The 127,714-nt window shown below is 48.6% G+C and overlaps 3 protein-coding genes across 5 annotated transcripts; 2 read left to right on the top strand and 1 right to left on the bottom strand.

Moving 5' to 3' along the window:
- Positions 1-12,430: 12,430 nt before the first annotated feature.
- On the top strand, positions 12,431-12,781 carry LOC121453338 (DNA-directed RNA polymerases I, II, and III subunit RPABC4-like). Its single transcript, XM_041660043.1, has one exon. It carries the CDS (start codon positions 12,457-12,459, stop codon positions 12,631-12,633), a length of 177 nt encoding a protein of 58 aa, XP_041515977.1. The 5' UTR covers positions 12,431-12,456; the 3' UTR covers positions 12,634-12,781.
- Positions 12,782-20,794: 8,013 nt separating this feature from the next.
- Positions 20,795-42,504, bottom strand: LOC121449180 (2-acylglycerol O-acyltransferase 2-like). 3 transcript variants are annotated; one of them, XM_041653454.1, is made up of 6 exons: positions 42,362-42,504; positions 34,498-34,676; positions 25,985-26,189; positions 25,498-25,672; positions 24,769-24,968; positions 20,795-22,391 (listed from the first exon to the last, which is right to left on the bottom strand). In XM_041653454.1, exons 1-6 carry the CDS (start codon positions 42,450-42,452, stop codon positions 22,237-22,239), a joined length of 1,005 nt encoding a protein of 334 aa, XP_041509388.1. In that variant the 5' UTR covers positions 42,453-42,504; the 3' UTR covers positions 20,795-22,236. The 3 variants fall into 3 exon arrangements, with proteins under 3 accessions (XP_041509388.1, XP_041509397.1, XP_041509405.1); XM_041653463.1 differs by having other exon boundaries at positions 25,985-26,059; XM_041653471.1 differs by lacking the exon at positions 34,498-34,676 and having other exon boundaries at positions 42,354-42,504.
- A 20,668-nt stretch (positions 42,505-63,172) lies between these two features.
- On the top strand, positions 63,173-125,233 carry LOC121446689 (microtubule-associated protein 6). The gene is made up of 4 exons (XM_041649393.1): positions 63,173-65,238; positions 106,684-106,897; positions 108,690-108,886; positions 124,074-125,233. Exons 1-4 carry the CDS (start codon positions 63,809-63,811, stop codon positions 125,101-125,103), a joined length of 2,871 nt encoding a protein of 956 aa, XP_041505327.1. The 5' UTR covers positions 63,173-63,808; the 3' UTR covers positions 125,104-125,233.
- The last annotated feature ends 2,481 nt before the right edge of the window (positions 125,234-127,714 follow it).

Genomic DNA, 127,714 nt, shown 5'->3' with positions numbered 1-127,714 from the left:
ATCTCGTTTTTGGTTTGTTTGATTATTTTGTATTTTTAAGACAGGGTTTCTCTGTGTAACCCTAGCTGTCCTAGAACTCACTTTGTAGACCAGGCTGGCCTCGAACTCACAGAGATCCGCCTGTCTCTGCTTCCTGAGTGCTGGGATTAAAGGCGTGCACCACCACCGCCTGGCTAGCTATTATCTCCTTGAATATGGTCTCTCACTCCCTCCTGGGGCTCCCACTTCATGTATATTTGGACTGTTTTCTATTGCCCCACAGCTTTAGATACGTTTTCTCCCCTCCCATACATGGTCCTGTTTCTCTTTGTCTTTGGGTGTAACTATTGCTATAGTGAATGTTCAGTTTCTTTCCTTAGCTGTCTCCAGTCTGCTGGTGAATGCTTCTTCCCTCTTTTTATATTTATATATTAACTTATCAGTGCATATGGAAGAGCACTTGTGTGGAGGCCAGGGGAGAAAGCCTGCAAGGGGTTGGCTCCGTCTCATCACCATGTGGGTTCTAGGAGTTGAACCCAGGTCGTCACACCCACTAAGTTCCTTCACCCACTAAGCCATCTGTCAGCCCACTACTTCTCTGATATATTATTTACTTCTAGCATTTTGTTTAACCATTTTTACAAATAGATTTTGTGTCTCTGTAAATTCCCCATAAGCTCATACAGGACAATTACGGTTTATCCTAGAACCATTCACATTTAACCAGAGTTAAGTTTCTATCTTACAGCTCTGACCCCCTCATTTGCTTTGTCTGACTATCTGGTTTTGCTGTGCTTTATTTCTTGACAATGGGAGGATTTATCCCCTCTTCTTCTTCTCCTCCTCCTTCTTTTTGAGACAAATTTCTCTGTAGCTTTGGAGCCTGTCCTGGAACTCACTCTGTAACCCAGGCTGACTTCAAACTCAGAGATCCACCTGCCTCTGCCTCCCAAGTGTTGGGATTAAAGGCGTGCACCACCACCGCCCCCCACCACCTCTTCTTGATGGAATGTCAAACATCACGTACATAACAGGAAGTAAAGCTGAGGTAAGCAGAATTTATGCCTGGAAATGGGTACTGCTGCCCTTTCTGTCAGACAGGACACAGGGACCGGAGTCACCAGTCAGCTCTGGGCTGAGCCTTTTCCAGTGTGGTAACCGTTACCTTATGCTGAGGATGGCCTCAGGGGACGTCTTGGTCTCCCCTACACACACACACACACATACACACACACACACACACACACATACACACACACACACATACACACCCCGTTTTGTGATGATTGCACTGAGGTTTAACTCACACGCCACGCCTTTCACTGTTAAAATCACCCAGTTCCATGAATTTTTATTATGTCACAAATTCGTTCAATCGTCACGGTCTATTTTTAGAACATTTCATCACAGAGGGGAAACCCCAAACCTTACCGTTGCCAGGAACTGAAGGTAAGGACAAATCGCAGAAGAGTTTCTGTTTGTGGATTTTAAAATTCCATGATTAGACCCAGCGTTCCTACTGCAATGACTGTCGCTCACACTACTCCAGAGGCTTACCATGGTCAGTGTGCTGTTCCATCCATTGTACCATAATGGGTTTAAAATCAAGAGAGAGAGAGAGAGAGAGAGAGAGAGAGAGAGAGAGAGCGCAGAATCCATCCATCTTTCTCTCTCACTCATCCCTCCCAACTCCGAACAGGAAGCTCTGTACACCCTACTCTCAGTTTTTTCTAGTTCTGGACATTTTCATGTCAGTCAAATCATGGAATCTTGGGTGCCTCTCTCATGTAACTTCATGATCCGCCCACGTTAAATCACGTATGGAGCCGAGCTTCTTTTCATGATCCCGTTATTTGGTGTTGTGGGTACTGCCTCTTTTTAGCTGTAAATCATCAGCGGATAGACAATTAGTTTCTGTCTGCCTCTGGGCTACCATGAAAAACGCGGCTGTGAACATTTGGGCAAGAGATTTTAAGTGAATGTAGGCTCACTTTTCTTGCTACATGTGTGCTGTGTAGTGATTTCCTTCCAGTTGAAACAATCCGGCCTTGAAGGAGACTCCTTAAGACTCAGGAAGAAGACAACTCACAAGGCTCAGGGAGGCCCTAGAACGTTCCAGACTCACAAGGCCTCTTCCTTCCCTGAGTTTATATTAGTAGGAAACGCTACTGGGGAAGAAGGTCACCAATCTACACACTGCACAGAGAGACCCAGGACTGAACCCAGGGCATCACACACGCTAGACAAGCACTCTGCCCCTGAACTACACCCCCAGCCTCCTTTTTACTTTCTAAATTTGAAACAGCATCTCACAAAGTTGTCCAGCCAATCCTCAAACTCCCCGCCTCTTGCTTCAACCTCCTAAGTTACTGGGATGATGGGCCTGTGTCCCTATACTGGCCGAGAGTTGCAATGTTTTCACATCCTGTTTTTAAAATAAAAATGTGTTGATTTTTATTTTATGTGTATGAGCTTTTTCCTTGCATGTATGTCTGTGTACTACATGTATGCCTGGTGCCCATAGAGACAGAAGAGGATGTCGGATCCCTTGGAACTGGAATTATGGATGGCTGTGAGCTTCCAGGTACTAGGAATACAACTCTGATCAGATGGAGAAGCCATCTTAACCACTGAGCTATCCCTGCAGCCCCATGTCTTCACATCCCTGGCAATACTCTCTGACTTTTTGACTGGAGGCATGGAGTTGGTATGAGCGCTGTCTGATTGCGCTTTTGATTTGCATTTCCCTGGTGAGCCATAGTGTTTTGTTTCTTTTTGCGTGGTTATTGGCCATTTGTTCATCTTCTTTAGAAAAAAAGTCTATTTAAAACTTTTTGTTTTATATTTGTTTATTTGTTTGAGAAAGAATCTCACTATGTAGCTGTGGCTAGCCCGAGAATCACTATTTAGACCCGGCTGACCTTGAACTCATAGTTAGACTGCCTGACTCCTAAATTTCTGGGATTACACCATGCTCAGCCTAGGCCATTTTTAATTAACTTATTAATTCAACTGAGTACATTTTAATTATTGAATTGTAAGAGTTCTTCAGAGTTTTCATCCCAGCCCTTTAGCACCCGAGAGAACTACTTAAAAAGAATGGATTTGTTTTCACTCACGCCCAGCCCAGAATAAGCTTCCTCTACTGCCGTGGGCCTGTGACGAGGCAGACCGTCATGGTGGAAAGAACACACTCTATGGAAACTTGCTTATTTCATGGTGGTTAGGAAGCAGTAAACAGAACAGGAAAGGGCTGAGATGCACCTTCCAAAAGCTAACTCCTTCCTCAAACCAGGTTCTTCCTTCCACTGTTCTGCTACTTATTTTTTTTTTGTTTTTTTTTTTTTGAGACAGGGTTTCTCTGTGGTTTTTGGAGCCTGTCTTAGAACTAGCTCTTGTAGACCAGGTGGTCTCGAACTCACAGAGATCCGCCTGCCTCTGCCTCCTGAGTGCTGGGATTAAAGGTGTGCGCCACCACTGCCCGGCCTGTTCTGCTACTTATTAACAGCCCATTCAAGATCTGGATCTCCCCGGACTGGGGAGGTAGCTCAGTTGGTAGATGCTTGCCTAGCATGGCGCACATCCTGGGTTTGATCCCCAGTGCTACATAAACGGAGCATGTTGGCATAGACCTATAACCGTCAGACTCAGTGGAGGTCGTCCTTGGCTGTCTGAGATGTCGGCTCAAAAAGAATTTAATCTATCAATGAATTAAACCATCACTATGCCAAAGGTCTCCCATCAATTTATCTACGGAAACTTCCTTGCAGGCCTACTCACAGCCCTGCCTGGCTGGTTTCCTAAGCACCTCTCAACCCATTGAAGCTGTCGGTCAAAATAGACCACAGTAACCGCCTTTGGAATTGGCCAGCAATGTCTTTTTTTTTTTAAATATTTATTTATTATGTATACAATATTCTGTCTGTGTGTATGCCTGCAGGCCATGAGAGGGCACCAGACCCCATTACAGATGGCTGTAAGCCACCATGTGGTTGCTGGGAATTGAACTCAGGACCTTTGGAAGAGCAGGCAATGCTCTTAACCTCTGAGCCATCTCTCCAGCCCAGCAATGTCTTTTCAAGCGCAGGACTGTCTAGTTTTGATGCAGTCTTGCTGAGAGCTCACACTCTACACTCGGTTTTCCTTAACTGTGCCGTCACAACAGCACCCCACTTCACTTCTGTTCCTATGCATGCGGTGGTGAACTGCTGTGACCACGTGGATCTGTGATAGAGTCATGATAGACACAGGGAGTTCTCTATTAAGTGGATCGAGCGGATCTTTTTTTTAAATATTTATTTATTTATTATGTATACAATATTCTTTCTGCGTTGTGCCTGAAGGCCAGAAGAGGGCACCAGACCTCATTACAGATGGTTGTGAGCCACCATGTGGTTGCTGGGAATTGAACTCAGGACCTTTGGAAGAGCAGGCAATGCTCTTAACCTCTGAGCCATCTCTCCAGCCCTCGAGCTGGATCTTGAGCAGAACCAGCTTCATCTACTCGGTCTTGAAATAGGGGCTTTCTTAAAGAATTAAATTTTTGGCCAGGCGGTGGTGGTGCACCCCTTTAATCCCAGCAGCACTCGGAAGGCAGAGGCAGGCGGATCTCTGTGAGTTCGAGACCAGCCTGGTCTACAGAGCTAGTTCCAGGACAGGCTCCAAAACCACAGAGAAACCCTGTCTCGAAAAACCAAAAAAAAAAAAAAAAAAAAAAAAAAAAAGAATTAAATTTTTTTCTTTTTTTTTTTTTTTCTTTTCTTTCTTTCTTTTTTTTTGGTTTTTCGAGACAGGATTTCTCTGTAGCTTTGGAGCCTGTCCTGGAACTAGCACTTGTAGACCAGGCTGGCCTCGACCTCACAGAGATCTGCCTGCCTCTGCCTCCCGAGTGCTGAGATTAAAGGGGTGCACCACCACCACCCAGCTAAGAGCACTAAGCATTAATGTCCCTTGAAATTCAAGGCTAGACCATACGACAGAGTGAGTTCAAGCCAGCCTGGAGCGCTTAGTGGGTTCCAGTCCCAAAATAAAGTCAAAAGACTGGGGGTACATCTCAGGGGTAGAACGCCTGTCTAACATGTATGGGGTTCTAGTTCCCATTCCTAGTGTTATAGTGAAGGGGAAAAAAAGCAGAGAAGGGGGAACGGAGGAAACAGGACCATGGAGCAGAGAAAAAGAGAAGGACAGTGCCCCAGTAGGACTCTCCTAATTGTACAGCTGTGAGAACCCCCACTGGCATGACATGGGGGTCCCCCTCAGCCTCCTGCACTGTGGGGTGCAGCCCCATAGTGAGTACTCAGCACGCCGGAAAATCGGATGCCTGGTGTGAATCTACCCTTACCGTATCCTGTAGTGTGGTCTAGCCCAGGCAAGTTATGCTACCTTTTTGTGTCTTGGTGATTTCATCTGTCCTCCTAGAGATGGTGTGAAGATTAAATAGGACTGGGGAAGACTCAAACGTAAAGTCTTGGCAAGTCACCATGGCGGCTCCCTGCTGCTTCAGTAGTCAAGGTAGCAAAGGTATCCAATCTCCCTTGCTGAATGGCCTGCAGCACTAGCTACTAGAGGCCCCATGGCTTTTGCTTTGTTTGTTTTGGTGAGAAGATCTGGTAGGGCCAGGTAATGAAGTGACTCACTTGGGAAGAAGAAGGCAGGTCTGTTTGCTTTGTGACCTCTGGCCCAGTCCCTGGCTGCCTCTGGACCATACTGTCTGTCTGTGTTGTGGAGGTCAACCAGCAAGCAACCTGGGGCTGTTTGAATCTGTGTCAAGGAGCAGGCGAAGGGGCATCAAGGACATCTTTGGAGCAGTCAGGCACAGAGATGGTGGTAGCCTGATTAAACAACTCCCACAAATTACCATCCACAGATTGTAGCAGCCAGAGCCCCATCTCCATCGGGTACCTCGACTGTCAGAGCTGAACCATACTCATAATCCAGTTTCTCTGAGACAAGGGTGTGTGAGTAGCATGTTACTAATTCCTACTTGACAGGAAGGAGGGGAAGAAATCAATCCAACATCACAAAACTCCCGTGGAGTTGGGTTGGACCCATAATCTCAGCTCCCAGGGCACTGTTCTTCCCCAACATCCAGAGAACATGGTGGCCGTTGCCCAGATCTCCCTAGCAGCTGTGCCTTACTTGGCTAGGTGCTAGCTCAGCAGAGAGGTATAAGGATAGGGGCTCCATTATTCTGACTCCAGTCAGAAAAGCTTTGGGGAGAAGAGGCGATAGGATCTTATATTGCTATTTCCTGGTTCTGTGAGCCTGAATGGGGGTGAAGGAGCAGAGGAGGTTTGTTGAATGACCAAATTTATCATATGTATTTATCTATATATGTATAGATATACACATGCATATATGTATATCTATGTGTATCTATATGTATATATGTATAGGTATGTATATGTATATATATGCATTGGTTTTTCAAGACAGGGTTTTTCTGTGTAACAGCCCTAGCTGTCCTGGAACTAGCTCTATATATGGCTGGCCTTGAGCTCACAGAGATCTGCCTGCCTCTGCCTCCCAAGCGCTGGGATTAAAGGCGTGCCCCGCCACTGCCTGGCTATCTTTTATATTTTTTAAAGCTCATTGACTCTTAAATCTTGAGAGCTGGTGATAACTTGTGAGTCTCTCCTGAGTTCTAGGTATCAGGCATACAGGAGATGATCAACAAATATCTTTCTTTTTTTTTTTTTGATTTTTGTGTGTTTGGTTGGTTGGTTTTAGATTTTTTGTTTTGTTTTGTTTTGTTTTTCCTAGACAAGACCTTACTACGTACCCTTGGCTGTCCTGAAACTCACTGTGTAGATCAGACTGGCCTTGAACTCAGAGATCTGCTGGGATTAACTTCACCTGGTTTCAATAAATATTTATAAAAATATAACACACACACACACAAAAGTAAAAACAAAAAAAAACAAACAAAAAACCAAACAGGCTTAGTGGTACATGCATTTAATCCTAGCACTCAGGAGGCAGAGGCAGCAGATGGATCTCTAAGTTCAAGACCAGCCTGGTCTACAGGGTGAGTTACTGGGCAGCTGGAGCTACGTAGTGAGATCCTGTTTCAAAAAACATAAATAAAAAAAAAAACCAACCAAACCCTATTCTCTCATGAATGAGGAAAGCAGAAACTAGGGGAAGGAGGTCTCGGTGGTTAAGAACACCTGCCGCTCTTCCAGAGGATCTGGGTTTGAGTCTCACCCACATGGCAGCTCACAGCTGTCTTCAATTCCAGTTCCAGGGGATTCCATACCCTCTTCAGACCTCCTTGGACACCAGATCAAACACGTGGTACACACATGCAAAACACTCAAACATGTAAAATAAAATATTGGAAAAGAAGAAACAAGGGTGATGGAGAGAACGGAAAACTGCCGCCCGGTGTGAGAGAAACCTGGCACTTGGGCTTTGCAGAGGGCAAGCGTTCTGCAGGTGGATGGTGGATCCAAGTACCTGGACAACGATAAGGTTTATGTTGCCCATCCGTTGCCATAATTAAAGACGAAAAAGTGAGATAGCTCGATGGGTAAGGGAGCTTACCCCCGAGGTAAACCTCAGAACTCACTGGTGGAGGGGCACAGCTGGTGTGTTCTGATCTTCACAAGCACCCCAGACACACCCACCCACCACACACTGTAAATAATTATAATAAGAGATCGAGAAGAGGAATCTTATTAAAATCAATACATTTCTACCTTGAAGAAGCAAAATGAAACATGACCCTGTCTGAATGAGGGCTGTCAGGGAAATAGGGGAAAGGTGAACCCTGCCTGACTTCTGTTCACCTCAGCAACTAGAAGTAAACAGGGTTGGGCTGTGCCAGTCAGAGATGCTGCAGACACGCCCACCCCAACCCGGCGAGCTCACTCGTTAGAGGCCAGGCAGGTGGACCAGGGAGGGAAAACTCTTTAAGACGAGTTTCCACTCGTGGTGTGTCCTTTATGCAGTGTCCTTGGACTGTCACAAAGCCTGGGAGCGATGTCAAGTCAGTGAGGCCACAGGACAGAGTCAGTTATACAACCTCGGTTCATACCAAGAGCAAAAATAGCCACCAGATCTCAAAGCTCACAGTGTGCCAGGGACCTGCCAAGTGTTCTCTGGGCTGTATCCCATTTAATCCTCACCAGAGCCCGTGAGGTCACTGCTGTGGGGGTCTTCATTGACAGATGAGGAAACTAAGTCACAGGCTGGGTAAGTGATTGGTTCAGCTATTCAAAGAGCCATGGGCAGGGGCTGTGGAAGTGATGCTCGAGTCTCTTGTTTTGAGACAGAAGCACGTGTAGCCCCTGGCGACCTTGATCTTCTGACCCTCCTGCTGTCCTCCAAGCTCTGGGAGTCAATGCGTGAACCACCATGCTAGGTGCTGGATGAAACCTAAGGCTCCGGGCATGGCAAACACACACTCAGCCACACTCCCAGCCTGAGACTCGAGTCTTGTGCTCTGAAATCTGTGCCTCGCCACGTTTCCTTCCTGCCATTCTGCTCACAAGAGGCTGGCATGTTTCAGGGAGTCGGCTGCTGCTCCTAAAGCCACTGGTGGGAGAGCGAAAGCTGAAATTCAAGCCTCTGCTTTCTAGAGTAGTGGCCTTCCATCGAGCAAGGCCCTCCTGGGAGTGAGGAGTTCAAAACTTCATTACCCAGAGTCCTTCAGCCTTAGTGGTAGCCATCTTGACAGTGTGGTGAAGATGCCTGCACAGAAATTCTCAGCTTGTTTACCCAAGTCCTCTTCTCGTATGTCCAAGATAGGGCTTCTTTCTTTCTTTTTTTCTTTCTTTCTTTCTTTCTTTCTTCCTTCCTTCCTTCCTTCCTTTCTTTCGTTGTTTGTTCGTCCCTCCCTCCCTTTCTCCCTCCTTCCTTCCTTCCTTCCTTCCTCTCTCTCTCTCTCTCTCTCTCTCTCTTTCTTTTTTCCTTCCTCCCTTTCTTTCTCTTTTGGTGTTTCAAGACAGGGTTTCTCTGTTTAGCCCTGGCCAACCTCAAACTCAGAGATCCACCTGCCTCTGCCTCACAAGTGCTGGGATTATAGGCATGCGCCAACATGCCCAGCTTGTTTTTTTGCGACAGGGTGTCTCTGTGTAGACCTGAATGTCCTGGAATTGCTTGGTAAGTTTCAGGGTGGTTTTGAACTCAGAAATCTGCCTGCCTCTGCCTTCTGAGTGTTGGGATAAAAGGCATGAGCCACCATGCCTGGCTAAGGGACCACCCTAGTTCTGGGGGACCCCAGCTGGATCGGGAACCTTCCAAGCCCAGGGTTTTGGGGATTGTGACCAGGATGGCCTCAGCCCTGCAGAGGAGGTGAAAGCGGGCATGCAGTGCCCAGCTGGCAAGCGAGGGTCTCTAAAACTTCGCTCCCATTTTGTTCTTCATACCCTCTTTGTGCAGCCCGTTGCTGGAGTTCTAGGCCCCTTGCTCCTGGCTTATCCAAGCAGACTGCTAAGGCGAGGAGTCCCTTGTGAGACCAGCTAACTGAGGGAATGTCCTGGCTAGGCATAGGCATGGTGGTATATGCCTATAATCCCAGCATTGCAGGGCTAAGGCAGGAAGGTCACCGGTGTCAGCCAACATGGGCTACATGGAAAGACCCTGTGGCAAACAGGGCAAACAAAACAATGGAAAAGGAAATCCCCGAGAAGAACCCAGAACGGTGCTGGGGAAGCAGAGCAGGGCAGGACAGGGCAGGGCAGGAGAGGACGCTAAGCAGAACAGTTACTGAGCAAGGCCCAGAGCCTCAGTCTAACCCCAAAGGGGACCCTGGAATGTGGCTTGTGCCCTAGAGTTCATTCCAGCTTAAGTGAGACAGCAGCTTTTTTCCTTCTTGGCTGAAGGTCACCAGGCCTTTGCCATATCCTGAGTATCAAAAGTGGCTTCAGTGGTCCCAGTAAGCCAAAGTGATCAGCAGGATTGGACACATAGAACTGAATATTTAGCAATCGAAAAAGAAGTCTGAAGGTTGGGGATATAAATTTTAGTGGCAGAACATTTGCCTGGCATGCTTAGGACCCTGGGCTTAACCTCCAGCACCGTGGAATTCCAAAAAGGGCTTGAGGGAGTCTGCTGGAACATGCCACCATCCCCTGCACCACCCTGAGACTCACCCTTGACACTTCAGGGTTCTGGTCCCTACTAACAGCACTGGGCTGGTTGAGAAACGGGTGAAGAGTCCCTAGAAAATGGGCTCCTCGAGCATGGTGTTGAGTTGGAACACCGGGGAGGGGTACAGGGCCGTTGGAGCCCCCCAAAGAACCAGTTTAACAGTTTGGAGGAACTAAGGGGACCCCACTGTTACTCACACATAGTCATGCACACTCCTATTCCTAAGGTACAGGAGCACACTCAAGTGTGCACACTAGTGTGCAGAGACGTGCATCCAAGACGCCTGCCCACTCACACGCATGCTTGTGCACAGCAGCTCTTGCTGAAGTGTCCACAGACCCGAGTACACATTTGAACCCATGTACCCATGTACCCATGTACCCATGAACCTTAGGCTCACCTCTCACGTCAGAAGCCCGGCCAGCCAAGGCCCTTTCCATTCCTGATTCCTGAAGTTGCGGATGGTGGTTGGATGATATGGGACAGGTGGTAGCAGGCAGTATCCAGACCAGAGTCAGTTGCACAAGGTCACAGAGGAATGACCTTTGACTCCGATGACCCTGATCACGCCAGCCGCAGGGCCCGGGCTCGTGTTAGTCTGGGGTTGCCTGTGAGAGCTGACAAAGTTGTCTGGAAGCTCAGCTGATGACACTATGGCCACACAAGGCTCCGCTTCCACCTTTGACCCAGGCTTGAGAGCCAGCAAAGGACATTCTATCCCTACTGATACCCAGGCCCAGCCCTTGCCCGCCCCTTACTCAAGTAGCAAGGGAGAGCGGGAGCCTTGTCATTGATGAGCAAAGCCATCGGTGCAGAATTGGATCAGCTGGCATTGAGGACCTCCCAGTCTAGCAGAGGCCACAGGCATTCAAAGAGTGATCACTGGGAATGGCAGGAAGCAGGTCAGCAGAGGCACCTAAGGAGGGAAGTGGAGCTGGGGGAGCATTCCAGAGGCAGGGCATGTTTTCAAATGACCTGGAAGACCAAGAAGACTTGGCATCGGGTGGAAAATGTGTCTTAGGAAGAGGGGGAAATTTGTGCAAGGTGCTGGGGAAGATCCCCCGAAGAAGACATCCATCCTGACCAAAGGGGAGGGTGTGGCTGGCAGAGACAACAGTAAACAGAGAGGAGTATGGACAGCCAAGGCCCTGGGCATCCAGAGGGGTTTGCTGCAGGGGACTGGTGACACCGAATAGCACTAGAAAGCAAAGCAGCTTCTGGTTGTGCCATGGGAGGAAGACACGGGATGGCTTGGGTCAAGCTGGTCAAAGGGGGAGCTAGGGACTACTGGGCAAACTGACTGCCACATGGTCGTGGAGGCTTCGCAGGGCAACAAGGGAGAATGGGGGTGTTCTAGCAGGCAGAACAAAGGAATGCATGCGACTGGCTAAACTCTAAGCAAATAATCAAGTATAATTTTGTTTATTAGAGATCTACAAATAGAATGGGATTCTCTAGTTTTGTTATGTTATATGCATGTGTGTGTGAGAGAGTCGATGTGTGCACACACATGCACACACAGGCATATGAGTGGACACCGAAGGACAGCTCTCAGAAGTTCTCTCTTTCCACTGTAGGTTCAGAGGATCAAACTCGGGCCATCAGGTTTGGACTGCAATCTCGTCTATCTGCTAAGCCACCCCACTGTTAAAGAATGACATTCCCCTTAACTTGGGCTCAAAGTCCTAGTTTCTGCCACCAGACTGACTGCAAGCCCTTGTTGTTAACCCCTTTTCACTCACAGTCATTCCAAAGCAGGTTGTCATTTGTTAAACCTGGCCTAGACTCGTGGCAGCTTGGGGACTCCGTGTGAAACAAGGGGACTCTCCCCTCCGCTCATCATCCTGAAGCCATCTTGCCCGTATCATTGTCATTTCGACCATTACTAAGCATTACTCAGTTCCTCGGCCGTACTGGGATCGGCAAGTAAAAGACACTAGACGTATAAACATCCTGTAATGGTGACCTCTCTGGGCACGATTAACTCCGATGCGCTTCTTGAGTTGCTTTATATGCCATTGTGTGGACAACGATGTCCTTGAGATTACCCTGCGAGCTGTGGGCAGCGCTGAGATTTGAACTGGGGACTCAGAATTCCGTTCCCAGTTCTTTGAGCAGCCATTACATCCTAACATGGATGCCACGATTGTGTGGGGATGGAATATGTTGAGGGGAGTGCCAGGTCTCTATCCCCAAGAGAGGGGAATCTCAAGCTCCCATCTTCCCCTTTAACTAGTCCAGTGACTGATCAACTTGTCTAATTTGTGTAACTTCCTTAATGAGTCTAAGGCTCACACAGACAGAATGAATAACTTGCCTGGCATTATAGTAAGCTAAAATATGATACCAGCAGAGTTTGTTTGAGCTGCCAAGGCACTAACAATGGATACCCAGAAAGACGTCCAACCCCCAAAGCAGCAGCCGATGATATATATTTGTAGAGAGTGTCACACCGAAAATGAAATAAAGTCCAGAGATCCAATCAGATGCAGAGAATGTGGACACAGAATAATGTACAGGAAAAAGACTAAAAAATTGGTGGTTTTCGATGCTCGGTGAAAACGTGAAATTCAGGAGTGTCTTCGTTCAAACATTTGCTCCACTGATGCTTCTCTGTGTAGCTTTACGACTACAACCGTGTACCTATGGTTTCACTTTAGAAATGTGATTGTATTTTAATACTTGTATAAAGGAAGTTTTGGTTTAGCAAAAAAAAATTTAAAAAAAAAATAAAATAAAATATGATACCAAATGCCAATCCTAGACCCTGGAACTTGTGAATGCTTATTCTGTGTGGCAAGAAAGAAAAGTTTACAGATATACGATTTATTAAGGATTTGGGGTGAGATTACACTGACCTATCAGGATGGGTTCCCAGTTCTGTCACTTGTGTCCCTTACAGATGAGATTTTTCTACCTGGGTTGTGGCTCACACACCTTTAATCCCAGCACACGGGAGGCAGAAGCAGGGGGATCTCTGAGCTCAATGCCAAATTGGTGTACAGAATGAATTCCAAGACAGCCAAGACCACACAGAGAAAGTGCCTCAAAAAACAAAGACCAAAGAACAAATGAGAGGAATTTTTATAGAAACAGAAGGCCAGAGGTGACCTTCTAGCAGAGGCAGAGAGAGTTGAAATTAGGATTATTGCTATGGAAGATGCAGAAAGGCCAGAAGCCAAGGAACACAGCTTCAGAAGATGATGAAGGACGGCAAAGAGTCAACCCTCTAAGGCCTCTGAGGGAAGTGGCCCTCCTGGAAACTTGTACAAGTGACATTACAGCCACCAGCTTCCGACTTCCACTCCACAGACCTGTTTTGTTCTCTCATGGTACGGTGCTGGAATTGAACCCAGACTCAGCAAATGTTAGACAAGCTCTACCACGGAACTACCCCATAGCTAGCTAACACGTGGTGGGTTTTATTTATTTTATTTGCTCATTTTGTGTATGTATATATGCACACGCCACAGCTCACCTGAGGAGCTCAGAGGACAATTCTGGAGTTAGTTCCCCCCTTTTGTCTTACAAGTCCTGGGGATCAAACTCAGGCAAACTCTTTTACTCACTGAGCCATCTCCCTAGCCCTAGTGTCTGGGCTCCGCCACGCCCCACCGACACCACACTGAGACTCAGCTCCTCTGTGTAGCCCTGGTTGTCCTGGAATTCACTCTGTAGACCAGGCTGGCCTCAAACTCACAGAGATCCACCTGCCTCTGCCTCTCAAGTGCTGGGATTAAAGGTGTGTGCCACTACTGCCCAATTAGTGTCTGGTATTTCAAGCGACCAAGCTTGTGGTTATTTGCTGAAACAGCCCAGAAAAATAACACAGCATCCCATAGCAATGTAAGTGAACTAATAATTTTAAAATAATTTTAGGTTTACAGAAAAGTAGTTAATACTAAACAGAAGGTTCCTACATACCTTCACCCTAAAATGTTACCCTATGTAACATTTTACATTATTGTATTTTAGTCACATGCACAGAGCCAAGATTGGTCTGTTATTATTATTGATTAAACGCCATACATTAGTGATTGATTTTTCTGATAATTTCTATCTGCCCAAGACCTCCTGCAGTGTTGGGAGCAGTGAGACCCCAGATCCTGAATTTCTTGTAAACAACTTGTTTTCCCCTGATCTAAGTGCCTACAGCTGCTCTGAGCACGAGACCTTCAGGCGTTCCTGATGGCAGGAGAGTGGTTTCTGGTGGGTTTGGCTGGGGCATGGCTATCTCTATATAAGCTGCCCCTGAACACAATAAGAGGGCGTTCTTGAGGAACTCAAGGATGACCCGTGTCACTGTCTCTCTGACTGTGTGTGTTTGTGTATTTTAACCTCCAGCCCCCTTGCCCGAAGCTCGCGAACTGGGTGCCAGAACACAGAGCACAGACACGGGGGCGCGGTGCACGATACTACAGGATGCTTCGTCTTCTCAGTCTCCTTTCACACAGGAAAACCGCATTTGTCTAACTTTTTTTCCCTCGAGATTACACAGGGGTTACAAGGCTTAGGAGGAAGACCAGAGATGTAAAGTACCACGGTCATCCCGACATATCAAAGGAACATGCTATCAGCGTGGCTTATCACGGATCACATTAGCCTCAGTCACCTGCTCAAGCTAGTGCCTGCCAGGATTTTCCATATGAAGTCACTTCCCAGGCCTCCCCCACACCCAGCTCTTTGAACGTCCTACCTTCCGGAAGCAGGTGTTACATCACTTCAGTTCAACTGGGAGAGCTGAGCTCCATTTCCTTAAGGGAAGCACAGCCACACAGTGTTGGAGGAGGGTCTTTCTGAAAAGGGGACCCGCCTCTTCCTCCTTGACTCTTTATGATGGTTTGTTTATCAGTATGTGTTCAAGGATATCTTGGTTATACTTCAGGTTGGCATCTCAATGCTATGATATTTTCTTCGGCCAATTGTCCCTGCCATGGCCACTAAATCTTCCCATTTGGCTCCTGTGTAAGATGGCTATCATTGTGTGGGGGAGTGGGGGATGGGGGGTTATTGCTGTTTGTTTGTATGTTTGTTTTTTCTTGTTTGGTGGGTTCTGGGCTGGTCTTGATTTCCAGCACTCCAAGATGCCCCAGACTTAGGATCTGACATTTCTTCAAGTATCTCAAGAATCTCCTTTCTTTTTTTTTTTTATCACTTTCTTATTTTTTTTCTTTTTTTTTATTGAGAAAAGGAGAAAAAGAAAAAAAAAACAAGTTTCCACCTCCTCCCAGCCTCCCATTTCCCTCCCCCTCCTCCCGCCCTTCTCCCCCTCCTCCCACCCTTCTCCCCCTCCCCCCACTCCTTTCCCCCTCCCTCTTCAGTCCAAAGAGCAGTCAGGGTTTTCTGCCCTGTGGTAAGTCCTAGGTCCTCCCCCCTCTGTCCATATCTAGGAAGGTGAACATCCAAACTGGCTAGGCTCCCACCAAGCCAGCACATTAAGCAGGATCAAAACCCCGTGCCATTGTCCTTTGCTTCTCATCAGCCCTCATTGTTCGCCATGTTCAGAGAGTTCAGTTTTATCCCATGGCTTTTTCAGTCACAGTCCAGCTGGCCTTGGTGAGCTCCCAATAGATCAGCTCCACTGTCTCAGTGGGTGGGTGCACCCCTCGTGGTCCCAACTTCTTTGCTCATGTTCTCCCTCCTGCTCCTCATTGGGACCTTGGGAGGTCAGTCCAGTGCTCCAGTGTGGGTCTCTGTCTCTACCTCCATCCATCACCAGATGAAGGTTCCGTCCTGATGGGATTCCTCAGCAACTCGAATTTCCTTTCTTTTTATTGATTAATTTATTAATGCATTGATGTGTATGTGTGCGTGTGAACCTATATGTGACAATATACATATGGACGGCAGAGGTAAGCTTGTGTGAGTAGGTTTTCTCCCTCCACATGTGGACACCAAGTGACCTTATCCACTGTGCCATCACAATGGCCCTAGGACAGCCCTTCTCTAGAGAATGGTATTAGGAACTAAAACCTAGGCTCAGGGCATGCTAGCTGCTAGTGGGTGCTATTGCTTCTAGGCTCTCTCAGAAGCCAGAGCTGGGCAGCTCACCTGTGTGTGCTAGCCCATATATACAACAGCATTTTATTTTCTGTATCTGTCTGTCTGAAGCGGTGAGAAAATACGATGAGTTCACATTGACTTGTCTCCTGACTACATGAATCATTCCTTCTCCAGCACTGAGAAAACTGGTTCCCGGTGACCACTTCGATGTTTGTTCCCATCTAGACGCCCAGCAGTTTCAGATACCGAGAACTTGCACCCCTGGAGGAACTTAGCATCCCCAGACACAGTGGAGGCTTGTGTCCATTCCATTCGGATGTTAGCATCCATGCAGCCTCTCCTCCATGTCCTAAGTTCTAGGGTTGCTTAAGTTTGCTCTGTCCCTAGTTTCCCTACTCTGGTGACATTTTAACATGAAATGCTAAATATGTGAAATAATTTCTGAAACAACTCTATCATCACCGTCCACAGTCCTTCTGGGAACCCCCAAATTTAAAGCACATTTCAGTTTGTTTGCTTTTGAGACGGTGCCTTTTGTCCCAGGCTGGCCTTGAACTCACAACTTCTGATCCTACTGCTTCTACTTCCCAACTGTTGGGCTTGTGGACGTGAGCCATCAACCTGACTCCATAGTTGTTCTAGTTGGTTTTCTATTGCTGCGATCAATACCATGACCAAAAGAAACTCGGGGAGGAAAGGGTTTATTTGGCTCATAAGCCCCGCTCACCAGCAATCACTGAGGGACGTCAAGGTAGGGAGGCGAGCAGGAGCAGAGTCGGGAACCATGGAGGAAGGCCGATTCTTGACTTACTTTCCATGGCTTACTCAGACTGATTTCTTCTACAACTCAGGACCGCTTGCTCGGCGATGGCACTGCCCATGGTGGGTTTGTCCCTCCACATCAACCATTAGTCAAGAAAACGCCCCGCAGATTTGCCCACAGGACAACCTGACGGGGGCAGTTCTTCAGTTGTGTTTCCATCTTCCTGGATGACTGTTTTGCGGCAGGCTGGCAAAAACTCGCACAATAAATGTTGACACTTTTGTTTATCTGTTTATGTGTATGTGCATTCTTGTTTGTGCGTGTGTTTGCATGTGCCCGTGCACTTGGCGGTCATGTGATGTCTGGTCTCTTTATCTGTCGCTCTCTGCCTTAGCTTTTGAGACTGGGCATCTCACTGAACCTGGAGTTCAACACGTCTGACCAGCGAGCCCCAAGGGTTTGCTCATCTCTACCTGCCCCCACGGTGCTGGGGTTCCAGGTGGCCCATTACCCCAGCTTTATATACGTGTTAGGGATCCAAACTATAGTCCTCGTGCTTTCTGGCTGATGCAAATCCTATTCCTTTTTTCAATTCAAAACCTTAAGCCAGGACCAGGTGGTGGGGGTGCATACCTATAACCCCAGCACTCAGGAGGCAGAGGCAGGCTGATCCCTAGCCAGCCACGGAGGCACAGGCATGTAATTCCAGCACTAAAAGGCTAAGGTAGAAGTGAAAGTTTGAGGCCAGTCAGGGCTACATAAGCTGGGGCTGCCTGCAGCCGAAGTCTTCCATCTTGTGGGTTCATGTCTGTTCACGCTCCGCTGAAGATGAGCCTGGATGTATCCGGTACCAGCTTAGCCTGAAAGAAAAAGTTCTGGTGGGCTTTGTGTAGTGGGGAAAGGAAGCCACAGAAGCTAAGAAACACCCAGACACGGTCTGTGAGAAGTCATGCTTGGAGTTCTGCAAGAAGGGTGAGTATTCCCCAGATTATCTATCTGTGGACAGCCGTGCCAGGTAAAGACAGCAGGACTTGGGGGACACGGGGTGTCGGATAAGCGTGAGCAGGGTGGGGTCTTTATTAAACATCTGTGTGATGGTACACACCTTTAACTCCGGCAAGCCAGCCAGGGCTACATAGTGAGACCCCATCTCAAAACAACAACAGAAACAAACAAACAAAATTATCGATGCTCAGCTCAACCCATTCTATCTGCCCAGGTAGCCTGGCCCAGGCCCCACACCAGCTCCAGCGTCTTCGTGGCCACCTTCAACTTTGTGAAGGAGTTCCTACCTCCCTAACACTGGGGTTCTATAGGACAGCCAGCAAGGAAGAGCTAGGGACTGGTTCTCCCGGGGTTAATACTTTCAACTGCAGTCCTGGGCCCATTGTGAGGGCTTGAAAGAAGTTTGCTGAAGCTGAACACAGAGCTACCCCTCAAACCCCCTTCTTCAAGGTCTCACCCTTGCATTCTGACCATATCCTTGGCCAGTATCCCCACAGTGTCCCTCCTGTTTGTCTTTGCTCAGTTAGCAAAGCGACATCCCTCCTGCCTCCTTCTGGGTCTTAAGAAAGCCGAGCCCCCGGGGTGCGGGGGATGAGCCTTGACTCATACCGCATGGCTCTACCATGCGAACTGACCCCTGCCCTATTTGCCACCCCTGCTCAGTCATCATAAAGCCGTATCAGACAGGCTGGGCCTCGACAAGCCCTTTGCTCATCTGGGTGACGATGTCTGAGAACTTCTCCCAGGTCAAAGGGCATCCTGATTCCGGAAGAGACTCCAGGCTGTCCCCATCATTTCAGGACTTCTGACCTTCTGGTATCACGCTGATAAATCTTGTGTGAGTTTGCATGTGTGTTGAGGTGGAGGAGAGACTGCCTTCCCCCACAGAGTGGGGCACCCCAAGGGAGTCCCTGAAAGGGCCAGGAGGTGTGGGAACATGAAAAGTAGTACTTGAGCCCATTGTATGCATAGGGTTAGGGAATTCAACTGCTGAAAGCAATATTCTCCATCTCAGAGGCTCAGTCCATGCAAGGCAGCCTTTAAGCTGGACACACAAAGCCCTCCTCTGAGCTCAGGGCTCCACGCTTCTCCTGGCGTGTGCTGCCGGTGTCTGTAACATGGGGATTCTCAGGACATGTGAAAGAGGGAGAGTCCTCTTCCTCCAGTCTCCATCCTCCTCCTGTTTCCATCCTGGCAGTTTCAAGTCTAAAGGCCACCCTGCCCTCCACGCCAGCCAGGCCGGGGGTCACGGTTATCACTCCCATTCCCAACCTTTGCTCAGATCCACTCCACCCATCTTCAGGCTTTCCTCCTTGGCGAGCTGTCTGTCCTGGACTTCTGTGTTTTCTAGGCAGGCTGCCTCGTGCCACAGCACAGGGGGCAGAAGAGCCTGGTTAAATATCTGAGGACTCATTTGAGGACTCACTCCCGTACAGTGGCAGCTGTGGCTCCTTCTTGTCCTCCCACCCTAGAGGGAGTGTGAACAGAATGACTCACACCTCACCAACAGAAGGAGGCAGCGTAGACTCGTGTGACTCAGGTCATAAAGGCAGGTGGCCCCTCTTCCCCCACTCGCTGGCTCTAGGAGAGGCCCAGGCCCACTTGGTAAGGAACAGAGAGCCTCTTATCAGTCATGTGAGTGAGGGTGCAAGGCTTTTTTTTTTTTTCCGAGTCAGTGTCTTGCAGCCCAGGCTGACCTTTTAATTACTTTAAATTGATTTATTTTTATTTTACGCACATTGGTATTTTGCCATGATTGTTAGGTTCCCTGGAACCAGAATTAAAGACAGTTGTGAGCTGCCATGTGAGTACTGGGAATTGAACTCAGGTTCTCTGGAAGAACAACCAGTGCTCTTAACCACTGAGCCATCTCTCCAGCCCAAGACACTGTATCTTTAGCACAACTTCTCCAGATTGTTCTCTGGTTCCCTCTGAGGCCAAGACCAGCATGAATCGCCTGGCACAATGGAAGGTCATGGAAGGATTTTGAGTCGGGAGCGTAGCATCAGAGGGAGGGAGGGAGGGATGGAGACAGGTCAGAGACACCAGGTCGACCGGGCAGAAAAGGGGGGCGTTCCGCCATAGGTTTTTACTTTTAAATCTTTGTAGAGAGTGTGCAAAGATGGACACCAGAACTCTCCAGCACCATTGGTGATAGGACAGCCCTCCTCTTCACACTCAGGTGGAACCTATTTCTGAGTCCCGACCTTGTGATCATTTAGATGCAAGGCGTGCGGTAGAATTGGCACTGCATTCTGGGTAGTCTGGAACTCTCTTTCCTTTGGAATCCAATCAACAGTAAGGCAGTCAGGATAAAGCTGGGCCCTGTACCCTGCCATCATACCCCAGCCTCTCGTGACCCAGAACTGGGAGAAATAAAAGGTCCTTGGTGGCTCTAACTCACTGGCAGGTAGCTGCTGGTGGACCCCTAATCCCCATCTCCTTTGCCATCTTGCCCTTTCTTTGAGGCCCTACCCACGGCCACTTCCTCAAATCTTCCTTGGTCCTGGAGACACTATTCCCTTCGCTGAATCCTCTGCCTTCAGTTTCAGATGGAGCCGTAAAACAATCCCACACCAGTTCAGAATTATTGATTATAAAAAAAGAGTTATTTATTTAAGGGGAAAAACTTACAGATCACCGTCCTAAACAACAGTTCTCTGAGCACAAACAGGAAACAGTCTAGCAGCCGGAACGGGAGCCAGAAGCAAGAGAGCAGACAGACAGACAGACAGACAGACAGACATACACGCGCGCACACACACACACACACACACACACACACACACACACACACGGTTCCTGCTGCTTTTTAAACTATAAGAGACCGCCCCCAAGTGGGCTGGTATCTTAAAGGCTATTGACTGAAGGAGCAGAATGTGTTCCCACAGCATTCGGATGTGATTATTTTATTTTGAGATAGGATCTCTCTACATAGCCCTGGTTATCATGGAACTCACTCTGTAGACCAGGCTGGCCTCAAACTCACTCACGGAGATCCACCTGCCTCTGCCTCCCAAGTGCTGGAGTTAAAGGCGTGCACAGCCACACCCTGCTGGAGTCTAGTCCCATGCCATCCCTTCTCAATCCCAGGAGCCTGCAGAAGGTGTCGAGTGCCCATGTAACCAAACTCTTCATTTCTATGTACTGTGCAGCCTGCCACGGAGGGCGAGATGTGACTCCATGGCTTGGGAGCCACTCACAACTTTGTGTCAGATGCTAACATTGAGCTTTAGAGGCAGATGATTTACCTGTGGTCACTGGAGATAGGTGGGGCTGGGCTGGGATCCCAGTGGAAACTTTTCCAGTGATTGTAGAAACTGCACCTACATGGAAGGGTTCTGCTTCCCGTTACAGAGGAGGGGCAGTCAGGCATTCTTCCAATCCAGCCATGCCCTGGGCTCTCCTGCAGGAGCTGGATCTCCAACCCAGGAAGCCAGGGTTTTCCTGGCCACAGTATGGCCCTACTGGGAGACACACATCCACCCATGCCATCACCTCAGACTTCCAACGTTCTGGTCTTCCCACAGGCATGTCCTTTCCTACTTGTTTCCAGGGTGAAAAACTCAGGGTGACCATTCAGGAGAAAGGATTCTACAACCTGTTGACCCAGCTTCTGAGGTGAGATCGGGGACACGGGACAAGGCTGGGGGCTCAAGCTGAGACTCCAGTCCATCCCATTGGTTGGGAGAAAGAGAAGGGAGATAAAACAGAATTGTTTCATTTATTGAAGTAACGTGTATGAAGCTGCCCTTTTGTGCCAAGACAGGGGCTGGAATTAGTTTTAACGCATGAGGAAGAGGCTCCCAGGTCATCAAGGCTGGGGAAACGGAGACTCAGAAGGATAGCAAGGAGCCCTACCCTTGATCATAGTCAAGTGGCTAAGGAAGACTGGGCTCCTTTGATATCGATGTCACAGCTTGGAGGATGCAGAGTCTGGAAAAAACATAGGGTGGATGCCAGGGCATAATTGGCTACATCTCCTCCAGCTCAGAGGGGAAGAAGGGACATCCAGCGAGCAGGATGAGGGACAAATACAGGGGAGGCCTAGGGTGCTGGCTTCTCTTGCACCGTCTCTTGAGGGTGGGGAAAGAAGAATTTTGTTCTCTTTTGCCCCTGGTTGCCCTTTGGTCATGTTTGAGCGACATTACAACCATGGGTAGAGACCTCAGCAATCATTCTCTGCTTGCTTCCTTCCCACTATCCTACCGATGGGCCAAAAGGCCAAGCAAGGACAGGGAGACTTCAGAACTTCAGCTGCAGGCACAAATCCTCTTCCATCCTGCCAGCTGTGGCTGGGTTCATAGGAATCTGGGCTGACTGTGAAAGTCCCCTCCCATCACAGCTCTCCTGCAGATTCTCGGATGCAGCTGTCCTCCAGCTTGAGGTTCTTAGCAGAACTCCAGATGTTGGTCAGTGGGAACATTGAACTTGAGCTTGTGTTCCTCAAAGAGCTTGCATAGTTCATTGATGTAGCGCTGGTGAAGCTGGTTCACCTCCCTCTCTGAGGGCTGTAGTGTCTTCGGCACCTGGATGGGCTTCCCCACTGCAAGGGACAGAGGAGGACAGGGGCCAAGAGTGAGCACCGCTGCAGTCTCAGGAGCCCCGGGAGCAAGGCTCACCCCTGTGGTCATCCTACAAGGGGTCCCACTCCTATCCCCTCCTCCCGTGATTTCAGATTCCAGATCTCCCACTCTCCCCACTTCCCCTCACTCCACGTGTGTGTTTAAGTGTAAATTCATAAGCACGCATATGCATGTGGAGGTCAGAGGTTAACCTCCGGGTACTGCTCCTCAGATGTCATCACATGGAGGTCAGAGGTTAACCTCCGGGTACTGTTCTTCAGATGTCATCATGTGGAGGTCAGAGGTTAACCTCTGGGTACTGTTCCTCAGATGTCATCAACCGTGTTTATGGACACTCAAGTCTTTCATTGGCCTGGGGCTATTTGGTTAGGCTAGGCTGGCATCTAGTGAACCCTAGGGAGCCTCTGTCTCTACTTCTTAAGTGCTGGGATTAAAACATGGGCCATCCCATCCAGATTATTTTCATAGGTACTGGGCAGTTTCTCTAGCTTGCACTTCACCAACTGAGCTATCTCCCCAACCCTCAAGTACTGAATTCTAAGGTTTTAGGACAACTCAACTTCCAGACTCTCGGTATCCTTGTAGCCAGCTTCCAATATGCTGGGCAATAGTCATTCTCTTTATTTGTGTTCTCTCCCTTAGACCCAGGCAAACAAAACCTGTCATTATCCCTGCTTGACAGGGGATACAATGAGGCTCAAAGGAGTAATTTATCCAAGTAACCAGGCATAAGCAGCACTAGGTTTTAAATGCTGGGGGTGCACGCCTCCTCAGGGGTATGTGATTCTGAGAATTCAACATTAGAGGTGTCTACACTTCTGGAATCGGGGTGGGGTGTCTCAGCCTTCCTTCACTGCCCTATGCACTGAGTGCAAAGCACCCTGGTCGTAGGGAAGAATCAGGAAGAGGCTGGGATAGCAGTGCACTTTCCTCTTAGAAATATCTCCAGAGGCAGCAGTAGCAACAACATTCAGATACATGAGGTCATTGCCATCCAACCCAGCAAGGCCTCAATGCAAGGATTACCAAACCTGTGCTCTACTCACAAATGGGTGGATGGGGAGTGGATGGGAGGATGGGTGGGGTTGAAGCGAACAGAGTTCTCTCTACAAATGTCAAATGAGAATCCAAGAACACAAAAGAGGTACACAAATATCTGAAAACTTTTGCTAAGTCTAGACACCGAAGCTCATGTTAACTTCTTACAGGGAGAGCCCCCAGAGCTAATTCAGAGTCTATTGATTATTAGTTGGCACATAAATTTTAAAACATTCTTCATCTGTACACATATGTATTTGTATGTATATGTGAGCATATGTGAAGCCCAGAGGTCAAGCATGGTGAGCATGTTCCTCAGCCATGCTTCCTATTTTTTTGAGACAAGGTTTCTCACTAAACCTGGAGCTTGCCAACCAGTAGACTGCCAGCCAGCGGCCCTACAGATCCTCCTGTTTTGTCCCTACCCCCAGGACTGGGATTACAATGCCCACTACCAGGCCGTGTGCCTTGGTTTTACCATGGGTACTGGAGGTCAAAGTCATGCTTGCTCAGAATGTCCTTACCGATCGAGTCATATCCCCATCCCGGCATAGAATTTTTAACATTTCTGTTCTCTACCTTTTTTTCCCAAGCCCCATTAGATCATCCAGATAACAAACCCTCCTTCTCCGGCCTAACGAAGGTCAGATAGATCCCAGTTACAACCTCAGCTCTGTCCCTCAAAGGCAACGTGAGCTTGTGGAAATCATTTAACTTCTTTGGGCCTCATTTAATACCATTTAGAGATAATAGTCCCTACCTCAAAGGTTGCTAGGACAAACCAAGATGGAGTATGGCAACTGACGAGTGTCTGACATTGCTGGAGGTGGTGGCACTTCTTTAATCCGAGCACTCGGGAGGCAGAGGCAGGTAGATCTCTGTGAGTTCGAGGCCAGCCTGGTCTACAAGAGCTAGTTCTAGGATTCCAGGACAGGCTCCAAAGCCACAGAGAAACCCTGTCTTGAAAAACAAACAAACAAACAACAACAACAACAAAACAAAAACAAAAACCAATGTCCAACATAGAGCAGGTCCCCTGCTGTCTCTTCTCGGGAATGAGTGAGTACTCAGCCACCAGTACCTCTCACTGAGAATAAATACTCAGTCATCAGTACCTCTGTGTCTGTTACAGCTCTTATTCCAGACTGCCCCTAGCAGGATTATCTGTGTGGGGCTGTGTGGGGCTGTCTAGAATGAGCCCCATAAGGATGAGGACGTATATTTCCCATCCTCAAGTACCCTGCAGCATCCAGACCCTGTTCCTGCAACCCGCCCCGGCTGATCTGCATATCAGCTCACCTACGGTGTTGATGGGCTGGCGGAAAGGCATGAAGCCGAAGCTGTACTGGAAGACACCACGGCCATGGAAGAGAGGGAGGGAGATGCCCATGATCTTCTGTAGTCGGTTCTGGACACGGCGCAGCAAGGAGCCAGAGGTGTTCTCCACTTGGTTAAACAGGTTGTTCTCCCCAAAGGAGAAGATTGGCACCAGCGCCGCCCTAGAGGGACACAGGGGAGGGAGTATAGGGGCACCCTGAGAGGCAGGGATGGAAAGGCCACCCAGCTGGGCCAGCAGCCAGAACTGGACATGCCTTGACCCTTGACCTTCAGAGAGCCTTTTCAGGTTCCCATGGGTAGACCAGAATGTCCTAGGACATCTTCCTGGGTATGAAACATTTTTACTTTTCAATAATAATAATAATAATAATCTTGTGCCAACTGGCTCGATTTCCTCAAAGATGCCCCTCCCATGATGGGTGAGCAGTTTGGCAATAAGCTCCCAGCCCCATCCTTCCAGATTCCCAAAGGTCTCAGAGCTCACACCAGGACACCCTGCCCATCGATTCCCCCGGTCTCCTTTATGGAAATGCATCTAGAAACCTGGCTGCGAGGCACCAACTTACGATTTTCACTGTATGGCCTGAGAATCTCCTTGCCCCAAAGGGAAGCTACAATCATCTTTGCTGTCTCCCCAACAAAACAGAAACCTCCAACAGCCCCACAGTGTGATTCCCCACAGTTCCATACCCGTATATCAGGGCGAGCCTGATGAAGCCCTTCCGATTCTTCAGCAGCAGGCGGTAGGCTCCAGGCCTGGCATCCAGTGCCTCCTGGGAGCCCCCAATGATGATGGCTAGCAAGTTCCCGCCATCCTTCTTGCTCAGAATGTGACCAGCACTCTCCTTTTCTGATGTGACCAGCCCTAGGGAGAGAGCAAGGTAGGTCAGATACCAGGTGAAGAGACAGGGCCGTGAAGACAGGAGCAGCCCAAGAAAGAGGCCATCGACATTGTCCACGGAGCCAGGATTCCCGCAACAACACCCCCACCAGCTGGGGGTCTCTGAGTCCTTCCCAGCACAGCGATACAGGAAGTTCTTCTCTGGGTCTAGCCTCTGCTGTTGCTAAACAAGTACTTGGAAGGACTGCAGAACTGTTGACAGCCCTTTCCCAGATCCCCCTGCTCACCCAGAAGCCGTGTCTTCCTGAGCTACCTGGATCCAGGTTGGAGACTCACCCACAGACATGATGTAATCCCGGATGAAGGGGGCCCGGAACCACAAAGGCAACGTCATCAGGTTCGATCGGATTCCTGGGAAGAGCGAGGAAAAGCCGGTGCTTTCAGTGCACAGGTTGAGAAAGGCTCCTGCGGCCAGGACTCCATGGGGGTGGAAGCCTGCGATGTAGTTCTGGGTAGGGTTCAGCTCAGCCGTCTTGATCAGCTGCAGGAGACAGCAAGCTGGTGACCATCAGCGGAACCTGTACGCCAGTCCTGGTTCTGCCGCTACTGGCTTGTGTCACTCTGGGACTCAGAGTCTCAGGTGCCTCCAAAGCCTAAACACCCTGGATGCTTCCGCAGAGAGAGTTGTTGTGTGGGACCGTGGGTGATACACTGGAGCTGGAGGCTTCACAGACTGGGCACTGGCTTTGGGCAAAATGTTCGCCCCCTGCCTAGGTGACCCTCTCCCAGGAAGACCTGCCCCTTCTGCTGAGAGGTTCAAGTGAAAAGGGACTGGAATTCCTGACTACTGGGTAGGATGCTGCAATAGGTCTGAATGGGAATGGCTCATTTATTTGAATGCTTGGTCCCTAATAGGGGGAACAGTTTTGGGAAGGACCAGGGGTGTGGCTTTGTTGGAGGAAGGGAGGAAGTGTGCAACTAAGAAGACCACCAGGCCCAATGCGGCTTTCTCTCTGCCCCCGACTTGAGGATAAGCTCTTGGCTTTTACTCCAGCACCATGCCTGCCTGCATGCCGCTATACCTCCTGCCATGATGACTGCAGACCAACCCTCTGAAACCGTGAGCGCGCCCCTAGTTAAATGTTTCCTTTTATAAGTCGCCTTGGTTGCTGTGTCTTCCTAGTGAAGACACAGGAAGGATATGAGGGCCACATGGGCATCGCCACGCTGGGGTCTTTCCATCACAACCTCACTGGAAAGACAAGTTGACGCGTCCACTCTAGGAGTGAGTGATCACAAGAGGGATCAGAATCAGGTTTTGATCTCGTTGACACAGCTTGTGGCCCAGAGACTGGCTCCAGTCCTGTGGAACCGGTGGGTCGTGGGAGTGTCTCTGCTGTCCCAAGGCCAGACCCTAACCCCAACTGTATTAACTCTCTCTGCTATGCCAGGGCAGAAACGTACCCTGACTGGTTACGCCTGATGCATCGAGAGCCCAGAGTTACCACCAGAAAGAGAGCAAGAGTCATAGGTTGCTAAACAGTTCTAGGTGAAGTGAGACAAGGACATACACAGGGAGGGGGCTGAAGGGACCACTAACTGTGGAAAAGCATTGGCTGCGTAAGCACAAGAGCTTGAGTCTGGATTCCTAGAACCCGTGTCAAAGTCAGATACACAGCGTGAATGGCACCTACAGTGAGATGGGCCAGCAACAGGAGAATCCCTAGAAGCCAGTCTGGCATGTCAAGGAAGAAGCAGCAGAGGCCCCGTCACAAATTAGATAGAAGGCAAGGACCAATTCCTTAGGTTGTTCTATGATCTCCACTGGTGGGCCATCACACACGCACACGCACATGCACACACATGCACACATACACACACACACACATACGAGCGCACGCCCGCGCGCACGCGCACACACACACACACACGCAGACCCCTCTGCCTGGGCCATCACATGCATGCATGCACAGACACACACACACACCTCAGCCTGGGTGGTAGCCAAGTCCAAAGATCATGGCTGAAGGCCATGTTGTAGGTGGGACCAGTCCCTTTCCTCTCTGCCAGAAACCTGTCTCTGCTTCTCAGTGCCCTGTGCTCTGGGAGCCACAGCTACGGGAGTTAAAAGCCACCCATCTCCCCCTGGCATCCCTGTGCCGGAGGCTTCCTGGGAGGATGGGTGGCAGGGACTCTGCACCTTCCTGGAGACGGGTAGCCCTTTCCCCTGGCTAAGCTTTGCCAGGTGAACGGTCATCCTGTCAGCAAGCGGCAGCTCCCAGAGGCTGCCTCCCCGAGGATTCTTGCTGCCTCTCGGGCCTCAGCAGCCTGGAGGTGGAAATGGGGCCCTAAGCCTATCTGCCTACGCCGGCTGCAGAGTTTTCCATCCTCCTGTCCTTGGTCTTGGCTTGACCTCTGAAAACCTCTCACCACACAGAGTCCACCAAAACCCTCCAAAGCACCATAGGGCTCTGCAAGGACTCAGAAGTCCCAGGCAGAGGGGCTGTTGCCTTCCCAGAAGGGGACCAAGGAAGTTATGGAAACCCCTGCAGGGTCAGAGCTCTAGCTCACCCAAGTGCTTACACGGGAGGCTACCAGGGTATTCATCCTTTGCTCCATACATGGCAACGCTTGCTATTTAACGTTCACATCTCTGTGAAAACAATTGGAAAATTTTGAAAAGACAGAAGAGAACAGATCTCTCATCCCAGTGGTTCCACTGCTGAGGGATTTAGCCGACAGAATTGTCTGCACTCTGGTTGAATGCTGTCCCCAAAAAAATGCCATTTATGGACACATCAGTTTTAGCTGATATCAGAAACTTGTCCACCAACAGGGCTTGTCTGGAAAAACTGGGGATGAGGCAGACAGAACGGATACAACCACAGGAGAGTATGAAGCAAGCCAGGATAGCTTGTAAGTGAACAGCAAGGAGCAGGATAGTGTGCAGGACGTGGCAACTGAGTGGAAGTGACAAGATTAAAGCGAACATTACAACCTGGCACTTTTACAGGCTTGTGAGGCAAGCGTGTTACTGCCGGAGCCATTCCCCAGCCCTAAAATGGAGTCTTTCACATCTGCTTTCTTGTTCTCTTGAATTTTGAACAAGAACACATTCCTATTTTAAATAAATAAATGAACAACTGTACCCTTGATAACAAAGCATTTGTGTATAGAGAAATATCCCGGTGAGGATGGGGGCCAAGTGAGCTGGCATTTGCACATGTATTTACACGCGCACATGCAAGTGTGTGCACTGGAGGGTGACTGTGGTCCCGTCGAGGCCCAGTCTGCACTTTTCTACTGGTATCTTCTGTGATAACTGTTCCCTGTGAGGCTTAGATTCTGTGTGTCCTGCTTACCGTGTCTCCACACATGACGGGAGAGAGGAGATGCTTCAGGAAGACTAGAACGAGGGAGCGAAGGAAGAAAGTCGGTGGGAGGGGCAGGCGTAGCTTCCTCAGAAGGTAGACACTTCCAACCCAATCCTGTACTCACTTGGATTGCACCGCAGGCGAGAGAGCCCTAAGCTAGGGGTCTAGGAGCTCATGAGGGCTGTGCCAACTCCTGGCTCCCTGGTGTCAGTCACTCTTTGCTAACAGGTCAGCAGTGACACCTCCCTGACAGGCTTGTTGTAGGTCCCCAAGGAAGAAGAAGGGAGTTGGTGACGTGCCCCGATCTCTCTGCAGCTCCCCCAGTTTGGCTACCAGGAGGGTAGGGTGGCTGAGCAAGGTTGTGGGTGTCTGGAGAAATCCTGGCTGGGTCTGGTACTGGGCAGCGGGGGTGAGAGAAAAGGGGGGCAGCCAGATCACTGGACTCTGGGGCTACTCAGCTTTCACCAGTGTCACCTGTATACCATGAGGTCCAGGCTTTGAAAATGTGTGATCAAGCACACTTTGACACAGCTGTGCAATATCACCACCGACCCTAGCGCAGACTCCCAACTCCAGAAGGGAACCCATATCCATGACTCATTGCTTCTTCCCAGTGCTGGTAACCACGGATCTGTTCTTCAGCTCCCTGTGTTTGTCTGTTCTGGACGATGTCTAAAGGAAGCCACACACATATGACCTTGGCGAATGGCTTCTTGGACTTACTGGCGTGTTCCCAAGGTCTCTTTCATGCTGTGTCACAGGTCAGTACTTCGTTCTATTTTTATGACCAAATAATACTCAACCACATGGACAGACTGTATTCTGTTTATCAGTGGATGAGCACTTGAGTGGTTTCTACTCTTTGGCTGTTACAAACCACGTGGGCTTGAGCGTGTGTGAACGTTTTCAGTTCTGAAGGAAGGTCCTAAAATATTACCTTTAACTGCAAGGTCCTTCTCCATGCCTGCACAGAAGACCCGACCGTCACAGAGTGCACCGTTACACTAGCTTAGAGCTCAGCTCACTCCACCCGGTCACACCACTTCTCAACCCTCTTACGGCTCACACGCTCCAGAGTCCACCTTCCTTTTGGCTCCTTCAGGGCACACGAAGCAGCAGTCCTGCTAGCTTGTAACACTTACCAGAGCCCTAGGGACCGGCTTTTAGTGTGATGACACCATTGCACAAATGAGCACATGCGTGCAGAGAGAATGGGAGAATTGCCCAAAACCACAGGGGCGACTTGGATTTGAGACCTGCCGTCTCCTTCAGAGAGCACAGGACGGATCCAGAAAGCCTTTGCCTCGGGACGAAGGGCATTCGGGACCAGCTCTGGAACTTTCTAGTCAATCTTGCAAAATCCAGGACTCTAGGGTCCCTCCCCCAGGCTCCTGCATCAGCAGCCTACTCAACTGCCCCAGGGCAAACAGATCGATGTTCTCACAGGGAAGTGGTTCAGGGCCCTACTGTGCACCTAGATTACCTGGCAGGAAGACAGGGTTTGATCCAGTACAACTGGTGCTGGCCCTGGGGGTGAGAGCCTATTCCTTGGGTGTGTGGATTGTGCAAGTGTGTATGTATATGTATGCCTGTGTATATGGCTGACTGGGTAGGCACGTGTATACAGTTAGGGCCTGGAGCAATTTCCCTGTATCGCAGCCAGACGGTTGGATGAAGGAAAGGCTGGGGTTCTATCTGCCGCTGCTTGTAGTTCCCCCATGTGGCTCTGGGTCCAGGTTTGGCTTCCCGAGATTCTCAGTTAAATTCTCTGCCTCACCTGCCTGCCACTCCATGGGGTCATCTGGCTGATGCTCACTGACATCGACGGATACATTCCCTCATTTCTGAGCTATATTCCCCTTCCAAACGAAACATCTTGAAATGTGTTTGCGTATTTCAACAACCTTGCTCGGCCACCCTACCCTCCTGGTAGCCGAACTGGGGGAGCTGCAGAGAGATCGGGTCATGTCACCTACTCCCCTCTTCTTCCTTGGCCTCCTGGGAACCCACAACACGCCTGTCAGGGAGGTGTCGCCGCTGTCCTGTTAGCAAAGATGCACCCCACAATCCTAACTGAAGGTGTGTTTTATGGTCCATACAATACTGTACGTTTTACCACTGAGACCATGATAGAGTTGGAGACACGCAGCTGGAAAGAGTGTGTCTGAGTGGACGGACGGTCCCAGGACCGACTTCGTGCCAGGCACAGCACACACAACAACTCACTTTGTGAGCGCAGTTCTGGTAACAGTGACCCCAGTGTACAGAGGAGGAAACCGAGACCCGTGATCATTCTCAGCTATTGAAGGATCAGAGCCCAGCCTGAGCCCAGGCATCCAGGCTCCAAATGCAAAGCCAAGTCGGAGCTCTGTGTGAAAGGTGGTGGGGAATGGGGCACCGTGCAAGCACAGATAATGGGGTGGGGTGGGGGGAGCAAGCGGAACACAGAAAAGGAGCGGTTCTTGGTTGGACTTAAGGTCCAAGGAAGGAGGAATGAGTCAGAGGGGGAAGTTGAGGACCCAGAACACGGTTCTGGAGTAGCAGCTCTCACTAAGGGCTTTGGTTGTCACAGCAGAAGACAGTAGTGCTAGCACACAGTAGGGAGCTGCCAGGAGTGAGAACGGCCAGAACAAGGACTTATCAGTAGGGATTGAGAAAGCCCGCTGGAAGGGACTTAACTGGGAGGGACAGGGGCAGGGACAGGGGTGGGGTTATAACGAGCTGACTCTGACCGTGAGCAGTGTGGTGTGTGCTGCATTCCCTGACCCCGGGTCATGGTCCTGGTCACAGATTGTGGTCCCTACCAAGGTCCTGACCTGTGTAGAGTGTTTATTCTGGGTGATGAAATCTCCACGGGGACGCCCAGGACACACGTGATAGGGACAGCTTCCTCTACACAAACTGCCCGATTCCTCATCATTAGCTCTTAGGGAAGCAGTAAAGATGACCTGGGAAAGTTCCACGGTACAGCTACAGCCATAATGCCCACCCCCACCCCCACCTCTGGGAAACTACTTTGTAAAAATCTTAGTAAACAAAACTTGAAAGTCATCAGAAGAAGACCACATTTGATGCAGAGGCTCGTGGATGGGGGTGGGAGGGGTCAGCAAAACTGGGAAAGAAAAGTCCCCAGAAGAGAGGGATTGGGAGGTCAGTGGGAAAAGAAGTCTGCAGGATACACTCAGTCCTCTCCTGCTGGCTCCTCTTCTAAGCCAGGCACAGCCTAGGAGACTTCATCCCTCTCTCTGCTGGCCACTCACTGGTACCGCCTGACCCTGGCTGGTACTTCTGTGTTGAGCCTGGGATAGGTAACAACACTCGAATTTCTGCACATCAGGCGGGGAGCCCCCTGGCTGTGGAAAGATCAAGAAGACCGAGGAGCCCCTCCTTATCACTTCTGCCAGCCCTGCTACCAGGGATCCAAGTGGGAAGACTCAGAGGTCCTCCAGAGTTCAGGGGCTTCTGGGACCTGGAAAATGTCAGCTAGCCATCCCAGTTTGGGGAAGCGGCCTCTAGGGGGCTCCACTGACCTGAACCACCTCTCCAGCCACAGCTCAGGCTAGCTTCTGCTTTGGTCGCACTGAGAGCCCTGACCCAGGGGCTCAGGAGGTCTCTAGACAAACTCCTGGCCTCTGCCTGTGGGGTCCACTTTGCAGGAAGCCTCTCTTCTGCTGAGCCCAGAACCCACGAAAGGAAGCCAGAGCCAGAATGAGCAAAACTCGACGGAACCCAGAACTAACCAGGCTTCCTTTGGCTCTGATATGATGTCACTTACAGGTCCCCAGGGTAGAGGTTCACACTCTTTTGACACTAAGATGCTCAATGCCCTTGAGTGACAGTCTCTGTTAGCTCCTCTGTACTCCCTGCCAGTGTCTTTCCTTGGAAGCCCTGCTTTCTAGAGAGCTAGGGGCTCCTGCATGCCTTTGTCACCCAATATGACAGCCCCTGTGGGACCTCAGGACTCTCAGAAGGGCACAGGGTAGGATCCTTGATTGGAGTTCCCATGATGCAAGCAAGTTGTTCAACCTCTATGGGCCTATTTCTTCCACCCATCCCCCTTTGATAGCAGGGGACTGGAGTCCTGGACCAAAGGAAGAGGCGGGACTCTACACAGGGAGGAAGAAGTCGGGTGGGGGTGAAGGTCAGAGTGTCCGGGATCCCGGCAGTGTCCTATTGACTTGGTGACTTGGTGTGAGAGGAGCTATTACTAAGACTGTCTGCAGACTTTGTCTGCACCGTCTGTTGGAATCCACACTGTCCAGGAAGGCATACAACGGCATTTCTGTCTGCTTGTTTTTGAGACAGTGTCTCTCTTCACAGCCCTAGCTGTCCTGGAACTCACTACATAGACCAAGATTGCTGCAAACTCTCAGAGAAATTCCTGCCTCTGCCTTCCAAGTACTGGAATTAAAGGTGTGTACCACTATGCAGTTATCTCGATCTTAAATATGCCAAAACAGAAGCATAGAGACTGGGCAACCCACCTCAAGTTCACACTCCCACTACGTGGCAGATGTAGGTTAGGATCTAGTCCATTGAGCTCCATAAGCCACGCTCCAAGTGCCCAGGCCTGGCCTCTTGCATTCCCATGGCCCTTTTATCCCATCAGTAAAACAGCACTGCCTGGGCTTCTCAGGGCTGTGTCTGTCTATACCCCACTGAGGGAGCCTGCCTGGGCTTCTCAGGGCTGCGTCTGTCTATACCCCACTGAGGGAGCCTGCCTGGGCTTCTCAGGGCTGTGTCTGTCTATACCCCACTGAGGGAGCCTGCCTGGGCTTCTCAGGGCTGTGTCTGTCTATACCCCACTGAGGGAGCCTGCCTGGGCTTCTCAGAGCTGTGTCTGTCTATACCCCACTGAAGGAGCCCCAGAATCTCCTCATTCCCGTTCAGGAATCTGCTCCGCCCAGGACCAAGCTTCACGTCCAAGGTCACATGTTCACAATGACCTGACTTGAAAGGGCAATGAATCAAAGATGCCAGGATCTGGGGACACTCAAGGTAGGAGATGTCACAATGCTTGCTGATTCTTAGAGACACTGAAGCCAGCATGAGCCAAGCCCTGCCTAAGAACACACAGCCTGCCAGCGATAAGGCAGGATGGACTCTGAGGCAGTGCTATACCAGTACAGAAGCATTAAGTTTATAGGAGAGTTCGCTGTGCGGCTCGGGTCTCACCCTTGGGTCCCCCATCTGCCAAGGATAATGTGGGTCTCTTAAGACCTGTTGCTTATCATTTTCACCCAGAACTTTGACTGCTGCTGGCTTTGTCCCTATAAAACATGCATATCCCCTTCAAGACACATTTATACATCAGTACCCATATTGGCCCCGAGTTCCATGGCCAGAAAGACACCACACTCTTCCACAGGCCTCTCGGGTTCCTGTCTCCCAGCCAGCCTTCTGCTCTGCAGATTCCCTGTGCTCACAGAGATGAGTGGCCCAGAGGCCCTTGGACCCCTGGAGCCCAGTACTCACTTTGACGGGGAAGTAATCCCTCATGTACTTCCAGATGGTCCAGCGTCTGACGAACTGGATGGTCCGGCCTCCCTGGCGCGGCTTGTCCCAGTCCAGGAACAACCAGGTGGCATACAGGACAGAGAAAAGCCAGAACCTTGTGAACAGGAGGCCTATGAAGATGGCGATGCAGATCTGAGCTGGGAGAGGAGCAGAGAGAGAGAGAGCTGCAAGGAAGGCAGTCCCAGCACCAACTTAGTTCTTCCCTGACTATGCCCCCATGCCAGCAGCTCTGCCCCGTCCGGCCCACACCACTGGGAGAGAACTAACTTCCACGCCTCGCATATCAGGACAGTCACACTGGCAAGGGGCCCGGTCTAAAGTCATCTTCCTCCACTACACCAGGTGTCTCACCTACACTGCCCTTACCCCTCAGGAAGGCTACATGCCTTCAGCACACACTCTATAAATGGAGCCATGGGTCGAATTAGCTTTTGCCTTCTACTTTGAGAACCCTAGGGAAAAAGGAGACGATTTTCTTCCCGGCCCCCTTTCTGTCCACTCTCAGTCAAAGCTAAGCCCAGACTCCATCCTAAGGCCCTGCCATGGTGTCCAACTGTTGCAAGGCACAGCCTGACAGTTCAGCCTGGCCTCAGCTCTGTGAGCTGGCACGCCACCTTACCCTCCTATGTGGCCAGGGCTCCAGCCAGACTTTCCAAGCCCACTCTGCTTTGTGTGTCACGGGGACATGGCCTGGTTACCCTGGGGACTGCAAGGCTAGGACCAGGGTAGATGCAGATGTCTCTCTTGTCTGTGTTTCTGTCACCCTTGTGGCAAGCAAATCCTGGTCATCTTGGGTGCAGCGGGTCCATGGGGCCACACCCCATCTTTCCCATAGAAGGGGCCACACCCCATCTTTCCCACAGACTGCTACCCCACCTCACCTGGGCAACACCTTTTATTTGCTGAGTTTTCCCTTTTAGCATCACGATCAAACCCATGGATCCATACATGCTAGGCAAGGGCTCTCCCTAGCACTGAGCTACACCCAGCCCCTGGATTCTTTCTGTTGGCTTGTTTTTGTTGTTTTTCTTGTGAAGCGGGGCCTCAACTATCCCAGGCTAGCTTCAAACTCCCTGGACAGCTAAGGATGACTGAACTTCCAATCCTACCTCTACCTCCCAAGTACTGGGATTATAGGTGTCCACCAAGCCTGGTTTGTGCAGTGTTGGTCCAACCCAGGGCCTTGTACATGCTGGGCAGTTACTCTACCAACTGAGCTATATCCCCAGCCTTCAGAGTCTTAGAGGAAAGCCAGACCCAGCTGTGAAGTCCACTTGGAGAGCGTAGCGTCTGTAGTTATTGGTTTGGGTTTGTTTTTTACTCTTTGGGGGCCCAACACCCAACTCTCAAACACACAGAGACTTATTCTTACTTATGAATGCCCAGCCTTAGCTGGCTTGTTTCTAGCCAGCTTTTATTTTTTTTAAAAAAAAATTATTTATTTATTCATTATGGATACAATATTCTGTCTGTGTGTATATCTGCAGGCCAGAAGAGGGCACCAGAACTCACTACAGATGGTTGTGAGCCACCATGTGGTTGCTGGGAATTGAACTCAGGACCTTTGGAAGAACAGGCAATGCTCTTAACCACTGAGCCATCTCTCCAGCCCCTCGCCAGCTTTTCTAACTTATTATCCATTTTGCCTCTGGGTGGTTGGCCCCCGGTGCCTTCCTTGCCTCCTTTCCTTGCTCCTTGCTCTCTTCCCTAGATTTCTCCTCCTATTTACTCTCTCTACCTGCCAGCCCTGCCTATTTCTCTCTCCTGCCTTGCTATTGGCTGCTCAGTGCTTTATTAGACCAACCAGGTGTTTTAGACAGGCACAGTAACACAGCTTCACAGAGTTAAACAAATGCAGCATGAAAGAATGCTGCACATCTTTGAGCCATTAAACAAACCTCAACATAAAGCCAGCCACACTGAACCTTATAGAAGAGAAAGTGGGAAGAACACTTGAAATGCATTGGCCCAGGAGACCACTTCCTAAATATAACCCCAGCAGCACAGACACTGAGAGAAACAATTAATAAATGGGACCTCTTGAAACTGAAAAGCTTCTGTAAAGCAAAGGACACAGTCAACAAGACAAAACGACAGCCTACAGAATGGGAAAAGATCTTCACTAACCCCACATCAGACACAGGTCTGATCTCGGAAATATACAAAGAACTCAAGAAACTTAATATCTAAAGAACAAATAATCCAATAAAAAGTGGGGTAGAGACCTAAACAGAGAACTCTCAACAGAGGAATATAAATGGCTGAAAGACACTTAAGGAAATGTTCAACAGCCTTAGTGATCAGAGAAATGCAAATCAAAACAACTCTGAGATTCCATCTTACACCTGTAAGAATGGCCAAGATCAAAAACACTGATGACAACTTATGCTGGAGAGGTTATGGGGAAAAGGGAACACTTCTGCATTGCTGGTGGGAATGCAAGCTGGTACAATCCCTTTGGATGTCAGTGTAGCGATTTCTCAGAAAATTAGGAAATAACCTTCCTCAAGACCCAGTAATACCACTTTTGGGTATATATCCAAAGGATGCTCAATCGTGCCACAAGGACAAGTGCTCAACTATGTTCAAAGCAGCTTAGGCCGGGCTATGGTGGCGCACGCCTTTAATCCCAGCACTCGGGAGGCAGAGGCAGGCGGATCTCTGTGAGTTCGAGACCAGCCTGGTCTACAGAGCGAGTTCCAGGACAGGCTCCAAAGCCACAGAGAAACCCTGTCTCGAAAAAAAAAAAAAAAGCAGCTTAGATTTGTCATAGCCAGAACCTGGAAACAACCTAAATGCCCCTTGAACAAAGAATGGATAAGGAAAATGTGGTACATTTACACAATGGTGTACTACACAGCAGAAAAAATAATGACATCTTGAATTTTGCAGAAAAATGTATGGAGCTAGAAAACATTATTTTAAGTGAGGTAACCCAGACACAGAAAGACAATTATCACATGTACTCACTCATAGGTTGTTTTTAAACATAAAGCAAAGAAAGCCAGCCTACAAACCACAATCCCAGAGAACTTAGACAACGGTGTGGACACTAAGAGAGACTTACATAGATCTAATCTACATGGGAAGTAGAAAGTAGAAAAAGACAAGATCTCCTGAGTAAATTGGGAGAATGGGGACCTTGGGGGACGGTGGAATGGAGGAGGGCAGAGGCAGGGAGGGGAGCAGAGAAAAATGTAGAGCTCAATAAGTATCAATAAAAATGTATTAAAAAGAATTATATAAAGACAAAAATACATAGACTTTTGGACACATAGAAGCATAAATAATTGATACATAATCTGTGATGAAAATTCGGCATGCACGCATGCATGCACTCCCCAAGAACCAAAAGGTAAAATGTAAAGAAGAGTGTCTAAATCTAAGTTAAAATAAAGGCACTGGAAATGAATGTCAAAAAATAAATAAGTAAATAAGTAAGTAAATAAATAAATAAAACTTCAGCTACAGCTCTTTCCATTTGGACCAACCAAAAGTCTCTGCAGTGTCTCCCACTTAATAAGACCCTCTCTCAAGAAGAAAAAACTCAATATTAACAGTTACTACCTGGAGGGGAGGATTATGGTTTACCTAAAGGTTCAAATGTTGTTTGAATGAGTTACTTTTGCAGACAGAAAAAAGAAACAAAGTTTAGGAGAAAACAGGAGCACTTTCCCCTGGATCACAAAGCTCCTACTTGGCGATCCTGACTCCCAGACTTCTCCCTCCTCCTGCTAACAGCAAGCCAGGCGGGGTCTGTCTGGTGATTTAGGGAGGTGGCCCTTGCTTCCCTTAGCCAATCTCTCCAAGCCTGCAGTTTCTTTTGCCGTTTGTGGTTTGGTTTGGCATCTTTGGAAAATGGTCTGGCTGTTCTGGAGCTCACTATGTAGACCATGCTGTCCTCAAACTGACAGAGATCCCAAGTGCTGGAATCAGAGGTGTGGGCCATGATGCCCAGTTTAGCCTGAGGTTTCTTTTTTGGTTGTTTGTGTTTATCACTGTTTTATTTATCATAGCCAGAAACTGGAAACAACCTAGATGTCCATCAACAGATGACTGGATAAAGAAAATGTGTTAAGTTTATACAATGTAATATTAATAGCTGTTTTAGAAAAATGAAATCACAAAATTCACAGCTAAATGGATAGAGCTAGAAAAAAATTACACTGAATGCGGTAAACCAAGCTCAAAAAGACAAATACATACATGCTTCTATGTGAATGTTAGCTTTGAAACGTTCAGTAGACAGACTACAATTCCTAAAACCACAGAGGTTAAGTATAGAGTAAGGGACTCGGGAGGAGGGAGGTTCTCCCAAGGATGGGGAAATAGAATATATAGTTACGGAGAGACAGGGAAGAGACTGGAGTGGAAAGATTAAACAAAGAAGGGGAAAGAACACAGGAAAGCCTGAGGTTTCTCAAACCCCTACTGTTTAGAGACTTGGGGTATGCACACTGGCTAAGGTCACGTAGCAAGCTAACAGTAAAACCTGAGAGTCAGTGCTTGGCCCATGCATGGCATTCACTCATTCAACAAATATAAAACAAAACCAGCTAAGAACAGCATAGGCCAACACTGGAGGATCTTGCTCTCCCATGAGAGGGCCATGAGAGAGGAAAAGAAACAGAAGCAATGAGCAAGCCCATCTGGAAAGCATTTGACTCTGGGCCTGAGCCCTTGGAGTCTGGTCCTAATTGACTTTCCCAGCTACTCCATGCCATTGTGCAAAATACATCCCATATGTCCAGTTGAACTGGACATTCAGATCACACAGTCTTTTCTTCCTCCTTCAGACTGCCCTGTCTGGGAAGCTGAATACGGGCAGGCTTAGACTCACATTGTATTTTCTCTTGGTGTATTCGTGGTTTGTAAGCATGTATGTGTGGATGTATGTTCACATGTGGGCACACGTGTGTTCAGGTGCCCTTGTGGAGGAACGAGGTGTCTTCCCCTGTCACTCTCTGACCTCTCTCTTTTTCTATCTATGACTCTGATGCTGAGGCAGGGTCTCTCTCTCTCTCTTGAACCCAGGACTCACGGGTTTGACTAGTTAGCCAGCTTGCTCTAGGGATCCTTTGTCTCTGCTTACTTTGTGTTGACACTATAGTCAGGCTACCAACCCCACCTGGTGTTTATGCAGCCAACTTAGCCAAACCTTTACCGATGGAATCGTCACCCCAGCCCCACCCTCACTATTCTTTAAAACCTCCTTAGGGAGTACATTTGTGGAGCCCTACCCCACCTCCCCCTCATCTCTGATATGACACCTGTGTATGTTCATGTGGTGACACTTGTGGGTGGATGTGTGCATGCACGTGTCTACATGTGTGTGAAGGCTAGAGGACAACCCTAATGTCAACCTGAAGAGGGCTGTCTACCTCCTTTTGAGATGATGCCCTTCATTAGCCTGAAACTAACCTATGAGGCTAGGCTAGCTGGCCACCAAGAGCCAGGGATCTTCCTGACTCTGCCTCCCCGGTGCTGAGACTACAAGTATGTGTCACCATGCCTGACATTTTTTTCCTATTTTTTTTCAGTTTTTGAAATTATATAGAAAGTATATTGGTTAGAGTTAGTTGACAATAATGGGAAAGAAAACTATGTAACAGAATATGATTAAAATCTAAGGTAAAAAAGTCAAGTGAAGACTTGAAAAAAATTCAAGGAAATAAGTAACAGCATATATTGGTAAAAAGAAATATAACATAAAGAGATACAACAATCATGAATATGTATAAGTGAATATATACTGAACTATGTGTACATGTTAAATCAATAAACACAAACGGAGAATAGGTGAGTTAGTTATTTGAGGCAAAGATTTTAGCATTTGGTGCTAGTCAACTTGCTGTTATTATAACAAAATTTCTGAAATAAATAACTTAAAAGGAACATAGGTTAATAATCATGCTTGACATTTTTACAGAGGTTGTGGGACTCAAACTCAGCTCCTCGTGCTTTCAAGGCTCTGAAGCCATTCCTTCATCATCATCATCATCATCATCATCATCATCATCATCGAAACAAAATGAGAAAAGATAGCAAGTATTTTAGACATTTTAGAACTTGTAAGATGCAAATTAGAAGACATTATGAAAGCATTTGAGTAGCGGTTTAAAATTTAATCTTTTAGAAATGACAGAAACTCTTGGATCTTAGACTACAAAAAAAGAAACAAACAAATAACAAAACACCTGGGCTGGTTTTGACCCATGAGCCCTGACTTGGTGACTACTGGTATAGACTTCGATTGCCCTCCCTTTGATCTCCTCATCCCCACACACAGCAGAACCTCAACCGTAGGCACAGGGACCTTTATCACAAAGTTGGACTTTACCACTTCTTCCCTGCTGGGTCTCTGGTTCTCCTTTGCCCTCAGGATAAGGTAAAACCACCCACTCCTGCCATGGAAGAGCCCAGAACCCTTTCCTTGCTTCTCTTCAGCTCTTCCTGGCTCAGGGGAGCCCTGGCATCTGTCCTATACTACGTGGTCTTGCTAGGTCTGTGTAAGAGCAGGGCCAGGCAGGTACCACAGGCTGCATGGATGGGGTGAGCTCATTCAGTCAGACATATGCCTCCCCTCAAGGTCACAGGTGGCAGATTGACTTTAGTGCCCCTCAGCCCCTGAGAGAATGTGGTTATGGCCTCTGTGGCTCTCGGTCTTCAGTGCCCTTTGACCCAAGCCAGCCCCAGGCTTAGGCCTCCTGCCCTCTGTTTTCTGTGCCCATCAGCTATTTTCTATAGCTACACTTCCTTCCAGTGCCCTCTGCCCACCCCTCAGCCCTTCTTCCTCTGGAAGGAACAGGGACCAGGCTCCTGATTTACAGCTGGGCCTTTCAAGTATGCCATTTCTCTGCTTGGCTCTGCCTACCAGAAGTACTTAAAATGTTTACCAACCCTGGGATAGAGAGGCAGACCAATTAAAAAGGGTGCTAGAGGCAGGGTCCTGGATGGCCTTGAATGAACCCTATAGCTGAAGAATTGTGAGGTGATCCTAAGGGAGCATGTACACACATGTGCACGTGCATGTGTGTGTGTGTGCACGCGTGTGTGTGTGTGTGTGTGTGTGTGTGTGTGTGTGAGAGAGAGAGAGAGAGAGAGAGAGAGAGAGAGAGAGAGAGAGACTAACATGTACCCAGCACCCAGCATGTGAATAATTTAAACAGCCAGCAGTATCTGGACCCAGGATGAACTCCAGTCCTTCAAAGGTCGCAGCCTTTCCCCAGTCCATTGCCAGCAAAGGAGATTACGTGAGCTCCCTGCCACTCTTTCTTCCTGGTCCACAGCAGAGCTGGAATGCAGCCACACATCAGTGGGGTGTGGTGGATCAGGGGTCATATCCACACCTAAGGAGGCAGGCCAGGTCTGCCTGGGGTTCCCACCTCCCTACGCTTCATCTACAAAGACCCCGTAGGGTGACGCCGACATTCCCACCATGCAGCTGCTGAAGCTGAAGCTGGTCCCTTCTTTCCTGGCCTCAGTTCCACCTGCCTTTTTCTGAAAGGTAAAACGGAGAGCTTCCTGGTCCGAGTAGCAGGACGCAGAGAGCGCTGCTTTTCCCGGCATTGGATGCTTCCCTGCCCCTCCGCAGCTCTCAGCAAGAGCCTGGGGGAAACTGCCCGCCCCCAATCCTAAAAACTAAAGCTTTCCCAAGATAAAGGAGCTCCTGCTTACCCACACAAGACTCTGGCAGACCCCAGGAACCTCTCTGCACAGGAGCTCTGAGCCCAGCAAAACCCCTTTCTGAATCTCTCTTATTCAAGCATCCTGTGTTCCCGCTCAGGCTACCCGGCCCTTCCCATGAGACCTACCCTCTTACCCAAGGCCAAGAAGGAGAAGACCCACTGCAGGACTGCGAAAGTCTGCAGCCTGCGCTCCCATGGCACCGACAGGGGTGCGAACTCCACCATGCTGAGCTTGCTCCGGAGGTCCCTTCCACACACACCGCTGTGCTCCAGGCCGAAGGAGCTAGCCCAGCCCAGCCCAGCCCGGCCCAGCTTTAGCTAGGGCCTCCTTGCTCCGCCCACGCCAGATTTTACCTAGAGGAAACCTTGGAATCCAGCGGCTGGGACCAGAAGGAAGGAGGTAGAGAGACCTGTTCAGCCCTTATCAGTCATCTGAGACAATGCTTTATCTACCAAACCACCTTCCTGGCGTCCGGAATCCTGCTCTAACTACAGTAAAACCCCGAAAGTTATGCAGTTGCGGGTCCCTCACCATCTGCTGTTTTCCTTTCTCTCTCCCAAATCCCTTCACCCCTCCACAAACAAGCAGCGACAGTTCCTATCGGAAGTCCTCTGCCCACATCTCCTCCATCCGTCATGCCTCTGCTTATCTAACCAGTAGAATTTGCAGAAAGGCTGTGTTCTGGACCTTCGCATCTCTAACTCAGAGATCTGCCTATCTCTGCCTCCTGAGTGCTGAGATTAATGGCGTGTGTCACCACCACCCGGCCATGTCTTATTTTTAATTGAAAAAAAAAAATCCCACATAATATATTCTGATCACAAGCTTCCTTTCCCCTACTCCTCCCGGATTATCCTCACCTCCCAACCTACCCAACTATACACCTTTTCTTTCTCTCTCTTTAAAAAACAAAACAAAACAAAAAACAAGAAAAACACACAAAAATTTGAAACCAAAGTAAACAAACAAAAGACCAATAAAAACATTGTCAAACAAAACAATACGAAACAAAAGTCTACAAAAATACCACTGAGTTCATGTGTGTTGGTCACTTATTCCTCAGCATGGGGACTGCCCTGAAGCGTGGTAAACAAACCCACTGAGACTCCCCTGGGAAAGCCTCACATTACCTTTGTAACTGGGCACTAATTGCTGATAGACTCTTGGTTGGAAGTAGGACCCTGTGTCTACTTCCCATCTCAGTGCTTGAACCCCAACATCGCTGTTTCTAAATTTTTGGCCTTTTTGTTGTTGTTGTTGTTTTGCTTTGGGAGTTTTTTGTTTTTGTTTTTCAAAACAAAGTTTATCTGTGTTACAGTCCTGGCTGTCTTGGAGTTTGCTTTGTAGATCAGGCTGGCCTTGAACTCAGAGGTCCTCCTGCCTCTGCCTCTTGAGGTGGCATTAAAGTTGTGCGCCACCACCAATGGCTAACTTGTCTCTTTTTTTTCCCCAGTATCTCATGAGCCCAGGTGATCTTAAACCCATAGCTAATGGTGACTCTGATCTTCCTGCCTCTACTTCCCAAGCACAAGGTACAGTACCCCTCCCAACCTTGTCTTGGTTTTGGACTTTATAAAAGAGGAATTATACAGTATATACTCTCTGGAGATTGGATTACTTGGTTCAAAACTTTATATTTGAGTTATCCACGTGGTATATTGGTAGGGTACTTCTTGGCTGTAGAGTATTTCATGGTGTGACCGTTTTGGCTTATCTAGTTTCCTACCGATACGTTTCTGCCTACTGTGGGTTGTGCTATTTGCACATACTTTTAGAAATTCCATGACATTATTATTTACTTTGTGTGTGTGTTGGTGGTACACGCACACCACAGCACATGTGTGGCGGTCAGAGGACAACTCATCTTTACATGATGAGTTCTCTTCCACCTTTACACGGGTCCTGGGGTTAATTAGATTCAGGTTCAGATTCAGCAACGAGCTCCTCCAGCTGCTGAGTCATCTTGCCGGTACCTTGTACATCCTGAAGTGCACTCTCTTGTTCACCTCTGCATGCCACACGTCTGGGAATGCCGTTGGTGGAGCATGGTACAAAATTATATGGTTTTCTGACAAGCATGATATGAATTTTCAGGTTGCTACTGGTTTGGTCTTTCTCAATGCTGTGACTCTTTTATTATTATTTTTTATAGTGCTGGGATTGAACCCAGGACCTTGCCTATTCTAGGCAAGCACTCTACCACTGTGCTACGTCCCCAGTGTACTGCAACCGTGTTGATGAACGTTCTCTGAGCTTATAGTAGCGTTTCCCTAACAACTAATAAGGCTTAGCATGTTTCAGTATGCTTTCTGGCCATTTGGGTATCATTTTCTGGGGATTTCTTGTTCTAGTCATTTGTTGATAGAAACATCCCAAACATTAAATGTCCTATTTTCTGCCTAGCTAGCTTCTCCTACAGAAGATGACTCCCAGTTCCTGATGCCTTCAGCCCTCACTTTTCCATCCCCTTTCCACAGTCTCAAATGTCCAGATCTACTGCTGAATCAAAGAGGCTGTGGATATCCAAGTTAAGAACTGGGGCCAAACTGTTTTCCAAAATGGTCAGACGCTGGATTTCTCACCCTCCTCGCACTGGCTGTGACGAGTCAGGTTTGGTTTTGGTTTCTTATCCAGGTTTAAAATGCTCTCATTCTGCATTTCCATATCACTGAAGTTGAATATTCCTCTTCTGTGACAAGCTTGCTCCTAATTTTCTCCATTTTTTTACAGTGTTTCAGAGCTTTCAAGAACTGGAAGACACTGTTGTTTGTTTGACACGGTGTTGTTACGGAGCCCTGGCTAGCCACGAGCTCACTAAGTAGCCCAGATTGGCCTTAACTCCTGGTAGTCCTCTTACCTCATCTCCCAGAGTAGTAGGGTTACAGGTGTGCACTTGCGTGTGCCAGCGCATGTTTTTACATGTGTGTGCGGGCCCACGTGTGTGCTTGTACATACGGAAGTCAACTGCTGCCCGTCTTTTTGAGATAAGCGTAGAATTCACTGATCCAGCTAGCCCAGACGGACAGCAAGGCGCAGGCCGCCTGCCTCTGCTCACAGGTGTGGTCTGGGGTCACAGGTGCACTCTGTTTGGTTTCTAGTGTGGGTGTTGAGGAGCTTTGCACAGCAAGTACATGACCAACTGAGCTGCCCTCCTAAATCCCTATAGACTTTTTCGAGATAGGGTTTCTCTGTAGCTTTGGAGCCTGTGAATACAGACTGGAAATCTCTCCATTTTTGACTTGTCTTTTTTTATTTTATTTGACAAACAAACACATAAAGTTTCAATGTATTCACATAGATCATCTTTCATCAGACAGATACTTTTTGGTCAGATGTGAGAAATCTTCTCCTACTTCTGTTTTCCAATAAAAATTAAGTTTTGCAGGGCATGGTAGTGCGGGGCTCTTAATCCAGCACTTGGAAGACAGAGTTTTAATCATGACTAGGGAACAGGTGTTGCTAAAAGTGTTTTAATCATGTCATCCCCCCCCCTTTCCTCTCTCTCTCTCTCTCTCTCTCTCTCTCTCTCTGACAGGGAACTTGGTATATAGCCCAGGCTGGGCCTGAACTCACAAAGATCAACCTGCAGTGCTGGGATTAAAGGTGTGTGCCACCACCGCCTGGCTTCCAGACTGACTTTAAAGCAGAATGAAGGTTCCATTTGAGTCATTATTACTCATTAAAATCCAGCATTTCCTTCGCCCTTTATCACACTTTCCATTGCTTGACTAGAGCAGCACCGCTCCCCTGCTCCCCGCCCAGAAAATACCATAAAATCTCTGGGCTCAGAAGGAGAGGGCCGGGTAGAGGAGAAATTGGAAAAGGGGAGTCAGCCTTTGACAGTGAGAGCTACTCCCTCTGGTGGTCATTATGAGAATCTGCAGGCTCAGAAGCAGGAACCAGGGCTAGGGTTGGGGTTGGATGCTGGTTGAATGGTCCCTAGTGCTGTCTTTGTCTGGAGAAGAGCTGTCTTCTCTTCTGGCAGGATGGAGGGTTCCAAGCTTCTGCCCGCTGAGGGTCAGGTACTATGAGGATGAGTTGTTGCCTAATCTTCAGGGAGAGAAGCAAACTCAAAGGTGTAAATCACTTTGGCTTAGCCCAGTAGTGTCTCCTTTCTTTGACTTTTGTTTGTTCTAACGAGACCATCTTGAACCCACTAGGCCCTGGCATTTTCTCTTTTCTTCACAGAGGTGCCTTTGTTCTGATATTTCTCTATAGCTTTAGATCCTGACCTGGAACTTGTAGACCAGGTTGGCCTCGAACTCACATATCCACCTGCCTCTGCCTGCCAAAGTGTTGGGATTAAAGGTGTGAATCACCACCACCCAGCAAGACCATGTTCTTTACTTGGATAGTATAATGAATTTCAAACCAGCATGGTCAATGTGAGCTCTGTTCTCTTTCCCCTTGATGCCAGGACTGTGGTACTTCTTACTTTTACACAGTAAGGTTGTAGGGTAAAAGGGTCAGCTGGAGCAGGAAACCAACCAATCACTGAGCACCCTGACTCTGAACCCAGAACCAGTGAAAGAAACACACCCTAGATCTGAGAGCTGAGTCAGGGAAAAAAACATTTTTTATCTTTGAACCCAAGACCAAAGAAACATGCCCTGACTCTGTCTGATACCAGTGTCAAAGAAACACACTTTGTCCCTGAAATCAGAGCCAGTGAAAGAAATATGTCCTAAGATTAGAGTCAAAACGCTAAAAAGGCCAGTGAAAGAAACACAGTTTGGCCCTGAAATCAGAGCCATCTCTGCCCCTGACCAACAAAACTAACCAATCCCTGAGCAGGGAAAACTAACCAATCCCTCTTCTCCCTTGGGAAAACTCTGCCCCTAAGAAGCTCTATATAAGCCTCTCTGACAGAGGCAGCCACTCTCCTGGCCTCCTCCTTCCCAAATAAATCTCTCAGAAGAGTCTTGGGTGACTCATTCACCAGCATAGAATAGAAGAACCTGGCTGGGGTGTCCCTTGTGGTGGGGGAAGCTGAGCAAGACTGAACAGAACAGAAGAGCCTTGTTGGGACACCCCCTTAGAGGGGTTGAGCAAGGCTAAGCAGAAAAAGTAGTTAAGTTTTGGCGGGAGCACAGAACAGAGCTCAGCTGTAGTGGCTCTCCAGGAGATCAGGATTGCTACATCCTGCAGGGAGACCATCCCTCACCACACCCCAACTTCAGGTAGCCTGGTTTCCTGGAAAGTCAGGACACATTCCCTCCAGGGCTGAGCTGTCCTATTGCTGCTCTACCCCAAGGATAGCCTGGCTTCCAGATAAGTCAGGATATCTTTGCAGCTCCAGGGCTGTAACACTCATACTCCCCTACAAAGGTGAACTCTTCTGAGGCAGCGAGCAGGAATCTCTAACCCAGGGACCTCTGCTCACCCCCCATTGGGAGAGGAAATGCCATACTGAGGCTTTCTCTCCCCGACTTCAACCTTTCTGAGAGCTGAAGAAAGTAAAGTGCCTCCTCTTCTGAAGTTCTGTTTCCTCAGGCTGCACCATCAACACAGCCAGCCGGGCTATGCAGCAGGGTCTACACCATTCTGTTCGTAAGGCTCTAAGTTTAAAGTCGGGGAGCACGGCATGCGAGGGGCTTCGAGAAGTCTCTTCAGCACTGTTCAACCTTGCTCTTTCCAACCTCACCGGCCTAACGGTTAGAATCTAACCAGTGGGCCTGAGCGTGACAGCTACAGTGTTGGGTCTCAGGACCAAATGCAGTTCTTTCTGCCCTGGTAATGGTTTATTTCTCTCTGAAGCTAGTTTTAGCGGCTCAGGCCTTGCCCCTGTATAAACAGTTAATTCCTCGGGCTATGATCTTATGTTAACGGAAACCAGGGTGAAGGGAAAATACAGAATATTGGTAGACTGTTAAGTCAGGACAGAAGACCAGTAGATGGCACCTTCCTGAGTCTGCTGTGTGGGGCTCCTTTCTTATCAGTGAATACTGTTCGTAAATTGTGGGGGTGTAGGTTTTGGCTGTGAGAACAAAGGTTTTACACCAGGGTTTCACTGTGTGGGGAAGGTGTCCGGTTGCCCTTCCAGGAGAAGTCAGGTTGATACACTGCTCAGATACTACAGAAGGGAAAAATGCCATGATTTCACAAGATTTTCACAGAATGGACAGTGACTTATCCAAAGGACAGGCGTTCCCGTAGCTCTTCAGGAACAGGTTGGTCCATGAGGATGTGTGTGTGTATGTGTGTGTGTGCATGTCCCGTGGATTGGTCCGACAGATCTGCCAGCTGTACATTTGCTGTATAATACTTGTGGGCTCACAACACCAACAGGCCATGAGCATCCTCAGAAGTTTCGTAAGTGGGGTAAGTGAGTTATGTATCCAATGGCATGGGGATCTGCCTTGTTGGCCTCCAGAGGAAAAAAATCTGTTCTCAGCTGGACCTCATGATGCCTTCCTCTGTGCCCTGAATCTTGGGTTCATCCTCTGATATCAAAAGGTCATTGTGAGTCTTGGGCAGTTTTCTCCAGATACCCTATAACCCCTCCAGGAGTCCTTCAATGCTCCAAGTGACATTTTCTGTCTCTGTGCTCCCTGACTCTGAATGGCCCCAACTCTTTCTCCTTCCTGGATCTCACATTCTGCTCATTTTTGGGGGGGAGGTGTTCGTCCACATGCACACGTGTGCACCAGCGTGGAAGTCACAGGTTGTCTCTGCCCCGACAGCCCTGGAATTGCAGGAGTACGCTGCTGTGCCCGGCTTTGTGTGGGAGGGCTGGGGATCTGATGAGGTGATCATGCCTGCACAGTGGACGTTTTGCTCACCTAGGCATCCCCACAGCCCCCCCTCAAACACAATTTTAGTCCTTTAGAAAGTCCAGTTATTTCTACCAGAGATACAGTTCTCAAATCTAACTTCCTGCTTCAGCCTCCCCAATCCATTACCTGATCACTTCTTTCCTGGCCTCATCCTTACTCCTCTGGTCTTCACGTCCCATCTGTCCCCTCCTCCACAGAGCAGGCATCACTGGCATTTCCGGGACCCGTTTCTAACTGTGTTGCTGTCTTGCTCACAGAATTTGTTCATGTGTGCAGCCCACGGAGCTCCCTTAGCTTTGAATCTCATCCTGTTTCTTACGAGGCTACAGCTACTGATGGACATTACTGCCCCAGCGTGACCTCACCTGCTCAGCTGTGACACTCAGTTCCGTTTCCCGCTATAGCCAATTGCTGTGACCCTAAGGAACCTTGCTCTGCCGGGCCTTCTGGGACATGAGGTCCACTTTCATCTTAATGAGTATTATAAATGACTCCTGCATTAAATCCCATTTGCCCCAGTAAATGTTTTAAAAGGGTTTTTATTATCTCCAATTTGGGGAAGAATACAATACTCATTCTGTTTTTGAAACTTGAACTTGCTTGTATAGTCATTGAGTTGAAGCTGACCTGAGTTCCTCTTGAGTAGTCGGCATAAAACTGCACTTGCTGAGGGCGGAGAGATGGCTTAAATATTCACAGTACTTGTTGTTCTTGCATAGGACTTAGGTTCAGTTCCCAGCACCCACGTAGTGGCTCACAGCTCTCTGTGACTCCAATTCCATGGTCCAGTGCTTCCTTCTGGCCTCTGAGGGCTCTAGACACTCACATGGTACACATACATACATACATACATACATGCATGCATGGAGGCACTCACATATACATAAAATAAAATAAAAAGAATTTATTCTTTTTAAATTATTTATTTTATGTGCATTGATGCTTTGCCTACCTGTATGCTTGTGTGAGGATGTTGGATCCTCTGGAATTGAAGTTGCAGACAGGTGTGAGCTGCCATGTGGGTGCTGGGAATTGAACCCGGATCCTTTGGAAGAGCAGTTAGCGCTCTTAACTGCTAAGCCTTTTCTCCAGCCCCATAAACAAATCTTATTTAAAAAATGCTCTCTTAGACATTTATTTAAACATTTAATTTTTATTTGGGGACATGGGTGTTTATTGTATGTGTTTACATGTCTGTACATATGCATATGTGTGCACACGCATGTGGAGACCAGAGATCATTGTTGAGTGGCTTGTTTTTGTGGGTTTCGCTTAACCTGTGTCCTGCTCTCCCCATTGCTGGGATGTCTGCTGTGCCTGGCTTTTTATGCGGCTGTGGAGATCCAAACTCAGGTCCCGCTGCTCACACAGTAAGTACTTCCTGGCTGAGCCAACTCCCTACTCCAAATGGGTGTTTATTTTGGTGCTGATCACATTTTAGAACCAATACGTCTTCTGAAAGCTTAAATAATTTAAGTTGTTGTTGTTGTTGTTGTTGTTGTTGTAAGGCGGGGTCTCTCTATGTAGTAGTTCTAGTTGCCCTGGAACTCTATGTAGACCAGGCTGGCCTCAAATACACAGAGCTCTATCTGCCTGCCTCTGTCTTCTGAGTGCTGGGATTAAAGGCATGAGCAGCTACTCTCTGTGTAAATCCTTGCAATGCTAAATCTGAAGCTATAAAGCAGTTGAAGTGTCTGAGTCTCTTCCAAGAGTCCTGGCCTTTGAAGTTTGTTAGGGCTTCTTTGTCATAACAGAGCTGGTGACTGGGGGAGGAGGTGTCCTAGCACCTCATTTTCTTAGTCATCAAAGTCAGTCCTACGGTGCCCGGTGCCTGAAGGGTCCTGGGGAGTGGTCCCTTCTCAGCTTCTCCAGCCTGCGTGCCTGTTGCCTTCTCATGCCACTCTGGCATCTCCTTTTCATGACTGTGTGATGCTGGCTCGGTTCCAGTTTTCTTCAAGTCTGGCTCCTCAGGGCCCCAAGCTACGTGGAGACAGACCAGACACACAAGCTCTTGCACACTCTGGTCTCATTTCCAGTGTCCCAAGCTCACAGAACTGTGGGATGTGGTGAGTGGCATTGGTGGAGTCAGAAGGCGTGGGCTCGTATGACATGCGATGGCTTCCTCTCCTCCACCTATTTTTAGTCCACAGTCTGCTCAGTCACCAAGGATTTTAGTCTGGCCAACTTCCTTTCCCACTTGCCTGGTTCTTGGCATGAGGACATCCGGGTGTCTGATCCTATGTGAGAAAGACCAGAAGCCTGTTTTCTTCACTGCTGATGGATGCTGGGGCCTCACTTAGCCTCCTGATGAGGTGTTCCTCTTTTCCCAACAGCCCCTGCTCTCCCTTCACTATCCCCAGTGTCCCCTGTCTTTCTGCAGAGGTGCAGAAGACTAAATGTATGTCCTCTGGGTTGAGTTCAAGACCTCACTCTCTTATACTCACCAAATGCAAACTGACTAATGGAATTCTCCTTCCTTTGGCCCTTGTACTCGACCTAACTATTTAAGCCCAAAGAGAAGGCTTATGTTCTAAAATAGAAAAAAATACTTAATTTGAACACCCATCATGAAGCAGTCTGTGTCAGCAAACCAGTCCGATGAATTGGCGCTGCTGTATCTTCCTTACAGGAAGGGGGTGGCTGGTGTCCAGTTTCTGTTCAAACTGCGGTCATCCTGCAAATATGGCAGCCAAACTTGGCCTGGCCTCTGTCCACCAATTTTTATATGCTGGTTACATAACAATGGGCAATATTTTCTTGCTTGACAAGCAGGGAGCAGGATCTCCAAAGAATGGTCCAGGTACCATCCATCCTTCTTATCAGTGTCACCACCATCACCACTACCACCATCTTCATCACCACCATCATCATCAACATCACCATCACCACCACCACTACCATCACTACCACCATCACCACCATCATCAACATCACCATCACCACCATCACTACCATCACCACCATCATCAGCATCACCATCACCACCATCATCAACATCACTAGTACCCCCATCACCACACCACCACCACCATCACTACCACCATCACCACCACCATCAACATCACTAATACCCTCATCACCACCATCACCAACACTATCACCAAAATTATGACTGTCACTAGCATCCCTACCCCTTCCATCATCATCACTACCACCAACACCAAAACCACTACTACTATCATCTTTACTACCACCCACCAGCACCACCATCATTGTGACCTGTGGTGGTTTGAGTAGGTATGGCCCCAAAGACTCATGTATTTGAATGCTTGCATAGGGAGTAGCACTGTTAGGAAGTGTGGCCTTGTTGGAGTAGCTGTGGCCTTGTTGGAGGAAGTATGTCGCTGTGGGGTGGGCTTTGAGGTCTCATATGCTCAAACTACACCCAATGTGGTGTACTGTAGCACAAATAATAGAAACCTAGAGACAGATATTGAGGTTCAACCTGAAGATTAGAAAAGCAGAGCAGCCAATCACTAGAGAGACCTTTTACCTCTACAAGATCTTCAGACCAAAAGGGTGAGATCCTGTCTCCATGAACCCTCAGATTCCACACTCCAGTGAGTTCCTCTCTCTTCCCCTGTATATTCCCCTCTCCACCCAGCCATATCGCTCCTGTCTTCCACCTCCCTAGTGCTGGGATTAAAGGTGTGTGACTCCCAAACACTGGGATTAAAGGTGTGAACCACCACCACCTGGATCTGATGATTATGGATCGATTTTGGGTAGCCCAGGGTAGCCTTGAACTCACAGGGATCCCTCTCCTCTGTCTCCTGAGTCCTGAAAATAGAGGTGTGCACCACCACTGCCTGGCCTGTATAGCTGTGACTGTTTTGCCTGTGACAAGCTTTATTTATTAAAACACAAATAATATACCACTATAGTATACAGTCTCCTTCTACTGTCTATGGATCAAGATGTAGAACTCTCAGCTTCTTCTCCAGCACCATGTCTCCCTGCACGCCACCATGCTTCTCGCCAGGATGATACTGGATTAAACCTCTGACTGATTTACAGCTAAGTCAATTAAATGTTTTCCTTTATAAGAGTTGCCATGGTCACTGTGTCTCTTCACAGCAATAGAATCCTAACTAAGACACCACCATCTCCATAGCCACTACCACCATGACCATTACTACCATCGTTACCACCATCACCATTATCACCATCACTACCACCAAAATTATTACCAACGCTACCATTCCTAGTCATGCCACCATCATCTCCACCACTATCCCATCTCTTTAATCCCCATCACCATCCCATCTCATCACTAGAGCAGGTGGGTGAAGACTCGCATCAATCAAAGTGTAACTTTCCCATCTGTGTGACCAGCCATCTTCATCTCCAAAGTTCTACCAGGATGTCTCGCCCGGCATCTTTGCTGTCGTTACATTTGTTCAGATCAGACATCTGTCCTAGCTAATGGCTTTCTATCGTTTTCTGACAGTGACACCAGTTTTCTTTCAGAGAGTCACTTTTACTGATCCTCTGATTGATTCATTTGGTGAACTTTTCTTTTTCTATCTGCCTTGTGATAAATATAATTGTAAGATGGAAACAGGATAAATAAAGCCAGCAAGATCCCAGGGAACTCAGACAGTTTAGCAGCTGTGGTAGAGGGGGCGTTATACACAAATAGGTTTTTGTTTTGGTTTGGTTTTTTTTTTGTTTGTGTTTTGTTTTGTTTTTCAAGACAGGGTTTCTCTGTGGAACAGTAAGGCTGTCCTGGAACTCACTCTGTAGATCAAGCTGGACTCAAATTCACAGAGAACCACCTGCCTCTGCTTCCTGAGTGCTGAGGTTAAAGGCATATACTGGTACCATCTAACAACTAAGTTTTCTAAGTGAGTAGAATGATTCTACAGTAGAAGGGGCTACATATTAAGGAAGCAGAGAGACAGAAAAGGACCAAGGATCTCACACTAGGTTCTTTCCAATGTGTGTTTCAGTAACAGACAGGCAACAAGGCAGCTGGAGCACAGGCAACAACCGGGAACTAGGCGAGAACAGGATGCTCACTGACCCCAGCAAGCTCATGTACAGTATTGATAGCCACAGTTGGGAATGTAGATGTTGTTCCAGGGGCTGTAGGATGCTGAGTATGGGTCCTCTAGGGGGATGACATAATCCCTGTGATGGTACACGAGGGTCCCCAGGGTGCAGGGGAGTCACAGGTGGTTATATCCGGTCAACAGGAAAGGTGCAGCTAGAATCCCAGAAGGGCAGAATCTTTGCCCTTCAAAGAGCTTGGGAGGAAGGCCTTGCCACACATCTCAGAAAGCTGCACCTGCCAGCGACCCCGCCGGAAAGTCCAGCAAAAGGAAAATGACAGGTCAAGCTCACTCATGAATATTAATATAATAATCCCTAATGATTTAGTAGGGCTATTCTGAAGCACATTTAAAAGTACATCACCACCAAACTGGTGTTCTACCAAAACAGCAAGCATAGCTGAATAGGATTGACTGTTATTATAATTAAATTTGTTGACGAATCAAAGTGGAAAAGATACGGCTGTCTATAGAGACTGGAAAAGCATTTTTACAACTTCATCATCTCTCTGTTAGTTTTTTACAAGGCTTTCTGAGTCAAATAGAAGTTGATGGATAGTTTCTAAATATTTTATGTCAAAATTCACCATCATGCTTAATGGGGAGTTACTGGAACATTCTTATTAAATCCAGGAAATAAGCCAGGTGGTAGTGGCTTAATCCTAGCACTTGGGAGACAGGGGCAGGTGGAACTTTGAGTCCAAGGCCAGTCTACAGAGTAAGTTCCAAGACAGAGAAACCCTATCTTGAAAAACTGGGGGGAAATTTTCAGAAAAATAATTCTAGAGACACAGTAAGGGTGATTGGCTAAGAGAAAGACATGGGAGATACAAAAACGAGAAAGGGGAGCTGGGCGGTGGTGGTTCACGCCTTTAATCCCAGCACTCAGGAGGCAGAGGCAGGCAGATCTCTGAGTTTGAGGCCAGCCTGAATTACAAGAGCTAGTTACAGGACAGGCTTCAAAGCCACAGAAAAACCCTGTCTTGAAAAAAGAAAAAAAAAAAAAAAAGAAGGGGGCTGGAGAGATGACTCATGTAATGAGGTCTGGTGTCCTCTTCTAGCCTGCAGGCATATATGCAAACAGAGTATTGTATCCATAATAAGTAAATATTTTAAAAAAGAAAAACAAAAAACAACAACAAGTGTGTGTGTGGGGAACCTGTCATTTATGTAAGCAATAAACTCCAGGCAATTTACAGCTGATGAATAGCAGGGAATGTTGAACGGTTCCTGAGAAGAACATGTACGAGAATCTTTGACAACCATGCTGTTTACTGTGTCAGTCACTCGTCTCACGTCTGTGATAAAATTCCTGGTAACAAGCAGCTTAAGAAGAAAGTTTGGGCTGGAGAGACAGCTCAGTGGCTCAGAGCCCGAGCTGAGTCTGATTCCTGCAGCTCACAACTGCCCGTGACACTGGATCCAGGGTGATCTGACACCTCGAGTCACCTGCACTCGTGTGATACACTCATACATACTTACATACACTCACACACATATACATGCACGTACACACACACCACACCATACACACATGCAGTACACACATACCCATGTGCAATACACACACACCACACCATACACACACGCAATACACACATATACACATGCAATACACACACAACACACACACATGCATGTGCACACACACCACGTGCAAACACGCACACATATACACAAGATTTAAAATAAAAACAAATCTGTTTCTAAAAGAGAAGAAAGGGGATTTTTTTTGGCTCACAGTTTGAGGGCACAATTCATCATGGTGGGGAAGGCATGGTGGCTGTCACATTATGCCCACAGTGAAGGTGCAGAGAGAAACAAATGCTGGTACACAATCTCTCTCTCTCTCTCTCTCTCTCTCTCTCTCTCTCTCTCTCTCTCCCTTCACTAGTGCCTTAAAGGCAAGTGTACTGGTTTAAATGGGAGTGCTCCCACAGACCAAGCTTGTGGATACTTGGTCCCCTTTGGTGACTTGGAGGAAGATGTCACTGGTGTGTGTGTTGGGGGGTGGGGAAGTTTGAGGTATCCATAGACTGCCTATTTAAGTTAGTTGTTTCCTGTCCAGCTGGAGACATGAGCTCTCAGCTGTTCCTACTGCCGATGCCTGGTGCTTGCTGTCCTGTTTCCCTGCTGTGGTGGTGATGGGCTCTTATTCCGCTAGAACTGTAAGCCCCAAACAAACCCTTCTGTAAGTTTCCTTAGTCAAGGTGTCTGTCACAGCAACAGAAAAAGAACTAAGATTAACAGGGGTACCAAATGGGCATATACTGAAGCCTATAACCCTGTGGACGAAAACAAATCTTGCCTCCTTATACAGCAATTATCTCAGGTATTCTGTCTCAATGACAGAAGGTGATGAAAATAATATCATGTATCTAGTGGAGCAGCCAAAGTAAAAATCACTGGTGCACCGGGCGTGGTGGCGCATGCCCATAATCCCAGAACTAGAGAGGCAAAAGCAGGAAGATCTCGGTGAGTTTGAGGCCAACCTGGTCTCTAAAGTGAGCTACAGCTAGGATTGTTACACAGAGAAGCCCTGTCTTGAAACCCCCCCCGCCACACACACACACACACACACACACACACACACACACACACACGCGCGCGCATCACTGGTGCTTTTCAAGGCTATGGGGAAACTAGGTCTCTCATTCACTGCTGATGGAAGTGTAAAATAGTAGTGCCCCTTTGGAAATCAGCCTGGCTGTTTCTTTAAAAGTTAAACCTGCATACTATAGAACCCAGCATCTATGTTCATGAGAAACAGAAGTAAATAGAACGCTTGTACATGTAGTTCATGAAAGTATAATGCTTTTTATTTTAATATTTATTTATTTATTATGCATACAATATTCTATCTGTATGTACGCCTGCAGCCCAGAAGAGGGCACCAGACCTCATTACAGATGGTTGTGAGCCACCATGTGGTTGCTGGGAATTGAACTCAGGACCTTTGGAAGAGCAGCCGGTGCTCTTAACCTCTGAGCCATCTCTCCAGCCCCAGTATAATGCTTTAATGTTCCCAAATAGAAACAGCTTAAATGTTTTTTTTTTTTTTACAAAACAAAACGCAACATATCTAGACGATGGAATACTACTTATTTACAAAAGGGGACATGCAACAGCTTGGATGGATTTTCACAAATTAAGTGAAGGGCGGCCTCCATGGTTATCTGTGCTGTGATTGCATCTATTTAGTACTCTCAGCAGCCAAGACTCTAGGGGTGGAGGCCAGACCTGTGGTTGCTGGAGAAACTGAGGTGATCCGGGAGGGCGTAAGGAGCAAGAGGCGGCCTGGTGACAGAGCACTTCTGTGCCATCTGTGAGGAAATCGTAGATGGACAGCCCCTAAAGCCACATGAACAAAGCGCAAGGAAGGTCCAGTGACACCCGAATCCAGTCTGTAGTCTAGCTAACTGTGAGATGCAGTGCCAACTTCCTTCTTTTGATAGTGTGGTATAATTACGACCTCATCATCAGAACGCTGGAGTGATGGGCATAGGGGACTTTCCTGTGCTGTTTCTGAAACTGCAAGCCTGTAATTATTTAAAGACAGAAAGTTACAAAGTAATCCCATTTCCACCTGGGGTGGGGGTGGGGAGCATCGCAGAAGAATCCTATGAACAGGGTGTTGTTCTCAAGAGGAGAAAGCCTCAAAAATCAGAATATAGAAATTCTCAAAATATTCAATAAGTTGAACGCAATCCCATGAAAAATTTCATAAACCTTTTTTTTTTTTTTTTTTACTATTGAAGTTGCCAAGAATTGGACAGACTGACTCCAAAATTGATAAGGATGAGGAAGTGTAACTTGTTCCAGGTGCACAGGGCTTTGCTTGTTTCATTCAGTGTCCTGTACTACAGTGAGGAATGGGACCTGGTGGTCAGTAAGAACTCAGAAATATCTGTAAAAAGATAAATAACTATACAGAAAACAAGGAGAGGGGGGACAGAAGAGGAGAGGTTCACCCTGTTAATTATTAACATCCACAGTAATTTCTACCATTTTGGCCAGGGATAAGTAAATAAACCAATAGAACAGAAGTACTATTTATATGCAGAATCTCATGAGCATAAAAAAATTGCTGCATGCTGGAGGAGACATTGTCAGCGAGAGACGGGCATACTGCTCCAAGAACACTCTCTCACTCTCTCTCTCTCTCTCTCTCTCTCTCTCTCTCTCTCTCTCTCTCTCTGAGACAGGACCTCACTATGTAGCTGGCCTCGAACTCTTGCCTCTGCTGGGATTAAAGGCATGTGCCACCACCACTCAGCCTCAAAGAACATTCTTAAAGAAACGTGGAAAAATTAAAAGCATTGCTGTCTCCAGTAAGGTTTGTTCTTGGCTATAATGTGGGGGTTTTTTTTCTCATAAAAAAAATTCCAAAGCTGAACAAAAAAGAAAATCCTAGAGACTAAAGGCAAGCAAATTCAATGAGGCCAGTGTAGCTCCTCACAGAACCACAGGCAGACCCAGGCTCCGACTGTCTGAACCTCCACAATCTGTTCTTAAGCTTGTCTCCTCGTGCAGACGAACAGGGATGAGACTCTATCACAAATGGAGAGGTCAGAGAAAGGAAAACAGAAGGGAAATACTTGCATCGGAAAGCCAATATTTTCTCAGAATCCCCTAAGGGTCTTTTGCTTATTCTTCACTAGGAAAACCCATGTTGCCTGACTACTTTGGCTGTAAGAAAGTCTAGAAGGGAAAGAACACGGTTTTCCTGAACTGAAATAACCCAGGGGCAAGGCCTCTAGGCAAGGAAGGAATTCTGCTATATGAATTCACAACACAGACAAAAGAGAGAGGATTCTGAAACAAGCAACTTCAAGAGATGGAGAGATGGCTCAGAGCTAAGAGCACTTAGAGCCTTTGCAGAGGACCCTAGTAGCTATCAGCACCATGTTAGGCCGCTCACAAGCCTTAACTCTAGCTCCAGGAGATCTGACACCGTCTTCTGGCTTCTATGTTCTGGCACCTGCATTCATGTGCAGAGATACACACACACACACACACACACACACACATCTTTTTTTACGCCTTTAATCTCAGCACTTGGGAGGCAGAGGCAGGCGGATCTGTAAGTTCGAGGCCAGCCTGGTCTACAAGAGCCAGTTCCAGGACAGGCTCCAAAGCTACAGAGAAACCCTCAAAAAACTAAAACTAAAATTAAATAAAATAAACCCACAAGAAAAATATTCACGAATAGTGTTATAAGGAAAGACTCCAGCCAGTAAATGTGGAAGGAATAACGGAGTCAGAAAAATCACCATTGGACAAACACTTGTGGTAAGTGTGCTAGGGAAAACACATCATTCGTTAAAATTAACAGATGAGAATATCACGAGTGACAGAAGGGTCACGGTCTTGCTTAGTGTAATATTTGGACATGATAAAGAACGACAGAATGCTTAGAAATCTGAGAAAATATGTCTTCAAAATGTTCTCATGTGGTCTCTCTCATTCTGTTAAAAGAAGACATGTTTACTGTGTCTCTTAGCCTGTTTGGGGTTGTATCAGAACACCATAGACCTGGAGCAGAAACAACATGTGTTCCCAGCTCCAGGGCCTGAGAAACACAAGATCAAAGCGTTGATAGAAGTGGTGTCTGGTGAGGGCCCATTTCCTGCTTTACAGATGTTGCAAACATGAAACTCCAGCCTCCTCCTCTTCTTATTAGGGAATTTATCTGGGGGTGGGGGTGGGTATCTGTCCTCATGACCTCATCTATATTCCCCCAAAGCTAGTCCCTTGGTGTTAGGGCTTTAGCAGCATATGTGTTTGGTGGACACATACGTTCAGTCTATGATAACCTATAGCAGCAACCAGTGAAGAAGAGTGTGTGTGTGTGTATGTGTGTGTGTATGTGTGTGTGTTTATGTACATGTGTGTATGAGTCTGTGGTTTCTAGCTTCTAATATATAACCTAATATTCTAATATTCATTTATTCTATGATTCTGGAATGATGTCATTTTATTGCTTTGAGATTCTAGGACTCCAAATAAATGGTTTTTTATCCTAAAATGCTATCATTCTTTTATTCGGATTTCAGAATTCAAAGATGCCCTTATCCTGCTTTCTTTTATTCCTATGTCTGATCTCACGGCAGCCTCCTCAGAAGTCCTATGAGTCCTCCAAGGCCTACATTGCTCCATCACTGAAGGCTTGTGACTGCGCCCCATGGTCCCCTGGTTGGTAGTGGAAGAAGGAAAAAGCCCAGCATTTCATGATAAAGTGTGAAGCCGGGTAGGCACCTTTGATGTAGCAGGGAAGGTCTACCCTCCAGGATATTGTAAGAACTGATTATTGGGTGTCAAATATGATCCTGCTCTTGAGTTGACGTATGCTCTTTCCCTTTAATCTGTTGTGGGCAGAATTATATCTACACATTTCTTCTATGAAACCAGTGCTCAGTTCTAGAATGAACACTACCAATTATTAGATTTTTACATGTATTTATTTATTTTGAGCGTGCATGTGTGTGCATGAATGTGCCATAGCATGTGTGTGGAGTTGGAGCACAACCTCTAGAACAGATCCCTCACCAGATAAGCTGTACCTGGGCAAACTGGAGTAAGAGAAAAATGCTCAGTATAGTATGCTGCAGAGACTTTGCAAATTAAAGCAACAATGAAACCAAAATACAGACAGCCCAAATACCAGCAAGGAGTGGGAAGACAGGAGCTCTCATTTGTTAATACTGAGAACTCAACACTGATACAACCACAGTGAAAGACAGTTTCCTTTGTTACAAAACTAACCATCCTTGGACTGTGTGCTCACAATCCCACTCCTTGATAATCACCCAAAGGTGTTCAAAGCTTTTGTCAATAGAAAAACATACACACTGTTTTAGCAGCTTTTTAAAAAAATAATTCTACAAACATTGAAGCAATCAGCATGCCATTCATTAGGTGAATGGATCGATAAACTATGATATATATGTCCATATAAAGAAATATTACTTAGTCCAGAAAAAAATGAGATACCAAGCCATGGAAATATAAGAAGGGGCCTTAGGGCTTATTACTGAGTCTGTCTCCTCCTTAAGGGCTAATCCAGTGGGACAGGTTAGGGGACCACTAGTAAGAAAGTATGTTCACCTTACCACAATGTGTTCCTTCCTCCTGGACTTCTGACCTCTTAGTGCAGTTCCCTTGCTGTGCAAGCGTGAGGACATGACTTCAAATCCTGTGCAGCGAAGTAAAATCAGGATGTGGACCGGTGAGCACCTGACCGCCCCCCCCCCCCCCCGCACTGTGAGGGGCGGAGCCAGGAGAACTGCAGGGGTTTGCTGGTCGATCAGCCTAGCTCCAGTTCAGTGAGAAGCCTTGTCTCAAGAGAAAAAGGTAGAGGTTGACAGAGCAGGACAGCCAATGTCCTCTCCTGGACGTGTACGTACGTATCACATACATACACACATTAACTTAATTAAAAGTAAAGAAACAAGCCAGGCAGTGGTGGCACACGCCTTTAATCCCAGCACTCAGGAGGCAGAGGCAGGCGGATTTTTTGGTTTGAGGCCAAACCAAATAAATAAATAAAAAGTAAAGAAATCACAGAAATTTTTAGATTTTTTTTTTTTTGAGACAGGGTTTCTCTGTTGTTTTGGAGGTCTTGTAGACCAGGCTGGCCTCGAACTCACAGAGATCTGCCTGCCTCCGCCTCCCGAGTGCTGGGATTTAAGGCGTGCGCCACCACTAACCCGGCTAGAAAATTATTTTTTTTTAAATGAGGAAGCAAAGGCAAAGGGTCTCCTGGAGCAGGCTTCAGAGTCGCTTATCTGCAAGACTCTGCCTGCGGGACTCCTGGGCGGGCCTTTTGAATATTAACAGTGGCCGCTGAAAGAGCCGCTGTCATATGCCAGGGGCTGCCGCTAATTATCTCCAGTGAACGGTATCATTTTAGTTTTCACAATAACTTCGCAAGTTCAGAGTAGATACCCTCGTTCTGAGACAACATTAGGGTCGAAAGGTGCCAGGATTTGTTTCTGGCCTTGCAGCCAGAAGTCCCGAAGCCAGGATGCGAACCCCCGAATAGCTGATTGGACTGCTCACAGGCTTCTGCTGGGAGCGCTAGATCCCCTCATGAAACCTGAGGCACCTATTACCTCCTCCCTTCCTCTCCATGTGGCTGCAGCCAGAGACAACCCAAGCCACAAAGAGAATATCAGAGCCAAACTAGATCCGTTAGACCCCCGTGTCTGGTCCACTCCAAAATACAAAGTAAAGCAGGAACACAACAGAGAATCCCTTTAGGGAAGGTCTTGCTCTTTCCTGGGGAACTCTCTGCCACCCCACCGCCCCCTCCTTAGGCCCCATTCCAGAATCTTCTTTCCTCATCCTCTGCCCCCCGTGCAGTCTCTGGGCTGAAGAAGGATGAGTCTTTCTCTGAGAGGGTAGAGAGCACAGTTTCCTGAGGATTGTGCAGCCAGGACACACCTAGACCTGCATCTCCCGATCTCAAACACCTGGGGGAAGCCCTGCGTATAGACGGGGGTGGTATAGGTCAGGAGCCAGCAGCACTGAGCGTAAGTACTGCCTGGTGACTGGCCACTAACAGCAGCTTCCTTTTTAAAAGTATCTGCTCAGGGCCTGCAGAGATAGCTGTGTGGTTAAAAAACTATAATGCTCCAGAGGACCCAAGCTGGATCCCAGCACCCGCACAGGCCTGGGATGGAAGTTCCTAAGAGTAACTCTAACCGGACTCCCCTGGCCCTCTGATCTCAACAGGCTCCCATACCCACAGACACAAGCACATAATTAAAAGTAAAATTAAAAAAAATTTAAAACGAACAAAAGCATCTATTCTGAGACAGACATTTCATTGGGAGGGAGTTCTTATACGTTTTAATGTAATATTCTCACTCTTTCAGTGGTCGGGCTTATTTTTACCAAAGAGGAGACTCGGATCCAGGATGAGACGCCAGCAACCCAAGGACAGCAAGTCCTCAGGAGCTTGGGACTTGAACCTACCAAGGACCCAGTTCTGTCGTTGCCTAGGAACAGAGGAGGGAGGAGCTGCTGGAGAGAAGGGAGGAGGGGACAGGGAGAGGGCAACCTCTCAGCAGCGCGCGCTGACGACAGCAGGTGATTTTTTTCTGCAGCGCGCACACTCTCAGCATCTTTTCTTGATCACCCCCCACCCCTTGCAGAAAAGGGTGGGGCCGCCTCTCTGCAGCAGAGACGGCGGCGGCGGCTGCGGCATCACCAGGGGTATCGAGACGGCAGAGGCAGCTGGGCTCTCTGCTCTGTCTGGGTTGGAGGTGACCGCTGCCTAGCCCTACTAGGCGGCCCACTTGAACCAGACATAAAGGAGACATGAGCCTGTTTGCGGATCCTGCCCAGTCCTCTCTCTGCGCCATGGCTTAAGCCCACAGCCTCCCTGCCAAGCATCTCCTCACTCGGCCGGGGTCTCCACGACACCGTAGCCGCAGGGAGGGCGCGCCCAGACGCTCTAGGCCTGGATTCTGGAACGCCGAGCCTCGCTCACATCTGTCGCCGGCTACAGCAGGTTCTCTGCCGAAGGCGTTTGCAGCCGGTAATCGAGGGACTTTGCGGACTTTATTTCAGCAGTACATCGTCCCTGGGTGCTCTTTGAGGGAGGAGGAAGAGGCAAACGACTGCTAAGGGGAGGAAGCATTGGGAACCACATTGGCGGGTCTGGGTTGGGGTTAAAGGGAGACTGGAGGTTTGATTTAGGACGACTAAAAGAGAGAGACGACCGGTTTTGCACCTAGCATCATCATGGCGTGGCCGTGCATCACAAGGGCCTGCTGCATTGCCCGCTTCTGGAACCAGCTGGACAAGGCGGACATTGCAGTGCCGTTGGTTTTCACCAAGTACTCGGAGGCCACCGAGCATCCAGGAGCCCCGCCACAGCCTCTAGCGCCGCTGCAGTCAGCGATAGCGCCCCCCTCGCGCGCTGTCGCCATAGAGACGCAGCCGGCCCAGGGCGAGTCGGATGTAGTTGCCCGGGCAACAGGGCCAGCGCCCGGGCCCAGCGGCGACCGCGAGACTGCAACCGCCCACGGCCGGAGCGGGCTGGGTTTGGGCGCGGCCTCTGGCTCCACTTCCGGCTCAGGCCCCGCGGATTCGGTGATGCGACAGGACTACCGCGCTTGGAAAGTGCAGCGGCCAGAACCCAGCTGCCGGCCGCGCAGCGAGTACCAGCCCTCCGACGCGCCCTTCGAGCGCGAGACCCAGTACCAGAAGGACTTTCGCGCCTGGCCACTGCCCCGCCGCGGGGACCACCCCTGGATCCCCAAGCCGGTGCAGATCCCTTCGACATCGCAACCTTCCCAGTCTATTCTTGGGGTACCCAAGCGTCGGCCGCAGAGTCAAGAGCGCGGGGCCATGCAGACCTCTGCCGAAGCCCGGGACCCGGAAGGCGCTGGAGGAGCCGGGGTGCCGGCGGCGGGAAAAGCGTCCGGTATAGACCAGCGCGACACACGCAGAAAGGCTGGGCCCGCGTGGATGGTGACTCGCAACGAAGGGCATGAGGAGTCGCCTCTGCCCCCGGCCCAGTCCCTGACCCAGGAGGGCGGCCCTGCAGCTGGAAAGGCCTCTGGTGCAGACCCCCGCGATACACGCAGGAGGGCCGGGCCCTCGTGGATGGTGACTCGCACTGAAGGGCATGAGGAGTCGCCTCTGCCCCCGGCCCAGTCCCTGACCCAGGAGGGCGGCCCTGCGGCTGGAAAGGCCTCTGGTGCAGACACCCGCGATACACGCAGGAAGGCGGGACCGGCTTGGATGGTGACTCGCACCGAAGGGCACGATGAGTCGCCTCTGCCCCCGGCCCAGTCCCTGACCCAGGAGGGCGGCCCTGCAGCTGGAAAGGCCTCTGGTGCAGACCCCCGTGACACACGCAGGAGGGCCGGGCCCGCGTGGATGGTGACTCGCACCGAAGGGCACGATGAGTCGCCTCTGCCCCCGGCCCAGTCCCTGACCCAGGAGGGCGGCCCTGCTGCTGGAAAGGCCTCTGGTGCAGACGAGCGCGACACCAGGAGGAAGGCGGGACCGGCCTGGATGGTGCGTCGCTCTGAGGGGCACGAGCAGACACCCGCTGCCCATGCCCAAGCCTCAGGGCCCGAAGGTGGCAAAGGGCGCGCCGTCGCAGATGCCCTGAATAGGCAAATCCGGGAGGAGGTGACGAGTACAGTGAGCAGCTCCTACAGGTGAGACAGGGGCAGCAGGTGATGCTGGTCACCCTCATCCCCCTCGCTAGGACTACCCAGGGTTCACTTCCCCCACTGAAAGCCTTGCATTCAGACCACGCCCTCTCCCTAGCCACGACATTCCAGAACGCTCACTACTCAGACTTCCCTGCCCCACCCTGTAGGCTGGTCCTTAACATTTTCCACCCTGGTCTTCCCAGCTCGGTTTTTTTTTTTTTTTTTTTTTTTTTTGTGCCACCCCTAGACCACACTGGCCTCCCTGCTGCCTAGTTCGGCACCCCACCTGCCCCACAGAGACCTTGTCAGTTTCCTCCCAGCTGAAGTGTGCTTTCCTCCTGGCCCACCCAATTCACCTGCTACCTCAGCCTGGATCCTGCTCTCCCAACCCCCTCCAACTCCCCCAACCCCCCCCCCCCCCCCCCGCGCGCGCCCCAGTTGGCTTTCCAGTTCTTCCCAAGCAATCCTTTCTCCTTCCTAGTCCATTTCTTTCTTTTGGCCTCTTATTCGCTCCCTCTCCCGGTCCCTTGCTGACACTCAAGCGCCACACCCTTTTGGAGATTTCCCCACACGATCCTTACAAATGACTCTCCTCAACCACTGGTACTTTGAAGGCATTTTTCTCTGGCGTCTTTAGTAGCTTTGACACATTGGGGCAGTTTCTTAACCTTCCTGGACCTCAAGATCTTATCTGTAAGATGTAATCAATAATAGTTATCTCAGGACCGTCCACACCAGGACCTTTTCTGTAGTTTTGAGTGTTGACAATATGCCAAATATTGTGCTGGCCGTTTGGGAGGATGGAAAGAGGTGACTCATGAGGACCGGCCATGCCTGGGACACAGCGGTGGTTTTTTGTTTCCATTGTAATCTCATACACGATGCCTTCTTACTCTGGTTTCTGATCCCTAGATCTCCAGCCCTCTTCCCTGTGGAGGCAGCTTTTTCCCTGTGTTTAGTAGATGCGTTTCTTGTCCTCTCTGGCACATACACATTCCTTGTAAATGAATGAGTTCAAGAATGGAAATGTTCCCCGTTTTACACACACACACGCGCACGTGCACACACACACATACATTTCTAGAATTCTGTGCTGCAGACTCAGTCTTCCAACCTACCTTCTCACCCTTTATCCATCCATTGAATGTTTAGCTTTCAATCCTTCCTTTGTGTTTCAACCAGCATCACTTAGCTGGTAGATCCTGGTTGACTTGAACGTCTAACGTCAAACTTGGGGTTCTGGGAAAGCAGGTGTGCGTGGCGAGTGAGTGAGCTAGTGGCGTCCAGACATAGCTCTTCATGGGGCCCTTCATCAGCCACATTCAGTTAGGTGCCTTTCCCCTGCAGGTGTGGGGGAGGGCTGTTGAGATAGTGTCTTCCACCAACACTGTATGTGGCCTCAGGTCAGAACGATAGTCTTCCTCAGCCAATGTGGCAAGCACCTCTTCACACATCAGAAGACCGGGAGGTGTAGAAACTCTCTTGTTAAGGCAAAAATCAGACCCCTGCCTCAGAATTCCATGTCTTCGTGAGTTCTGTTCCCCTGCCCCCTAGCTCTCTGGGTTAACTGGTATCACAGCCATACTGGTCTCCCAGAAGGGGTACATCACTTCCTTCTAAAGCTCTGGTTCAAGCAAGGGAGAAGCTCCTTTTTCTTGAACAGCCACAGGGAAGTGGGGTTTTCACAATAATGTTTATACTAGAAATGGATGATCAAAGGAGAGAAGGGAACAAACAAGCCGGGGCATTAAAGAAACTCACAAAGAAAGACATGCCTTTTTGGTTCTGCCATGGTTTTCTCGCTCACAAGTCCTGGTTCGTTACCTGAGAAGCCTGTGGGTAGCCTGACATCGGATTCCAGCCCCTTTCATCTTCCTGCTTCCATTCTGCCCTGCCTGGCGGATGGAACTTTACCCACCACCCGCGAGGATCTTCCTCCTTCTGACCTTCGCAGAGATCATGCCAACTCAAGGTTCCCACACTGCCTCGGGTGATCCCGTTCCGCTCAGGTTGAACTGGCTGGAGTTGTTCTGTTTGTGGACGCTGGGTCAGACAGTCGAAAGTGAGCTTGGATGTTAGTCTGCGCCTTTGTTCCGTAGAGCAGTCTTCCCCACAGCAGGACCTCACCTGTAGTAGGCATGCCCTGCTCCATGTTTCCAATTACACAAATACTGGATGGTCAGACAGAGTAGCGGGCACTGTTGATGCCGGTGAGAATGACGGCTTTTACCAGCTACCGGAAGTCTAGCGAGATCACTCTTTCTGTAAAATATATACATACATGTGACTCTGTAAAATACATACATCTGACTTTGTGGCCATTGATGCCCTTTTGCTGTATTTTGAAACATGAAGAAAACGAGTCTTGCTAAAGACATTTCTTTAATGAACAATTTGAATTTATGACAAATTAGTTGTGGAATTTACTTTGTGGCTGTCCTTGTTCCAGAAGAAATATTAATCAATTCTAGAGGAATGGACTTTGGGTGAAAGTAGCTATGAAGAAGTAATACATTCTATAAATTAACACATATATGCTATAGAGAAAAAAATGTTTGGGATGTATGGGCCTATTTGGAACGTTGATTTTTTTTTTTACCTTGCCTATTGTCTGACATTCTTTTTCTCGCTATGATTCTGGATAGTTCCTTAATTTAAGTGTGTTCCACGACTACTGTAGAGGGGCCTAATGTCACCATAGAAACCGAATTAGGCTCCACGTCAATGACAATTTGATTTCTAAAACCTTTTCTTCTGCCGCTCCCCATAAATCACGGTGTGTTTACGCCATGGCAGCTGGTTCCTCTCCTGGGCTTTAAAAGTGACATCCATCACTTGACAGCAAAGCTAGCAGTTTGCTTAGTAAAGAGAAAAGGACGTAGGATCCATCATCTTCTCCTCTGGTCTGTAATGGACATTTGATGTGCAGAATCGTATATATGCTAAGTAACAGTCAGTGAGTAACATCTGCTACCCTGGATAGTTCTCTGGTTTTGAGACGTTGTCCTTCCTGTTTGGCAGCCCAGCTGAGTCATAACCCATCATACCAACCCGGGATTTTCACACTCAAGTGGTGTCTGAGGTATCTTTGTCATTATTCATAATCGTGCGGTTGATAAAATTTTAACATATGCCTTTTACATAGATGAAACTATAAAACTGAGAACCATGTCGTAAAGGCGGATTTTTATTGGGACACCATTTGTGACATTCGACCCAGCATCTTCAATTAGGAAATAAGTCAGTCATAAGCAGGGGATTAAGATCCCTCTCCTAGTCAGCCCCATTGCCCTGGCTGTCAGCTAATAGGAATGGATGGGGTAGCAGGTGCTCCCTGTAGAAATGCTAATGACAAACCCTTCCTAGATGAAATCGGCGGAGACCCTGGGAGGTGGAAATAATAAAACAGAGGCAAAACACTTGAAAAAATGAGCGCAATAACAGGAACTCAGAAAGAAAAAGAGCCTTCGGTGCCTGCCTTCCAGCCCCGCATGAGGGTTGGAGAAGGCCCATCTGACTTGGCTTTCTCCCTATTCACCAACTACACACATCCCTAATTTTCTACTTCCCAGGTCATAGCAATGCCTCAAGACAGCCTGAGATATTGACTCTTCAGCACCTTCCGCAGTCCTGCCTTTTAGAAGATTCCTTCCTTTTGACTCAGAATGTACTCTGTAAACTCTTCTGTCTTTGCTTACATGAATGTGCTTGCCCCCATCCCCCAGCCCGTGAGGACTCAAAGAGAAGGGCTTTGCTTTGTCGTGTTCGTGAGCGTCACGGTCTAATCTGTGCCTGGATTTGCTGATCGTACGGGATTTGGGGGGCTTAGGGAAATGTTTATGCACCTACATTTTGATAAATTCCCTGCAGTTTCACATGGTTGAACTTAGAGCATGAGATGACCTCCAAGCCCTGCTATACATCAGCCAGGGTGTGGGGTGCGGGGTACCAATGAGCACGCTTTAATCCTACATAAGGAAGGAGATTGTGTCTCCTTTAACTGGAATAAAGCCTGAATCATGCAAAGTTACACTAGAAGGCAATGTCACCCGGGAAAGGGCAGCGGGACACACAGGCCTCTCTGCCCAAGCCTTCGCCTGGGGCAAGCGCCTCAACCTTGCTGCACAGATGCTGATGCAGGGCCTGGAGAGAGGCTCAGCTAGTAAAGTGATCACTGGGCAAGCAGAGAGCCTGAGTTCAGATCCCCAGAACCCACATAAAATGTCAGATGGGGCAGCATGTCTCTGCAACCCCAGCCCTGGAGCAAACAGCTGCAGATGCCCAGAGTGTAACAGCCAGCCAGCCTAGCTGGATTCATGAGTTCTAGGCTCAGGGAGGGACCTGTGTCAAAAATAAGGCGGAGCAAGACCAAGGAAAACACGTGATATCAACCCCTGGCCTCCACATGCCCACACATGGGAACACATACATTTTTTTTTAATGCTGATGTATATGTGTCCCACTCAGAAACTCTGATGCAGTTCATGCAGGGTATGGCCTTGCATCTGAACATCCAGCCGATAACATAACAGCCTCTTCCTAATTCGGGGCTCTCAGACTTCAGGCTGTGGAAGAACTGCCTAGAGAATTTCCCAAGCCCCAGATTCCTGGGCCATGTCCTCAGACATTCTACCGGGCAAGTTTAAACTGGAGCCCCCAGATCTATTCCTGTTGCTAAGTTAGACTTAAGGCTTTCTTTGGCAAAACACTACTGTTTTTAAGGGGATGAGTTGCCCTTATGCAAGCATGTTTTTTTTTGTTTTTTGGTTTTTTTTTTTGTTTTTTTTGGATTTTCGAGACAGGGTTTCTCCGTAGCTTTTGGTTCCTGTCCTGGAACTAGCTCTTGTAGACCAGGCTGGCCTCAAACTCACAGAGATCCACCTGCCTCTGCCTCCCAAGTGCTGGGATTAAAGGCGTGCACCACCACCGCCCCGCATAAGCCACCACCGCCCGGCGTAAGCCACCACCGCCCGGCGTAAGCATGTTTTTTTATTCAAGTCTGTTGCATCTTTGCCTACATAATTTTTCTCCATAAGATCTTATATAGATACGTAATCTTACATGTAGTTTTTAAAAGTTTTATATTATCCTTTTACAGTTTAGTCTGTAGTAACCTCATTGGATTTTTTTATTTTTTAAAATTGTTTTTATTAAGCTATATATTTTTCTCTGCTCCCTTCCCTTCCTTCCCCCCTCCCCTTCTACCATCTCCCATAGTCCCCATGCTCCCAATTTACTCAGATCTTGTCTTTTTTTGCTTGCCTTGTAGATTAGATCCATGTATGTCTCTCTTAGGGTCCTCTTTGTTGTCTAGGTTCTCTGGGATGTAAATTATAGGCTTTTTTTTCTTTATGTCTGTCTAAAAACCACTTCTGAGTGAGTACATATTATATTTGTCTTTCTGGTTCTGAGTTACCTCACTCAATATAATGTTTTCTAGATCCATCTATTGCTTGCAAATTTCAAGATGTCATTTTTTCTGCTGTGTAGTACTCCATTGTGTAAATGTACCACATTTTCCTTATCTATCCTTTAGTCAAGGGGCATTTAGGTTGTTTCCAGGTTCTGTCTATGACAAGGCTTTTATGAACATAGTTGAGCACGTGTCCTTGTGGTACCTCATTGGATTTTTTTATTCATTTATAAAACGACTTAGGAATCAAATTCCCTAGGACTGGAGATTGGTGTAGCTGGAGAGATGGCTTAGCAGAGCAATTGCTGCTCTTGCAATGGACCTGAATCCCCAGCACCCATATTTGGCAACTCCTAGGTACCTGTAATCCAGCTCCAGGTGATTTGACATGCATATGTTGGAGACATGCACACATGTATGCATTAATAAAAATAAAACAAACCTTTAAAAAAAAGCTTTCCCCTTCCCCTCACATGTGTGTCCCATACTCTTCATAAGACTTGCCTTCCCCTTAATAGACAATGTCTTTCCTCTAGCATGGAAGCATCCCATATACTTGGGTGTCATTTCTGGACCCCTTGTTCTGTTCCATCAGCCTGAGCTAATGCCACACTCTCATTTGCTCTTATTTTTCTCTACCCTTTATTTATTGTTCCTTTTGTGAGGAGCACAGTGGCTACATTTGCTAATGTATCATTGGTCGGACACATTTATTTCTCTAAGTTCATCTTGTGTTCCATAACCTTATCACATGGTGATTAGTTTGTCTTCTAGGGGATGATTTTATATTTCTAGCAAGTGGTAATCTGTTGTCATGCTTCCAACATGTACGTGTCTTGTTTGTGTTGTGTTTTGTATTCGTTAGAATGTCTGGTGTTGTTTTGAGTGGCCTGGGATAATAGCTGTCTGTCCGGGGACACAGGACTGCTTCTGAAATTTTATCGTAGAAGATGAAGTCTGCTCTGTTTTTCAGAGACCAGGTTAGGACACTTACTTCTCTTTCACCTACTCAAGTGGGTGGTCGTTTGATCCTGTTGATATCAACTGATGTCTGCTTTTACTTTTTAATGTTAATAGATTTCTTCCTGATACTAAGGCTTATTTATTGTCCTGGGATAAACCCTGCTTAGATAAAAGAAATGATTTTATTATGCTGAGCGTGACTTGCTGTTTTTAAATTAAAATATACTAGCATGTGTATTTGTAAGTGAAATTGGTCTGACATTTTCAATTTTTTCTGTACTGGATTCATGTAGTATTGGGGTGAGGTTATAAGATTAGCTGAATAGACTCCCCTCTTTTAAGTTGTTTGGAATAAGTTGTGTAAAAGGGTGTTTCTTCAGTATTGGATCAGCTTTGGACATGCTTTTTTCGTGAATATATTTTACTACAGTTTAGATATCTTCAATGCAGGCTTTTTCTTATTTCTTCTTGAGCCAGTTCCAGAAGTTCATATTGATATTTTCTGGTTTCTGATTTTGAATTTTATTGACATAAACTTGATAATCGCATTCTTTCAAATTTTTAAATATCTCTATTTGCCTGTAGCTTTATCTTTTTCATACCTAATATTAATTTGTGCCTTCTCTCCTTTTTCAAAGTTAGTCTTTGTTTGTTTGGTTGGTTTTTGAGACTGGGTTTCTCTATGTAAGAGTCCTGGCTGTCTTGGAACTCGCTCTTGTAGGCCAGGCTGGCTTCAAACTTACAGAGATCCACCTGCCTCTGCCTCCCAAGTGCTGGGATTAAAGGCGTGTGCCACCACCACCCAGCCAAGGCTAATCTTATTGAGATTAATTTTGCTTCTTTGTCTTCCCAAAGAATGAAATTTGGTTCTGTTGAAGAACACCCAGCAGAAATAGAACTGTCACTTCTGTGATGGGCCTTTGACCTGTCAGAGGTTTCCGGACCACTGAAAGTACAGACTTTGTGTATGTTGGTTTTTCCCTCCATTTGGCGTTCCTCTTCCCAGGCCTCATTAGCGAGTTTGTTTTTAAGTCACCAAATGCTTGTGTCTACCGTGTCAGGGCCTGAACTAAGTCCTGGGATGATGAAGCGGCCCTGGCTCGCAAGCACTTGTGTTTAGTAGACAGAAACGTACATGCTGTGCAATTCCTGTGCTGGTCGGGTAGGGCAGAGTGTGAGTTGTGTGCTAAGTGGGGAATGCTCGAGGAGGGACCAAGACAGGCTCAGGCCAGCTCCTTTATCCTATAAATGAAGGGAATCAGGTGGGAATTTTAGGAAAGGTGACTTTGCCAGAGGTGGGAAGGATGAACTTGAAGTATAAGTCTGAGACCACCAGGGGCAAGGGAAAAAAAAGAACTGTCCAGATGAGAGATGATAAGACCTTCAGCAAGGTAGGCACGCGTGTTGACGGTACAGGATAAGGTACCAATAGGCAGGCTGTGCCTAGGATGTTCCCTTGATGCCTGCTCCGTATGGCGGGGAAACACCGAGCCACTGAGTGAGCTGAACAGAGCAGTTTGGACAAGTTGAGTTGGCAATGTCTTCAGAAGGTTTACAAAGAGAGTCTCAGTAGAAAATGAAAACGGAAATACTGCTGGCACAATCACGTTATAGCATTTGTTCCTTTGCCCTATTACTCAACAGTTCCTTCCTTAGATCTCGCCTAACAGAAATGAGCACAGGAGGTGTGTGCAAGAATGCATGTAGCATCCTCGCTGGAGAAACGAGCACAGTGCAAGTGTGTAAGAGCCCGCGGGTGATGGAGAGCATTATAGCAGGGTCGAGTGGGGAGGACAGCACTTCCCTCAAGATGCCCCACTCTAATAGCTGGAGCCTGTGGGTACATAGGCAAAGGCGACTATGTAGGTAGATCTTGCGATGGGGAGAATAGCCTGGATAACCCCAGAGGACTGGGTCTGAGCACAGAAGAGAAACAGGAAGACAGTGTCAGAGAGATGCAGGCTCATGGTCTTGCTGCCTGTTTTTAGGTTGAAAGACTGGAAAGAGTGTGCCTTGAAGCTGGGGAAAGGGGAAAATGTGGGCTGCCCCGCACAGACCCCAGCAAGACCTGTTAATCGATGACTGAACAGCAGAGCTTCCTCCATAAGTTTGTGTGGGTTCTCTTCCCTCCTCCTTTTCCTCTCTCTCTCCCTGTGTGCACACTAGGCAAGCACTCTACCATTGAGCTACATCATCAGCTCTATTTTTTTCAGATCAGGTCTCAGTAAATCACCCCAGTTGGCCTTGAACTCACTGAAGAAGGCCTTCGCTTGTGATCTTCCATCCTGCCTCGGCTTCCTGAGGAGCTGGTATTACAAGTCCCTTCCTCCAGGCCCGGCCTTGTGTTCCGACCATTCCGTTCTGGCAGTTTGTTGTGGCTGCTATAGGAGACTGATACACAGAGATTTTCGTCTCAGCATTGAGACATTTTCAGTGTCCTTTTCATGAAGGGCTGCCTTTTGCTTTTGCAGTGCAGGGTATTTGGCAACACCCCGGCCCTATTCATGGCCTCTACCCACGTCATGCCAGAGGTATTTCCCATCCTTCCCTGCCCTGGTTGTAGCAATAAAAGTATCTCCATAAAACACCCCCGTGGCAGCAAGGATTTATTCCTAACTGAGAACCGTTGCTAAGTAGCAGTGAAAAAGCCCATGACACACTCTGATTTAGATAGATCACAGGCATAATGGTGAGTGGGAGAAAATAAACACACCTGCATTTACTGCATGCCCCCTTTATATGGCATTCCCACACAAGCGGGAATCTCTGATGGTGGTTGGAGTAGCGATGCTTTCAGTGAGGCTGAGGAATGTCTTCTGCATGCGTGAGAATGGCATTGGCCTACATGAGTCAGTGGTTAGGACATGTAGACTTCTAGGGTGTGTGTGTGTGTGTGTGTGTGTGTGTGTGTATTAACCAAAAAAAGTATCCAGATGAAGATAAAGTTTGATGCTTAGGAAAAAGAGAAAGAACAGAAAAAGAAAAATTTGGACAACATCAACCTGTTGGTGAGAACCAAGCCCAGAGATGTTAGTCTGGGTGGGGGAGGGGAAGAGAAGAGAAGAGTCGAGGAGGAAGAGGAATGGAGGAGAGAGAGAGAGAAGAGATGAGAGGAGAAGAGAAGAGAGGAGAGAAGGACGCTGAGACCAGAGTTCGGTGTGCACCCATCTCCAGGGGTGGGGTGGGGTGGGTCAGTGAGTGACAGGCTGCTGGTTTCCATGCTTGCCTTCCCAACTCAGGAGAGCCAGGCCGGTCGCTTACTGTCCCTGCCTCCTAGCTTCCCCCACACTGGAAGACACATTGAGTAGCCGTAGTAAATAACGGCTCTCACGTATTCCACACCAACGTGTAATTATTCGCACATGAATGGAAGGCATTCTGCAGGATCAAGCCCAATGTGGGGTGGAAACTGTGCCCAGACCTCAGGCCACAAAACCCTCAAGAGCCGGGGAAAACACTACCTCATTCACTCTGCTGTGCTCCGTGGTCACCGTCCATTTCCTAGCGGTGACTTCACAGCATCGGCCCGCTTGGTGGCATTGCCTGCAGTGTATTTTCTCAAGCCTCTTACCAAGGCTTTCTCGCAATTAAATCACAGCAATTAAAAGAAAGACAGAGCGAAAACGGTGAGAGGGCAGAGGCAGCACGGTGCTTCCGTCGCATTGCTGAGTGCTTGCTCACTCGGCCACTTGCTCTTGTGTCTTTAATTAGGGGCGTGTGCACATGCATGTGTGCATGTGTGCACATGTGCTGTGCTTGTGCCAAAGGACAACCTTGGATATCACAGGTGAGGCCCAGCTTTGAGACAGGGTCTCTCTTACTGGCACCTGGAGACTGCTAATCAGGTTGGCATAGCTCGCCAGAAAACTTTTTTTAAAGATTTTATTTATTTATTATATATACAGTGTTCCGCCAGCACATATCCCTGCAGGCCAGAAGAGGGCACCAGATCTCATCACAGATGGTTGTGAGTCACCATATGGGTGCTAGGAACTGAACTCAGGTTCTCTGAAAGAACAACCAGTGCTCTTAACCTCTGAGCCATCTCTCCAGCCCTCGCCAGAAAACTTTTAAGAATCCTCCTGCCTCAGCCTCTCCAGCACGTGTTGTGTACCCGGCATGCCATGGGCTTGCTGCACAATGAACTCAAGCCCTCACACTAGTGCGTCTCTCTGACTGAGTTATAGTTGTCTTCCCAGCTTCTATTTAGGATTCTCTAGGGTGTAGCCTGGCTGGCCCCTAACTCACGGAGACTCACTTGCCTTTGTGTCCTGAGTTAGCCAGACTAACATCGCCATATAAGGATGTAGAGTCAGGGAAGGATGGAAACTGAGTTCTCATACCCGTCAGTGGTCAGACAGGCCGAGGAATTCACTTCTCATTCAGAACATTCCCGACAGGAGCCCTGTCTGAATCGTGTAGCTCCTCCATCAGGTCACTTCTGTCACCCAGCCCTCCAGTTCCACACACTGTTCTAGAAAGGGCTGATCTCCCTCCCCTAAATCCATACGGTCACCCTCCATCAACACTATCTGTGTGTTTGGGTAGAGGGGTCTCCCCACTTCTTGTCCTAACCTCTCTGTGGACCCTTCACTTTGGCTTGAGGTCACTGCTTTCCAGGATCCGGCTTAGCTTGTGTTTCCAGCCTCTCTGCTTCCTGCTCCCACGCCTGATGCTTCCCCCTCCCAGGTGGGGGGTCTCAGCTCTGGTTGAACATTGAAATCACAGGGACACAGCAGGTGCTCTGACCAAATCCCATCCTGAGCTGAGTCAGGAGCCCCACACTTAGGTAGTGTGCAATTTCACTCCGTTTTTCCTCTTTCTAAATCCCTGGCCTGTGGGGCTTTTAGTTATGAAAGAGGCTTATGCTGTAAAAAGCAGGGAATTAGGTTGGATTTATGTCTTAATTCCGTGATAGTAATGCAGGGAGATTAATAGTTTTATTCCAAATTCAATGAGGCCATCTTAAAAGCTTGAAAGGCTGGGACACTGGGTCTCTCTGTTCGTGGCAACAAGCGCATGACCCCGTTAGAGGGGACCGCTGTCACGAAGAGAGTGACGTGAACTCATTATCTGAGTTGCCGGCAGGCCACCATGAAGGTGACCATCATCAGGGACGAGAGCTGTACAGGAGCCCTGCAGGGCTGGGTGATTCCACTGGAAGGCTGGAGGCAGAAGAGTGGCTTGCACCCAGGCCATGTCCTGGCATTTAGAGCAGGGGTTGGCGACCATCACAACCGAGGGGTGTCCTGGTGTTTAGAGCAGGGGTTGGCGACCACCACAACCCGAGGGGTGTCCTGGCGTTTAGAGCAGGGGTTGGCGACCATCACAACCCGAGGGGTGTCCTGGCGTTTAGAGCAGGGGTTGGTGACCACCACAACCCGAGGGGTGTCCTGGCGTTTAGAGCAGGGGTTGGCGACCACCACAACCTGAGTTTGAACCCTGTACTTTAGCTTAAAGTCTATGTGGCCTTGGGAAGGTCACAGTAACACAGTAGAGACCACAGAGTCATGGTGACTCTGGCAAAGTTAACGTTTGTGTAACAACCACAGCCAGTGCTAGCTGCTTTCCTTGTTATTGTTTTGACAGAGTGGAACAGAGTAGGTGAGGAGGAAGTGGTCGTTTATCCTTGGCGGTGTGGAGAAGTTACACAGAGACCTGTCTGTGGGAGTGCTTGGTCTAGTGAGGGGCACGCATGGCAGGAAAATTACAGGAGCGACGCGTCGAGGAATGCCAGGAAGTGAGATAAGCCTGGTCATGACCACTTCCTGGAGAAGTTTGCCTGTGTGGAGTTAGGATGCAGAAGCTAGCTTCACGTGGAAGGAAGGGACCAGGAGGAAGCCGTCTGGCAGGGAGCTGTGGGGGCAGGCGGTCATTTAAGGGCACACACATCCTTACCCCCACATCCAGTTCCTCTCTAGCTTTGGGGCCTTGGGTTCCGTTGCTGTCTGACTTGTTAACTGTAAGACGTTGGAGATGTGACGTAACCTCTTTCCTTATTGGTAACACAGAACCAGGGACACCAGGGACACCGGCTTATCAGTTGTTGACAGACCTGACATTCCCTCAGGTCCGCATCTCTCTTTCCTGCCTTCCTTATCACTGCTCTCCCAGCACCTAGCCTGGTGCTTAGTAGTTTTTTGTTTTGTTTTGTTTTGCTTTTTCAAGATAGGGTTTCTCTATGTAGCCTTGGATGTTCTAGAACTCACTCTGTAGACCAGGTTGGCCTCAAACTCACAGAGAACTGCCTGCCTCTGCCTTCCAAGTGCTGGGATTAAAGGCGTGTGCCACCACCACCCAGCCCTTAGGTAAATTCTTAATAGACTATTTTTGAGACAGAGACTTGCAATGCAGTCAAGGTTGGCCCCAAATTCTCAGTCCTTCCAAGCTGGAAATATAGGCATGTGTCACCATGTGCTTGCTGCTAGAATTTTAAAATTTTTTTATTGTTTAATTATGTGAACAAATGTGTGTGTAGAGGAAGGAGGAATCTGTGTGTGTGTGAGTTCAGAAGCCTGTGGAGGCCACAACAGGGCATCGGATCCCCTGGCACTGGAGTTGCAGGTGGGTGCTGGGAACTGAACTCAGGAGCTCTGCAGGAATGCTGAGGCACCTCGCAGCCCTCGGCTGGACCACTAGTTAAACACGTGAACGGGTGATGTGCGCAGCACTTAGCGTGGGGTGCAGCCTACAGTAAGCAGTAAATGCGCCCCATCTTCATCGCTTGCTGTTACCCGGGCTTGAGTGCCACTTGGCTTTTCTGTCTGAGCAAGTTCTGGGTTTCTGGGAAAGATCATGGGATGCTCGGGTAAGATTCTCTGTGGGCGTCCACCAGTCATCTGAGTCACTGATTGACTCATGCTTTGTCTTTGCAAATATAAATTAAACGGGGAGGTGAGGCCCTTGCTATTCTGTGTTCATGAAAACATTGCAAACCTAAAATAGAAAATATAAAATCCGAGTCTTAATGACATAAATTAGAAATGAATGATTGTTAGCAAGCTTAAATTTACAGCAGTTTCTGTCGTTAGTAAAGCTTTATGTTCTAATTGATTCTTCATGTTTATCATTAGTATATAGTAATTAGGCATTAAATGGATTTCTTTATGACATTTTCCTGCATTAGCTAATGCATTTTGACCCTGTTCTCTTCCCATTACCTCTCTTGTCCTTCCCACCTGTACTGGTCCCCTTCCTCCTCCCAGCTAGTCAGGCTTTTAACTCCCTCGGGGCCACCAATCGGAGTGTGGCTAAAAATCCACTCTTTTCATTAATAGTCCTGTATTGCTTAAGATTGTACTCAATCATCAACATTATTATGGGGTTTTTAATTTTGACAACAATATTTTGGGGGAATTTATTTTCTGTCTCTTTGTGGAAAGACTGATTTTATTCTTATTTATGTGCCTGTGTGGCCTGTGGAGCTGGAAGGTGTCGGAGCCCCTGTAGCTAGAGGGACAGGCAAATGGGAGCCACTAATGTGGTGCTGGGAACTGAGGGCTGGTTCTTGGGAAGGGCAGCAGGGGCTTTTACCTGCCAGGTATGGTGGCACAGGAGGCAGAGGCAGGCAGATCTCTGTGATCCTGAGATCCACCTGACCTATAGAGCTTCTTCCAAGCCAACCAGAGTTATATGGTGAGACCCTGTCTCAAAAAGAAGGAAAAGAAGAAAGAGAGGGAGGGAATGAGGGAGGGAGGGAGGGAATGAGGGAGGGAGGGAGGGAGGGAGGGAAAGAAAAGCTGGTTAGTGGTAGCACATGCCTTTAATCCCAGCACTCAGGAGGAAGATACAGGGGGATCTCTGTGAGTTCAAAGCCAGCCTGGTCTACAGAGCTAGTTCCAGGACAGCCAGGACTAAGTAGAGAAACCCTGTCTCAAACAAACAAACAAATAAATAGGAAGAAAGGAGGGGAGGAAGGAAGGAGGGTGGGAAAGGTCTTTAGGGAAATAACATGGGCTGAGCTAGTTCCAGGACAGGCTCCAAAGCTACAGAGAAACCCTGTCTCAAAAAAAAAAAAAAAAAAAAAAAGGAAAGTTCTGAAGAAAAGGTGAGGATCACAAGAAAATTAGTATATAGTCTTCCTCTCCTCAAGATTTCAGTCACTTGTGGTTAGTGTTGGCCCAAAAGCATTAAACAGAAAATTCTACCCTCCTATTTGTCTCTGGATGTTATCAGACTGATCGTGCATATTTATGAAAACGTGAGGGACTCTAGGCACTATCAGGTCATCCCTAACATGTGTCCTCCCTGCTGAGCCTACAGGATTCCTTCTCCATGTCTTGGGCTTTCTAAGAGACTGTTGTCCACATGGGGGGACTCCCCGACTCCTCCACCCTGTTGAACTGAAGGAAACAAGACTATCTTAGTTTTGGTATCTTGATCTGACGCCCATAGAATTTCTAAACTAAAAGAGGCAAGAATACAATAAATAAGAGGAGAATCAGAAAAATAAAGTCTGAATTTGATGTTAGAGGGATTGGGGTGGGGTGGGAGTTGGCGCAGATCCAGTGACCAGCTGCTCTGACCAAAGGCTCTAAAATCAAACAAATCTCTAAAAACAAACAAATGTATCCATCAGCTAGCCCAGAATAAACCAGCAGCTGTGAACCAAAACAAAGGGGAGGCCCAGGCTTGGAAAATCTCCCCAGTGTCTGCCCAGCAGACCACAGGGCAGTTGGGAAAAAGGAGTCTATGCTGGTGCCTGGCTTCAATCCAGAGGATGCCTTCTGTCAAAGTGGATCGTCCCTGGGGCCCCACACTGGATGCCAAAGCTGTCAGCACACAACACAGCTGTCACCAGAGGGGAATAAAAGATGGGGTATTCCGAGACAAATATTAAATGGTCATAGCCTAGGAACAAAGATACGGGTTTCCTTGGATAGTGTCTTTCACCATAAAAATGGTTATGTGAGCTTTAGTCACAAAGAAAAAGAAATTGATTGATCAGTGTATTGACCAAACACATGGATGGGGACGGACCACAGGTGAGGGCTACCACCAAGCAGATAAAACTAAACTGTAGGTTCAGATGTTACTGACTTTAGAAGACAGTAGTCTGTCTTACCAAACAATCCAAAGGGTCTTAGGTCACAGAAGTGAGCCATGAATATATTAAGGGGACCGAAGATAGCCCAAGACAATAGGATCTGGATTTGTAACACTCCAACTCCCTACAATCACGAAGTTCCGGTTAGCTGATCAGGTCTGGAGTGTCCTTAGCACAGGCGTGGCTTTTTCTGGAAACGTCTGTTCGTAGAAAACTGAGCTTCAAAGTGATATAGTGACCTGAAATAGGGCAATAGCCAGAGACCCCATGTGACCCACAAATGTGGGGACAGTGAGAATGACCTGCAGGGAAGCCAGGACGCCTTCATCTCAACTGGAGTCCTGACCACTTGCCTTGGTCCTCCAGTTCTGCAGGGCTCAGTGGGAGCAGCCATTGTAGGACTTGGTGGGGGTGACAGCCATTCTGAGATGGGGGGAGGTCTAATTTCTGGGGGGCAAAACCAGAACAGACCAGGCTCAGACAGAGCCTTCTTGGCCACCATGCATTTTCCCTAGGGTACTGAAAGTATTCATTTAGGGTTGGCTGAGTTTAATCCCTGAGACCCACAAGATACATGAGGACTAACTCTGGCGCCCACATGCAAGCTGCGGCACATACACACCTCTCCTCCCACCCTAAATAAATACAATGTTAAATTTTTTTAAACTTTTTAAAATGTAAGTTAGCTTTTTAAAAATTACTGGTGTATATTCTTTGTATAAAATTGGGTTTCGCCACGTTTTCATCCATGGTTACAACACTTACATTCTGTAGATTGTACACCATTGTATCACACGGCTCTGAAATGTATTAACCTTTCTCCTAGTGACTGGATGCTTCACTTAGATGTAGCTTTTCAATCACAGTTACTTCAAAACTAGCTTCCGTCTCCTCCATCCTCACTCCCTTTAAAGCCACTGCTCAGGTCCTCTGTCAGTCTGGTGATCAGAGGGATCTTATAAGGACCTCCCTGCCCTCTGTTTATAGATGTGACATCCGAGGCTGGCAAGCTGCATTTGTGACTTGACCCGGGCCACAGAGAGATAAATTCAGAGTAGGAAATGGATTTGTTGGAATTTCAACAAATCCTCTAAGCTCTTGGGCCTCTGGGCCTAAGCCCTGGTCTCTCCCTGGGCAGCCTCTGTAGGGCTTTGCTTGTTGCACGAGAATGTTCCATCCCAGACGGATGAATATCTGGGATTACCTTATTGGATATTTTTCTATTATTTTAAATGTTTGTGTTTGGGGCTGGTGAGAGATGGTGCAGTAGTTAAGGGTTCAATTTCCAGCACCTGTATCCGGTCACAAACACATGTCACTCCAGCTCCAGGGGATCTGCACCTCTGGGATCCATGTATTCACCTGTACACAGACATGTAGTTAAACGTAAGATGAATCTGGAACATCATTTATGGCAAGTGAGAAGGCGGGAACTGTATCTTTTTCAGCGTAGCATTAGAACTTTGCATTTACACAAAGGAGCCTGTGATAACTGTAGCTCTGCATGGCCTGCCATTCCCTCTTACCGTTCTGTCTGAGAAAAGCAACACCTTTGGGAATGGTTTGATAATTGGTCTTAAGTTCTAACCCCAAAGTGAACAATATCTAGGACAGCAGGCATTGTTTAAGCTTGTTGACCAAGTCTTTCAACAAATTCAACAGATACTTAGAACCTCACACTGCCTGAGACACTGAATTAATCCACTATTTGCTAGAGTTTGTCCTTACGTGGCTTCTAACTCAGTCTAGGGGCCAGGTCAAGGGACTAGCAGGGAGTTACAGAAGAGAATTTCTCAAAAGAAGCCCCGGGCCACACAAGACCACATGTCATCGTCACCAGGGTTGTCGGGCAGTAGCAGGAGTGGGTCCAAGAGCCGGGCAGAGCTTCTGCTTTGGTCCCTAGGATGGGACAGGTGAGCGGAATTAGTGGGCCAAGGAGCTATGGGGCAGGAGATGGCGGCTCAGCTGTAAGACTCTAATGAAGAAGGTCCTTGGATAGGCATGGACGAGTGGGTTTGCACACAAAAGGCAAACTCACAGAAGGTAATTACTATCTCTCTGAGTGTGGGTGTGGCCTGTTGACCTAGGGTCAGTGTCTCAGTTAGGGTTACTATTGCTTCAATGAAACACCTTGACCAAAAGCAACTTGAGGAGGAAAGGGTTTTTTTGACTTACATATCCTAAACCACAGTCCTTTGAAGGAACCCAAGGTAGGAACTCAAACTGGCTGGGAACCTGGAGGCCACAGAGGGGTGCTCCTTGCTGGCTTGCTCCTCATGGCTTGCACAGCCTGCTTTCTTATAGAACCCAGGACCACCTGCCCAGGGATAGAACCACCCACAATGGGCTGTGCTCATCAATCACCAATTAAGAAAATGCCTTGTAGGTTTGCCTACAGCCCCATCTTCTGGAGGCATTTTCCCTCCTCCCAGATGTCCATAGCTTGTGTCCAGCACAGCAAGGTCCCAGAAGCCAAAACATCAGATGAGACAGCCGTTTAACTCTAGTGTGTAGGGTGACAGCTATACATGACAGAAGAGACTCATGCTCCGGTGTCAGAGGAGATCCCTTACTTGTTCTGGCTCAGGCTTAATGGAGGAATAGTGACTTCTGAGCAGGGCGGGTGAGGGGAGGAGCCCAGCGGCCACCATTCACTGGCAAGCTGCCCTCCCTTCTAGGGCAAGTTAAAGAGACCCCCTGAACAGGATTCATTCCGTGTCTGGCCCAAGGCTGGGGCAGATCAGCAACAAAGTGTTTCTCTCAATATACATCATCATTGGGCCTGTACCAGGATCACCTGGTTAAACAGCCACCACCACCACCCCCAACCAGAATCCACCCAACCCTGACGGCAGGAGCCTGCGCTTTAACAAGTCCCTCATTCCCACGCTGGGTGATTGTTAGTGTGGGAGCCTTCGACCAGTCCCGAGAGAGCAATGCTAGCAGCCTTCCAGAATGAACTTAAAGAGCGAGATTCCACACAGCCACGGAGATTTATTTTGTGTACTTAATACCCTCACCGTGCTGGTGTTTTACACACAGGAGATCCTGTGTAGGCTGCCTCCCTCTGGCAGTCTGCTGAGCTCAGCATTAGTCACACCCTTCCTAATGCCTCTCAGGCCAGCTGTGCAGGGAGTCTAATGTTACAGATGTTCTGATACCACCCAAAGGCATGAAGCCAAGCAACCAAGCCCTCAGACTCTGAGGACGTTCCAGTCACAACTCAACCATGGATGCAGCTGTGTGATACAAATTCCTTATTTAGCCTTAAATGTTTCTATTTTTACCTCAGAGTTTTAAAAATACGAGCTGACAGACTAAATGAAAGCGATTTGGGCTACTTAGAGGGAAAATACATGGATAAAAATAACTGAACACACGTGAAGCCCTGTGGAGTTAAGGAATGGGGTCCTCTTCTCTCTGGTGCTGTGAGTCGTGGTGACTGAGGGGCTGGATTCTAACAATGACCAAGCATCCTGGCGCCACTTGTGCCTTCGTGTCGTGGTTATCAGCCCTCACAGCGCAGCTAGGAGCGTCTGTTTCCTATTTTACTGCAGAACAGTGAAGCTAAGTCATGGTCTGTCCCTTCCCTGAGACACCGTTTGAATACTTCCTGGAAGATAAATTTTAGCCAGTCTCGAGGCTCCTTTACATCCATCCAAGTCACCCCCAAGAGGCCACCCAGCATCAGGGAGACATGAGAGCCTCCACCTCTACTTACCTTCCAGTCTGGCTACCCCTACAGCACTCTGAGAAACTCCCATTTTATGAACTGAGAGCCATTCTTCCCCGACCTTCCCTGGAAGAGCCTCAGACGTCTGACTGAACAGCCCACATCCAGCTGCCTGCTTCACTCTGCATTTTTCTTCCCGCCTGCTTAAAATTAAACAGCAATTATTATTCTGGTAATTACCTCATTAGGAATTTGGTGTGAGGAACTTCAATGAGATAATAATGCCTTTATAGTTCAAAATTACGAATGACAAAGCCAATTTTAATGTTCTAAGCACTCATTAAGAGAAGGTTTCCTGTACAGTGTTTTTAAAAGTGTTGACATGTTTCTTGATCAATACACGCATCTCTGACGAGCCCACGCTATTCTTATCTGGAGACTTCCAAGGAAGTTGGAGGTTCTGGAGGGAAAGACTGGCAGCCTGAGGGGACGCAGAGCCCCGTCACCTCCCAGCAGAGGAGTACAGTGCCCCGGGCAGGGCTTCCCCAACCGGAAAAGCATGCACATCCACAGACCAGCGCTCAGGAGGTTAGAGCAGCAGCGTTGAGAGTGTGGGGCCACCTGGGCTGAGATGTTGAGACACTGTCTCAAAAACAACACAAACAAGACACGGGAAAGATGCTAGGCCAAGATGGAACTGCGTATCCAGGCCATGGCTCCCCAGAGTCAGCACCTCTGAGTCCTTTCTCCTGAAACCAGGTTGGAAGCCCCTGGAGGCCGGCTTTGTGCTGTTCCGCCTTCCCTGGTTCCAATCACTCGGGCCCCTGACTGTAGCAGGTCCGGCTGCCCACACTCAGGCTGCTCGGGCTGCCATGTTACCTACTTTCCTACCTTCCAGTGGCTCCGCCCACCGTCATGGCTGTGACAAGCCCCACAATGCCTCCAGTTTGTGGAAAAATTTATGTCACCAATCACCAAGATTGAACTTGTGGTTTTCTGGCTTTTTTTTTTTTTTGCTATTGTCCCACTTCCCTAAGTAGAATAAACCTCCCATGTGCTCTTAGTACAGTTGCACACTTCCTGTGTCCTTGCACAGTTGCACATTTCCTGTGTCCTTGCACAGTTGCACACTTCCTGAGTCCTTGTACAGTTGCACACTTCCTGTGTCCTTGCACAGGTGCACACTTCCTGAGTCCTTAGCACAGGTGCACACTTCCTGAGTCCTTAGCACAGGTGCACACTTCCTGTGTCCTTACACAGGTGCACACTTCCTGAGTCCTTAGCACAGGTGCACACTTCCTGTGTCCTTAGCACAGGTGCACACTTCCTGAGTCCTTAGCACAGGTGCACACTTCCTGTGTCCTTAGCACAGGTGCACACTTCCTGTGTCCTTGGCACAGGTGCACACTTCCTGTGTCCTTAGCACAGGTGCACACTTCCTGAGTCCTTAGCACAGGTGCACACTTCCTGTGTCCTTAGCACAGGTGCACACTTCCTGAGTCCTTAGCACAGGTGCACACTTCCTGTGTCCTTAGCACAGTTGCACACTTCCTGAGTCCTTAGCACAGGTGCACACTTCCTGTGTCCTTAGCACAGGTGCACACTTCCTGAGTCCTTAGCACAGTTGCACACTTCCTGAGTCCTTGGCACAGGTGCACACTTCCTGTGTCCTTGGCACAGTTGCACACTTCCTGTGTCCTTGCACAGGTGCACACTTCCTGAGTCCTTAGCACAGTTGCACACTTCCTGTGTCCTTAGCACAGGTGCACACTTCCTGAGTCCTTAGCACAGGTGCACACTTCCTGAGTCCTTAGCACAGGTGCACACTTCCTGAGTCCTTAGCACAGGTGCACACTTCCTGAGTCCTTAGCACAGGTGCACACTTCCTATGTCCTTGCACAGTTGCACACTTCCTGTGTCCTTGGCACAGGTGCACACTTCCTGTGTCCTTGCACAGTTGCACACTTCCTGTGTCCTTGCACAGTTGCACACTTCCTGAGTCCTTAGCACAGTTGCACACTTCCTGAGTCCTTAGCACAGGTGCACACTTCCTGAGTCCTTAGCACAGGTGCACACTTCCTGTGTCCTTAGCACAGGTGCACACTTCCTGTATCCTTAGCACAGTTGCACACTTCCTGTGTCCATCAGATTATTCTCCCTCTTCAGCCTCCTGCCTGGGAATTCCCTCTGTCAAGTTGGGGTAGGTGAAGCGAGGAGCACATCAGAGGCTCGTGGAAGAGAATCAGCTCCCCAGGACCTCAGAGCTGACACTGGTTCCCAAGGCCATGGTAGAAGAAATCAAAGAAGCTCTTATAGTTTTGAAGTTTTTAAGTTAGTGGATTTAAAGTAAGAACTGACTGTCATGCTCAAAGGAAATTTCACCATTGGTAAAAATTCACTCATTTGGGACTTGAGAGCTGGCACAGTGGTCAAGAGCGTGCACCACTCCTGCAGAGGACCTGGGTTGGATTCCCAGCTCATAATGCCCTGAAGCCCCAGCACCTGGGATCAAATACCCTTTTCTGGCCTCCTCGGGTACCTGAATTCCTGTGCACAAATCCCCCCACAGACAGGCAGACACACACACACATGTGCACTTAAAAATAAAAAATCTTTTATAAAATAAAATAAATGCACTCATTCATATGCCTGGTGTCCTTAACAGCGAAGGAAAGCAGAAATGCCTTTGTTGGTGGCACCGCTAGATGGAATTGGAGCATCCCAACTGAGTGACACAATTATCCAATAAGCTCGGTGCTTATCCCTTGGGACACCAGAAATGATCGGTTTCTTTTGATCTTCTGTAGAACTGGCCTTCGTGCCCCTTCCTGTCTCCCTCTCCATATATCAAAGGAGATAAATGCATTTTCTCCCAGTTGAATTTCCCTGGTCTCCTGTGGAGGCCTGTGAGGAGTAAGAGCAAGATCACAGCATCGCAGGCAGCCTTTGAATCTGCCTTTCTCTTCCCTTTGTCTTGTGTGAGTTTTGTTAGCTGAGACAATTACCAGAGGGCCATCCATCAATGTGGCAGCTGCATTATTCATACTGTCTCTTGCTGGCCTTGTGTTAAATGATCCCAGCTGGGAAGGGGGCAGGAACGGAGGCTGGGCTCTGAGAAAATACTTGTAGAGTCTGGGATACAGTTTAATGGTACAAGTATCCTTAGGATGGGGAGTCCCTGCATTTTATTCCTAATGGCCCTGAATAAAAATAAATAAATAAATAGACTTTTATTTATTTTTTTTTAAAGATTTATTTATTATGTACACAGTGTTCAGCCTCCATGTATGCCTGCAGGCCAGGAGAGGGCGCCAGATCTCATTACAGATGGCTGTGAGCCACCATGTGGGTTGCTGGGAATTGAACTTAGGACCTCTGGAAGAGCAGTCAGTGCTCTTAACCTCTGAGCCATCTCTCCAGCCCATAAATAGACTTTTATAGTACTTCAGAAAACAGTAAATGACACCTCCATTTTACAGATGAGGGATATGAGGCTCAGGGAAGACAGGGTTTTTTTCTTCAGATTTTTTTTGGGGGGGGGTGGGTTTTTGAGACAGGGTCTCTCTGTAGCTTTGGAGCCTTTTCTGGAACTAGCTTTTGTAGACCAGGCTGGTCTCAAACTCACAGAGATCCGCCTGCCTCTGCCTCCCGAGTGCTGGGATTAAAGGCACATGCTACCACCGTCTGGCCAGATTTTATTTTTAATAAAGTGTGTGTGTGTGTGTGTGTGTGTGTGTGTGTGCGCGCGCGCGCGCGCGCACATATGTACCTGAGGCCAGAGCTATCAGATTCCCTCTGGAGCTGGAGTTATAGGCAGTCGTGTGAACTGTGTGTGCAAAGAGCTAGAACTCAGATACTCCGTAAGAGCAGTGTGTTCTTAACTGCCAAGCCGTGTCGCTGGCACCCAGAAGGGCAGTTCTTGAAGTCATACAGCTGTAAACAGCAAACTGGGTTCACAAACTCAACCCCCTCTATTCCGATGGCCACACTTGGAACTGCCCAGAGTGAAGGAGACTGGTGAGTGCCCACACGCATAGGTCTGACTACAGCCCCAGCCGTGATGTAAGTCTGACTCACCGAGCCTCTGAACTCCAGTTCTGCTTCCCAAACCAGTCATATTGGCTCCTGAGGCATGAGCTGCCTTGAGCAGGGTCCTGTCCCAGCCCACTTTTCCCTGGTTCATCACAGGGCTTTGACAGCTTCAAAGTGGGCTTTCTCAGACTGTGTCCCTCTGACTGGCAACATTAAAATCTCCAAGGACCCTGTTAAAGTATAGATTCTGGAGTTTCCTCTGCAAGCTGGAGACAGTGGAATTCATTGTTAAATTTTCCATCATGCTGAATGCACAATTTGATAGCAATTGTTCTTGCGATAACAACTCCTTGTTACTAATGAAATGCTGGCGATCACTAACTTTTCAAAGCCTTTGTAAGTTAACCACTTTGGTCTCTCAACACAGTCATTGATTCCTTGCAATGAATCATAGGATTGGGAAGGATGCAGATAGGAAACTGGAATCCAGTGCAGGGTTCAGGTGAAGGGATTTTCTCTGATACCCAGAAGAATCTGAGGTGTTTTATCTTGAGAATTGATGTCCAGGTCACGATTATAAAAACTCAGGTCCTGATACAAACATCCTTACATCTGGCCTGCGGTCTTGACTTCTGTAAAATTATGTGACATCATGTATAAATCTCTTTCGGATATTTAAGTGAGGAGGCTGGAGAGATGGCAAGGTTATAAAGAGCACTGGCTGCTCTTCCAGGAGACCCAGGTTCAATTCCCAGCACCCACATAGCAGTTCAGAAACTGCCTGTAACTCCAGCTCCAGGAGATCCAGAGCCCTCTTCTGGCTTCTGAATGTACTGGTCATTCATGTGGTGCACAGACATACAAGTTGGCAAAACACCCATATGCATAAAATAAAATTTAAAAAACATAGCTCTTTAAATATTTAAGTAAAATATTAGTTGTAAAGTATATTCAGTAAGGTACAAAATTACAAAAACAAGTTTATTTCTATTTGAGCTCCTTCCCAAGACATCAAGTGTACCGAAGGCACAATGGGTTCCAGAGACAAATTAGCAGGCGATTCTAACCACACTCAGGGAACCACTGCTGACTCCTCAGAAACACTTGCAAGAAGTGGAAGAGGGGAGATGCGCATCCCACAAGGGCAGCATTGCCCCAACATCCAAATGGGGCAGAGACAGAAGTTCCAGGGCAGGTGGGAGTTCAGGCTGGGGGTAGGCTGCCAGCTCTCTGCCTCTGCGGGGAGCTATCAAGGGAGGTGCAGACAGGGAGGCAGTTAGACCCTGGCCAGGACAGTGGAGGTATGTGGTGGTCGTAACAGTAGCATACAGCCTCTCTGATCTACACAAATATGTCACTTATGGACAGGTGAGACCTTGCTCCTGTGTCAGTAAGACTGCCTTCACGCTGTCTCCACCCGTGTCCCCAGTCCCTCTTCTCCTCTGGTTTCCCTGACTAGTTCCTTCCACATAACTCCCATGCCAACATACAGCTCTGTTTACAAGCTTGGACTCAGACCTTCAACGAGCTATTTGGCTGTGACTATTGCAGTTTAAATTAATGTTTTGACAATAACTCAAGCGGCAGCTGCCATAGAATGAAATTTTTCTTCCCAGTCCTTTTTAATCTCCAAACAGAGGACTTCATTTTGTATTGGTACTGAGAGAAAAGCCTTTTCCTTTCTGTGGTGAAATCTTTACTGAATGAATGTGAGAAGAATGAATTCAGAATGATTTCCTTGTAAATGCGTGGTACAGCTCACAGCAGGGACTTTTCCGTTGGTTAAGTTGACACGATAGGAAGACCCAGGCTGGAGCTGGTTGGCTCACTGGTTAAGAGCATGTTTTGCTCTTTCAAGGCACTTGGGCTTGGTTCTCAGCATCCACATGGTGGCTCACAACCATCTGTTACTCCAGATTCAATGGCCTCTGCAGTGAGTCTTTCTCTGTCCCACCAGCCAGCTCCCAAATAATGACATGGAGACTTATTATTTTTTTATGAAAGTTTGGCCAATAGCTTATGTTTGTTCCTAACTGGCTCTTATAACTTAAATTAACCCATTTATTGTAATCTACGTTCTGTCACGTGGCATTACCTCATCTCTCCACACTGCTGTGCTGCTTGCTTCACAGATAGCTGGGACGGCATCTTCATGGGACCCTGGGAAAACTGGGATAATGGACAAGTCTTGGGGGAGCTAGCGGTATTTGTTGTTTAGTCTCTGCGTGATGGGAAAGTGTAGAGCTTACCTGAAGGCTTAGCTGGATAGTCTGTGAGGCTGGACCATCTCAGCTAGCAGCTTTGAAATTGTTTTGGATGCAGAATTTTGAGGCAACAGAGGCGTTTGGGGAGCCATGCCTCTGTATGCCGAGCCTCCCTGAGAGACTGCTTTCTCCAGCGCTATTTGGATATTAAAGCCTCCATGTTGGATACCAGTCCTCTTCTCTCATCCGCGGGCAGTACATGGATGTGGTGCATATACATACACAAAATAAAAAGAAATAATTTTTTTCTTAATGAAAGCCCCAGTTTTAGAGTTCTTGGGGTTTTGAAAGATAGTGCCAGTGCCAGGGTTTTGCTTGCTCTGTCACTTTAAGCAAGTCACTTGACCCCCAAGCCTCCATTTTCTAATCTATTAAACAGAAATAAGAGCTTTGTCCTTGGAGATTAGTCTAAGATTAAATTACAAAAAGTGTGCAAGTCCGTATCTAGCTTCTAGCACGCAGCCTGCACTGCCTATAAATGCATCCAGCAAACGCAGCATTACGAGGTGGCTGTTTTTAATCTTTTTACGTTTTTGTAGGGGGTTGGGGGTGTCTCACACTGCTCTTGCAGAAGACCCGAGTTCAGGTCACAGTGTCCAGGTTAGGCACCTTGCAAGGGCCTGTAACTCCAGCTCCAGGGAATTCAGTGCCCTCTTTTGGCCTCTGTGGGTACTGTGCTCATATACTCACCCCCCCCCCCACACACACACACAATTTAAAATAAAACAATAGGGACTGAAGAGATAGCCCTCTCCTGGCCTCCATTGTCATCCCCACACATGTGACACACACACATCAACAACAACAACTAATAATAATAATAGTAATAATAATGATAATTTATTCTGTGGTTCAAGTTATTAGTTATTTCTCTGTTCTTGATGAAGCTTGGAGCAAGTCACATTCCCTAACTGTACATTTGGGAAAGTCTCATAACTTGGTGAATCAAACTCTACTAGTAATTAATTATTTTTTTCTTTTTTTGAGACAGGGTTTCTCTGTGTAGCTCTGACTGTCCTGGAACTCAAGAACCCAATCTGTAGACCAGGCTGACCTAGAGCTCACGGAGATCCGCCTGCCTCTGCCTCCCGAGTTCCAGGATTAAAGGGGTGCACCAGCCACTGCCTGGCTCTATTAGTAATTAAAACATCCCATCTGACTATATATAAAAAGTCAATCTATTTAAAGTTACTGCTTTTCTCCCCAGAAGAGAAGCCTACTTTGACCTTGCCTCTCTCACCAGCTTTAGTCCTTTTCAGGGCTGGTCTGTGTGTTTGGGAGCCAAAGCAGAGGCCCCACCACAGGAGAGCCCTTGCCGAGACTGGCACTCAGATGGACCAGCAGTGTTTAAGGTGCAAACCTATCAGAGCTGCTCCCCACCCCCGTTGCTATAATGCTCACCCTGCTATATATCTGGTGTCAGAATGTACATGAATCTCTCTGGCTGCTCTCATGTTCCTTCCTAACCCCTGAGCATCCCACAGCTCCTCTGGCTGGCTTCCTGATGCTGAGAGCCAATTGCTCCTGAGTTGACCTCCTGGATCACCTCTAACCCAATGACACAGTGCTGTGCAGTTTGCTCCAACAGACAGAGCACAATTAATGCATTCCACGGCCATTGTCCCTCTCTCTGCTTCTGGGCCCAACAGCCAGCTGTCTCCCTGGCCTTTGGGTTTCCCAGATGAGTCTGATCTCAGACCATCACAGCAACCCTTAAGGCCCTTGTGCCCTTGGACTCTCTACACAGCCCCCAGAGCCACAGTGCCCTCTCCACCTTTAAAAACCCTGAGTGTGGAGCACAGGCCTCATGTGGAATTAATTGTCTTGGTGCCTGGGTGAATTTCTCCTTAAAAGGCCGGGATGTGGCCATTAATTGTATTATTCTTATTAAGTCCCAGCATCTCTGATTGTCCTGGCCAAGGACAGGGCACCTAACTTCCTCAGCTCCTGTTTCCTTCACCATAACTTGACAGTAATGATAGCAGTGCCTGCCTCACAGGGCCTTTGTGGGTGAGGCACAAAGACAGTGTACAAGGTGGTTACCCAGGCTCTGTCTCTGAGAAGATTGTGAGCTGGTGGCCCTAATTGTCATCCCTTATCCCAGTGTGGCAAAGCAAATGAGCCACCTCCTGAGAAGACCTGGCTTTCATGTTTGTTACCATCCCTTCTCCTATCATTATTCAAGAAAGTACATGCACACACACACACACACACACACACACACACACACACTAGCAAACTGTAATCCCAGCTACTTAGGAGGCCGAGGCAGAAGGATCACAATTAAAACAAGCCTGGTCAACTTAAAAAGATTCTGACTCAAAACAAACAAACAAATGTAAAGTCCTGGTACAGCTCGGTGGTAGAATGCTGGCCTGGGATGTGAGGTACTAGGTTCAGTCCTCAGCACTGTGAAACAGCAGTTAGCATATAAACAAGAAGGCAGCTGAAGCCAGCCCCAGACACAAGGTAATGGCCATTTGAGAAAGGCCCCACAACTTCATGCAAGTCCCTCTACACCACTACTAATTGGTTTATCTCTTTCTACTGCCCTTGGCAGCAGTCTAATTAAAGGTTTCGCTTGTGAGAGCCAGCTGTGACTGGTCGGCCAGCCATCTTTCCCAGAATCCCCAAGGCTCCCCTAAATGGTGGAGTTTCCATGGGGAGGCAGAATCTGGGCTCCTCCAGGCTCCATGCTGAGCGAGGGTGAGTGATGAGCTGGAAGGTTGGTTGTGGTTTACGTTTCCCTTCTGCTTCCTCTTTGCTTTTACTCAGTCGGACTTAGCTATAAAAAGAGAAGAGACAAACAATAATAGACCTAGGGCTGGGTGTGGTGGAACATGCTTAATACCAGAACTCAAAAGGCAGAGGCAGGCAGATCTCTGTGAGTTCAAGGCCAGACTGGTCTATATATACTGAGTTCCAGGACAGCCAGGACTACATAAAGAGACCCAGCCAAAAAAAAAAAGATGGTAGACTTGCTTTCAACTTATGACAGTTTTTTTCCTGTCCTCTCACATAAGAGTTTGCCCAGTGCCCCATACCTGGGCTTGTACTCTGTCCTGGGCCTTTTCAACCTCCTCTGTTTCCCTAGGTTATGGCAGAAGCCATACCACATGACTCAAATTGTTTCCTTTCTGCCTTGCCCCTCACTACACTCCGAGCTCCTTGTCTCTCATGCCAGATACTGGCATAGTGCCAGGGTTTCAGAGCCCCAGGACAGTTACCTGCACCTCTGCTAGCAGCCAGGAGTCTTTTCCTTTCTAGCCTCTTATTGTGCCCAAGCTCCTGAGTCACTCAACCCAAGCACCTCTCAGACCACACCCACCACCCCTCTACCCCAAGTTCTTGAGTGAGTCCCTCCCTCCAGGCTCTTGAGTCAGGCCTCCCTGCTGATGATTTCATCCCCCAACAGCCACCTCACTAGTCTCCGTTGACCTTTGAATGAGATGAGGGTTTTTTTGTTTTTGTTTGTTTGGGTGTTTTGAGAGGGTTTCTATGTGTATCTTTGGAGTCCTGGAACTAGCTCTTGTAGACTAGGCTGGCCTCAAACTCACCAGAGATCCACCTGCCTCTGCCTCCTGTGTGCTGAGATTAAAGGTGAGCACTACCACTAACTGGCTGAAATGAGGTGTTTAGTTACTTTGTTTAACTCTCTGTGAAGGCGATGAGGGTCATTAGTTACTTTGTTTAACTCTCTGTGAAGGCCATGAGGGTCATTAGTTACTTTGTTTAACTCTCTGTGAATGAGATGAGGGTCTTTAGTTACTTTGTTTAACTCCCTGTGAAGGAGATTAAGAATTTTCAGGTACTGTTCAGCTTCTCACTCTGAACCTCCCACACTGAGATGTTCACCCAGCAGCCGTCTCTGAGCTTTGCCCTGGCCCTGGGCAAGGTCTGGGGAATCAATGCAGCTCCTGTGCTCGAGGGCCTCCTGTCTAGAATGAGGACAGCAGCTTGTCTAAAGACAGCTAAAGCAGTTCATGTGAGGGGTGGAGGGTGGCAACTGTAGTGAACTCATAGGAGTCACATTTGAGAGCCAGCAGGATGACTCACGCACTAAGGGAGCTTGTCACCAAACCTGATGACCTGAGTTTGATCCTAAGACTCACATGGTTGAAGGAGAAAACTGACTCCTGCAAGTTTTCCTCTGACCCCCTCAGGTTCCCTGTGGTACTCATATGTATGTGCACATTAGAAAAATGTAACTTTAAGAAAAAAAGATAAATCACATTTGAGTAGGTCAAGCAAAGAGATGGGGACTGGGTAAGCAATCTAGAGGGAGGAAGTAATGTCATCAAAACCAGAGTGTGAGAGGGTATGGCTAAGCTGTTAGGATACCAGAGTGGAAGACAGTGGCCCTACCAGAGAGTTAAGCTAGACTGCCAACCATCTGGTTGGGGAACCTGGTCTTGGTCCTTCAGATCCTTACTGGGGCCGTCTACACAGGTAGAGCATCTCTAAAGTGACCCGAAGTGGGCCTCTTTTCTGTAGCATAATTTGCAAATATGATTTTATTCATGCATTTATCTTATTTATTTAGCCATACTGAAAACTGAACCCAGGGCCTCACACATACACTAGGTAAACATCGTATCACTGAGCTACATCCCCCATTTCTAAATTATGTTGATTTTTTCTTTCTCTCTCTCTCTCCCTCTCTTTTTTCTCTCTCTCTTTCTTTCTCTTTCTTTTTTTTTTTTCTGATAAAAGGTCTTGTTCCATAGCCCAGTTATCAATACACTTGTAATCACTTGCCTTGGCCTCCCAAGTGCTGGGATTGCAGGTGGTCCCACCATTTATTTTGTTATTAAGAGAAACAAGATGTAGCATGTTTTGCGTTGCAAGCCTAAGAGGACAACTGTCTGTTTGGTTTTTTCTCTCTATACAGAAAGATTAATGTAGAATAATAAGAAAGTACCAGGTTTGTAGTTATCCACTTCCGAATTTGATTCCTGGTCTTGCAGTTCACTAGCTGTGTGCCCTTGAGCAAATCCATTGTCTATCTGCAGCGTGGTTTCTCAATTATTGATGAGGTAAAGTCTGTCTTACAGCATTGTCATGGAAGTCAAAGATAAATGCGTACTTTTGTGAGGCATCTGGCTCACTCTAGACCCCAACATCCTCTCCCCTTTCCCTCTCCCATCACAGGGCACCAGCCTAAGAATACAGGATACTGGAGTGAGAACGGTTTTGTCTAATGTTCATTATTCCCTGGAAGATTAGGTATTCAGAGGCTTTGCCCAGCTGATGGCTCGGGACATGATTGTCTCTGCTCTGTCAGCCTGGAAGAGCTCTGTGGGGGCAGCACCCAGCTCTGAGGTGGTGTTAGTAGGGCTGTGGGCATGACTTTCCCAGGGACAGCCACACAAGAGGTAAGAGGCCAGGGGCAGTGCTTCCTTACCCCTTCTGTAACCACCTTTAGGTTCCTCTGTGAGGCCCTGTGGCTCTCAGGGCCCTCCATCTCAGTGCCCTGTTGGACATCTTTGTCTTTGCGTTTGGCGAGGTTCACAGCCTGCCCACTGACAAGTTGTTAAAGGCCAGTTTGTGCCTTTGTGTGATTCTGAGGCATTTCCCTGGCGTGCACTGAAGACATCAGTCGGCAGGACTTGCAGTGTGCTTAAAATGGCAGCTGAATGCTGCATACAAAGTGTGTGTCCAGCATGTGTGGGCTGAACCGGGAGCAGGTGATAGATAGCGTGGCCCTTCTCCTGTGGGGCCCATCGCTCATACTGGCTTGTATCTTCAGTTTTTTTTTTTTTTTTTTTTTACTTCTTTCTGTGATGCATATAAGATAGATCTTGAAGACACAGTTTCCCCAGGGGGAAAAAAAAAAAAAACAAATCCAAGGCAATGACAGGCTATAAAGACACAGGCTACAGAACATGTTTCAGGCTTCTGCAGGGCAACTTTGGAGCTTAAATTGTGCTGTTGGGCAGACCTGAGTTTCAGTGAAGTCTTCTACTTCTGACAGAGAAGGAATCTCCAGCCTGACTGGCTGCCCTGGGAGGTGAAAGAGTGGGCCTGTGAGCTGCCCGTCCTCCTAGGGAGAGGGAGCAGGGTAGCCAATGGGCTGTGACCCCAGCTGGCAGTTGGCCCCTAAGGGCATCCGCCATGTGGAGTCACTGTCACTTGGGGTGTTATCTGAGGCAAGTGACTCAGCTTTCTGCTGTGGGTCTTTGCTGGGCTCTAGATCTCCTATAACTGGAGCTACAGATGGTTGTGGGTGCAAGGACTGAACCCAGGTCCTCTGCCAGAACAGCAAATGCCCTTAGCTATTGAACCATCTCTCTAGCCCCAAGAGGAAGCAACTTTATAATTTTTTTTGGCCTGAAAAATAGTTTCACATTTCTATTAGAGAACACAGCCCCTCTATCCACACCATCTCCCACCCCTGCTCCCAGGTAGCCAGACCCTAAAAGAGATAGAACTGCACAAAGGTAAGGACACACCCAGGCCCCTACGACCTAAGGATCAGAGGCAGCCTGACTGTTGACTACTGAACTCCACTCTCCTGCCCACACAAAGAGTGACCGCTGTAAGAAGCCTAAATCATACATGTCCTGTTCCCTGCCTTGGTCATATATTATAGGAAAAGTATTTACTAAGCCTGCTTCTTCATGATGTAAGACTTCTTCCCACAGAAGCCCTTAGCAGTAGGGCACCTTCTTTTGTCTGGTGGGGCTGAGTCACTTCAGGTCCTCCGACATACTGCCCCCTGTGCTCTAATAAAGGTCTCCTTCCTGTCTTCTGAGTCTCATCGTATCAGGAATGAGACTTCCTAGCACTGGGGATGGCATTTAACCTCTGCATACACAAAATGATGCTCATCCATCAGAGTGAACCGGGAACTGGGGTCCCGGGACAAAAGCCACTCCTGTGTCAAACATCCAGAGCTGTTTAAAACGGCACTGGCTCCAGACAAACTGTTGCAGGCCCGAAGCCGAACTATTATGGGCTGTCCTAGCCCCTGACGTAGCCCTTTGTTGACTACCTTTGTGTGTAACCTGACATCCTCGTGACAGGAACTCCAGCACCGGAGGAGCCGAGCAGCTTGCCTCAGATAGTGTGCTCCCGTGAATTCCTCCTCAGAAGACACCCCAGCCAAACAGATAAGTGATGGGGGAGCTCTGAGACACCCCCTCCTGGGTGGGGGAGCTCTAAGACACCCCCTCCTGGGTGGCAGTTTTTCTTCCGCTCCTTCTTACGCCCAATCTCTGCATGACAGACTCCTTACTTCCTTCAGGGTGGAGTCGTTCTTCTGAATGACAGGGATCCTATGCCTTCCAATGCCATGGATTTCCTAACACTCTTCCTTTCGACTCCTCAGTTCCCTCCCACACTAAAACTGCTTAAAGAACCCACTGCGTTTAGCCTAGCCAAGCAAACTGCTTGTCCCCTGAATCCTGCCCACTCTTGCTGTTTGCTTACACTTTGATGCAGAGCTCCAGCACCTGCCCAAGATGGCTTGAGGACCGTCTTCCAAGGAACGCACGAGGCCAATCTTTCCTGTCCTTTGTTAGTTGGGAGCTACTGGCCCAGAAACAGATTTAAGAAAATACCCAAAATGAAATGGATGAATTCCTAAAGCAGCCACAAACAGTGATGTACGCTTCCCTGGTGGATGGTTGATCACATGTTTAACCTCTCTGTATTCAGTAAGAAGGCTCTTGGCCACAAGTGGAAAACTTTATTAATCTCTACCAATCTGTCCAATCACTCAACTGGAGTAACCTTAGAAACACTCGTTACGGGGCTGGAGAGATGGCTCAGCACTTAAGAACACTGACTGCTCTTCCAGAAGGTCCTGAGTTCAATTCCCAGCAACCACATGGTGGCTCACAACCATCTGTAATGAAATCTGGTGCCCTCTTCTGGCCTGCAGGCATACATGCAGACAGAACACTCTATACACAATAAATAAATAAATAAAATTTAAAAAAAAGAAAAAGAAACACTCGTGACAGTCCAATTTCAAAAACATCTTTCCTGCAGGTGTGGTGCATACTCCTTTATTCCCAGCACTTGGGAGGCAGAGGCAGGCGGATCTCCTCTGTGAGTTCAGAGCTGACACAGTGAGTGCCAGACAGCCATGGCTACATAGAGAGACCCTATTTCCCTGACAACCTCCTCCATATCTTCCCTAGTTATCAAAACATCCTCCAGGGAGCTGATACGTCAAAAGCTTGGTCTCTTATGCCCTGCCTCCCCTTCCTGTCATGGCGCATGTCCTCCTCCCTGTCACTCTTCTTCCTCAGCTCCCCCTCTTCTCGATAAACTTTTACAGTTCATATCTTCCAGAAGTCAACAAATCCCAACTCCAGATGGTTTTACAAGTGGACAGTGCCCTCCTGATGCAGAAACACAGAAAACAGCTTCTGACCCAAAGGCCACTGCCTGGCTACCCACCCTGAGATGGGGGTCTCCAAACCCAACAGTGCCCCAGTTCAGCAGGAAGTAGCTGGACTGATTCCAACGCCCACCAATCCCTTAGGCACCCCATCTTCTCTTCTATAGAATCACCTTTCTGATTCTCTTAGATGTAGACAAAAAGGCTGGAAAAGTTGGAGAACCTGAGCCTTCAAGTTATACAGGCCCCAATGGATAGGACTTCAAATAAGGCAAGAGCACACTCAGCTTGCTCGCGTTCATGCACAGACACCTGCCACCTAGAAGTCTGAGACTGACTTCCGTCATGCTGAATGAATCCTGCAGTAACCAATGAATCATGCATCCCCCACTCAGAGAAAGAGTGACCCTTGTCATGTAACCTAAGTCTTGGATATCCCAGTTCCCCACCTTGACCATATAGTATAGTAGGTCACGTGTTTACTAAACCTGCCTCCTCATGGTATAAGGCCTCCCCTTTTCCCTAGAAACATTAAGTAGATGCTCTGTTTAAGACTCTCTGAGTACTCCCCTGTGATGTTAATAAATCTCTCACTTGGAGGATGATTCAACTCAGTGTCTCTCTCTTGAACTCCCTCGCTTCTCCCTTCTCAGACCCTCACAAGGCGTCTCCTCAGCTGCTGACAGCACTGAGTATGTCCGTCACTTCTCTCAGAGTGAGCAGGAGGCCGAAAACTTAGCAGAAGTGGAATTGCTATGTAGAAAGAAAAACCGAGAAAGAAAGAAATTAAGCCATGAAAGCTTCCTTGTGCTTCATCATTTACTGATTTGAAGTCTTTGTTTTGTTTTACTCTTTGTTGTGTTTTTGAAATAGAGTCTTACTATGGTGTTCCTGCTGACCTGGGACCACTCGTGCTTTTGGGTACTAGATTATGGGGCTGTGCCATTACCACAACTGCCTTTTAAAAAAAGATTTACCTGCATTCATGTATGTACGCTACGTGTGTGCATGTTGGAGCCTGTGGAACCAGGATTATGGATGGTTGTGAGCCACCGTGTGGGTATCGGGAGTTTCAACAAGAAGCTCTCAACAGGGTTTCTTTGTGTAGCACTGGCTGTCCTGAAAGTAGCTCTTGTAGACTAGGTTGACCTTGAACTCACACTGCCTCTGCCTCCTGAGTGCTGAGATTAAAGGTATGTGCCACCACCACTGGCCACCTGGCTTTTTAAAGTGTTTGTGATTAATTTTAATTTAGCTTTCTCCCCACCCTTTTTTTATTTTTGTGTCCTACCTAGGAAATATTTGCCTTCTCTGAGGTCACAAAGATTTTCGTCTATTTTGTTTGTTTGTTTAGTTGTTTGTTTGGCTGTTTTTTTTCTTAGAGATTTATGATTCTGGGATTTGTTTTGTTTTGTTTTTTGACATATAGTCCATTTCTAATTCATTGCTGTGAACAACAGGAGCGAGTGAGCAGCCGAGATTCGTTTTCCTTTCATTTGGACACCCAGCTTTCCCAACATTGTTTGCTGAGACCTTTTCTCTCTGAATTGCCTTAAGCTTCTGTCCAGAGCAAACCTGTAAGCCACATCTGTACACCCGGAGGTTTCACAGAAATGCTTATCAAACTACTCGGAACAAAGGAAGGGCCCGAAGGGTGTTGCTGGCCGCTTTCTTAATGTGAGTGGTCTCAAGTGGCTGAGAGTTACCAATCGTTTAGCAGTCAGCCACCCAGGCCCCAAGACTCTGCCAGCTCCATAGGACAATGCAGGTCAGCTTCAGCACACTGCAGTCTGCAAAGACCCATGTCTGCGCTCTCCTTCCCCGTCCCCATTCATACGCCCATGAGGTTGCCTCATGTGGGCAACACATTTGTCTGCCATAGCAGCCTAAGGTTTGAAATCAGGTGTCATAAATCCTCAAAATTGTTTTTGTCAATTTCTTTTCATATTATATATAATACACACACACACACACACATTAAAATCAGCTTGCCATTTTCTACAAGGAACTCTGCTAGGATATTGATAATGGTCACTTTAATTTATAGACCAATCTCTAGGTAATCATCATCTTACCAATACTGAATCTATTTATAACAGCTCTTTTGTTTCTCTCTGCAATTGTTACTGTTGTGTATTACGAGCGCAGCATGTGAGAATTCTGGCTGTTGCACGTCATGTGATTTCCAGGAACCTTGCTAAATTTCATTCTTCTAGAAGCTTCTCGTTAGATCCCTGAGGAATTGAACTCATTCCCAGTTTCCATTTTCAGTTACCTATCCTCACGGGCTGTGCCTGCTGCGAGCGTGGGCCTTCTTTGTTTGAGACCACTTATCAGGTGCACAGGAACCTGCAAGCTGCAAGCAGCCAACGACCAGACGTCCATGGCAGCGATTGCGGCATGCCACTTCCTTAATGAGGACTCCAGCACCTTGACACCCGCCATTCCAGCTGTTACGCATGCCAGATCCTTCCATGCATGAAATAATTTAGAGAGAGAGAGAGAGAGAGAGAGAGAGAGAGAATCCTTTCCTTGTGTAGAGTACTACTAAATCATTCTACTCAAACGGCAGCGTAATGAGTTTGTTAGATGTTAGGGGATAAGAGAAATCCTCAGTGATCGGAGCACTGGCATTCCCTGGCCACACCTCCCTTCTGCTGCCCTGAAAGATGCGTGCGAGCATGCTCCCAGGCTCAGGTCCAAAAACTCCCCTCTGACCCAGCTGTTTCTGCAGGAATCAATCTTCCTTTCCCTCTAAAGAACAAAGGCTCTCCAAGCTGCTCCAACCAGGGCCCAGAGTCACCCTCTTCCTTTTCATCTACAAATCCTGCTTCCTGAACCACCTCCTGACGATAGCTTGGCAGCTGACAGTGTCTCTCTGCTGCCTGCGCCAGGGTTCATGACCGAGCTGCTTCCTTTCGAGGAGGACATGTTCATTTAGCAAATGCAGACAAGACTTCTGAACAGAGCCTTGCTATGTTTCCATGGCAACATAAATTACTTATGAAAATCTGTAGGAAGATTTGGGACCATTACGAGTTAAGTACGGTCTCCTTCCTGAATAAAGCAACTGGGAAATGTTGAAAATTTTATTGTGCAGAGGCTGGGGGACAAAATTTGATTTCCCGAGGATTTAGATACATAATAAATAAATCTGAGGCCTGTGGGGAGAGAAACAAAAGTTTTACATGGTGTAATTGGCAGCAATCCATTATTCCAAGTCCCCACCATCGTGAGGAACACGTCGCTTTCCATCACAGCAGAAGAACTTGTTTCTTATACAATCCTCTTTCATTGTTACTCTAATTGTCAGTTCTGTTTAAACTGGAAACAAAACAGTGGCTTCTATCCTGTTCCGTCACAGACCACACTTTCTCCCCGTGCCCCAGCCGCTGCCCCACCCCACCCCTTTGGGGACCCCGCTCTTCAGTGGCAGGGCTCTCATAGCTGTCTGTAGTCTGTCTCTCTGTAATTGCTCCTTCAGTCTCTGCCCTTGAGTCAGTACAGCCAATGTGCTTAGAGGGACAGAGCTTCACTAAGAGAACGCACATCTGTTTAGAGTGGGCTCAGCATCGGAGGCTCAGTTCATCAGCTGGTGGCTGAAGGCTGCTTTGTGCAGTCTGACTGGAAACTTGCTCAGCGGTAAGCCTGCTCCCGAAGCAGAGGTCAGAAATGTAACAATGGCTGAATACGTATCTGATTGTGACTGTTTTCATTTCCCCATCTAATAAGAATGCTGGGGAGGCAGAAGCTGATCTCAAGCCTGGAACACAAAGCACTGGAAATAATTTTTCTTAAATAAACAACTTTAATGAAAACCAAATGTATTTATTATCTAATTATCCACCACAGGCTTTCTGATTCTGACAGGAGCCGGCCTGCATTGAGCCAGTCTTCACAAATGGCCAGAGGACTAGAGTTGAGAGGACTATGCCTCCTCCCCTTTTCCTCCTCTTTCTTTCTTCCTGAGACAGGTTCTCACTAGTAGCCTCGGCTGTCCTTGAACTCACTATGTAGATCAGGGTGGCCCTGAACTCACGGATCTGCCCACCTCTGCCTCCATTGTGCTGATTAAAGGCACCATTGCACCGAGCCTGTGGATTTCTTTCTGGAGATCCCCTCTCTGTTCTGGCTCAGGCTCAGTAGTAGTGTCTGTGTGTTTAGCTTGGCTTGCAGGTGACAGTTTTCCCGTGACAACCTGTGTGGTGTCTACAGCTGTTCAGTCCCAGTCTACAGAACTGAGGAAGACTTAACGTGTGATGTGTACCAAGCCAGTCAGCAGCAGGGAGGGGCATCAGGACTCCAATGCTGTGATCCATTGGTCCAGGGAAAGGCTGTGCTGAGGGCAGGCGGGGGCATAAGTCTAGACAGGAGCTGAAGGCAGACTTCTGTACGTGTCTGAAAACCAGATCAAACCCAGAAGCCACACTTCAGTGACTGCTCTGGATGTACCTAGCAGCTGCCCAAAGCCCAGGAAACTTGCCCCCAAGTCCGCAAACTGTCTCTGTGATTAGAGTTGGGGGCCTGGCCTGACCTCTTCTCAGTAAATCTTCCCAGCACAAAGAGCCTCATGAAGAGAAGTTTAAAGAGAGCTCAGTAGTGGTCGCAGGAAATGGAGTTTAGGCTTAGAGCTACAGCTGGGTCTGATACGGGATGCTCTCTTAAAAGCTCATCTGATGTACCAAGGGTGTTAAAGATTGGGGGTGACCTAGCTTCTCTCAAAGGGCCGCTTCCCAAGCTTGATCAAGAGACTCCCCAGCCACAGGATCTGTGAAGAAACACAAAAAGCTTCCAGGACACTTGGAGGGGCAAAGAAACAGCGCTTAGGGGCTGTGCTGTGTCCCTGAGGCCTGGTTCTGGAAGCTTCGTGGCTGAGGAGGCTGGATCTTACCATGTTGATAGCAGGAGATCCAGACCTGTATCCTAGGTCTGTCACGCAGTCAGGGCTCTGTCTGAGGGGGAGGAGTCTCTAGAATCTTCCACACTACCCTAGACCAACAGCACTGACCTGCACGGAGCGCCACGCTGACGTGGGAGTCAGGTCATGAGGACCCGGGTGAAACTAAGGCAGGTGGCGAGGGAGGAGACAGAAACCCCCAAAGACCCTTGACTCCCAGGGGCTGGGGTGCCACTGAAGGAACAGGAAGCTCCCAACTGTCATTCCTTATCTTCCTCTCTTCGTTTCCCCATCTACAAGAGGACACAACCACCCACACGCCAGACTCCTGGCATCTCCCGGTCTCCTCCCACAACCCATGTTCATTGTGCCCCTGACCCAGGGTCCCTTCTCTGTCCCTGCGCCCGCCTCTCTCTGGATCAGTCTCTATATTCCTTTCTGGTCTGCCACTGTCTCCTGCCGGGCCGTCAGTAGCCATTTCTCTCCACTGTCTCTCACCCACACCTCTGCCTCAGTTCTTTTCCAGAATAAATCTGGCTATATTGTTGGCTTGAAACTCTGGGCAAAGTCGTGTTACAGAGAAGAGCTTCAGCCTAGCATGGCCAGTAGACTCTCCATGATTGTTATAGTAGAAATACCTGGGTGAGCAGTGCAATCTTCCTGGAACTGTTCCCTGCTCCCTCCTCTCCCTCCCTCCTCCTGATGGAGTTGATGGCCAGCTCCATGCCTCTCTGACTCTGGTCCAGATACCTCCCATGCTTCCAGGCTGGAGCAGAAGCTCCACCATGCTCCTACCCCCTCCTCTTTCAGGGCTCCGTCTTGCCCTGTAGTAACCTCAAATTCCTCTGCCTAACGCACTTAAGTTCAGCATCTGTTTTTACTTGTCTGAGTTCTGCAGTGTTCGGTATCTCCCCAGGCACTGGGCAAAAATATCTGAGTGAATGAACGATTGTGGGTGGGAGTCCAAGAGAAGGGAAATGGCGGGAAGACCGCAGAACCTCGGTGCGGCAATGCTGAGCCGGAGGAGCCCACGAGATGTCCGGATGTAGTTCCAGGCTGCACCTGAACGGTGGGCCTGGAGCTCTGACAAGGGTCTCCCAGAGACAGTGGTCTCTCCACAGAGAGCCGATTATCTAGAGAAATTCAGAGAGCAGATGGAAAGTGGCTCCAGTAATGAACAGGGGAGGTCGGAGCTCATCAGGACCTAGTCTAGCCAGATACTCTCGTCTTACAAACGAGAAAACAAAGGCCCAAAGCAGGAGGGCTGATCAGCAGGTATAGGTGAAGCTAAATGGGCGTACACGGCTTCACGTACAGCGCTGTGCTCGGTCCCCTGGCCTCCAGCGCACTGGGCTCCATCATACAGCGCTGTGCTCGGTCCCCTGGCCTCCAGCGCACTGGGCTCCATCATACAGCGCTGTGCTCGGTCCCCTGGCCTCCAGCACACTGGGCTCCATCATACAGCGCTGTGCATGGTCCTCTGGCCTCCAGCGCACTAGGCTCCATCATACAGCGCTATGCTTGGTCCTCTGGCCTCCATGTTTGCAGTTCTCATCTCTGAGACCTAAGGAAAGGAATCACAGAGGGTGAGAGAGGCCTTGGACCAACACAGCTCCACAACCGTCCACACTAAACCCTTCTTCCAAGCACAGCTGTCTATAACACCCGCCCCCTTCAAGGGACAACAGACTAAGGCCTCTTGAGCTGCTGCCCAGATGCTCCTGCCCTCAAAGTGGGGGATTGTTTGGGCCTTCAGCACCTACAGTTTTGAACTTCGTGGGCCACCTACTTTCCATCCTTATGGCAGATTAGAAAGAGCCAAGTAGCCAGGCTGAATGGGTGCAGGTCTGTCACCTCAGCTACTGAGGAGGCAGGGCAGGATACAAGTTCACAGCCAGCTTGAGCAACAGTAAATTCAAATCTTGGGCAATATAATGAGATAAAATTAAGAAGAGGGCTGGGAATATAGTTGAGCTAGAGAGCACCTGCCTGCCTAGCACACGGGAGTCCTTAGGTTCAGTACCAGAACCACAAAAACAACAGTCAGATGAGAGGAAACCATGACTCATGGGGGGAGGTGGACGTGTCACACAAGGGACAGAATAATAGCCATTTGCACCCATACGGTGGCCATCCTAACCACACACAGCCAGCACAAGTCCTGGCTATTCTCCGAATGATGTGGGGACGTACTCTGCACCAAGACACATCGCTAAGCACATCACTGAGATTCCCGTCCAAAGCGACCAGGTTGCTGCTGGTCTGGCATCATAAGAAGCAAGCACAGGAGGGGTCACCCTGAAGAGTCTGGACAGCAAAGGTTCCTCACCATGAGAAGCGGGGAGAGAAGGGCTGGAGGCTGCTGCCTCTCATACTCAGGCCCTGGGCTGATCTCCACCACCATACAGCAAGCAGCAAGGAGGCCTTGGTATTTGCTGCAAGGCTGCAGGGCACCAGTCTCCACCGAGTCCGAAGCTCTTTAGCCTTGCGTATGAGGCATCCCATGCTCACTGAGCTCCCAAAGTGCGGACGGGGCAGGGTGTCTCAGCCCTCTTTAGAGACTGGGCGTATAAGACCTGAAGGTGAGAATAACTGTCCTGGGTCCCCGGAGTCTAGGCCTGGGAAGGATCCTGAGCTCTTCCTCTGAGATCCACACCTGGGACAGTCCTGAGAGAAGGAAATCCGTTGGTCTTGGTGGCGACAGTGGTGCCGACTCCCGGCCCTACTTCAGCAGATTCGTGTGTGGCGGGGTGGGGACATTTCTCTGCCCTGTGATGTTTCTCATCACTGTTGCTTTCTTTGACTCACAGGAACGAATTCAGAGCATGGACAGACATCAAGCCTGTGAAACCGATCAAAGCCAAGCCCCAGTACAAACCCCCAGATGACAAGATGGTTCACGAAACCAGCTACAGCGCCCAGTTCAAAGGGGAGGCCAGTAAGCCCACTGCCGCTGATAACAAGGCCATGGAGCGCAGAAGAATACGAAGCCTCTACAGCGAGCCTTTCAAGGAATCCCCGAAGGTGAGACAGCTCTTACTGAACAGCCGAGAGGAAGCAGAATAGGGGGAGGGAAGCTCTAGCTAGCCCCCTCCCCCAGAGCTCCTGATGAATCATGCCTTTCTTATTCAGCAAGTGGCCCAGGGCCATCTTCAACAGGTACCTCAGTTAAGTTCAAAGGGCACATTGGAAAGGAGCATTACATAAAAGTAGCTTAACAATTGGCTCAGCGGATTCTGTTTTTGAGAAATGCAGGATAAAAACAGCAGAAAAATCTCACCTGGGTGCCAAATCCCCTTGTTCTAAAGGAGCCCTTCTCTAGCCTCTGAGCAGCTGGCCCAGGGTTGCAGCTTCTTACCTGGCCTGTTTTGCAGCTGGCATTGGCCCTGCAGCTCCTTCTCCACCCTGCTCCAACCCTGGAAAGGTCCTCCCCTCCCAGTCTCTGAAACACATCCTTCTTCCGCCATCAGCGCCGCCCGACAGAGTGCCAAGTGTGTCACAACACACTGAGTGCAAGAGATGTTCCTGGTTATTCATCACTGAAGTAGCGGTTTCTGAGTGAGGATTTGGGGTTTGTTTGTTTTTATGCTAACACTGCTCTACCTAACTTCATCTCAGTATGAGTTCGATAACAGGAGAAGCGTGTCTGGCAGAGATAGCAGGGTGGGCTCACAGGCCCACTCCTGTAAGTCAGGCCAGATGGGGCTGGGCACGTAAACACCTTTCCCATGTGCAATAGCAGAATATGGCTGGCGACCATAATAACTCCAGAGCCTAACTGGCCTTTCTCCAACTTGGTCTTCAAGTCTAGCACTCAGCTGGCATTTCCATTATGCCAGGACCAGCTTGTAGCCAAGGTGACAACAGACCGACCCAGTGTATCTGGAATGCGTCTAGTTTTAGCACTGAATGTTTCGTGGTCCTGGAATACCCCACCCCAATCCAAGCAAATCAGTTAGTGAATGGCCCAGCCTGGGAAACCCATCAATAACTCTGTCCATCCACAGATGAAATGAGCTCCAGGATATAGGTTAGCATTGAAGGAGAGAAGATTCCTAGTGAATGAGGAGAGGTTATTGGGGAAATTAGGGATGGTCAGCAAGGTATAACATACTGACCCAGCAAGCCCAGTTACTCCAGAGTTTTCTGAGAAAGAAAAGGCAAGACTGTGTCTTCAGAATGAGAGGCAAGATCCAGAGAAGGGGCCTGGAGACTGGAGTGATTGCCCTGGGGAAGCTGGCAAGATCCAATGAGAGATAAGCACATGGCTGGTCGTGCCTATTGCCTGGCTGGCACTCAGTTGTTCCGATGTACTCAGCTCCCCCGGGATCAACTATGGTTCATCTCTATGAAAGCATACCTGCCCCCTTCAGTCAGTCTAGGGCCCACATGATCGAGTATCTCTGCCTACCTGCCCCCTTCAGTCTAGGGCCCACATGACCGTGTATCCCCTCCTTGAGATGCTCAGTGTCTTGCACACTGACTACAGCAAGCCGCATGCCCAGGCCTGAGGCGAGGGAGCGAGCCACAGCCTTACAATGAGGAGGGGCAATAGATTCTGTAACTGCTATCTAGCCCACCACCTGGTCTGCTCTGGGGGAGAATGACAGAGAGGTGACAGCGTTGCTACAGGATGCCTACAGATTCAGACGACAGAAACCAGGTGCCCAGACATCGTGGAAACCATGCCCTCACTCTGCCTGTCACTATCGTTATTCTGTTGCTAACGCTTCGATGTCTTTCTCTAAACCCCTCTCCCACTCCCCGCTCTTTGTGTTTCTATACGTGTGTTCTGTCTGTCTGTCTCCCCATGCAGGTAGAGAAACCTAGTGTTCAGAGTTCCAAACCAAAAAAGACCTCAACGAGCCATAAGCCCCTGAGGAAGGCCAAAGACAAGCAGGCGGTATCGGGCCAAGCCGCCAAGAAAAAGACGGCAGAGGGCCCCAGTGCCACCAAGCCCGACGACAAGGAGCAGAGCAAAGAGATGAACAATAAACTGGCTGAGGCGAAAGAGTAAATGTCCCTGCACTTTCCTCCCCCTCCCCCAGCCCCCCTTATCTAAACCAACAAACAAAAAAAGGCCACAAAATTAATTAGAGACTTCCCATCTGCCTTGGTTCCGAGTGTCACAGGAGCCCTGCAGCTGGTTTTTTTTTTTTTCTGGGAGGAATCATGTTTCACAGACTGAGGCCACTGCCTCTCCCTATGGGTGGCACAGCATCCAGCCAAGGGTCCCCAGGACACCAGGAAACATTGTGCACTGGCTATGAACTCCCTGTGGGTCTGGGTTGGGCCAGGTTTCACCTGCTGCCAAGTGCGGCTCCTGGCGGAGCTGGAAGTGCCTGTGCAAGGCATCCTCCCCTGTGCCTCCACAGTTCGGATTTTGGACTTTAGGCAAATGTTGCTTCTCAAGTTCATTAGATGCTTACATGTTACCCAAGTCCAGTTTGGGCTTCGACAGCTAGAATTTGTGAGCATGTTCAAGACAAAGGAACAACAAACCAACCTTGGCCTTACTGTCAATGAAATAGAATTCTGTCTGTTATCTAGAAGTAACCCTCTCTTGGAACCCTCAGTTAGGAGTGTATGCCTGTGTTTCGTGCCTATTGGTGGGCTTTGAATAGTGTATCAAGTAATAGGCCACTGGCTGGGGCGTTTGGGATGCTGTAGATGTTGTAGAGGACGCTCCCAGCCGTGGGAGCCCACGTCCCCTGTTTGCCCTCAGCATGCTGCCGATGTTGCAGAGAATAGTCAGGTGTGCAGGCGGCATATAGCATACTTGTTGTGACTTTCCGTTCCTAAGGCGTGCAGGAGGGGTGTGTAGACATTGCAGCAAATACAGTGATGCCCCCTCCCGCCCCAAGCTCTTGCTCTGCTTCCCAGAGAGGCCAGCGCGCTGAGCATCCAGCCAGAGTCTGGGTGGTGAGCCCTGCTAAGGGCTTAGCAAGCAAGTATCTATGCCTTTGGAAGCTTAGAATCAGCTCTCATGTACTCCGTATTGCTGTGTTGCCTGTGTGTGATTGTAGCCCCCTAGAGTTGTGTTGTAGGAATTAGGGAGTGGTTATGAAAGAAACCCACCCTCCTTATTTATGAGGGAACACCAGAACTGCTCTGGTGGCCTATAGATTGCTCCTGTCCTGGAAGTCCATATTTGCTCAGCATTCTGAGTAGCTGGGATGGTGCACCCCAGCTTGCTTTCTCTTGTGGTAAAAGTGATTCAGAGGGAAGGTCTCATGGCTGTCCCCCTCAGAAGTCCCTTCAGGTCCTTATAGTTTGGGAGGGCAGAGCTCCCGCACTCCGGCTCAGTTTTGCTCTGCTGACAGTGAAGGTTTCCTTTGCACCTTTTGGGGCTGGTTGAGACACGTTTGTAAATTAAGTCACTGGTGCTGTGCAAGCCTTCGTTATTCAACAGAACAGACTAGAAAGAAGCCTATGGCATCAGCTGACACTGTCTCTTCCGTCTCAGGGCGTGGACTGTGAGGGAGGCTAGAGAAGGGAGAAGACATTGAGGAGTCTCGTTGCTACGACTCACAGGTCTTGATTCCTGTCCAGAAATACCTAAAGCTCCGTACTGTTTCTGGCTACCTCTTAGCCAACCTTACTGTTTACTGAGAACTCTATGAAGAGCTCCAACTGTAGCCACCAGCGCACGCTGCTCTCAAACCCTGGCAGCAGCCAGATCTGCTGCTAGCCACACTTTGATTTCCCTGTAGAATAGCTGTGTGTTTTGTAGATCGAGTAAGTCAAGAGTTTACAACGCACAGGGGAGCCTCCGTTCACCGTTCATGTTCTACCTTGTGTCGGGTACTGTGCCAGGCTTGGTGGGCACACAGCTCTCTATAGCGACACTTCCAGGTGCATGACTGTCTCTCATGTGCTTTGAGTTGAGTTGGTGATGTGCACACTGTAGTTTGTCGTAGCTGACCACAAGGACCCCAGAGCCTTAGGGGCTGAATTTCTTACCCTGCCCTGCCCGAGGGTTTAGATGACCTGGATAGTGTCCCCTTCTTTTTCACACACACACCCACGAAAACTGTTTGCAGTCACTTTGACACTTGAATGTTTCACTCCACTGACAAGAGACTCCCTTCGATTTCTACTGTTTACAAATCAAACTCAGTCGGCCTTGCTCTGTCTCCCAAACGCGCCGGGCAACACTGACTTGTGGTTCCTCGAGCAGTGTTTGGCGTTGCCTTTCCGCAAGTGACCACGCCCGTCCCTCATTCTGTACATTTCCCTACTGTTCCCTGCTCATCCCGGGCAAGAGGGCTGGCACGGAGACTTTTTTTTTCGTGGCCCGCCTGCGAAACTCCCCCAAGCTGTGCCCAGGTTTCCCTTCTCCAGCCCCAGCTCCTGGACATCCAGCTGGGTCACTGAGGCAGAGAGGAAGTGTCTATGATTTTGTGGCCCGGGTTTTGTTGCATACCACAGATTGTCTATGTACCACGTAGTGCACACCTCTCTTGGTGCTATTTCATTCCTGCTGTTAGTTAAAGAATGACAAAAAAAATTCATGTATAGCCAATTGATTGTGGCGTCTTGTGGTCTGTGCTTGCTCAGAAAGCAAACCAACAGGTTTTTTTCCAGTCATAAATAAATGCTAAAGACGAACACCACCTTCTCGATCGCATTTCCTTGGTGAGGCCCCTCTGAGTAGGTAAAGGAAAACACCTTTGGCGTCTGAGCCTCTTTGTGCAAGATGAGCTGTGCCCTGCAGTTTTCCCGGGGTCTCCATAATGCAGCTTGCCTCTTTTAGATTGCCTCTCAGATACTTATTGCAAGCAGTCAGAGCTAAATGTTGGGAAAGGCGAAGATGGACCCGGAGGTGCCCTGGCCAACAAGGTAGTGTAACGATTTCATGCCATGTTCCTGGAACAGTGACCACCTGTGCCACTCACTGCCTCACGGGGGTGAGAAGCTGCCGTCTAACTCTTCCCTTCCTGTGGCCAGCAGCAGTGCTGCTCCGGGCCTTTTCCCCTTGCAGGGATGGCAGAGACGCCTTCGCTTGCTCATTTAATTCACAGTCATGTCACAGGTTGCACCCAGAGCTTGGCTCACTGTGTCGTGCATGTGCCTGACATGGGGATTAAAAAAGCAGCCACGAGAGTGGCTAAGGCAAGGGTCCAGGGAGCAGGGGACTTGAACGCTTAAGTGGAGAACGGATTTTCCTGTGGGGGTGGGAAATAGTAGGAAGTTTCCTGTCGGAGGGCTCTACGGAGGGTGCCAGGATATAGGTACTCTGGGCACCTGGGGCAGGTGTCAAGGCAAGGGCATAGATTCAGGGAGGGGAAGGGGTGGGGTCAGTGGAAAACCACATTAGCTCACTTTGTTGTCCTTCTGGTAAAGCAGGAGACAAAGGCTTTGCTTTCATGATCCCTCCAACATGTGTCAAGTGGATACTGTTGTGTGCCAGGCTCAATGCTGGGCTAGGGGAGCCAGGAGACTGAGACCAGCCCTCTGATCACAGTGGGCATGAAGGAGGAGTCTGTTCTAGCTGGTTCCATGGATGAGAAAGGACTCTGCAGATGGGTAGGTGCTGATCGGGTGAACAGAAGGGAACACACCCAAGGCATGCCAAACAGAGGGGATGTGCCCAAGCGAAGGTGTGGAGGGGCGGGGTGCAAAGGTCAGAGGGTGCAGAATTCCGTGGTAGAAAGGGTGGCTACTAACTGGGGGCTCCATTCCACGTGCCCAGGTTGCACCCATGCCCTGCATGCGTCCGCCATCATGCTTTGTGCCTCACCATGCCACAGCCACAGGTCCTTCCTCGTTCTATTTAGGAGCCCTGGGGTGGCCCTGCTTCTGAGCTTGGGAATGCAGTGTCAAAATCAATCTGTGTATTAATATTTTAAATCACTATTTATTTCTTTTCAAGATGGGTGGATTCCACCCATCGTCAATTTTATATGAGGCAGGATACACAGAAACTGCTCAGTAAATAAAGACGGACATATGTGTCAGTTACCTCTCCCCCCAGTTAAGGGAGACTATATAGGACTGGGAGATGGAACAGAGAAGGGCAGAGGTGCAAATGGAGGCAAAGGAGAGAAAGGGAGAATTACAGACACACATCAGGACACCAAGAGGAAGCCCAGACAGAGAGAGAAGAGATGCACGCGGAACCAGACTGGGTCAGGAACTGTCCCCAGGGAGGAGGTGGCCAGGAGGATGGCCTGACAGGCTTGATCTGTGCCGCCAAGTGAGCCGGTTCAGCCACACACACCTGTGGCTCCTGCTGCTGCCCAGGGCCCAGCGCATGAATCTACACGTCAGTGACATATCTACACATCAGTGACGTATCTACGCGTCAGTGACGTATCTACGCGTCAGTGACGTATCTACGCGTCAGTGACGTATCTACACGTCAGTGACGTATCTATGCGTCAGTGATGTATCTACGCGTCTTACTCATATCACTCTCCAAGACAACCAACAGCTAAACCACACATGCAGTTTTAGAACAGGCCACCATTGCCAAATTAGTTAGAAATATGTTTCAGTTCTTGCTTCAAATACATATACATTTAGTGCAGTTGCAATCAACATCAGTCCCATCTCACAAAGGCCATGGACCCCAGCAGCACCTCATGGTGGTTTCAAGGGCACTTCAAAAACAACTGCTTTGAAAGAATTCCAGCTACTGGATTCTTTGGAGTCCGTGGACCAAATAGCGTCCAAACGTTTTCTACTTCAGACAAAGCCTTCTTCCTATGAGTGCCACGAGGCAGGTAACAACAGAAGAGGTAGGAAGCTCCTAGGGGAAGGCCCTGGCCGGGTTGGCCCAGCCTGAAAAACAGGAAGCTTAGGGCTTGCTGGGGTGAATCAGGTTCCCAACAAATGGGACCCTTGAGGAAAATTACACCTAAAGCACTGGAAACTGCACTGTGGCTGGGCCATTGCAAGCCCTCCAGCGAGCTTGCCCAGCACTCTCTCTAGATATTGGGATCTGATGCAAACTGGAGAAAATCAGAATTGGACCAGGTCTTCGCACTCCTGTTACCAACTGTGGGACGAATCCAGAGGATATTCCGTTCCTAAGCAACACATTTGGTATCGGAGGAGCCAAGATAAAACAGGCATCCGGCATCTGCTACTGCAGACTGGAGGCCACTCCTTGGTGTTTTTATTTCCAACCCTGGAGTCGAGCTGAAATGTCTGTCTCTGTCCTCGTGTGAGTGGCTTTGGCCACTTGCCCACTAGGCATCACACTTAGCTGTCTCCACAGACGGCCTTAGGCGTCTTCGCTGGGGCCAAGGATATTTCAAGCACGCAGAAAAGTAAATTGTTGCCACTGCTGCGGGGCTGGTGCTGCTGGAGGGTTCTTGAGGCTTGCAAGCCTGATCATGTCACCCCTGCTTGAAGCCATCGGCTCCGGCTCCCACGGCCTGCGGAAGCTCCTCAATCACCACGCTGCTTCTCACCTCCATGCCTTCCCCACGCTGTCCCTCCTACCCAGAATGCCCTTCTCCTGCTTCTCACCTGGCTAACTCATCCTTCGAGACTCGGCTCAGGGGACCGCTCCAGGATGCCTTGCCTGCACCCTCCAGGCTGGGTAAGATGCCCCCTGTGTGTATCTTCATCACGGAACTCATCAAATGTCCTGTGTCATGGGCTCATACATGTGTGTGTCCCGCCCCGCCCCCATTGGATTGTGCTTCTCCAGGGGAAGGGTCAGCTCCTCTGTCATCTATGTCCTTGCCCCATGTCTACCACTGAGAATGTGTAAATGTCTGAAGTGTTTTCTGAGTGAGTGGGTGGGTGAGCGACCATAATCACTGTGCGCCCCACATTCGCCATGGTGCCTCCACAAGGCTTCTTTATTCTGCCGGATAACTGCCCCTGCTCTTAAGAAAGGAATGGCGGAGACACACACGTCACAGCAACAACAAAGCTGAGAGCAGCTATTTTTATGATGGCCTCTGTTTGGGTCACCAGCCCCTGGCACTTGATGTAGCCAGCCCCCCTTTCTATGCATTTTCATGCACATTTTGTGATTTCATAAAACCAGGAGCTCTCAGACAGAGTAATCTTGAGAGATGACCTTGTCCCACTCCCTGCAGGACCCTTATCTTTGGCGTAACAGAAACGTGTCCTCCCTCCACTCCCCAGGTGGCTCACAGTTCGAGCGAGCCGTCCTGGTCTTAAATCAAAGCTCTGCCATCTGCTAGCGGTGTGACACGATCGAGTCTCAGAATTTCATAAAGCTCCAAAGAGATGGCAATACTAGTCTGCCCTGCTCACCCTCAGGAAGTGCAAGTCGGGCAGGCCAGGAATAGTATGGTGCTGGAATCTGTTTGGTGCCAGAGCTTGGAGGTAGCAGTCAGGAAGAGTGCTGATAGCTAGGTATCTGTTCACCTCTGCCCCCTTTTATTGTGAGTAGCTGAACGGAAAGGCCGCCTTTGGCAATAGATCGATTCCCGCTGCTTTGCTGCCTACCACTTCCCTCTGCCCGCTTTGAGACACAGCTGCAGCCACTTGAGGGAAAGCCACTCTCTCCACAGCGAGACTGAGATCCGTACTATCTAGAGACGGCTCTCACAGCCCCACCCTCTCCAGCCCTTCATGGATGCCCTCCTCTCTGAGCGCCTCCATAAACCACCCGTACAGATTCCAATTTTACAATTATAAGTTCTTTTATATCGATCCTCTCTAAACACCAGGAACGGACTTTGATTAATTGCTGAAGATCCTTTGCTTTACCTTGGGGCGGAGAGCACTAAAATATTGATCTGTAAGTTCCCAAAAGTGCGGAGTTAGGTAAGAGCTGAGCCACTGTTGTCTGGCCGCCTCCCTTGGTCCCATGCGTTATATTTTTTTTAAAGTGTCATTAACAGGGTTATCAGGTTCTTGGCAACCCATTCAGAGGATCAACCCTGCCCTTGACTTTGCCTTCTTAGAGTTAACACGACCAAATATGCTTTTTATAATACTTCTTATTTATACAACTGGGAATTTATTCCATTCTTAGAAAGTCAAATCTAGAAAAGATGTTTAATGGTTTTTAAATAAATGAGTAAATACATTTGTAGGGCAATTTAGCCACTTATCCTGACTTTAGAAACTCATGCTCACAAGGAGAGAAGGAGGCCCACAGTTCTAGAGGGCCCTGGGAACCAGGAATCTGCCCCGAGACTCTGGCTTTTGCAAGTTGCAGAGCTGGTTCAGCCCACAGAAAAGGAACAGAAACGAACACTGATTTGGCTCTTACACCACTTGTGCCCATAATAAGGTTCTTTTCAGATAAAGAGATGAAAACTCGGTTGATTAAATGATAAAAATCCCACAACTGAGTGTGAGCCTGGGTTTGAAGTCAGTGGTTGACACTGCAGCTCATCTGGGTCCAACTTTTGGATGCAGCCCAGATTCCTGCTATGGCAGAACACCTGCATCCTCCTGTAAGCAGCCTGCCCCCTCTCATCCCCTTCTCAGGGACTACAGTGGCCTTCCACACGGAGGCCTCAGATTCTCAGCCAAACAGGGAGGGTGGGGGCACTCCCCTGGGGGTAAGCCTTGTGGATGCAGCATCTCCCTTCCTACCTGTGATTCCAGCTGCTCTGCCATGTGTTGAGCCACCATGGGTGAACTCTGTCCGACTGGTGTCCCCACGGCTACTGTGCTCAGGTAGGGCTTATGGTGCCAACAGGGCTGGCCCTTGGGCTAGGAAGCTGTTGCTTCCTGGAGCTGTTTTCTCTGTAAGGGTGCGTTGCCAGTTGGAAGCAAACGTGGGGATGGCGTGATCTGGTGTGGTGGATTCAGGAAGGGCTGGGAAGATGGGCCACTGAGTTGGCACTTGCTAGGAACTGTTCTAGAAGATGTCTTTCTCGGGAGATGAAGCTGGGACTCAGAGCTGGGACCTGCAGAGGTCTTCAGCGCCAGCCAGGACGAGTCAGGGACAGCACAAGCCAAACCTGGTTCTGAGGCTATGCATGCATTTGGGTCTCTATGTGTGAAGAGAGGAGCGAGCCATGGAGTCTTGGCATTGCTTGTTCTGTCTGCGCAACACTAGGCAGCTTGTACTTCCCTTCCAAGCCTCCTTTTTTCTTCTGGAATCCCAAGATGCAGTGCCTGTGCGTTGTTTGAAAACCAAAGCCTGTGTCGTATGGAAGATTCTCTAACTGAGATATCAGGGTGAAGAGAACCAGAGATCCTGAGGCGAGCATAGCTAGGAAGATGTACGTCTTATTCGCGTGGTCGTTAGGATTTGATTTCATGCAAGTTGGGTTTAGCTCCTCATTTAAGATGCCAGTTCTCTTGAGTGCCAGCCCGCGCCGCAGCTCCCTAGTTCCCAACTATATCCAGTGGCCACACACTCAGTAGGCATGTGTGGAATGTTAGAGGAAGGAAGGAGGGAGGGAAAGCAGGAAGGGAGGGGAGCAGCAAGCATCATCAGCACCCATAGAGGGCCCACTCTGGAGACAGCTACAGCCTCGCTATCGCCCACTGGGAAGGGCAGCTGCGGGGGACTGAGAGCACGGAGTGGGACTCAGAGATAGTTCCACTGGGGAGGCAGCCATAGAACTGAATCTTCACCTGAGGAGGATCTCCTAGCAGGGCAAGCAAGGAGAGCAGGATGGCCATATGGCAGGGGTGTGTTCTATCTGGAGGCCATGTCTGTAGCCTAGCTTTCCATTCTGAGCTTTGGCCCTGAGTGGTGGGAGCTGACTGAGACCCATGCAGGACAGTGGTCTGGAGGGTGAGGGCAGCTGAGTTCTTGGCTGTGGGGTGTAAGCTGGGGGCAGGGACATGACTGTTGTCCCTTCTGGGGTAGGCAGTGTGGTGGTCCCAAGTGTCAAACCCAAGTGACTGTCCAGGTCTAACCACTGAGATACCAAGGCATGGATTGGGTCACCAAGGGCTATAGACCTATAACTGAGCACTAAAGGCAGTGAGGACCAGGAATATGCCAGCGGGGAGTCAGGAGGTCTGATGGCCCCGGGTATCTCTAGTCTGGCTGTGTGAGCTGTGTTTTCATGGAGCAGAGAGGGAAGGCTTCCCAGCAAAGTCATGTCTTTGAGCCTAGAGAGAACGTTGAGTCTGTTTGAAAAGATGCAGGCCAATCAGGGTTAGGACCAGGCAGGGCTGGTGTGGTTCCTGTTCACTGGTAGCGATGCTGTGTTCTGAGCCTATGTCTGGGGCTGATCAGAGGACAAAGAGAAAAGGTCACCCCCCAGCTATTGTCCTACCGTGTCTGCCAGACACTCTGCTAGATACCCTGAAAGGAGGATAAAGCAGAGCCCACAGTCTAGCAGGAGAGGCAGAACAGTTGCCAAACGACACGGAGATTACCAAAGCAGAGGCTCCCACCATGTCCTGGCAGAGAGAGAGTAGGAGAGCCCTCTCCATCTCCATGGAGTCTTCCTGAGAATAAGGAGCCTTCCAAAGGTAGTCTCCCTGGCAAGGCCCCTCCGGGGCTGCATTTCCCATCTCTGAGTTTGTAACTGTTGTACCCAGGAACACGAGCGTGTCTGTGGGGACCCGCAGAGCAGGCAGTGAAAAGACAAAGCCATGGTGTCAGTCTGTCTGCTGCCCAGCCACTGCAGGGTGCTGTGGCATGGTTGACCTGGCCCCGACCCTTCAAGTCCTTTGCTCCAACTGTGTCCAATTCTCCCCACTCACCAAGGTGCTGGAGGATAATATTTGAGCACTCAACCTGTGCTCTGGGCGTCTCTGTGAGCAGCCTACCAGCCAATCCCCTTTTATAGATTAGGAGAGCAAGGCTGAGAGAATTAAGTGCCCATGACCTCCGCCCATGGCTAGGAAGGAGCTGGGTCAGCATTTGAGCCCGGCTCTTCTGGTCTTGAGCCAGCTCATACATGCTGACCTCTGGAGTTTGGTTCTTACATTACATTGATGCAGCTGGCACACGGCTATTGCTCGGTTAGCAAAGGTCTTTTTCTTTCTCCCGTTTTTTTCTGGACAGGACTCTATGCCATCAGGCACTTCGCCCATCACTGATACAACAGGAGGAAGTCTAGAAAGAAAAAGGATTAGACTTTTGGAGCGGCAGAGGGAGGGAGGGAGACCAGGAACCAGTGGCAGCTAGTGCTGTGCAGGGTAAAACTCAGTAGCCTGATTTCTAGATTCTGTGTTTTTGGAGTGTGTGTGTGTGTGTGTGTGTGTGTGTGTGTGTGTGTGTGTGGAGAGAGAGAGAGAGAGAGAGAGAGAGAGAGAGAGAGAGAGAGAAAGGGAGAGAGAGTTTGTTACTTGTTTGGTTTGGTGAGGTTTTTAGTTTGTTTTTTGAGACAAGATTTCACTGTGACCCAAGCTGTCCTAATACATATCCTCGAATGACTTTGAACTCACAGCAACCCTCCTGCCTCAGCCTCCCAATTGCTGGGACAACAGGCACACCCACATTCATGCCCAGATTCTGGGAGAATGGATCCAGTGTCCCTGGACTCTAGAGACACCAACTGTCTCCATGGAAACGAGAGGCAGAGAGTGCGGCATCTGAGACTCCGTGTCTCACACAGCCTTGAAATGTTCATTTGAAATAAGAGAGCCCAATGCAGAAAAGATTCCTGTCCATGCATTCACTGGCAAACACTCAGCCCTATAGTTTGGTCCTGTCCGTGGGCGATATGATGTGTAAAATGCAGAAGATACAATTGTGAGCAAACACTGGTCCCCGCCCTCTGGACATATCCAGATGGCATAGGAAGGGTTGGAGAGAGCTGGTGGGCTCCCTGGAGCCATGACTGGGGTCAGGGCAGGTTCTCTAGGGCAGCTGCAGTGAGCTGAGAAATGGGAGCAGGGTGAAGAGGGAAGGGACCGTTGTGGGGGAGGGGAGGTCTAGCTAGTGTGAAAGCTGGAAAATGGGAAGGAGTGGGACTCACGGGCAGGAGAGGGGAGGGAGTGGCAGCCATTCAAATGTTTAAATGCATATAGCTGCTTTTATTTATTTATGTATTATTTTATTTTGAGACACGGTTTCTATGTGTAGCTTTGGAGCCTGACCTGGCACTCGCTGTGTAGACCAGGCTGGCCTCGAACTCACAGAGATCCGCCTGGCTCTGCCTCCCGAATGCTGGGATTAAAGGCGTGCCCCACCACCACACCTGGCATTGTCCGGTTCTTATGTGGCACTCACCAGAAGTGCTGAGGTACAGCACAGAAGTTTGTTTTTGCCTCTTGCCAATAGGAGGAAAACAGCATCCTACTGTTGGGCTGTGTATCCGAAAGACCCAGTGTTGCTCACTGTCCCACGGGCTGATCGGATGACTCATTCCCCAGAGCCGCTTTCATTCCCAGATTTTAATTCTGATAAATTGCCAGAGACACATGCTTGGGTTTTCCTTACAAGTGTCGTAAGCCAGAAGGTGGTTTTGGGTCTGTGTTTTGAGATAGGTTTCATAAAGCCCAGGTTAGCCTCCAACTTTTAATGCAGTCAGGATAACCATGGACTCATGGTCCTCCTGCCACCCCTCCTCCTCCTACCAAGTGATGGGACTCAGGCCTGGCTTCCATGTCTAGTTTATACGGTTCTCAGATGGAACCCACTGAGGAACAGCCCCAATTCCCCAGAATTTTTTAAATTATTTGTGTCTTGACTGAATTTGCAAAAATTACGTAAGAAAAAAATCAAATAATTTATAAGTGCAACTTAGTTATTTAATTACATGCTTTATATTGGAGTAATAAGCTAATTTTAGATGGTCTAATTCACCAAACTAACTTGAACTTTCGAACTAAATCTACACAGACTTTTCCTAAAGCTAATAACAAAAAAAAAAGAAGAGAGGCATATTTTGAGTTTATTTAGCTCATTTCTCCAATGGAGTCTTTTTTGGTTTTTCGAGACAGGGTTTCTCTGTAGCTTTGGATCCTGTCCTGGAACTAGCTCTTGTAGACCAGGCTGGCCTCAAACTCACAAAGATCAGCCTGCCTCTGCCTCCCGAGTGCTGGGATTAAAGGTGTGCACCACCACCGCCCGGCTCATTTCTAGTCTTTTAAAAACATGCAGTGTGTGTGACTGTGTGTGTGTCTGAGTGTGTGTGTATGTGTCTGAGTGTGTGTGTGTGTGTGTATGTGTGTGTCTGAGTGTGTGTGTCTGAGTGTGTGTGCGTGTGTATGTGTGTCTGTCTGAGTGTATTCTGTGCATGCATGCAGGAGTCTACTGAAATCAGAAGAGGTTTCCTATCCCCTGCAACTGGAGTACAGTCAGTTGTGAGCCACCACGTGGGTGCTAGGAACTGAACTCAGATCCTCTGGAAGAGCGGAAAATGCTCTTAACCTCTGAGCCACCTTTCCAGCCCCTTTTTATCTTTTAAAAAAAGTTATAATTACATTTATTTATGTGGGTGTGCGCATGCATGTATATGGACAAATGCACATGCACACGAGTCAGTCAGAGAATGGACTTGTGGAAGTTGGTTCTTTCCGTTGTGTGGGTTCGGGAAAATAAAGGGAGTGTTACGCTTGGAAGTAGGCTATCTTGCTGGCCACCATTTCTAATCTTAATCCTAAAACTCATGATTAAGAAGATTTAACTACTAAGGTAAGGGTTTACTGACAGATCAATATGGGGTTAGAGCCGTATTGATGAAGCATGGCAGAGAAGGTTCAGGCTTAGAGCCAAGGCTGCAAGCACCCAGGCTTGAGGGCTGCCCTTGTTTATAAACTTTGCGTCAGCAGGGGGCGCTAATGCCCCGTCGATGGGCTAGAGGCTGCAGCGGAGGTCCTGAGTTTGGCCTGGCCGCTCTTCCTGAGCTTCCTTAACATGGCACCCAGGTCACCCAAAGATCTGAAGAGACAAATCTAACAGGGTTCCTGCTTGGGTCCCTTCTAAGTTCTTTGATGCTGGAGGGTCGTTAGTGCCCGTTTGGATTCTGCACCCTCTCACAGCCCTGCCTTGCTTTCTGCTTACATACTCTTAGCTTCTACAGTGACAACCTGGCCAGGGCAACTAGGCTCCGTGTGGCGCTGAGCCAGAAGGCTGAAGTGGCCTTCTCTTGCCTCTGTATTGTTCAATGATAGCAACGGGGAGAGGATAGACAGGCTACTTACATCATAACTGTGCAATCTGCTGAGACAGCCATTCCCAGGCAACCTGAGATCCTAAACACAGCAGAGAGCTGCACTGTGGAGCAAAAATAAGCGGGATATGTGGTGTTTTGCTTCTAATTAAATAGAGACTCGTACAACTGCCCGATGCCAACCATGGTTCAAACACTCTGTGTCCCTGCCTGCCAATCATTACATATTCCTGCATTAATATCAGTACAAACAATGAATAGAGGAGAAGCCGGAGGCCCATAGAATTAAACTGTAATCAGCTGAGAAAATATCCTGACATAGGGAAGGGCTAGCAAAATATTAGGGGGTAGAGTACTTGCCTAGTTCAGTGCTCGAACTGTATGGAAACAAAACAAACAAAACAAAATGCAGCGCCCCTGTGATCCTAACATTCTAGTGGTAGAGGCAGGAGGCAGAAGTTCAAAGTCATCCCCAGGGATGTGGCTCAGTGGTACACCCAGCACTTACTCTATAGGACCAAAAGCCCTGAGTTCCAGCCCCAGTCCTGCAGCACCAAAAAGAAAAGGGAAACAAAATAAGAGAAATCTGACTAGGGGGCCTGCAGAGCTGACTCAGCAGTTAAAACATCTGTTGCTCTTCGGGCGGAGCCACGTTAGATTTCCAACACCTCCAAGGTGGCTCGCACCCATCCGCAACTTCAGTTCCAGGAAATCTGACGCCCTCTTCTGGCATCCTTGGGTATGACACACGTGTGATACACAGACATGTACACAGCAAAACACACCCCACACACATGCACACAGAGACATTATATATGTATATATATATATATATATATATATAACCTGTCAGGGTCTATTAAAATGCTAACTTGGGTCTAACCTTACAGATTTTGTTGTTATGAAGTATAAATGAATAATAACCAAGAAGTGTCTTATATTAAAGACTGCTGTGAGCCAGGCCCTCGGAGAGAAAGCACCCAGACCCCAGAAGCAGAAAGATCTAGGATCTAGTTCCTGCCAGTACCACACCTCCTCTTCACCTGCTGTCTCCAGACCTCAGCTTCTGAGCTGAACAAGCAGGGTGTGTCTCACACCCGTGTGTTTCAGAGGGCTTCTGTCTCGCCGGCATGAGCCGTAGGAAGAAGTAATTTGGCAGGTGGAATGTGCCTGGGTGTGCAAGGGTTTGTGATACAGGCTGATCAATGCCAGTCTTGAGCGGCGTCTTTCAGCCTGGCCTACGAAGAAGGTGTGTGCGGTGTAGATCAGAAGGCTCCAGAATGGCCAGGTCTGAGTTGGTGATGTTTGCCCTCAGGTGGCGGCGTTCACGCATGCGCTCTGCAATGAGCGTGGACCGAGGGATGGGTGGGAGATGGTAGTCACATAGGGCAAGTATCTCAGGAAGGCTTTGGAGAGGGTTTTGGGCACTTGGATTTGTGGAATAATCCCAGGAGCCCTAGAACCAATGAATTCAAGAGTCTGGGGAGGGAGTGGAAGTGCCGATAGAGAAAGGGTACCAGGGACCTGGGTGGGGAGCCCCTAGTTGTCTACTGAAGGCTGGTGTGGGGAGTGGTGCAGGCAATGTGGGGTACACTGCATGCAGAGAGCTGAGCAGCTATATTTTAAACAATTCATTTTTATTATTACCATGTGCAGACTATTCTAAACATGAATGATTAAATACTCTTTCTCTTGTGTGTGTGTGGGGGGGGTGGTAAGAAGGATATTCTTAACCACCCTTTCCTGATATGCCATAGACCCTTGTCCTTGCCAGTAACCACCCCTTAATAGAGTCAGGAGAGGAAAGGAACCTTGGAAAAGACTAGGAAAATGACAAAGCCATTGGGTCTCCATAAGCATTGAGCAGATAGTTAAGATGAGGCTCCAAGGATGGACCCGGAAGTATAGGAAGAAGTAGGGCTGGATGGAGTATGGGTTGGGGGGACCTTCTGTGGGCATTACTGCTGCTGTCTCCCAGGCACCGTGCCCTCTGCCACATGCAGGTTATAATCAATTGGCAAACACACTGAACAACTGACTCCCTGGGCTGCCCTTCCTCCCACCCTGCACCCACTCTGGATGCAGAAGTCTGACTTCCTCTTGATTCTCCACTAAGAGCTACCCTGCCGAGGCCCTACGAGGCCGAGTCTCATCAGGCAATCTGTGTTCTGCCCTCTCCCTGGCCGATGCTTGACCCTCAGTGACGTCCTCTCTCTCCTTTGCAGGAGCCGAGTCCAACCCGCCAGTGATGCACAGAATCAAGGTCCTGTAGCCAAAGAACCCCACAAGGATCAAGGTCCTGTGGTCCCAGGGCTTTCGAAAGGCCAAGGTCCTGTGGTCCAAGAGCCGCTGAAGGACCAAGGCCCCATGGTGCCAGAACTGTCAAAGGATCACGGTCCCGTGGCCCCCGGGTCCATAAAGGATCAAGGCCCTCCACTCCTGGGCCCTCCAAAGGATCAAGGTGCTGTACTCCCAGGGCCCATGAAGGATCTGGGTCCGGTGGCCCCAGCACCAGTCAAGGATCAAGACCAGGTGGCATCCGAGCCTTTAAAGAACAAAGATTCTGTCATCTTAGCACCAGCCGAAGCCCAAAGCCCGTTGCTGCCGGAGCCGCTAAAGAATCAGAGGCCCGTGGTTCCAGCCGGAGCGAAGGATCAAAGCTCCTCAACACCAGCACTTCTCAAGGACACCGGTCCTGTGGCCCCCGAACCTGGGAAAGAGGGAACTCCCGTGGTCCCCGAGCGTAGGAAGGACCAGAATGCCACAGTCACGGCGCCTTTGAAGAATGAAGCCCCTGTGGTCTCTGAGTCCATGAAGAAGCAAGGCTTAGCTGACCCAGAGCCAGTCAAAGGTATAGGTACAGATACCGTGGTCCCCGGGCAGATGAAGGGCTATGATTCCGTGTTCATAACACCTGTAAAGAGCCAAGATCCAGTGACCCCTGAGCCGGTGAAGAGCCAAGACCCCATTATCCCAACACTAGCCAAGGATCAAGGTCCCATGGTCCCAGAACCTCCAAAGAATCAAAGCCCTGTGGTCCTTGGTCCTGTAAAGAATCAAGACCCTCTTTTCCCAGTACCTCTGAAGGGTCAGGATCCCCTGGTGCCAGCCCCAACAAAGGACCAAGGTCCTGCGGCCCCTGACCCTCTGAAGATTCAAGGTCCCAGAGGCCCTCAGCTGTCCACGGTGTCACCTTCACCCCCAGTCATGATCCCAACCATTCCCCATGCAGAATATTTTGAGGGATCCCCTTGATTCCCCTGAAATGCCATGAAGGAGCAGGCCATGGAAGAGCTCCCCTCCTGGGGAGGCAAAGACATATATTTATTCTGCATGAAACCGTGCTGTATAGTCTTGCTGGAATCTAATAAAACCGGTCCCTCTGGCTCAACAGTGTCTTTCTCTGGCTCTGTGTGCTGGAGTGTGTAGTGTGTATGCTTGTGTGTGTGCATGCCATGCGCACCGGAGAGCGGGTCAGTCAGTCTGTGAAGTCAGAAACACCCATCTGTCAGCATGACCCAGGGGTGCATGGGTGCTGGGTGGTTTTCCCTGGACAGATGGACACGGGCACATATCCATTTGCCCCTAATGGGTCCCACACATCTAGTTTAGCGACCAGTGAGTTTACTGGGCTCACTAACAGAATTGTGGGTAAGGGGTTACCTGCAGGAGAAGCATGCCTGGCTCAAAGGGAGTTGCGTCACTGATCAACTCAAGACTCATTAAGACTGTGTCCCTGGAGATCTTTGCATGACTTGCTGGATAATCTTCCAGCTCCTGAGATCCTTACTCATGTTGCTTTGAGGTAGGGCCTTGGGAGTCTTGTGTGTTCCATTCACCTTCTGCACATTGCAGCCTCCCTCCAGGAGGAGATGTTCCGATCCCCAGGAAATAGCCGCACATGGGTAAACAATGCCGGCTGATTGAGGGCAGGGCCCATCACATAAGTGCCAAGGTACTGCAAGGACCTGAGCCTTGAAAGCTCACCAGAGGCCAATCCCATCAGGCTGAGCTCTGGATGGGTCAGAGCTGAAGCCCACAGATGAAATAGAAGCAGGCCTTCAACTGAGCTGGGGAAGTTAGGGGTGACTCTTGTTGGTCACGGGGTCAGTGGTAAAGCTCACTGATCATCTCGGGACTCTCTAATGAGACTCAACACTGCTGTTGCTCACTCTGTATCCTTGGCAACTGAATACAAGGTTTATAAACATTGCATTAGCTGGGGACAGTGGTACAGGACCGTGGTCCCAACTGCTCAAGAGGTTGAAGGAGGAGGATAATTTGAACCCGGTGGGTAAAGTTCAGCCAGGTTACATAGTGGGGTCTTGTTGTGTAAACTGGGCTGGCCTTGAACTCAGGATCCTTCTGCCCCTGCCTTCCAAGTACTTGAATTACAGACATGTGTGAGCTACTGTGTCCATAAAATAGATGTTTTGGGTTTTGTTTGTTTTGTTTTGTATTTTTTTGTTTATTGTTTCTTTTTGAAACAGGGTTTCTCTATGTAGCCCTGGTTGCCCTAGAACTCACTCTGTAGCCCAGGCTGACCTCATACTTAGAGATCCACCTGGCTCTGCCTCCCAAGTGCTGAGACTAAAGGTGTGCGCCACCACCTCCCAGTTTTTACTTTTAAATAAATTTAAATAATCCAAGTTCCTTGCCCAGTTACACATGCAGCAGTCTCTCCCCAAAGCGTGTGCTCTGTGGAGAAGCAGGGTCTCTCTGCTGTAAGGAATCTCAATCCATTTTCATTGTCGCTGTACAGGTCTAGGGGCTTATTTTTGTTTGTTTGCCTGTTTTGAGACAGGGTCCCCATAGCTTTGGGGAATCCTTCTGCCTCAGCTTCCTAAGTGCTGGGACTCCTGTGTCTTTTGCCATGCCTAGCAAAACAACTCTGGTCTTGGAATAATAAGATGTAAGGTGGGTTGAGGCTCAAGCTAACTCCTAGCTTCAAGAGTACAATGCGGAAAGGCACAGGCTCATATCTGGTGGGGATGAACCCTCAAGAAAGAGGGAATAAGGTTCTTTCTTTCCAGGTGACTAGGTTTATATCATGGTGGCAATAAAAGCCAATCATTGTATATAGCAAGTACCATACCAACTATGGTGGCTGAGCAGTCTTCCCTGCTTTGATGCATCTGCAACACCTGCCACTTACTAGGACCGGGGTATAACTGATGTGGTGGGCAGAATGCTGTCCTGATCCCTACCAATAAGTCATAACAGAAAGCCAGAGATTTAAGACAAGATGAGAAAGGTGCACTGTCAGCCCCGTCAAGAGGAAGAAAGCTTCACCAGGAACTCCTTATAGAGAAAGAGAGGGAATGGTCAGCTAGCTTCACACCAAGTGACAATATACGTTCTCATGAACACACCATATCTAGAACAGCCTGACTAAAGCCACCATCAGAACAGGCTCACAGCAGAACCAAGAACATGTCACCCATGTGGAAAATCACAGGAGCGAAACCAGTGTGACAGAAACCACTCCAAGGGCTGGTGGGTTGGCTCTCACCAGGTTAAAGGCTTGCAAAACCCGAGGACCTGAGCTGATCTCTGGAACCCACATAAGGGAAGGGAGCCAAAAGTTGTCCTCCGACCTCTGCACATGTGCACAAACACAAACACCCATCATACACGCGCGCGTGCACACACACACACCCATCATACATACACACACCCATTATACATGTGCACGCGCACACACACATCATACACGCATGCACACACACCCATCACACACACATACAAAACAACCCCCTGCATCGTTCAAGTCTGTCTGTGATTTTCCCCAAATCAGTTTTCCTTCTGACTTATGCTGGGGAGAAAACTTGGGATGGGTTATTATTATTATTATCTTTCAGATAAT

Source organism: Microtus oregoni, unplaced genomic scaffold (assembly GCF_018167655.1).
Source record: "Microtus oregoni isolate MIOR12 unplaced genomic scaffold, Mior012 000000F_ref0000247, whole genome shotgun sequence".
NCBI lineage: Eukaryota > Metazoa > Chordata > Mammalia > Rodentia > Cricetidae > Microtus > Microtus oregoni.
This window is presented reverse-complemented; position numbering and strand designations above follow the sequence as displayed.

Excerpts from the sequence above, each read along its gene's own strand:
- LOC121449180 (XM_041653454.1), bottom strand. The coding sequence starts at position 42,452 with ATGGTGGAGTTCGCACCCCTGTCGGTGCCATGGGAGCGCAGGCTGCAG. Across the intron at positions 34,677-42,361 it reads CTTCTCCTTCTTGGCCTTGG|CTCAGATCTGCATCGCCATC; the intron begins GTAAGAGGGTAG and ends CTCCTCTCCCAG. Across the intron at positions 22,392-24,768 it reads CCAGCCCATCAACACCGTAG|TGGGGAAGCCCATCCAGGTG; the intron begins GTGAGCTGATAT and ends TGTCCCTTGCAG.
- LOC121446689 (XM_041649393.1), top strand. The coding sequence starts at position 63,809 with ATGGCGTGGCCGTGCATCACAAGGGCCTGCTGCATTGCCCGCTTCTGG. Across the intron at positions 65,239-106,683 it reads ACAGTGAGCAGCTCCTACAG|GAACGAATTCAGAGCATGGA; the intron begins GTGAGACAGGGG and ends TTTGACTCACAG. Across the intron at positions 108,887-124,073 it reads AAACTGGCTGAGGCGAAAGA|GAGCCGAGTCCAACCCGCCA; the intron begins GTAAATGTCCCT and ends TCTCCTTTGCAG.
- LOC121453338 (XM_041660043.1), top strand. The coding sequence starts at position 12,457 with ATGGATACCCAGAAAGACGTCCAACCCCCAAAGCAGCAGCCGATGATA.